Source organism: Parasteatoda tepidariorum, chromosome 9, assembly GCF_982258835.1.
Source record: "Parasteatoda tepidariorum strain Cologne lab strain chromosome 9, Ptep-v5.0, whole genome shotgun sequence".
In the NCBI taxonomy this organism is placed as follows: domain Eukaryota; kingdom Metazoa; phylum Arthropoda; class Arachnida; order Araneae; family Theridiidae; genus Parasteatoda; species Parasteatoda tepidariorum.
Genome location: NC_141763.1, coordinates 104,273,051 through 104,417,229, shown reverse-complemented (window position 1 = coordinate 104,417,229; position 144,179 = coordinate 104,273,051). Strand labels below are relative to the sequence as shown.

Genomic DNA, 144,179 nt, shown 5'->3' with positions numbered 1-144,179 from the left:
GGTGTCGATCATCGCGCTCTGACGTCACCTTCTGTCGTCCAGTGCCTGTTTTTCGAGTTGTTCGGTGCTCGTCGGTCCACTGCTTCCAAACTCGCATCACTGTGGAACTGTTCCGCTGCATACGAGCTGCTATTGCGCGATAGGAAAATCCTCCTTCTCGAAGGCCGATTATCCTCCCTCGTTCAAACTCCGTAAGTTGCTTGAATTTCTTATTCTTCCGTCGTGGAGGCATACTCAGGTCTCACTAAACGTTTGCCACTAACAAATAATCATAAACTATTTTCAACGTCCCGCTACAGCACTTTATTTATACGCTTTCAGCATCAATTCAGAGGGCGCTGCGCGCGCCACGCACGCGCGATGGCTCTGAAACTTTATTAATTTGCATAATATCCTATAATTGACATTTGCTGCGAATTTCATTTGATTCTGATGATTCCTTCATGGTGTTGCATTTTCTACAAACAGCAGTTTATAATATTGCAGCATCAAAATTATGTCATAACAGAGGAAGGTTAGTCATTTTTAACATCTTTAATGCTAAGATTTTGACCGTGAGTTGGAAATGTGTCGTAATATGCGTACTCGTTTTATCTATCTTTTCATAATTTATCTAACACCAGCAGCACTTAATGAGTTTAATTTGAAGTTCAATCAATCAGTGAACACCAAAACGTAAAAATTCCATCTTTAGATGTAAGTTTTTTTTCAAATTTTTTATTGAAATTTTTTATTAGTTTTATACCCTAGAAAGTCCCAGTGTCTGTAACGCTCACAGTGTCTGTTGTAAAAGTGAGTGGTAACTTAATTTAGAAACCATTTCATTCTTTTTGTTTTCTAATTCAAAAATTAAAATTAAGGAAATTTGGACAATCTAGAATATTATCAACAACAAGGGCGATGAGTAGATGTTATATTTCTTGATACAAATATGTCACGACTAATACAAATAGTTCGTTTAGCCAAAATAAATGCTAATTAAAAATATTTTACCAACAACATATATCTTTTTCGCGAAATAATTATGATGGACGCTAAGGACTAGCCGCGGCTATCATTTTTAATTTAGTTAATCACGTAAACATAGCTCATACACCTTCCATCGTATGTACTTTTTTGAGCGGCTACAAATTAAATATTTAGTTAACTTTCGTAGACGTGTCGTTGTTACTACGACACAGCAAAAAATTTTGTGTTTGCGAAAAATTGTTACGACAAGGAGTTGTGCCCCACTACGAATTGTGGTGCTAACGAATTGTGCTCCCGAGGAATTGTGTCTGCGACGATCTGTCGTTACTATGAATTGTGCCCATGATGTCCGTCCACGGCAAATCATTACCACTACCCACACTGAATTGCCTTTTGCCATGACATTTCGAAATTTAAAAATGGACTTAGTCACCGAGAGTCCCCTCAGTAGGTTTGTGACATTGTAGGTTTGTTAGAGAACCATAAGATAACGGGGTTTCCAGATGGGTATTATTAAAAGAAAATTATAATAAATAGCAACGTAAAATATTTTTTCTTCAGCTAATTTAATTGCACTTAAATATTTTTAAGCTGTCAATTTTTTAGCTTTTTATTATCATAAATCAATGTTACCTATCACGTTATAACTCAATAAAATCAACATGTTTGATGCTTTTCATGAAGTAATATTATGTGTATTTCATAATAGAAAATGATTTAATAAGAATTTTTTTCTTTTAATCTTAAATTTTGATTCATCATAACTAATTTTAATATCAAAAAAGTAAATCTTATTTAAGGATTGTGACATTAGGTCACAGCCTAATTTTCTAAATATCCTGTTTTTTTTAATCAATAATACTAATTCTTTTGACTTAATTTATAATTTTGTAATACATTTTTTTATTTCATCATCTTTCTTTAGCCCCTTAAGCGGTAGCGCAATTTGGACATTCTCCCCCTAAAATTCCTTACCAGCTCCTTGAAGAGCCCCTTTCTTTCGAGAACATTCCACCCTTTTTTTTCTGAGAATTCGCACTGGTTGTCGGCATCTTTCATCTCCGCGTGTATGTTGTGTTTCTCAACCGTAACTGTTAACGTATAATCAATTTTTCGTCTCAACTCGTAATTTTTAGATAATTTAACTTTAACTTGCACAACATGTAATACAACTTCAACTTTAAGTTTTTGTATCTTATAAAAAGGAAGAGCGCGAAAGACGAGAGGCTTTCGATATTTTGATGGTCAAGTAATTTGCTGCCCTCCGCTTAACGGAGTTTTTGATATTTTTTGCTCCCACCTCCCTGAGGTGGAGAAGCTTTTTGGAAGAATGGCTTCCTTGCGCCATCTTTATTTGTTGTTTTGTTCTCTGTAACTAACTCATCTACCGCCATGTGGTCAATCTACTGTCCTTTTCATTGTCTCGGATTAATGTCTACTAAAGAATTTTCCTGATAAATCTCCAGCTTTTAAGATGATCCGCTGACCAGCCACCGCCAGTGATGGAAATCCTTCACAGTCATTTTCTAACTTCATGATCGGGATATCTCCTGCTTGTTAATCTCTTCAAAAAAAATCTCAAAAAGAATGTCGGCAGCTTTTCCCTTTTCAAGGATAAGTCCGGTTTCCTGTTCCAGTTATCACTAGTTACCACATTTTTAGGATGTGCCATTGATGATTCCTTACATGATGTGCCTCAATATGATGATTTTTTAACATGTTTTTCTCCAATAAAACAACAAAGATTTTTTTCAAAAAAAGAACTGGACTAATTCATTTTCACTAGCCAAGGTTTTTTTTCTGTTTGTTTCATCCTAAACTCAGGTAGCTTCTATGGAGAAGGAGGTATGTTTTTTTAGAATATACTTGTTATCTTCTGGAACTTATTTTTGAAGAAGAAAATTTACTATTCCTTATGGGTTATAAATGTTTTGCGACACCACTGCTATATGTTTCACCCGGCCATTAATTTTTTTAGTTTTTTTTCTTTCTAAATTGTTATCATTTTTGCAACTTTTTCATTTTTTATTCTATACCCAACCGTAACAGGGCAAGGATAGAATTTATTATTTTCTAATATGTAATCAGACATTGGATTTAATCGTATATGTGAAAAAAAGAAATGATGCATTTTAATAAGGAAACGAATACGAGACAAATAAAAATATGCTATATCATAGCAGAAAGGAGACAAATAATGAGATTATAATTTTATTAGTATTCATAAAATTACTATTTTTAAATAGGTTACAAAGAATTCTTTCAAAATCGTAAGATATACATTCAAATTCTAAGTAGAAACAATATAAACATAAACACTGCAATTAACAGACAAACGACGCATATAATATAAAAATGGGACAAAATAATTTAGCTAAGTAATAATTATAAAGTAATAATAATAAATGAATTATAAATAATTTAGCAAAGCATTTAAATTTTTAAGATTGTAAAACTTTAAAATAGTATTTCGTATTTTCAAAAATAAATATAGTTTTTTTTTCATTTTTTGTTGATTATTATAAAAAAGTGAAGTATCTTTAAACTTTAAGTTTTTCTGACATATAAATATATTGATGACAATTTTTCTTATAAGATTTGTTAAAAAAAAAAAAAAAAAATAGAGATTCCTTAAAGAAAATTATAAAATCTAATGACTGATTATAAAGTAGTAAAAAATTATGTAAGACATCATGATAAGATACACAAAAACAATTTATCTGTGTTAAAAATATTCATACCATTTGAAGTATGACTAACAGTTTCATTAATATTCATTCAAATTTATAACGTACGAAAATTAAAATGTCTAACAACGAATTAAATTCCTTTTGTATTAATGTCATTTAATGCATCGGAGTATAAAGTTTCATTCCTATAAAAGAGTTAAAAATAAATGAGCTTCAAGTGCCAATCAACATTATTATTAATTTTTCTTTCTTTTAGAAATATAACTAAACTGCTTTTTTTGACTAGTTTTTTTAAATAATAAAAATTTTAACTTTTTAAGGACATCCTGATATTTGTTCGTCGATATATTTATACAAATGATGTTTAAATTTGTTTTATTTCACTTCCAAAAGTTTTGCAAATGTACGAATGCTTTGTTAGTTTTATATTATAATATTCGCTAACAATAAACAATACCCAAAACATTGTAATTCTTAAATAAAACTTTTTTCACGATGTAATTACAAAATTTATTATAAAGTCTGCAAAAACGAATATTAAAATATAAAAGATAAATAACACTTATTCGACTGTTAACAGTTATTTGATAACTGTCTCGTTTAATGAAATTAATCCATTTTCGATTCATTTCCTCCCTTATGGGAAACTTAAAAACTGAGACTTTAGGCCCATTTTTCGTAATTTCTTTTACATTTTGGAACTGCTCATGCATATTGCATTGTTAAAAGGTATATATATATATATACCTTTTATATATCTGTATATATAGACCTTATATATATACACTCTATAACAAAAAATCATCCGATGGCTTTAAAATTTCGTATGCATGAATGTTTTGAACAGATATGGCTGGAATGATGCCGACTGGGGACGTATAGTCTTTAGCGACGAATCCCGCTTCTAACTGTGTCCTGACGATCATCGAAGACGTGTTTGGAGACGCACAGGGCAGAGGGGGGATCCTGCCTTCACTATTGCACGCCACACCGGCCCTCAACAAGGCATTATGGTCTGGGGTGCCATTTCCTTTGACAGCCGGACCCCTTTGGTCGTCATTCGAGGTATACTTACTGCACAGTGGTATGTCGACGACATCCTAAGACCTGTTTTCCTACCGTTCCTTTTGCAGCGCCCTGGGCTGGTTTTTCAGCAGTACAATGCCAGACCACATACGGCACGCTTTGTTATGAACTGTCTGCAAGCTTGTCAAACTCTTCCGTGGCCTGCCAGATCACTAGATCTCTCTCCCATCGAACATGTCTGGGATATGATGGGAAGGCGATTGCATCTGGCACGGAATGTTGATGACCTCGTTTGACAATTAGGTCGAATTTGGCAGGAAATACCGCAAGAGACCATCTGGGAGCTTTATCGGTCTATGTCACGCCGTGTGACAGCTTGTATCCAGGCTAGAGGTGGGTCAACATCTTATTGAACTTGTTACTGTAACTCTGCAATAAATCATTCAATTGTTCTGAAATTTTAATCATTTACTATTCTGCACATTGTCTTCCTATCCACCAATTTTCGTTTCAATCGGACAACTCCTTCTTGGTGCGTCGATTTTTTTGTTATAGAGTGTATATATATATATATATATAATACAAAAATTAAATACTTTTGTATTAATAAAAGAATTAAAACTCTTTCGTTTTCATAAAATGTCTTGTTAAAGAATAAACGTCGAGAGATTCTATTTTGGGAATTCAAGGCTGAAAACATACCATTGAAATATAAATAGATTTATATTTCAAAGGAAGAGTTATTTTTAGAATCGTTCCCTTTTCCAATTCCATATAAGGAAGCAGAAATGATTTTCCTCAATGCGTAAGGTTACAAGAAATGTACGAATGTGCCTTTTTACTTCAAATCTATGTTGGTATAAAACGTAAGAACGCATAGTTTTGTGTGTCCTTTCATCATGATTTGATCCTGATAAGCTGTTCAGGAATTGTCAGAAGTCTTGTCCATTCCCCTCCCATAGGGAGTGTGGACGTAAACTGTTAGCAATACCAGTCTATGTTTAAATAAACCTGTTTAGAACGTCTGATGGCTTATGACTGCAATTACTTCAAGCTAAATACAACACTGATAACAGGGTTGGAGCCCTGTTATTACAAGACGCCAGGATTAATACTTGCGGAGGAAGTTTACCCATTTTTATCTCGCAAAAACTAAGCGTAAAGTAGTCTGGCTGACTGCTAAGTTGAAATTTTCCATCACCCCCGGAGGAGAAAAAAATCGGCAGTGAAAAAAACGTTGAAGGAAGGATGGCGATTTTCCACCCGTACTACCTGTACCTCGTCGCGCCTGAAATGCTGATGTAAAAGAAAGGAAGGACGATGGTTGGAGATTGTCCCCTGAAACCAGTGAAGGTATCCCATCCGATGACCCTACAATTCCATAGTGCCTATAAGTATGAAGAAACATCAACCATGGTAGTGATTCGACACCGAGTGATCCTACAATTCTTACAGCTCAAGTTGTGAAAACAAAAAAAAAGAATGTGCGCGAATCTTATTCATGAATTGCTACGAATTAAGTGCGCGAAGGAAAAAGAAAAAAATGGCATATTTTTCCCTCTCCAACGAAATAAATGAAGGTCAAAAGAAAAGTGACAAATGGAAAGGATTGACTGTAGATAAATTTTTTTTCCTCTCATTTTTTTTTTCTGTCTCAATGTTATGCCTAAATATTTTAGTAATATTGGATATGAGTAGTAATTTAAATATTTTATTTTGAATAATGGAATAGAGTATTATTAAGAGTTAGCTTGTATTTCTTGTGTTTATATATATATATATATATTTTTTTTATATAACATTATGATATAGTATTGTATTTATCGTGCATCTAAAATGTTTTTAAAGGAAATAAATGTGATTCAAATGTCAATTAAATTAGTGACGGCAAACAAAATTAAGTTATTATTTAAACTTTTGTTTCCAAATGATTTTTCTAGATTAAACCGTAACAAAATTCTAAATTTTTCTGAATTTTCTTTTGAACCTAACGATGAAGAATTTTCAAACAAACTACAAGAAATTTGTAATACTTTCAATTTTTCGGACTTAGTCAAAATTTCAGACATTTTAAATATTTCCAGTGAAGGAAATAAAGATGAAATTGCCAAACACATCTTAACTTGTTTATGCGATTTCAATTTTTTAAAAAATTCTTTAGTAATTGAAAATCCCTCTGAAGATGAGGATGAAACTAAACAATTTCAATGTAAACAAACTCAAACTGATTTTGAATCACATTTACCAATTAAAACTTGTGTAAGTCAATTTACACAAGCTAGTTTAAATACTAAAATGTATGTTGATAAAGAAATACAAACTCATGCTTATACTGATAAAGATATGGCATCCTATAGTCAAAATTCTAGTAATGATATAAATAATAGAGAAATTGAAGCTAAATTAAGAGTTAATTTCGCTGATGTTGAAGCAGTTACTCCTATTTTTAAAGGAGAAAAACACGAAAATATAAATTCTTGGTTTGAAAATTTTGAAACTCATGCTACCTTATTTAAATTGTCTGATATGCAGAAATTTTTATTTGCTAAAAGATGTTTGAAGGGAAATGCATTAACTTTAATTAGAAGTGAAACTCATTTAAATTCTTATGAAAAATTAAAAAATCTTTTGCTTGAAGAATTCGGATTTAGTTGTAATAGTGCAGAAGTACATGCAATGTTGCAGAAAAGAAAGCAAAGGTATAATGAAACACTTCAAGAATATTTCCTAAAAATGAAAGAAATTGCGACTCAAAGTGATATTGATGACTTAGCTCTAATCACTTACATAATTCAGGGAATACCAGACCAAACAAATAATAAATCGATTCTTTATGGAGCCAATAATCTTTTTGAATTTAAACAAAAACTTAAAATTTATGAAAAAATTAAAAGTGACTTAGACAAAAATAAATTTCAAAATAATAAGGGACCATTTATGAAAAAAATGGAAAACCCAAAATATGACATAAAGTGCTATAAATGTAATGCACCAGGACATAAAGCCCCGGCTTGTCCTAAAAATAAAAGTGTAACCCCGAATGTGACAAAACCCAAAATACATCATACAGCACAGGAGATCCCAATAAATCAGTGTAAATACTGTTCGAAGAAAGGACTTTTGAATCAATTTCACATGGGCTCCTCGTGTGTAAACAACCCTAGCAATGTTGTTGAAATGAACGTTCAAAATATGACAAATAATCAATAGCAATTAATAATATCCGGATATAAAGTTGAAAATGGATATAAAGTGGAAAATAAATACCTTAAAGGGACGTCCAAAACAAAATAAAAATATAAATAAAGAGATTTTATTGAATGTTAATACCGGGTCAACATTGAATATAATACCAAAAGATTTGGTGTTAAAATTAAATATTCCTATTAAAAAATGTGAAAAATTAAATGTTACTCAAACGAAAGGGCAATTAACACTTAACGAAATTTGTGAGTTTCCCCTTAAGATAAGCGAAATTGTTAACTCAGCTAAGTTTTTTATAATTGATACTGATTTACCATATGCTTTATTAGGGTTGCAGACTTGCAAAGATTTTTATTTGTCTATTGACTGTGTCGGGCCAGTTGTTACTCAATTTGGTAAGAGATTGATCACCTCTGCTAATTCAAACAATGACAACTTATCTTTGCACATTAGACAGCAAAATTCTCAAAATGTTAAGGTTAAAAATGATGAAAAAATAAAAGTTGATGATGTTTCAGTAAAAGTAAACATCGAAAAAAATAATGTAAAGGGTAACAAAAATAAAAAGAAAAGGAAAAAGAGGAAAAAGAAGAAATGTCCAAAAATTTCAAATGATTCGAAGATAGAACTAGGTAATGAGTGCGCACATTATCAGGTCAATATCGACGAAAAAATAAAAAATGAGAACAAAATAGAAAATGTGGACTTAAAAGAAATTTTAAAAGGTTATGATGATATTTTTGCAAAATATAAACACGATGTGGGAGAAATCAGAACCGAACCGCAAAGAGTCAGGTTAACATCAGATTTACCTATATCTCTAAGGCCTTACAAAACATCCCCAAAACAACAACAGGAAATTGATTTACAAACAGAAGAATTGTTAAAAAATAACATTATAAAAGAAAGTTCATCCCCTTATGCTGCCCCTGTAACTTTAGTCTTTAAAAAAGATGAAAATAAAAAGAGTCGTTTATGTGTTGACTTTAGAAAATTAAATCAAATTACAAAAACAGATTCTGAACCTCTACCTTTAATACAGTCTTTAATTGAAAAATTATCTAATAGTTGTTATTATTCTAAAATAGATTTATCACAGGGATATCATCATGTTCGTATTCATCCTGATGACACTGAGAAATTAGCATTCGCTACTCACAACGGTCTATTTGAATACTTAAGATTACCTTTTGGCGGGAAGAATGCGCCAAGCATCTTTCAACGTACAATTCGTAGAATTTTAAATAAACATAAAATTAAATTTGCTACAAACTACTTTGATGATATCATTATATTTTCTAATTCTTATGATGAACATTTAACCCATCTTAAAAAGATTTTTGATATTTGTAAACAAGAAAATTTAAAATTAAAACTTTCAAAATGTTAATTTTTGCAAAAACAAATAGAATTTTTAGGATATGAAATAAGCAATGGAATTGTGTCACCCGATAACCATAATATTGAGGTTATTAAAAAATTATTGCCCCCTAAAAATGTAAAATCATTGCAAAGATTTCTCGGATCAATAAATGTTTACAATAAATTTATTGATAGTTATGCAAGTATTCGACATCCTTTGAATAACTTGTTAAAGAAAGATGTAAAATGGGTGTGGTCAGAAAAATGTCAACAATCTTTTGAACTTTTAAAAAATGCTATTATTTGTAAACCAATTTTGAAAATTTTTAATCCTAATCATGAATGTCATCTTTTTGTTGATGCATCGTTAGTTGGAATTGGTGCTGTGTTAAAACAGACAGATGAATGTGGTGTATTGCATCCTGTAGCTTTTCATTCTCGCTCCTTAAGGGACTATGAAAAAAACTATGCAATTACAGAACTTGAATGTCTTGCTATTGTAGATTCTTTAAATAAATTCCATCATTATCTTTTTGGCCAAAAATTCCCCATACATACTGACCATGCTGCTTTAGTTTGGCTAAAAAATGTTAAAAATTTAAAAGCTAGATTATTTAGATGGTCATTATTGTTAAGTATGTATGAATATGATATTAAATACACAAAAGGTTCTACGAATTTTGAAGCAGATTGGCTTTCGAGAGATGCAACACATTCACTTGTCAAAATTAATTGTAACAATAATAATGCTCATGTTTCACATTTGTTAAAATTGGATGAAATTGTTGAAGCTCAAAGGAAAGATAACTTACAAGGTAATTTTGTTGATGTCAATAATGTTTTATGTGTACGTAAGAAAAATTTTACTAAAATAGTTGTTCCATTTTCGTTGAGATTAAAAATTCTGCAAATTGCTCATGATAAATTTAATCATCCAGGAGTGCAAAAAATGATAAACTTGATAACCCCTGTTTATTATTGGAATAACATAACTTCAGATATAACAAAATTTTGTAGACATTGTCATACGTGCCAATTAAATAAAAAACCGCGACAAAAAAGATTTGGATTATTACAATCCTTACCCCCTGTTAATCAGTCATTTGACTTGCTAGCAATAGATAGAGTTGGTGGATTGAATTACTATACTTCAACAAAAAAATATTTAACTTTAATTATTGACCACCTCACAAGATACATTTGGGCTTTTGCATCAAAATCCATTAGCTCAGAAACCTATAAAAAATTTTTACATCAAATTTTTCAAAATCAAATTCCTAAATCCTTGTTGAGTGATAGAAACGCTGCCTTCACTTCTTCTCATTTTAAAAAATTTTTGAAGCATAATAAAATTCAACAATTATTGACAACTGCACATCATCCGCAGTCTAATGGCAAGGTAGAACGCCTTGGTCAAACAATAATTACGAGTTTAAAATGTAAAATCAATGAAAAACCTACTAAAACTCCCTGGCCTACTTTGTTAAAAGATATAGTTAATACTTATAACTTAACTCCCCATTCTGTAACAAAATTTCCACCTGCATACCTCATGCATGGTAGACTCCCCTATGAAAATCCTTTAAAGGAAGGAATCTATCCACCTGTTGAGGAAGCTAAAAAAATAGCAATTCGAAGAACTAAAGAATATCATGAAAGAAATAAAATCTATTATGATCCTAGATTTTTAGATATAGATTTTAAAACTGATGAATTAGTTATGTTTGAAGAATTTACTTATCCTAATACGAGGAAGTTGTCACCCCCTTTTAGTGGACCGTATAAAATTCTTCAAAAAAGTTCAGAAACTAATTACAAAATAAATAAAAAGAATATGTTGAGTAAACAAAATTTTGAAATAGTACATATTTCAAAGCTTAGGAAATATCACAACCCACTAATGTTGAAATTAAATCATCAATAGAGTCCAAAGGAAAAGAAATTTTTTTTACTTTCTTCAAAGGAAGAAGTAAACCCTATATTTTTGAGAGATCCGAATCACGTGTGGAGATGTTTACCTCTACATCATTTTGATGTGAGGCAACACCTCCTAGAAGTATGAAGGCCTCAGCACTGATCAATTTAGTAGTCCGATGTGACGAAGTTAACTGCGCAGTAGATGAAAAATAAGAAAGATGTCATTATGTTCGGGGTACTAAGCTGCGCAGTGGACGAAAATACGACATATGTCATTACGTTTGGACTACTAAAGGATATTTATGGTAACCCGTGCAGAGGCCTACTCTTTTCTAGGAGGTGTTGTGTGAGGGCGATGTAAGTTGAACCTTTTTTTTTCTCAATTAGGTGAGAAAATGTTTTTATAAACTATTTTTATATTGTCCAATCTGGATCTCTCATTTTCCCTGTGCTTCATGAAATTCTGTTTTCCTCCATTTTAACGGGGAATACAGATTTTCATAAAGTAAATAACCCCTATTAACCACACAGAATCTTAAATTCTGAATAAATGACAATTGTTGTCCAGTTCGTTTTGCATAAAAAATTTTTATGTTTTTGTGAGAAAATTTTTTTTTTGAAAATTTTAGTAGAATAGTTTATAAATGTTTAATTTTTCTTTCTGTTTAGTTACTAAATAGATAAATTGCATAATCATGTTTTTCATATTTTTCTCATTGTAAATAATATTTTTTCTTCTCATAATTGAAAAGATGTTGTTTGTAGCAGGGAAAAAGGAACAATCGTACCAACCTAAAAATTTTAAATTTAAAGTATTCTAAATTTTTTTTATTTTGGCTCACCAAAATTTTTTTTTTGGGGGGGGGGGATGTAATACAAAAATTAAATACTTTTGTATTAATAAAAGAATTAAAACTCTTTCGTTTTCATAAAATGTCTTTGTTAAAGAATAAACGTCGAGAGATTCTATTTTGGGAATTCAAGGCTGAAAACATACCATTGAAATATAAATAGATTTATATTTCAAAGGAAGAGTTATTTTTAGAATCGTTCCCTTTTTTAATTCCATATAAGGAAGCAGAAATGATTTTCCTTAATGCGTAAGGTTACAAGGAATGTACGAATGTGCCTTTTTACTTCAAATCTATGTTGGTATAAAACGTAAGAACGCATAGTTTTGTGTGTCCTTTCATCATGATTTGATCCTGATAAGCTGTTCAGGAATTGTCAGAAGTCTTGTCCATTCCCCTCCCATAGGGAGTGTGGACGTAAACTGTTAGCAATACCAGCCTATATTTAAATAAACCTGTTTAGAACGTCTGATGGCTTATGACTGCAATTATTTCAAGCTAAATACAACACTGATAACAGGGTTGGAGCCCTGTTATTATATATATATATATATATATATATATATATATATATATAATAATAATAATAATAATAATAATAATGGTTTATAACGGATCACGTATTCGACGGACAAACGGGGCTGTTGTTCAATGAATGACCAACATTTGAAATTGGCTGATTATTGCCTATCAGCTAAACACTACTGTTTGTGACGTCACTAAAAGACCTTGGTAATCTCAACAGCCTTATTTCTCGGTGGTTACGTTTCAGTGCACACGCACTTACGCACACACATGCGTGTGAAACACACTCAATAAAAAATACCATTCATAACTTTTGATCTAATAATCGGATTTCTATGTTCTAAGATGGGTCGAGAGTCTAATTTTGAATGCATTCATTAATTAGGGCAGGTGATGTTTGAAGTTACGAAATCAGAAGCAAAAATGTACTTTTGCTAACACATACCGTTTTCAATTCAATTTTTGACTCTCAAAATGCAGGCTATGGTTTCAATTTCCAAAATCAGTAGCAACGTTTGTTAGTCCTAAAAATACAACTAGAAAATCAGGATTTATAAAGCATTTTTTTAAAAGCAGAATAACAATACATTTTGTGATGCAGAAAACTCGACATTTCAGTGAGACTTATTGAAATGAAAGCTCTCCCTCATTGGAGGTCAATCGCTTACGCCCCCCCGCGGCTTTTATTTAAAACCATTAATAATGTACATTAAAATTCGAGTTGGCAACAAGTCGTAAAATATTTTTTTCCAGTATTATTACAGTACGGGATAGAATATTATTACAACACAAGAGATAATTTCATCTTTAAGATAAGTGATAATTACATATTATTAAGTTCTAGAATGTGCATGTGCATGTAATGAATTAAATCGAACCGAAAAATAATGCTTCCCCTCCCAGAAGTCTTTTCACAAAGTGTATTATAAATAGACTCTGACGAAGTACTTATTGCCCCAACCCGGAATCTGTTTTTAGTGGCTCCAACAGATCCTGTGTTTTATAGTGGGCGACCCAATAATTTCCTCTATGTTAACTAAAAATTTAGATCATAAAATTGCATACAGCATAATTACGTGATCAATTAAGCCCTATTGCAATAGAAACGATCGCTGAATAGTAAATATTTATCCCAGTATGAAAAATTGAATACTCAAATGTCTATAATACTAGTGTATTTAAAATATCGAAATTTTAAGAACGTTGTAGGAATTACCGGACCTCAAATAAGACAACTAGCTGTTATAACTGCCAAGAAAACTATTAAAGAGATAAGTTTAGATTTACGACGACATAGTCTCGAATTCAACGCGTCAAAAGTGATCAGTCAAATTTGAAATTCACGGGTCGTAATAACATATTATATTAAACATATTGTTAGTTGAAAAACCATGTGAATAAGGACGTAAAAATGGAAAAAACTACGAAGAAAATGGTCGGAAAATAAGTTGAATGATGGAATAGTCACGAAAAAAGTACATCAAACGGAGATTATTCTAATCCGAAATTCGGAAATGGAAATATCTTAATAAGATCGGGTATGGAAAAATCAGAATTTTAAAAGCTGCGTTGTAATGTTAGAAAAGTCAATAAATACCTACCAAAACACGATTGAAAAATGCGGTGAATAACATTGAATTAAAATTATCGAATTTTGGATGACCGTGTAAAGTGCCGTAAAATTAGAAAATAGCTGAAATAGTTACCTTGAAAACGAGGAAGAGGAGTGTATTAGTGACGTAAAAACCGTGAATCATACGTATCAAAAAGTGATTACTGAAATTCAAATTTCCGGTATCTCAATATTATCGTATTAAAAATACCAAAGTTTGAAAAAATCATGCTGCTATCTCCAAAAAAGAAAAAACGATTTATAACTATATAAAATGATTGGAAAACGACGATGATTAACGATGGAATCGTCATTCATCGAGATCGTCAAGAATAGATGACTAATTCAAAATTTGCGTATCGTGATAACATCGCATAAAAAATATTTGAATTTGAAAAATATGACTGGGAAAAAAAACGATCGAAAATCCGGACCATCAGAAGTTACTAGCAATTTTTTCTACTGCGTTTTTCTCTAACTAGCATTTTCTTTAACTAGTAATTTATAACTTGCTAGTCGACGAAGTCGAAGCTCTGGACGAAAGATAGCCATAGCCAGAAAAATAGGGTCCCAATAACTTATATAGGATAGTGGTTGAAAGTTTGGCCCCTTAATATTATTTATTTCACTTTTATCATATTATCACTTTATCGTTAATAGTTTCACCTTTATCGTATTACAATAACCCAATTGCCCTTACATTTTAATTTAGTCATTACATGTTCATTGTAATTTTAATTGTAAATATATGTGTATTTATTACATTTTAAAATTTCGACCATTATTAAATTAAATAAAAAAATTATCAATAATTATTTTTACATGGAAATTATATTTAAATAAACATGATTTAGTGCCAAACTTTTTGATTGCTGTAGGTTCCAGAAATGCGGCAAAAACGGTCTTACTTAAAGCTTAATTAATGCAAAAAGTAAATTTAAGATTAAAGAATCCAAAATTTCGTTCGCTTTTTTGTTTAAACTATTTGGACTATCCAAATTATGGCTACCATCATATCTGAAGAATCAAGAATCCAAATCCGTCAAAATGTTTATTCAGAGTATATATGTGGGGACGGCAAGAGAGGTCGTCTTTGAAAATAAAAAGAGGCACTGTTCTTTAATAAAAACATATATTGAAGAGAAATTTACATAAACACGGACGATTAACAATCACATAAATAACACAAAAAATAATAAATGAGTAATAATGAGTTCGTCGTTACGATCTTTCATAATCATAACTCCTCTTTGGAGTCCATATACGGCTTTTTCGGTTAGTTTCAAACCGCGCTCTCATGTCTTAGGGAAATTCCCATTGTTTCCTAGTCATACGCACAGGGTCCAGCTTCCAGCTTCCATAGTCTGTCGGGACTTCTACCTTAAGGCGACTTCTAGCTGACGGATCTGAGAACTGATATCAGCTTTGCGTACAGGAACTGGCACTACATATATATATATATATATATATATATATATATATATATATATATATATATATATATATATAATACAAAAATTATAAATACTTTTGTATTAATAAAAGAGTTAAAACTCTTTCGGTTTCATAAAGTTTCTTTGTTAAAGAGCAAGCGTAGAGATATTCTATTTTGGGAATTCAAGGCTGAAAACATACCATTGAATTATAATTAGATTTATATTTCAAAGGAGGAGTTCTTTTTAGAATCGTTCCCTCTTTCACTTCCATATTAGGAAGCAATAAATTATTTTTGGTGATGCTTAAGGTTACAAAATTGTGCCTTTTTACCCCAATCTGTGTTTGTATAAAACGTAGGAACACTAGTTCTTGCGTGTCCTTTTCATCATGCTGTGATCCTCATAAGTTGTTCCGGAACTGTCAGAAGTCTTCTCCATCCCCTCCCTTGTGGAGTGCGGATGTGAACTGTTATAACCACCAGCCTACATTTAAATAAACCTATTGATAAAGTATTCCGCCTGACGACTGCATTATTAAAGATGAATATACAATAACGATAAACGGGACGTAGCCCTGTTATTATATATATATATATATATATATATATATATATATATGTATATATATATATATATGTAATACAAAAATTATAAATACTTTTGTATTAGTAAAAGAATTAAAACTCTTTCGATTTCATAAAATGTCTTTGTTAAAGAGTAAGAGTAGAGATATTCTATTTTGGGAATTCAAGGCTGAAAACATGCCATTGAATCATAATTAGATTTATATTTCAAAGGCGGAGTTATTTTTAGAATCTTGTTCCTCTTTCACTTCCATATTAGGAAGCATTAAATGATTTTCCACAATGCGTAAAGTTACAAAGGTATGTACGACTGGAATCTGTAAGTATTTAATGCGAGACCGATTGTTTTCGCATGTCTCTTGCTGAATAACGTTTTCCAATAAACATCTGCTGGAACCATTCGCAGCTTCATCCAAGTCCCCTCCCTTGTGGAGTGGGGATGTGAACTGTTATAACCACCAACCTTTCTTTAAATAAACCTTTTTATAACGTATTATGGCTTTTGACTGCATTATTAAAGATGAATACAACAATGATAACAGGGATGTAGTCCTGTTATTACAGATATATATATATATATATATATATATATATATATATATATATATATATATATATATATATATATATATATATATATATATATATATATATATATATATATATATATTTATGTAACATAAAAAGCTTCAATTAATCTTTTTATGCTAGTTCTATTCTGAATATCCTTTTCTTTTCTTTTCTTTTATTAATCTAATCAAAATGCACACACTTTTTCTCACACTTTTAAATTCACATCCTGCCCTTAAATCTATTTTTGGCTCAACTATGCACTAATTAAAAGCAGGACATTTTTCCCTTTAATCTTCGTGGGAATCACTCGACCTATTTCATAAACCAATGGTAATTTCTAAGATTTTCCTCTTTTCCCTAAATAGAGACATTTACGGATTTTACTATGCAAGATTTTCCCTAACATATAACCGAGAAGCGCAACTTTTCGTGTGCACTTTCATGACTGCTCTGTCTTATAATTAATAAATAAATTTTGTACCCTCCTTCCCAGCCTAAGACCTGTTTTAATCCTTCCACTCGGCAACGACGTTATAAGCCGGCAGGATAGTAAGAACTGTTAAAACGGGCGCAGGATATATTTGCAGTTAGCTTAGCATTTTTTTTTCACTGATTCCACTTTAAAAATGCTCTTTTCAAATCTATAAAATATATATATATATATATATATATATATATATATATATATATATATATATATATATATATATATATATATATATATATATATATATATATATATATATATATATATACAAGAAAACACGAAGAAAGTTAAGAAAAACAATAAGTTTCATTTATTGCGCATAAGCTGCAAGTAAACAGAACTCATTAGATAAGTTCAAAATGCAGATAAAACAAAGGAAAATTATAAAATTATAAACATATGCAAAAGGGGGGGGGAGATAATAAAAAAAATAACACACAACTGATTTAAAAAAAAAATACCGGAAAATGAAAGATATAATCTTTTCATCAGCCCACACGATTATATCCGCAAAAAAAAAGTGCTTTCTGATATTGTATCAATAGAGCCAAAGCAAAATAAATTAATACAATAGTGTGAGGAGCATTCAAAAAATGTTTTTACAAAAATTACAACAAATAAAATAGAACACATTAAATTAAAATAACACGCAAAAACAGAAAATAAAATAAAATAAAAAATAGGTAATAAAACATCCTTGGTAACTAACAAATCAATGCACAACATAGCAAATCACTTCAGCAATGCAGTAAGAACGGCACATTAAAATCCTCTATTTACACTCAATTTGCGCTTTTGTTTTCATATTTTGTAATCTGGCAATCCTGTTGCGAAAATATTTTTAAATCATTCTTGAAAAATTTCCCGTTCATGTAAGTACATCTGATTTCGCTACTCGCTTTGTAGTTTTTGTTTTGTTCTGTGTGTTCTCTGAGATAAAGGGGTGTTTATTCACTGGATCACCAAACGATGAAAAATCAGTGAAGCAACAAGTGTTCCTTTACTGGGTTTTTTTAATGAAAATGTTAATGAAAATAAAAGATGAACTTTAATTTTCTTGTACCTTTAGTGATGTTCCGCATCAAAAGTATGTTAAAAATACGAAAAACAACTTCTAACCAGTGAGGGAACAGGCATGTTCCTTTACTGGGCATAGATTTCCCAGTGAATGAACAGTATGTGTTAATATGTTGACACTTTAATTTTCAATTCCTGATTACAAAAAAAGTTAACATTTTCCAAGTATTTATATGCTATAATTTCAAGAATAGGCTTGTTTTTAAATATTTGTATGGCTTAAAAATTCATAAAGAGCATTAAAAAATAACCAAAATTAAGTGTTCCTTTACTGGGCGTTCATTCATTGGTAAGAGCTGTTCCTTCACTTGGTCGTCTAACTACTTGTTATTTGAACCTCCAAAACTTTAAAACAATATTATGTAAGTTCTCTAAAATTTTTCTTATATAATTTGCAATTAGTAACAAATATGTTGACACTGTCATTTAACTAAAATTACGAATTTTGAAATTAATATGATTTTTTAGAAGGCAAGCGAAGCTTAGGTGTTCCTTCACTGGTTAGTTTACCCTATACACGTTTTAAATAAATCTAAATTCCTTAAAGGAGAAAATATAAAATTTGACTGAAATCGGTCGAATAATTTATTGAGTATTAGAATTTCAGAGAAATAGCATTTTTAAATTTTTATATCTCAGTAACTATTCGACTGATTCCTTTCAAATTTTGAATTTCGTTATTTTAAATTACGGAGATTAAAATGATGTTAAAATTTGAGTATTTTATATTTAATTTTTTTCGATCATTAATTAATTAAATATTTTAAAATAAAAAGCAACATAAAAAAAAATATTTTTTATGTGGAATTATCTTTTTTAAACAAACTTATAATTATGAGAAAATATTGTATTATAATATATTATATGCAAATATATTCTATAACATTAAATACGCTAATTAATTGGGACAGACGATATTTAGGTTATGTAATTATCAGACAGAAGGGAAAAAAAACTTACTTTCTCTGAGTAAGAATGCATTTGTCATTATTTTTAACAGCATTTTTATTCTTGATCGTACCATTGTGTGTGTGGGGGGGGGTAAGAGTCGCAATTTGAAAAAAATGGTTCCACTCTTAGAGGAGAGATATATCTAATATCTCCTCGAAGGTTCCACTAATGTAGATAGGCCCCTTAATGTCAATTTTACTTTGCTAATATTTCGCTACATCTCTGGATTTAATTAAGCAAATGAAAAGAAATATGCCCACGATTGAATTTTTAAAATAATTTACATAGAATAATTTCAAGCAAAATTAATTTTTTTGAAAATATTTATCATGTTTTTATTATTTTATTCAATTATAGGAGAAAAATGTTTGATTCGTGTGGTCCATAAAATTTTACTAAGTTTTGAACTATGTTTTTTTAAATGTCAAACTACGAAAGATGAACAAAAAATCGGTCTAATATTTCTCAAGAAACGAGAAATTTCATACACGCCGTATCCTTAAATTTTCATTTCTCAAAAACTTTAAAAACAATATGTTTTAAATTTTGGAATTTGTAGATTAAAATTAGAAAATTTAAAATTATATAAAAATTTGTGTATCTTACAGCTGAAAAATGTTTAGACCATTATTAAAAAAAGTTATAAAATTTATAAATATGCATAAAAATTATTTGTATTTGCATTGAATTATTGGATAAACGAATACTTTAGAAAATGAAATGAATTAATTAAGTGGCCAAACTTTTTGACCACACTCCCTGCCTGTATTATTGAGAACCATATTTTCTAGATTGCGGATTTAAGGGTCAAGAATCCTAATAAGTCGGAGAAAAAAAGGTAAGTTTTATCAGAAAAAGTACGATTTATGTTTGACGCAAGTTTTATAGGTTGGAATTTTGCGACTTTAAAAATTGTGTAATTAAGATAAATACCGCATTTAAAGTAAGTCCCGAGAATTAATAAGATTGAAGTTTTTAATGATTAAATTCGATCATTAGTCTGAAAGTTATTTATTTATTTTGTTTCTAATATTGCCCATTATTTACAATACACTTGTAATAAAAGGTAAACAAAAAGTAAAATATACGGTGTCTCTTACGGAATTGATTACGTCTTAATCTTTTGTACTGTGAATCCAGAAAATAATGGAGTAAATTAAAGAGTAAACTTATTTGCATGTTTTTCATATCAATAATTATTAGCAAGATTTTCTTTCGGTACATTTTTTGAAAGACTGTTTCTTTATAATGACGCTAGATGGCAGATCTATCTAAATTATTAGAATGAAATGATATAATCATTTTGGTTGAGAGAAAAAAATGAGTACAAAAACAAAAGCTTGAACTACGAATCTCGTGGCGCCTTCTATTGAAATATAAATAAAACTATTTGTATAACTTAAAGTAGTTTGATTTGATCTATTTGCAAAATTAAATAATTCTATTAAAATATTTTTGAAAAGCTCCTTTCTGGAAAATTCTTCAACTAATTTCAAGACATAAGTTATACGACGTAGGCAAAATGTAGGAATTTTTTTTTTTCATCGTCACTTAAAAAAAAGTTGAAATGACTAGAACCTCCGCTCACTAACCCCCGTGATTGCTCCTCATTCATCAAATTTTTTTCTTCTTAAAAGTCTATAGTCTTTTTTTTTTTCTTCTAAAAAGAGGACCATATTGGTATAAATTTTCTTTTTATTCTACACATTATAATTATAATATAAAATATTTAATAATTCTATAAATTATAATTATTTTAATTTTACGTAAGAGCATTTTGTTAATTGTTACGAAATACTGAATGTTTTCTAGAATGTAGAAAAAAAGTTGCTAACTGTATCTAAAAATATTTAAAAAATATTAATATACGACTCAATAGAGAAGTAGTTTTACTTTTTAACAACATGTAACGATAATTTCAAATTATATAACGATTCTAATTGGAAGCGTTTTTTTTCCTTTCTTTTTCCTTTTTGTTATATTTGGAATCAACTCAAACACGAGTTTATAAGATAAAGATCTCGAGAGAGAACTTCTTTTTCGACAACAATGAATGTTTCGACAACAATTTTTTTCGACAACAGTCAACATTTAAAACAAGAAAGCTGGAAAAAAATTCCAAAAAAAAAATCCCACTTAAAATTAACAATCAAACAAATTAAAATAAAAAATGAATAAATAAATAAATAAAAGAAAAAAAAACTTGTCTGAAGCTCATAAACATAAATAGCCCTTTCAGTACGAAAAATTTTAACTCTACTATAGCACTGGAGTACTCTTCGGCCTGTACACTGGCTCGCATGATGTTTTTAACTGCAAGTTTAACGGTAAATAATTCATCGAATGTTATTTTTTCAATTCCATCTTATTTGTTGTACATTTTTCTACGCATGTTCCTAATCTTTAAGTTCTACACACCTTCTCTGGTATAGTTTTTGCTCAGCAAAAAAAATGTTGAACATCCAAAACAGCGGCGTTTACGATTTTTCTTCTTCTTTTTTTTGATATAGAGAGATAGAACTTATAAGTTAGATCAAGAACTCCAAAAAATATATATATTTATAAATTTAATTAAATTATAAAAAATAAATAAATCCAACATACGACATGTTCTAATGTGTTGAGCTTTGCTCCTGTAATGCTTTAAGTACTAAATTCTGATAATGGGTGAATAATGCAAACAACATTTAAGAAACTCAGACGATCTGGATGGATTGCTCAAGCAATGTAAAATGCCAAAAAATGTTGAAGTTTTGTAACATTTCTTTTTTGTGTAATATAAATATTAAACAGCAATTAATAAAAGGGATACTACTAGGTATTTCAAATAGATTAAGATAGATTTAAAAAGATTTAAGTTTCAGAGTTTTTTTTTATTGGATATGTAATATAATGATATAACATTACATTACATATAAAGCAAAAAAAAAAAAAACAGATATCACCCTGAATAACTTTTGTTCTAATGATCGGATTTTCACGTACTACGTGTCAATCTTAATAGTTCCTGGGGGTGACCTCAAATATGGTAATTATATGTATAATAATTTCATGCAAAAATAGTTTTTAATAATTATTTATTATTTTTTATTATTAAATTTAATTGAGGAGAAAAAAAAAATTTGAATTATGAGGTATGAATTTTTTTCGTACCATATTGATCTACATATTTTTCTATTGAAAAATCTAAAGTTTCAACTGTTTTTATTCAGTAGCCGAGTTATTTATTAGTTAGCTGAGAAAAATTAAACTTAATTATTATTAAAAAAAATACTTTGGCGACAATGAGGAAATATTTAAATGGGGCGATTAATATTTAGATGCGGTTCATTTACGAGTAACTTGCCTTAAGCGCGTAGCTTAAAATTTCCTTCATATTATTTTCTCTAATAACCGATTGTTAATCTTTTTTTCTAATTATAAAATATGAAGTTTCTTTTAAAGTTGTCTGAAAATGTATTCGTAATTTAGTAAAGAAATTTGAATGAAGCATTTTATTGAATAAAAACATTTTATTCAACGAATATCGAGTTTTATAAAAGCATGTTTCTCATAGAATAAGATTATACACCAGATTGTGATTATATTTAATGTAATTATATTTTAGTTTTCAGTTCGTTCTTTCAATAATGGATACAATTTCAACAATATACATACGTATGCATAGATTTGGAATAATACATTTATGAATTTCTTCAATATATATTTCGTAATTATTAATACGAATACGCAGTCAACATTTTTAAGAATCTTAAGATTTCTCAACATCTTATATATAGTCTTAATCTTAAAATAAATTTTTAAATTACTTGTCCACGTGTATTTCTCAGAACTATTTTCCCAACTATTTAAATAAATTTGAGCATTTTTAAAAATCTTATTTTTGACGTTATCACGTATATTATTTTGTCATTATTGTACTAATCAATATTTTTTAGTTCTTTAATTTAGGTTCTCTTTTAAAGTAAAATTCCTTTTTAAGTTATGGTAAAGTTTTTATTAAAAGAAAAATTAGAATTATAACCTGATGGCTGAGAATAAAATCTTGTTAAGAAATTTAAAACATTCTGCTGTTTAAAATTATTCGATGCAAGGCATCTGACTGTTTACCAAGCATACTATTTTTTTCGAAAAATGAAGATAAATTATTGATTGTCATTTTTTACTGTTTATTGTGACTTCAACATAGATTTTCTAAAATAGTGTTGATTCCTTATAAGTCACTACAAGAAGTATAAACATATCGAACATAAAAAGCTGTCGAATACTTAGCTAAAAGTTTCAAGCGTCTTATAATATCTCAGTAACTTAAATGTCGTCCTTACATCTTAATTGTGAAGTTACATTTTAAATTGCATGGCCACGTCTGATTCATAGAACTATTCAACCAATTATTTCATTATATTTTTTTTCTCTTTCTTTATGTTACCACGTAGATTTTTTTTCGATAATATATTTTTTTTGTTTAATTTTTATTGGTACTTAAAGTATTTCTTTAAATTAACACTCGCTTCAAGTAATTGCTACGTTTTTTTTCGAGTCTCAGAACTATAAGCCAGTTAGCTTATAAAATTTTACGAACATTTTTGTTAAAATTACTCAGTGCAAAGCGCCTGACTGTTCGTAGCAGCTAAGTGCATAAGATTCAACAAACAAATTATTTATTTACTTTATTGTTTCTCTTTTTTTTGTAAAAAGTTAATACATATTAGTGCAACTCAAAAAATCACTACTGTTTGCTTTCTTTTCAAGTGAACAAATTCGAAGCGCAATTTTAATTTGACGTCTATATTACCCCGTAAATTTTAAGAAAGCTGCTCTTTTAGAAAAAGATGTTGAAAAAATTTACTTTCGTTAAAATTATTTTTCAACTTTATCACAATTCCCAAGATATTATTATAGCATAAATTGTTATTAGAAAAATGCTTTATTTTGTTAAACAGCAAGTACTAAAAGTGAAATCTGTAAAAAGATTCCGAACCCGTACCAATTTTAGAATCATCATTTGATTTGAAAAATGTAATAAAAAATACGTAACTTTTTCTGATAAAAAAATACGCAGCCAAAAGTTTAACATACTTTGAACGGAAAATGCGACATTTTATGGTGAATTTGCGCAAATAAGTTTCAGAATGTATCGAAACATCAGGATGCTATATGCAAATCATCCTTATCCAAAGAAAAACATGTAACCTAAATATCTGTCAGAATGAAGCAATTTTTTTAAACAATGAATCATACAATATGCAGCATATTATTCCAATATGTTATTCTTAAACATAACATATTTCAATGCTTTTGAAATGCCACTTATCGTTCAGTAATTCCTTCAGTTATAGAAAAAAAGAAATATAGTAAATTATATAAAACCTTGTGAATGAGCATCAGAATTACTTAACAATCTACAGTTTTTTCAGGTACTTTTTTTGTTTCTTTAAACTTTCTTGAATAAAAGACTCGATCAAAGCTGTAAAGATGATTATCCCTAAAATTTTGTTTATAGTTTTAATAAGTTAGTATGTAAATTTAATTTTAGTATGACATCCTCGTATAAATGAATTAAAAACAACATAAAAGAACCAAAATAATGTTAGATAAGAAGTTCATGTATTCAAATTCTAAAAGCTTAGAACATCATAAATCATTTATAAATCGATTCAAATTTTTTTTTCAAAGGAGATTAAAAAGAAAAAAAGCTTTGCTTTTTAATCAGAAATCAGTCAAAAAATTGTCTATTGCCTAGAAACTTCCTGATATTTTCTATTAACTATTAATAAATAAATCACTCCAAGCAATCACAGAACATAATTTCAGTTTTTTTTCCTTGGTACGAACTTGGTTGCTTAGCAACGGAGTAAAATTTAGTATTCCTCTCTTGAATTAGTCTATGGTTATGTTAAAATATTAATTTTCGTCTGCGACTTTGCTTGGTTGTTTTTTGGGACTATCGCCAAATATATACAATTCAGGATTTAATCTTTTCGAAATTTTGTTTACTACTTTGAGGGTCATTATTCCAAATATGTAAAAAAACTAAAATTTTTTTTGGAGGAAGGTCGTTTGCGTGCCTGATTTCGTAACTCAATTATTAGTTAGCACTAAATAATTACCATATTTGAGGTCACCCCCAGGAACCATTAAGATTGACACTTAGTGTGTAAAAATCCGATCATTATTCAGGGTGACATCTTTTTTTTTTTTTTTTTTTTTTTTTTTTTGCCCACTGTCATAATGTTCATGAGAAGATGTCTGAAGGTCAACCCCGGTTATTTCTTTACAGGTAAAATTATTTTCGTCCGTACAAAATAAATTTAAGACAATATAAGTTGAAATATCAGTATCCTTTAAACTTTAAAAGTTAAAGCTACTAAATTTCTTATTTTAAGTTTTAAAACATGTTACGTTTTAATTTTTTAAAACAAATAATATTTGATATTTTATGTTTTGAAATTATTTCTAAAAATAAACATTACAGGTTTTCTAAATTAAAATGTTTATCAGTTAACGTTATTGGTGAAACGTGAACTACTTTAGATTATGCAGAGATTTTTAGGATTATGCAGAGAAGTTCAAAATTTCTAATTATATATTTAAAATAAAGAAGTATTTTTAAAATGTCCTCTATTCTTTAAAATCTTTTTTTTTTAACCCTTCAAGTGTTAGAGGCTGTTGAAATATTACAGAGGAGTATTTTTGACCCGTTTGGACTCACTAACAATTAAATAAACTCTTGCTTAGATATAAGAGAGTCCATTCTCTACTGTTTTTTGCCATACATTTCAAGAATTTTAAGGATTAAATTCAAATGAAAGACGTAGCTTTAAAAGACGTTTTGAGTTTTTATATATTTCATAAAATTTAGAAACTTCTTGAAGAAATTCGTTTCCAAATTTTTCTTTCCTCAAATTTAACTATTAATCTTTAGTTTCAAAATTTAAATTTTTTCAAATGTCATTTCTCTAAATATTTTTTTAAAAGAATATTTTATTTTTGTTTGCATTTTAAAAAATTGAAAATAAGAAGTTCTATTATATTACATAAAGTATTGTTTATTCTCCTACTCATCACTTCACTTGAAAGTATTGATTTTTAAATACACCATCAATGCTTTCATTTTTAATCAATGCTATATATATATTATTATTGAAGGCAAAATGTATATTCCAGGATGATAGAAAGGAAGATTTCATGTAATAGCGAGAAACTTTCAACGTCCCCTGTGGAAATGGAGCGAAGGATATGTGAACAATCCTGAACAAGGTTGCTATTGGGCGACAAAAATATTTATTTAGAAATCTTTATGTGCATTTTTTAACTATAAATATTTCATAAATTTGATGATATTTCTCTTTTAAGTGAATACTTTTTCTTTTTGAGACATTTTGCTGGAAAAGCAGCAGTTTTTACATTTAAAATATATTTAATTAGCTAGAGTAACGAAAAGTATAATAGCATATTATAAAGCAAAGTAAGTGACTGAAAAAGAATTGAGTTTGCGTCGGGCAAGCATTAAGGGTTGTCTCAATTTCAAGCGCGGAGACGTTTTTTCTTTCCAGCGCTGAAATGAACTCAGCGTCCGAGGAGGTGCATGCTCCTCCTCGGGCATGCCTATGCATGCTATTGATGTCAATAGCATCAATAGCATGCCTATGCATGCTATTGATGTCGCTATTGATGCATGCTATTGATGTCGGGAATATCATTTCAATAGTATGTTGCTATTAGTCCTTTTTCATATAGGAATATTTCCTTGAAATTTGCTGCAGATCAAGAGGCGGCTCTTTCATAGAATTTTATATTTAATCTAGCTATATGGTTGTCTATTGCATCGATTTTGAGGTGTATCTATTGTATTGAGGTGTATATATTGCATCGATTGTGCCGTTTCATACGTACCTTCTGGTTTTTGCTATTCTTCTTAGTATTTTATTCTGGCAGACTATTCAATTGTTTAGCCGAATTTGTGTTATATTTGTCAAGACATATGTAAAAATGGGACGGATAAATAGAATAATCTTTTGAGTTACTGTATTTGATTGATAGAGTATTACAAGGAGTTTGCTGCTAGTGCTTTACTGGTTATGCTTTTGATGTGATCGTTCCAGCTGAATTTGCTATAAAGGATGAGTCTAAGATATTTGAAATTTATGTCTATTGCAGCAGAAGTTTTATGATAGAAAATGTTTTAAATGTAAAAATGTGCAGTTTTGAGTGAGAGAGGAACAGCTTAAAGAAGAAATATTCGATAGTTCTTCTTTATGCTACACACAGTAGCATAAGGAAAGGGCGTGCATAACCAAAAACAACTTAAAAAACAGAAGTTGTGCGTGTAGACGACAATGAAAAAGATTTCCATGGGCTTTAGTGTGAGCATGGATGGTGGTTCAAAACAATATCTTTGTTGAGATCCTCATTTCGTCATTGAAATAAGTTATTTTCAGGCAAATGCGAGTGAATACTTTTGTTCTTACAGTCTGATTCTTCTATAGTGAACCATCTACCGATGAAGCAATAAGTCAATTCTAAACAGCGGTTCACCATTTTCTTAGCATATTGCAATATTATTGTTAAAAATAACAATTAAAATAATACATATTTTGCTTTATAATTTTTTTAACTAGTCAGACATTTAGACTCTCTCTACAACAAACTTTCTCTACAGTGAATTGGCACGTTAATTTAAATCGGAATAATAAATTACATTAAAAATATTCTCCACATTTGCCTACCCACAAAAAATTTATTTCGATGTTTTCAATTTTTATCAATTTGGAGCTTCAGAATTTTTGCTGTTGTTATTTATGGAAAAAATTGTATTTAAAAGTAGGAATTTCTTTGCACTTTTTAATGTGCCAGTTCTCGAAATAACTCGAATTATGACTCCTTTTGAACACTTTTTTGAAATGTACAATTATTAATTTTTAAGGAAAAGTCATTATTATACAATTTTGAACTCATCACATAGACTTAAATTCTTTTTTTACATTTATTTAAATACTTGTAAACAGGAAATTTAAATCCACTCTATGCGAACAAGCAAGTACTCTTCTGCTCATTATATGTGTATTAAAAAATATTAATTAATCAGCAGCTCTGTCGATATTAAAAACATTCACAACCGAATAACCACTATATCTCGGGTTCATTATAATGAGGTTTAAATGGACAAAGAGCAAAAGAAAAAAAACAGACCACTCTGAATAATTTCTCATCTAATGGCTGGAAAAAAAAAGTTTAAATTTTAATTAAACATATTTTACACCTGTACAACATTTTGTAAAATCAAGAATATCTTTCCAAGTATTTTGAGTTTTTAAAAGCATTCACAGGAAACTTAATTGAAACATTTGACTTGTCAAGGAATCGAAAAATAATTAAAATAAAGTGTTGCATCACCTTAAAAAATAATCAGTGTTCCTCTTAAAATGTCCGATTTTATTTCAACTTTACACTTACGATAAGGTTAACCATCTTCAATTTTACAGTCATTATTCACGATTTTTTTCGTGTATTTCAATCTAACGATTGATCTCACGATTTCATTTAAAAAAGGATAACTTCACACACAAAAGGATAATTTTACATTAACGGGAAATTTCACCAAGAAACAAATAATTTAAGCTAAAACGAGTTTAAAAAAATAGCTCTTTTTATCGTAAAATTTTGTATTAATCTCTTATGACCCCTTTTCTCTTTAAGCGAATGTATTATGAATTATATTAGCCAAAAGCAAGCTTCTGATATTGGAGAAAAAAATTAAAGAGTAGTTTTTCTTTTAGAAACAATAAAAAATAATATAACGTAAATAAGCGAAGCAGGAAAGAAAATGTAGCCAAAACATCGGTAGTACGTGTTAGAGCTAAAAAATTGAAAAAGTATTCCATATAATTATTACTTTGCGGTTACGTTGTTTTCTAAGTTACTAATAAGCATTTATAAGATAAGCTTAAAAGCATAAAAGTGGATTTTAGAATGGATAAAAATGGAATAATCTGGTATTATGTCTTAAGCAAATGAAGCACGCGCTAGTAGTTTATTTTTTGATGTGAATAAAAAAATGGAATACCTGCAAGTGACGTCGTGCCATAATCTCGATCCTGATTGACTGTTAAAACGTGGCATTTGTTTACGTTAGCAACTGTTCTTTTCATTCTATTTTGAGTAAGTCAAGATCGTCAAATATCAATTCCCTAAAGTGACACATTCTACATTCTTTCACAAAGATTCTTTCTTAAGAAATACATAAATGATAAATTTAAGAGATACATAAATTTATCATTTATGTTAAGGGAAAGAAATAGAAGAATTATATTTCAACACATTCGATGTGCGATACGGCTTTGTATTTAATTAACTTATCTTTAATTAACAATCTAACCTATCTAGTAGAGGAACTTTACTCAACTTTAATACGCCATTATTAAGACAAAAATCACCATGCAACGCTTGCTCTACAAATATTGCTGCTCGATGGAGCTTGGATACTTAATGTTTTAGTACTATCCTATATAAGGACACCCTGTTTTTTGAGATTTGACAGAGTTGTTGGCATTCCTATTTGTTCGAGATAACACTGCAGTGCCTTTGAGTTTGGAAACTTCGCCAGGCTTTTAATGATTTATATTAGCCACATGTAAGGTAGATAATAAACATTTTAATAATTATGTTCTAATTTTAAAAAGAAAGTTTTTATTAAGATCATTTTTCCTTCTACAGTGGCACAAAAAGAATTAGGAAATCATAAAAATACTTCAAACGCAGTTTGGAATCCGTTTGAATCTTAACTACCAAGGAATAAAAATTGAGATGAATGAAACCAATTGTGGTGTATAATAGATTTCTTACTATAGTAAAGTTCCATCGTGTTAAACCTTGAGAAAATACAATAGGTACCTCAGTTGTAAGAAACGGCAGTGTTTTAGTAAAGAGAGACTATTGGGGATTTAAAACTATTGCCATATACTTTACAAACATGTCTTAGGAGAGAAAATCTAGCAAAACTTCAACACTTTTTTAGTTAAATGTTTAATTAAACTTCCAGAGACCCAATATATTGCGTCATCAATTAATAAATAAGAAATATTTTATGTTTGTATGTCTTTACCGAGAGATTGTCTACGTAAAAACATAATTGGATTTATCCTCTTTGATCGAAGTTTTTAACGGCAATGAAAATTATTAGAAAGATTAGACATTCGATTCAAGTATACTTTCAAACAGTTTTATGGCATATAGATATCTTATTGAGTCTAATGGATTTTTGTTTCATTCCAGGATGTAAACACACTAAAAACATCAGAAAATATGCTAAATTAAAAAAAAATTTACGTAATAAAATAAAAAGTTCAATTCATTTTTAAATTTCTTTTTCTCGAAATTATAAGTTTAATTTCGGTTATATATTTCTATAAATAAAAAATCTTATTTTTCTGCCGTTGTTCAAATCTCTGGGTTCAGGAGGTAATAGTTAAAACTAACGTACTTTTAATTGGCAGCAGCTTAGAAAAAAAAATCTCAACAAATATTGTAAATGATCAAACAATCTTTATTTTAATAAAATGAGTCAGGTGAGAAAATATCACAGTGTTAAGCATAGGATTTGTACAAGTCCAGATTTACACGAAGTTGAATTCAGTTGTCAATAAATAAGCACTTTTTCAGTACCTGAAACAAAATTCTATTACTATGACGTCATTTTTAATCACATTTCATTATAACACTGACACAAGGTTAAAAATTACCCTGAATAACTTACTGATCAGATTGGCGCGTAATAAATAAGCAATCTTCATGATTCGGAAGCATTAACCTCGAATAAGCTTAATTTAGAACATTGATTTATGGATATAAAATAAGAAAACAATATCAGAACATTAAAAAAGTAAACCTCGGACTAACTCGAGTATATTCATAGAAAGACGCAAAAAATTGCACGACCTTACGCATTGGAGTGCAGGGCTAAAGAGAATAGCCTATTCTCTTTAGCCCTGATTGGAGTGGGCCTTACGCATTGGTTTTAATTCCTAGAACAGATAAAATACCTTCATCAAATGCATAACACTATATAAGATTTTTAATCCATTTATCTCTGACGAACAAAAGCTTATTGATAATTTAACTTAAAGGTAATCAAAATTTTCGGAGCTGTTAGAATTACGTGTATTTAGAGAAAACTTGCTTCATGTAACCAAAACCAAACAAATGCAACACAGTGATCTTTGCTATCAAAAGTTATTTAAAAATTTGAAATAAAATTTATTAAAGATTTCAGTATGCTGCTAAATTTTAAATATTTTTTTAATGTTTTTAATACTTTTATATAAAAGACCAAAATACACTTATTCGGAATATAAATAAAATATTTTCAGAAAATTTAAACTGAAATTTATTCTGACAACACAACAAGAGTAACAGCTTATTTAGAAAAACCACTCAAAAATCTGAAAAATCACCAGTGAGGCTGTATTATAAGTATAAAAACTCAAAATTATCGTCTGGTGAAATTTAAGTAGTGAATTTCATCTTTATGAAGAGTCAGATTTTTGATTTAAGATTTTTCACTTCTCTCCTTTATATAATTGTGTTCTTTTTTCAGCGTGCATGTTACAGTTCATTACCGTCAAAAACCATTCCTATGGCTAGCTTATTTGCCTATTAAAAGGGGTGGACCCAATAAAGAGTAGAATCAAGTGTTCTTAGCATTTTACAAAGTATCGTTTATAGTTTTATAAGTTTTTCATTTTATGGCTGCTTTCATTTTTCACAATTTGTTGCAGGCAATAGTGTCGAGTAGTAGTAGTAGTAGTAGTAGTGAATGCACACATACTATCAAGCTAATCTGCAATTGATTCGTTAGAGTTTGGAAAGTATAGTTTTCCCCATTTTACTTGGGTAACGTGTCACATGACCGGTCACATTTAAAGATTTTAAAATACGAAAGACACTTCTGTCCATTTCCATTCATTTCAATAAGATTTATTAAACCGTTTGACTTTCTTCATGTATTTTTTTATGTGGTTCATAATATATTTTATCAAATACTTTATTAACTCGATTGTATAGATATCGAAAAACATTATAAGAAGTGAACAGAAAAGTTTCTTTTCTGCAGAAATCTTATTTTAACTTTAACGAATAATGAGTAGATCATCTGGAAGATTATCAGATTATCTTAAGTAATTAGATATGAGTAATTTGAAATAATTTTTGGCACTTCATCCTGAGTTTTAATTACCCTATGAAACTTTATTTTTTTATACTAGCACATGATGAAATGGATACTTGAAAGTTTTGATACTTACGAGTCTCTAACCATACATTTCTTGAGATGCATAAGTAGCATAAAGGAATCCGTCGTCGTCTTTATACTGGCAATAGACTTCTGCCATAGTCCTAGACATAGACACGACCGTGTGGTTTTTCAACATCAGGTAGAAAGTCTGAGTAGACTTCACGTCCAGTCGACTCCTTATGAAATGAAACAAATTTAAACACTTTATGGGCGCTATTATCCAAAAACAAAAGTATTTAGGTACCCTAAGCTTATGTGTCCATAATAAAAAATTATTTTTTAAAGTATTTAAGCGTATTTTATACCGTTTCTCTTCAAGCCATTTTTTTTTACAAGTGTAATATGGGATTGTTATACACAACGCTGATAATTTTTTCCATAAACATTGTTTAGGATAATTTAATATCCTGAAATCCTGATAAACATCCTGATAATTTAATGTCCAATAAAAAAAAGTTATACAAGTCTTAATTTTTACTTAAATCGAAAAGAATATTCTACAATGGGTGAGTATTTAATGAATATAACAAATATAAATAGAATTCAAAATGAGCTGTTGTATAAATTGTTCTAATTCGTCGTAAAGGTGTTCTATGGGATTTAAATCGAGGATTTAGTAAAAGTTGGTTCAGTTTTTAAATACCCATTTCCTCAAACCATGGCTGAGTAGATCTGGAAGTGTGAAATGGAGCAGTTATACCTGCTGGAAGGGGAATTTCCCGAAATATTGCCATAGAGTTGTGAGAGCACGATTGCTCAGAATGTCAATCTCAGTTTAGGTTTTCAACCCCAGGAACTTAGGGACGAATCATTCTCCCTTAGTTCATTAAGTTCTTGTGGCCACTTGAGACATCCCAACACAGTGACGCCTCAGCTGGTGTCTGAATACTTTAGTCCGGATAGAAAACGATAAAATGCATCAAACAACTCACCTCACTCTGCAGATGAATTGGGATACAGTCATGTCGTGAGGGGCGAGGAATTTCACTCTATCCAAGTGAGGAAGAAGTCTTTCTTCATCAGACCGCTCCACCACAACCTTCAAAAAGTAGAAAAAACAGGCGTCATTCAAAGGAAGAAAAAAAGTTATTACAGTCTTAGTTAGAGAAATTTTTTTTTAAAAGTAATGCTAGTTTTGCATAACTTTAAACAATAAATAAAATTTTGAGTAGAATAACCTTCAAGAAGATTTTTCTTCTGTGACTAAACTCGTGAGAAATTTCAAACGTCGTTTTGAAGAAATTTTTTCCGGCTTTTTTTCTATCCATATTCAAGTATTTCAAATTTGTAATTTCTTCCCTCCACTATTCAACACTTTTTGTTTTATTTTTCTTTTCAAAATGAGACTAATGTCTTATGAAAGCATTATTTATACCCTTCAATTCCATATCAGTGAAAATAAGCAAATAACAAATCCACGTAAGCACTAATAAGGGAATAATATATTTGAACTACCCCTAATTGAAGTACTAAATTGAAGTACTAATATTGAAGGTACTATTGAAACTTTAGACACAAAATTTTATTATTTGATTTCATTCAATAAAAAGTTGAACGTTAAGAGGCTCTTAGAACGCCAAGAACGCATAAAATATTCTAATTTTGAGTCAATCTAACTTACCGGTACTTTCCGAGGAAACTTGATCTTTATGTCTGCTGATTCTGCTTTTCTCATGGCTGTAAAAAAAAAAAATACTTCATCTAAATGTTAAGGATTTTACTCACTTTTTTTAAACCTGTTTAGGTCCGGCGAAAGGAAGAAATGAGTGCTTTCCCAGACCAGTACTTTCTGATAGCACGGGACAGTAATTTTTTCCGATTAAGCTTAATTCTTGTAAAAATTTATATATAATTATTGCTGCAAAATGCATTCAAATGTACAATTTATTATCATTGATAACACCTGAATAAAATGGTCTCAATATTTAAGAAAAATTTGAATTATTGAATCTTTAATTGTATAAATTTATTAATTTTAAATATCTGTCAAGTGTATTAATTTTTAGTATTTAATTTCTATTCACTTCTCTCTCGTTCGAAATGATTTTAGTTAATCAAACATAACGTATCACAGGGAAAATACTAATTTCATTTTAAGAGATTGTATAAATGCATCCGAAAATAATAGTTCTTACTTATTACATTGTATCTTAGAAATAACTTTACTGACTTTGTGTATCATATCTTACAGTAATTACAAAATTTAGAATTCATAAATAAAATTGTGCATAGTTTTACGAGACAATTAGAAGTAAGACTTACTAATTTGCATGTAAACACAAATTCTTAAACTAAAATTAGTTTGTTAAACATGGTGTAGCACAGAGAGAACATCAAAATGAATTCGAACTAGGCTTATAATTGAAGCAGATAGAAATTATACAATATATAATCCTTTTTTAAAAAAATATAATCATTTTATTTAAAAATGAAGACATAGTTACCCTTATTACATAAATGAAAACATACATATTTTAAGAGGGAATTTTTGATTCTATCGATGTATAACAGCCTACTCACGGTAACTCTTACTAGATTGTAAACTAGTGATATTAAAAGTGCACCAAGCGTTTTCGAAGGTGAAAATATAATTCGAGTAGGGTGGTAAGGGTCATGAGATGGGTGTAAGCTTTTTTACACTTCAAGTGTTCAGATTTCACCCTTTAAACTGAATGCGAACTCTATTTGGTATTAACCCTGTATAAAAAAGTTCATTCACAAAGTTTTTAGTTATTCAACATATTCAGCACTAAACGCTGATGTATTTTGCTACTCTCTGCATTCTTTTCAAATTGTTTATATTGACATGATTTTTTTTCAATGAAAACTAGATCTTTGTTTTTTCTAAACATGATTTAGAGTAGATTTAGACCGAGCAAAATCTCTCTTTTACTAAATTTATGTATTCTTCACATTAACAATGACCACTCTTATTCCCGTTAGTGACTGCGATTGTCTGGAATACATTTATTCATAACTGTGTGTGAACACGAATTTACGTAACTAAATTAGAATAAATGAATAATAATGTTATTTTAATCATTTCAGTTTATTTGTATAAATTTTTAAAAATACGTGTGAAAATCCTATGATTAGAATAAAAGTGTATCAAGGTGTAAACTTTTTTGAACACTGCACCTTTTTTCTTCCTATTTATGATGATAGCTCACATATTTGAGATTGTTAAAAAAATTGAAGAATTAAACTTTTGTTAGTTAAGAAATTTGACTATAAAAACCGATAGAAACTTAGTACTGATTCATAAAAACTTTAACTCATGTTTTAAAAAGTACACTATCACAAGGGAAAGCTGGTAAAAAAGTTAAAATCAGAATTTTCTGGAAAAAACCAACTTTAATTACTATTTTATAGTGGGTTTTACGTCTAGCTATACGACACGAGAACCAGAATTGGCTAAACTGCACCAAATGGAATGATTCTCAGGGAAATGAAATAAAACAGTTTTAAGCTAAAGTATCGCAAATACGTAATGCAAGAGAAAAAAAAATGGGATAAATGGTCATGAAAACAGGTTTATTTAAAGATAAACTCGGATTTTAAAGGGAAATTCTTGTTAGCAACATGAAGAAACCTCAATTATAAAATGCTATGATTTTGAAAAATTTTTATTTATAAAATTCATTATTAAAAATTATAGAATGTGAAAAAAGTTCGAATTTGTTTTGAAACGTTTTTTTCTAAGATGACAAGATATTTAACAAATTTTTACCTGTTAATTAATTACATTGTTAAATGGCACAACCGGAAAATTAGATTTGAAAGAAAACATCGGATGCTTAATTGGCCATAAAAATGTTTTCAGAAAGAGCCATAGTAAAATTATCTTTTGAATAAAAGTCTGTAGAAGATGTTTTCACACTGTTGAAAAGGTTTAAACCCGCTGTCGTCCTCAAAATATTTAAAAAAAAATGCTGCTTTATTTTAAAAAACTAATCATAAGTCAAAATGATTTAAAGCTCAGTAGTCAACAGGAAAACATATTTTCTCTTCTCTGTCATGTCAAGTTACATGTACCATAAGTAATAAGCTTAATTAACTTACAATCTGGAAAATGTATAAATAACACTGGTACATAATTCGCATAGAAGTTACTTTCCCTTTGGGTTTGGATACATTAACGCTATTACAAATATTGAAAAGTGTGAAATTTTTAACGTGTCTATTGAAGTTTGGATTTCAAAAGCCGCTAAATTTAATTTTAATTTTATTGCAAATCTATGATTAATCAACATGCTACAGTGATAATACAATCAAAAACATTTTCTCTCGAAAAAAAATCTTCTTAAATTCGGATTTTAAACTTAGTGAAATACTTCAAATTTAAAATAATAAAATCTTTTAATATTTTTAATATAATTTTTCACATAGTTTTTTGAAGAAATAATTTGAAAACAAAATAGGCAGCAACTGCAGGATTTTTTTTAATTATTTAGCCAATATTAACAGAATATTTAGCCAATATTAACAGATTAAAATTGAAATTCTTAATGTACTATGCGTCAAATGTACTATACACAAAACTGTTCAGGTACTATGCGCAAGATAAAAAGACTGAATTTCATAACAGCTTTTGATTTAATTATTTGATTTTCACAATTCAAGATGCTATCTTAATGATTTTAGAATTAAAAAGGACGACTTAAAAGTAAACTTAAATTTGTACAGATAATATTTTTAAGTAACAAAATCAGATAAAAGCGTACATTCTTCGAATAAACATGCATTTTTTTGACATATTCCAAATTTTTACCCTCAAAATATGGGTGGCACACAGCAGTCAGTAAAATATGGTTTCAATAATGCAGGCAGAAGAACAGTTAAGGCCCCTTAATATTAATTTCACACAAAATAATGTGAAAAAGTCTTTTTTTTTAATTTAGTTTATCAAGAATTGACTAATCACGTACAAGTTTCGAATATTGTCAATTGAAATTACATGGTTTAAAATGATGCATAAATTTGTATATCTTGTAATTCAAATTTTTTTAAACCATTATTAAAAATTTTTTTAATGTGAAATTGTGTTTGCATAAACGGGTTTTATAATTTTGGAACAAAATTTAATTATTTCAAACAATTCCAGAGATATGGTAAAATACGTAAAATATTAAACTCATTTTTCACCGCTCTGCCTAAACTATTTGAACCCTATATTTCACATTACGGCTACCCTGATATTGGATGTCAAATCAGTAGAGAAAAAGCATGCATGTTAACTACGTGCAACTTAAAATATTATCTGCACTAATATTTTAGCATATTTAAGGTTAGTGTCAGTTAGATTGCAGTTTAAAACTTGAGAATCCACTCAATTCAAAAGTTAATAGGTATTCCCTTTTTCTTACACACTAGTCATAAAACATAATTATACGGTTTTTTCAAATTTTCTTAAATACCTCAAGAGAAGCTTACTAAATTTTGCAATACTCAAAAAAACAAACAAATTTTGAAAAAACAATTTGGATAAAAATTGCAAATATATTTTATTTAGGCAAGAAATGTCACAATTAAAAATTTGTGTTCCCCTGCATGGCTAACAATTTATGCATAGTTAACATATCATTATTATTAGAAATTTCTTAATTAAAATTTAAAAAAAATAGCTCGAAATTTTAATGCAAGTTAATAAAAGTGAATACTTGCCTAAGGAACGTCTGTCTTTGAAAGTTTTCCGTTGCCCATCGCTTTTAGGAGGCATTCGTAAAGTCAAATTTACAATTTTTGGCAAAGAGAACTTCACTTTAGCATGGTCGCAATGAGTGCATGTATGTTGTGGGATAGCAAACATCTTTAGAGAATGCAATGATTTCAAACAATTTTTTTTAATAACTTACACCACGAATGCAAAACTAATTAATTTAAATTGATAATTAACTTTCAAATAACGTCGAACATTTCCAAATCAGAAAAAGACCCGTAAATGTAATCTTTAGGATTAGTACGATAAAAACCAATGAAATGCATTCGGCAAAAAATTTGTTAAGAACCTCAGACGAAACTACTAGCAGATGAATTCTAAATCGTTTGCTTTGAAATCGCCTCTATTTCTGCGAAACTATTGAAAATGATTCTGCAGTCGATTATGCATTTTCAACCAATCAGAAAGGAAGAACTTTGTACGTAAGCAGACACGTGTGAGATCAAGGTAACATGTTTCCATCAAGCTCGAATTTCGAGAAATATTTTGATCGGCAAAAAAGATATTTTCGAGATAAATAAATTTGTCACCATGACACATTTAATTGAATTTTAGCTTGTACGACTTTATGCCCCTTTTTTATTTATTTACTTATGAAATTTTATTAAGATAATTTATTTTATTGTAGGTAAATCCTAAAATCATTTATTCTGAATCCAGATAAAATACATGCTGAAAGAAATGCTTAAACATGTAACTTACGATGTTCAAATAAAGACTTACTACCGATCTTTGTATGAAAGTGAGCTGTCACAAAATAATAATAATAATAATAATAATAATAATTATTTGAAAAATAAAATTTATTTGAAAGGAATCACAGCACAAAAATTGTCTCTATTTCAATAAATATACAATGAAAATAAAGCTGTCACACATTTATCGTTGGAAATACTTTTTTTAAGCCATAAAATATATTCTGTATAGTTTATAAAATTTACCACACACGTAAAGTAAATTAAATTTATAGCATAATTGAGAGTGAATTTCTAACATTAATGCATTCAGATAAAGCATTCATATTTTTCAACGAAGCATCAGTTTGGTTCAATTAGTAAGCATAAAAGAAAATTAAATATCATAAGGTGTCACAAACTAATCTCTTAATTTCAATTGTATATTTTATTTGGCTTCCACCTCTGCAAACTTGAACATAATATTTTTGAAGATTTTAACCTTTAACTGAAATAATAAATTTCGGAATACTGGCACAGAAAAATCCTATCTATCTTGTGTTTGAACGGGATGAGGCTCATAATAGTGAGTCCAAACTCTTTTCTAAATATAGGAATAAGGTGGGTTTTAACAATTAAAGAAAAATCATACGGCTATCTGGCTTATGCTCCGACAGAAAGAGCCAAAATTAATCAGCCGTAACCGGAGAAAGTTTTGATTAATGATCAATACCGTCTTCAGTGATAAATTCTGTTTTTACGCCAGACGAGAAACGTTTGAAACTTGTATAGTGATCTCGCACTGAGCTCCAGATGATATTTGAGCACTCTAATTAGCCAGAAGTGGCTACAATTTTGATGTACGATAAATTGGGACGAAAGAATAAATTTTGCCTGATGCGGTCAGAAAGCGAATGAAATTTGTACAGCCATAAGGTACGAAGCTCAACAGAAGAAACTTAAGTGCTCTAGCTAATAGGAAAATGATGGAAATTTTTATTGCAAGATTAAATCCTCCCAGACACGAATAGATAATAAAAACGTAGTGAAGTAATTATATTTTTTTTAAAAAAAATTGCTTGTTCAGCATATTAAAATATAATAGCTTTTAATGTGATACAACGGATTTCAAGAAAAGGAAAATCAGTTTTTTTGCTTCATTACTCATATTTAAAGATCAAAATGTAATGTTCAAGAAATATATCGAAACTTTTATCAATCTATACACATAAAAATGAATGCTTGTCTGTCTGTTTTTTTTATAGATTCGTTAACCATCCGACCGAGATGGATAAAACTTGTCATACTGATAGTTCGAGGCACGGGAAAGGTCATTCTCGATATTAGAACCTTCTACTACGAACCGTTCGAGCTAGATGAGCAAAAATCGAATTGGAATTTTATAATTGGTTAAGCGTTAACCATTGTTTTAAACTATAGACGATTCTATTTTTTCAAATATTTTAAAGAAAGCATGCGCAATATTTGTTAGCTTACAGCTTTGTTTGATAAAAAAAAGAGTTTGCTGCACGTCTTTAATAATTAATTATTTTTTATTATTTTGAAGTCAACGAATAATGTTAACGTAGCAACATTTGGCACTACGTACCCAAATTAGTATTCCTAAAGTTATCCGAAACCACGAGTTTAATTTGCTTATAGTAATTCCTTGAAAACGTGTATCTAGAAAAGTAAATAATTTAAATCCATGAAGTAGTTTAATGAAATTTAAAAAAAATAGTTATGTGTTGAAAGGCAAAACTAACGGAAAAGTGCAACAAGATTTGTTTAGCAGAAACGTAACAGAAATCGCTGTATTATTGTTGACACCAATAACATTTAAGTAATTTATGTTCTAAATGTAATTACTAAATGCATATTGAAATAAAAGAAATAAGCTATGCACTAAAAAGAAAAATTAATGGAGTAAAGATTTAGAGGAACCGTAAAAAATATCCATATTATTATTGACCCGAATTCTTAATTAATATTGGTAATATGCATTAATTAAATTGAAAAAATTGCCTACGTACTGAAAAGCAAAGTAAATGGATAGCAAGGGTTTAGGGGAACTGAAGAAAATGACCATACACAGTTAAGAGGCTTAATTAATTTTGGTATTATGTACAACTGGTAATATGGTAATTGGTGCGGTTTTAATAAGAATTCTACAAAAGAAATTCTGTAGTTTCAGAAAATATTTTTTTTTTCAGTGGTAAAGATAATGCATTAAAACCTTGATGAATTAGATAAAACGAACTTTTTTCCAACAAAAATTAAAAATATTTTAAACAATATATTAAAGTAATTAAAGTTCAGATTGAGAAATGGTCGTGCTCTAGAATCCTTATAAAATAAGAATTCTATTTGTTTTTAAAATTTCGGTTTTAATTTATTACTACTAATAAATGTATTTCGCACAAAACTCAAATATTGAAGGGTTATGCAATAGGTAACAAATATACTATAATAGGTAAAAAGTATAATCTTGATACCATATTCTTTTGATGAAAAGTGTTATTTGAAATTTGGTACTTATCAAAATTGCACTAATACTGAGCAATTTTAATACCAATACTGTAGAAAGAATTATCCTACGGTCCCTCAAAACCGATATGTACCGGAGAAAATTAATTGATAGTGCTAAATTTTGACTATCAATACTGACCAGTAATAGCATCATAGTGATTCTAATTGGAACCGTGGTGGCTCAAGCAATAAAGCGCTTGCCTCCCAATGTTAACTGGGTTCGAATCCAAGCGATAGCAGATCTATACGAATTCTGCATCTGGCTGGCACCGATCACAGTGCTGACGTAAAATATCATCAGTGGTAGATGGATCGTCTATGGAGTCCGACTAACTGCCGTCAGACTAACCATAGAAGGTTTTCGTAGTTTTAATCTCCAAGTAACGTAAATGCGAGTTAGTTCCATTAAAAAGTATTCCACTGAGGCAAATTTCTCCCAATACTTGATCCAGGAGCTCCCTTGTCTTCTGGATTGGGTTCAAAGTTGCTACGCTACGGAGTTGAACATTGCTAATTGTAAACTTAAAATTGGCTCGACTGTTCAAAGATGCAGTGAAAGAAAAAAAGTTATTCTGAATATAGTCAATCTCTAATCTGATGGGATAGACTAACAAAAAAACGTGTTTAACTTAATTTTATATCGTAAAGACACCAAAGAGGGCAACAAATAATAATAAATAAAAAAATAACTGAAATTATTTTCGCATCGTTAATTGTGTCTGCATACACCTTCCATTTGTATGCATGATTTCGTATTGTTGACCAGAACTGATTTATTAATTATTTTCTTTCTTTCATTCACGAAGAATGGGTCATCAGCTAGCATGTTTTTAATTTTTATAGCATATTTAATACACTAGGTGGCATTGCTCACCATCACCCGAAATTGCTACCCATTCATCTAAGTTTACGTCGATATTCACCATAAAAATACCGAACAGTTTGGTTTCAAAATGTACAATTAGTGTTGCTTTCTTTAAAAACATTTTGTCAATATGCTAATCGTAACGACGACAATCATCTGTACTTGAAAGAAAATTTAACCAAAGGAATATAGATTGTATGATTTAATGAGAACTAATTTTACTCGTTAACGAGACTTCAAACCACTTCAAACAGGAAACGGTTTTTATCTCTATGATATAATTTTTTTTTAACTTTTAAAAATTTAAATATAAATGTCAAGATTTATATCTGGCAACATGTAATCCCTCTTTCTCTCTTTGCCACTTTTGATTAACGTCTAGTCGAGCACACTTATGAAAAAAAAAAAGAATTCTCGTGAAGGAAAATTAATTTATTTACAGCAATGGATAAATAGTTAATATTTAAAAAAAAGAGAAACAATTCTTTTTTTAAAAATAAAAAAAAACACTTAAATTTGCAAACGTGTCGTGTTAAAATCTCGATACAAAAATCGTTTTAAATTTACCCCCCCCCCCCCCCAAAAAAAAAATGTCTTTCAGCGCGTTAAATTTTGGCTCTCATTTCAGAACACTGCACATTGACTATTTTTTAACAAGTTTAACCACTAGTAATTCTTATCCAAATACTCTAATTTTAAATAATTTTATTTAGATGTATTCTCAGCACATTTTTCTACAGCTCATTGTAATTTCGAATTTTTAGATCTTATAGTTTTCGAGCACTAAACCAAAATGCTACATAAAAAAGTGAGAAAAAATTCGAGAAAAGAGCACTTAAAATAACAATAACATTCAAACAAATTTCAATTTCAATGAAATGGTTCAATGTTTGTAAACAGAACAAATCTGACGTGTTTTCAGCCATTGCATCCCTGTGGCTTGCTATGGCAGTTTTTCCAGCAAGTTTAACAGTTAATAATTATGGAATATTATTTTTTTTATTTCGTTGTACTCCCTATGCATTTTCCAATAAACCGCAGTATTTTCAAGTTTTTAAGTTTAGTAGTTTTTGAGTACAAAACAAAATGTTACTGTAAGTTGAACACAGCAGCGACGGTACTTTTTCAATATTGAGAGGTTCATCCCTGCTTTATAAATCGAACCATTTCTACCGATTCATGCTCATTCCATATTTTATTACTTTATTTTTCTTTCATAACGCTATTGGTGATCACGTGACTCCACAGAGTCTCTTAAATATCGGCAGGTGTGTCAGGAATTATAACGATCTGACTCATTCCTGTTTTATCATTTATTAACTTTTTTTATTACATGGAATATTAAGCTCGTACGACCTTCTGAGAAATGTAATTGCTTTGTGAAGAAAATCCTTGAATACGGTTAATACAGGGTTTTGTGAGTCGAGTCTGTAAAAAAAATAGGCCATATTTGAAAAGAAAAGTAATAATAGTTCAGCTTTATCATAAAGAGTGAGTGATTTCAGTTTGAGAAAGGAGAGTTAATGCTAGTTTATAATAAAACACTGGATAAAACTTCCCCATTATTCAGTGATCTTAATAACATCCAGTTGGGGCGGGGGGGGGGTTAGATAGTCGCAGAATCCCGAAAAAATAACAATAAATAAATAATATATATATATATATATATATATATATATATATATATATATATATATATATATATATATATATATATATATATATATAGTTCAAAATGAAGATAAAACAAAGGAAAGTTACAGACATATGAAAAAAAGGGGGGGAAAAGAAAAATAATAATAAAAAAATAACAAACAACTGGGGGGAAAAAAAAGGGATAAAATTTTGTTAAAGAAATCCGGAAAATAAAAGATATAATCTTTCCATCAGCCCACACGATTATATCCACAAAAAAGAGTGTTTTCTGATATTGTATCAATATAGCCAAAGCAAAATATATTAATAGAATAGTTTGAGGAGTTCTCAAAAATTTTTTTTCTTTCAAAAATTACAACAAATAAAATAGAACACAATAAGTAAAAATAACACGTAAAAACAGAAAATAAAATAAAATAAAAAGAAAAAACAGAATAAAACAAAAACTATAAAGCGAGTAGCGAATTCAAATGTATTTACATGAACGGGAAATTTTTCAAGAATGATTTAAAAAATATTTTCGTAGCAAGATTGCCAGATTGCGTAAGAGAAATAAAAGATCGACGACAATGAAGCTTAATATCGCCAATAATACTCAAGTAATTAAGGTGATATATGCAAATTGAAATAAAAGGAATACTGCGAAGCAAAAGAAATGGAGTAAATGTATTTATTTGTCGAGAAGAACCGTAAGAAATCGTCATACTATCATTCACGACAATGATGCTTAATTAATGTTTGTGATATGTAACTTCTGAACTAAAAAGTAAAAATAAGTAGAAAAGATACTCATTCTCGTTTTGGGTGCCGTAAGAAATCTGCATATTATTATTGACACTAATGCTCAATTATTCTAGATAATGTGTCTTAATTAAAATAAAATAAGTTATGTGCTAAAAAGTCAAGCTCATGGAGGAAACATTAATCGGGATCTCAACGAACTGTAGGGGGCGTTGTTGTATGAGATGAATACCTGCGATTCCTATACGAACAGTCATTCAGTTGTTCTGGAGATGTCTTCAGTGTAGCGTTCTAACGTTCCTTCTTTATTGTGGCTTATTAAATTTAAAAAAGAAAAATGTTTAATATTCTTTCTTATGCAAACGAAAACAAAGTGGTATCTCTTTTTTTTAGAGAAGGAACATCCAAAACACAGCGGAAAAATATTTGTAAATAAACAGAAAAAAAAAATATGTATTCGTGATCGCAACGAACTATAGGGGGCGTTGTTGTATGAGACTAATACCTGCGATTTCTATATGAACAGTCATTCAGTTACTCTAGAGACGTCGTTAATGTAGCACGTAGCATTGCAACGTTCCTTCTTTATTGTGGCTAATTAAATTTAAAAAAGAAAAATGCTTGATATTCTTTCTTATGCAAACGAAAACAAAATGGTATCTCTTTTTATTAGCGAAGGAATATCCAAAACACATCGGAAAAATATTTGTACATTAACAGAAAAAAATATGTATATTCTTATAAGAGTTAAAACCTAATGCCCGAGAAATAGTATTACTAAATTTAATGATATAACATGAAAGGCCCATTTAAACTTTACATTCTATAGTTCTAAGAATCATATTACTTCAAAAATTAAAATGAACAAAAAGTATACATAAGCCTCAGAATTTTATGAAATTTAATTTTGTAAACAAAGTTTTTTGACAACAATTTTTATCAAAAAATTTCAAGTTTCAATAAAAATCATTATTTAGAAACTAAGAAACGTAAAATAAAGAATGCTGACGAAACAAAAAAAAAAAAAAAAAAAAACAATTCTTTTTTGTCGCCATTTTTAGTGCTACGAAAATTCGTCTTTGGGATTTGCCAAAAACAAAACAAGATGCAATTTTATTTTTTCAGGAGGGAAATATTTTACCGAAAAAACGAAAATGTACCGATTCCCACAACATAAAACTTTATCTTGGTAAACGTACGTTTTGGAAATGTTATTTCATTTGGAATCTTATTTATCAGAGTTCATATGGCGATATGATTGTTTTGAATCTATGCTGAACCGGCTCATTTCTATGCTCTATATCGGCTCATTTTCCACCGAAATCCGATTGACTATTTTGATTTTAAATAAAGTGTTTTATTTTATGAATTGTCGCAAAAATTTTAAGTGTAGATTGGCGGCACTTAAAAACCGCCAAATCTGTAGCGGCGGTGGCGTTAATACGTATGTACCGAATTTTTATTCCATACTTTTCTGAATCATATTACTTCAAACATTGGAATATACAAGAAGTATACATAAACACGTAATGTTATACCGTTTAATTTTTCAAAAAAAGTATTTTGAGAACAATTTTTATCAAAAAATTATAAACTAAAAAAACGGAAAATAAAGTATTCTTAGGATGAAAAAACGATTTAAGAATTCTTTACATTCAAATAAAAACTTTCATATTGTTTCTTTTTTTATTATTCTTATAGTTCTTAATCAGACGTAAAAAACCATTCTGTAGAGAACCATCATCAAATGAAAAAAAAATATTTACAAGCAAATTTTTTATTGTAAAAATCATTGCACTTACCTGATTTAAAATTCCCGGAGAATTCCAAAATGATAAGTTCCTTGTTTGAAAACTTTATTCTCAAATAAAAGATACATAGTTTATCCCTTCATTACTTTTAGATAACATACTACACAGCAAAATTTTATAATTGATGTGAATTTGAATATGTAGCTAAAAACAGAATAGCTGAATTCTAGTTGAACTTATTCTTTCAAAACTAAAAAATACTTACCAGGAAAACGATTAAAATTAATTAAGAATCAGCACAAATGGCACTATTTCAAGTAACTTGGATAATTTTTTATTGTTGTTTTCCGAATTATATGGATACAGAAATATATACTATTCTATAGCGAAGAAAAATATGCTATAACTATTACAATTCTGTATGTTCTGAATTCATATTTATTCACTGGAATGACGAAAGCAATGTTGATTTCACTTTAATTCGTAATGAATTGAAGACAGAAGAAATGCATTTTACCTTAATACACACATCTGTAACAGTATCCGAAATCGGAAGTCATCAGTTGCAAGTTTGTTGATAATAGAAATTAAAAATTATTGAGGAATTTTACTTCAAATGTTTGGCGTGTTCTGTTCCTGAAAGATTTACTAATATTCTGGAGATTTTTTTCAAGTTCTTCGGCCTTTTCCTTAGGGAAATTTTGTTTCTTATTTGCTGCTAAAAAATGGCGTCTGATTCAGTCAATGACTTTGATGGAACTAAATGAAAGCATGATAAATTAATGTCTGATATTTACAGGCTCCCGCTAGTCGGCGTACTCGAGCGTTGCGATCGCGAATCTTCATATTAGAGTTAAAACTTAATGCCTGCGAAATCGTTTTACTAAATTTAATCATATAACATGAAAGGCCTATATAAACTTTACATTCCGTAGTTTTAAGAATCATATAACCTCTAACATTAAAATTTGCAAAAAGTATACATAAGCTCACAATTTTATATAATTTAATTTTTCAAAAAAAGTTTTTTGGCAAAAAACGAATGCCAAAAAACGATTCTAAAATTTCCTCACATTAAAATAAAAAAACTTTCATGTTTTTTTTATTCATAATTGGACGTAGAAAACCATTCTATAGAAAATTATCATCAAATAAGAAAGAAAAATATTTACAAGTAAAATTTTTTATTATAAAAATTATAACACTTACTTGGTCTATAAATCAGGATAATTCCAAAATGATATGTTCCTCATTTGAAAACTTTTTACTCTCAAATAATATATATACATAGATTATCCCTTCATTACTTTAAGATGACATACCACACAATAAAATTTTATAACTGCAAGATCTCGATATGAATTTCAATACGTAACTTAAAAACAGAATAGCTGAATTCTAGTTGAAATTTATCTTTCAAAATTAAAAAAAATACTTATCAACAAAATAATAAAAATGTATTAATAATCAACATAAATGATATTATTTAAACTAATTCGGATGATTCTTTATTGTTGTTTTCCGAATTATATAGATTCAGAAATATATACTATTCTATAACTATTACATTTCTGCACATTCTGAAATCATTTTTATTCATTGGAATAAATTAAACAATATTGACTTCACTTTAATTTGTAATGAATTGAAGTAAAGAAAAAGAATGTATTTTACCGTAATACACACATCTGTAACAGTATGCAATCACGAAATCGGAAGTTATCGGTTGCAAGCTTGTTAATAACAGAAAGGTTAAAATTATTGAGAAATTGTTCTTCAAATGTTTGGCGTGTTCTGTTTCAAAAAGATTTACCAATGTTCTGATTTGTTTTTTCAAGTTCTTCTGTCTTTTCCTTAGGGAAATTTTGTTTCTTATTTGCTACTAAGAAAATGCGTCCGACTCAGCTATTGATTATGATAGAACTAAATGAAAACTTAATAAGTAAATGCCTGATATTTCCAGGCTCCGCTAGAGGGCGTACTCAAGCGCTGCAATCGCGAAATGGAAATTCGTTTAAGAAAACCGTAAGAAATCGCCATTCACAAATGATGCTTAATTCAAATGTATCACTGACTGTAATATATACTACTGGTATTATAGTAATTGGCGAATTGGTTTTGATAAGTCTACAACGAGCTTTCGTAGTTTCTGAAAATACTTTTTTCAGTGGTAGCTAAGATAGTGCATTAATATTTTAATGAATTAGAATTGAAAAAACTTTTCCCCACCATTCTTACAAATATTTCAACATTAAATTAAAGGTCAAAGAGAAAAATGGTCATGCTTCAAAATCCTTATGAACTTCTAATTTTTTAAAATTTTATTTTATTTATTTATTTTCTTTAATTTCTTGTTTATTTATCTATTTTTTTAAATTCGACTTTATTTGGCTACCACAGACAAATATGTATAAACTAAAATGTTGAAAGGTTTTGTAATAAGTATCAAATATACTAATTTTTAAAAATTTTAAATTCGACTTTATTTGGCTGCCGCAGACAAATATGAATAAACTCAAATGCTGAAGAGTTTTGTAATAAGCACCAAATATGCTAATATAATATACTAATGACTAATGAATAGACTGATAATATAATTTACTAATAATGACTAATGAATATACTAATAATGACTAATATAATATACTAATGACTTAATGAATAAGAAATAATTAAGTATCTAAGAATGTTCAATAAACTCTGTTTTTTATTAATAAGAGCTATAAGCAAGGAAACATTACTGGCTTTATCTTTAAAATCGTCTGCAGTTTATTTATTTCAATAGTGTTAGGTCTAAACCAATGAGAAGATTCCATTGTTTTTAAATATCTCTCCTGAGCAATTTAATCGAAATTTTTGAATGATTTTCAGTCTATTTGTCTCTTTTACCCTCTGTCCAAATCCTCGGAGGATAGAACAAATGGTTCTAGAACTATAAGAGAGCACAAAGGCACAAACTCTTCATTTTATTATAGTCGGAATTTCTAGATTCTTTTATACATATTCTTTCAACTTCTCTTTGTTTCTTTCAGCAATAAAACTGGCTTTGATACTTGATACTTTATATCTCTCTTTCCTCAGTAGTGATTTGTCATATTTTTTTGAAATTGTCAGCATGCAATATTATGAAAGAATTTAAAGCCTTTCATACCAGAATTCTATGTGATTCGCCCTTTTTTTCAAGTACACAACCCTTTTGTTTTTAAAAAAGATATTCGTCTAAAGTAAAGTTTTGGAAAATTTTAAACGAATTTAAATTTTCTTATCAGTCTTATCGTCATTTTTGTTATAAAAACTAAATGTTTATAGAGATATACTTAAAATTTAATTACAAAAAATCCATTGATTAAAATTTAGCTTTTTAATTACGGGTGAAAATTAGCTTCATCTAAATTTAGCCGTCTAATTACGCGTACTATTTAATCAGCTCTAAATTTAGTTATTTAGTTGTTTAAGTTTAGTTGTTAAGTTAGTGGTATTAAAATGTTTATTATTTTCAAATTGCGTAAACTTTAAAGCTTACCTTTCAAAAAAAAGGGAATCTAAAACTTATTTATGCTTAAATATCAAGAAAATCTCCTTAAAAAATGAATAATAATTGTACTATTTGAAATAAGCACATTTTTTTAAACATCCAAAATTATCATAATATCCATATCTTAAAAAAAGTTATTTCTAGGTACAAACTTCTGTACCAATTTCGTTCTATTATTTTTTTAGCGTTTAAGCAACTCTTGAAAACAATTTACAAACAATCATATCTATTTACAGCTACTTGAACTTGAGTCATGGTCTTTTATCTGCACTATCTATTTCATTAGAATGGCAAGAGCATTTTCACTTTTAGCTTTGCTTAGCAGAGCATAAAATAACACACTTATCGCTGTAAACAAAATATTAAAACATTGATTTTTCTACCGTTGTTTAATGTAGAGGCAAGTGAACCATACATCTGCTGGAACCGTGTTACTTCGCATAAAACAGTCATTGTGTCAGATAATAAAATATTATTATTGCAGAAATTTCAATCGTATGAGATAATAAAATTTCAACATAAAATTATTTTATTCTTTTTTTTAAAAAAAAATTTATTTTGTTGATTATACAAAATTTGAAATGACAGTATCTTTAATTTTAAAGAATAGTTTTTGATTCCCTGGCATAAACTGATCTTAGAAAACTTGCTCCACCTCTCATCTAAGAAAAATCAACACTGTAAAATCGAAATAAGAAGGAAAATCTATTTTTTAAGTGTTATTCTTTTAAATTGTCTGTATACGATTGTGTGAATAAATAAAAATATATATATATAAACCTCTACCTACATTTTTTAGTATGGCAGATAAACAACACATTTATTTATTCCCTAATTGAACCGCGTTTCTGGAAAAATATAATGTTCGAATAGTTTCTTTTTTATTATCTACGACTAGTATGAGAGGCGCAGTCCATGAAATAAACTTTTTCGAGTGAAAGGCGTCACAAAAGATATTACAAATGCTTTTAAAAACCTCCTGTAAAGCTGTGAAGTTATAAAGATATTTGAAATTTCAGCAAGAGAATTTTAATTAAATAAAATTTGCGTCAGTATTCATGTTCATGCATATTTATAAATTTTAATCGTTGAAATAATTTTATAATACATTGATTAAAGTGTAAATAAATTTTGATTACTGGAAAATGAGCAAATTTCTCAGTTTAGCTACTGCAAACTAAAAGAATACGCACAGTGCACACAAAAAAAAAAGAAAATGAACGAACCTGAATAACTTTTAATCTAACGATCGGATCTTCATTTTCTAGGACTCACTCTTAATGGTTCAAGGGAGTGACCTCAAATATGCTAATTAATTAGTGAAGACGACATTCTAAGTTACAAATTCAGACACACATACGTACTTTTCTCTTAATAAGCATACCTGTTTTTTGACTGATTCGGATTTCTGATCCCCAAAATATAGGGGGTCGCACAATCTGGGAAATAGGGTTCATATAGTTAAGTCAAGATAGTGATCCAATGCTTGGATCCCTTAATGTTAGTTTTACTTTTTGCGTATTCCGTCCTATCTCGATAACTTCTTTACCGAATTGAAAAATTTTTCCACTTGTTTAGCCAAAGAAAATTCCATGTAAAAATGTAATGTTAGTAAATATTTATTATTTTACTTAATAATAGTATAAAAAGTTTTGAATTGTCAGTATGCAACTTTTTACGTCATTTTAAGGAACGTAAATTTAAATGGCGAAGTACAAAATTTGAGCAAAGGCGGTCAAATAGTTTCTGAGAAATTTTTCCACTTGTTTAGCCAAAGAAAATTCCATGTAAAAATGTAATGTTAGTAAATATTTATTATTTTACTTAATAATAGTATAAAAAGTTTTGATCTGTCAGTATGCAACTTTTTACGTCATTTTAAAGAACGTAAATTTAAATGGCGAAGTACAAAATTTGAGCAAAGGCGGTCGAATAGTTTCTGAGAAATTTTGAATATAGGAATTTTTGAAAATTCAAATCCTCAGAAACTATTCAACCTATTTCGATCAAATTTTGGTTTTTTCTATGTAAAATTAAATACTTTAAAATGATGTAAAAAATTGTATACCTTACAATTCAAATTTTTTTTACTATTATAAAAAAAAAATAATAAAAAATTATAAATATCTACAAAAATTTAATGTTTGCAAGGAACTATCTTTGGTTAAATGAATTTTCTATTTTTTATTTTTATTTCTCTAAGAATAATCTCCAGATGTGACAAAATAGCAGTGAAATTAACATTAAGGGTTCCAAGGTTCGCTCTCCTGATCAAACTATGGGAACCTTATTTCTCAGATTGCTTTTACCCCCTTATATTTTAGGGGATCAGAAATCCATCGGAAAAAGGCATGTTTGTTCGGAAAATTGTTTTAATTTAAAATATTGTCTTCACTAGGTAATTAGAATATTTGAGGTTACCCTCTCGAAATATTAAGATTGAGTGCTAGAACGTGAAGTCTGATCTTTAGATCAAAGGTTATTCAGAGTGGTCCATTTTTTCGTACATTTGATCTTTTCTTTTACTGTTAAGGCAGTATAAACTTCAACATTCTATGCAACATGGATAATTAACAAAAAATAACAATTAGTGCTGATCTTACTTTACGCAATTTAAGAAAAATTAATTCGAACGTGCATAAAGTGTTCTTCTGCTCATTTATTAAACTTTCCAATTCTAATAATAATCATCCAATGAATGCAACCTGTGTTACAGGATTGGTTTGGAGAAATTTAAGTAAAAATAAATTATTCTTTAAAAAATGAGAGTTTGTAAGGGAAAAAAAAAGATCTTTACAGCAACTTTTTTAGAGCTTTTTTGTAATTTTCATTATGAAAAATGGTTTTTGAAAAATTTATTTAATTATGTTATTTTTTTCTTGAATGAAGTTTTAGGAATAAATTCATTAGTTACATTTAATAGGATCCAACGTTCGAATGTGAAGAGATCCAATTAGTTTTTTAAAAAAAAAACAAGCGTTGTTTTTACAAAATAGATTAATCTTCCTCTTATTGTAGTACAGTAGTGGTAATATGTCCCAAAACAACACTTTATGACGAAACATAGAATATCTGATTGTGGCACCTGAACGAATTACACGATCATTACAACAGATAATTTTTCTTTTTTATCATCTTGACCTTCTTTAGTTAATTAAACTTAGAAAAATACGATTCACTTCCAATTTTAATAAATATTTATTGACCCTATCCTTTTTAGAACAAAATATCCATTCCATACCGTTTTCTGAAATATTGAGGACGAAGTCCGACCTTGATCTGAGATTTTAATCACAAACAAATGAAGGTTCATTTGTTTTCTTTTAGCATATTCTCTCATCTGCAAGATTCCAGATGAACTGTTGCGTTATTAATGTTGATAAAAGAAATAAAAAAAATCTTAACTAATCTTTAACTTTTGTACTACGTTTTTGCGTGCATTTTGTTGGTAGAGGGGAAAAAATATCTTAGCGGGAACACAATGCATATTTCACGCACGTGGAGTCAATTCCGTATCCCTTAAACGACACATCTGCAGGCATAATACGCTTGCAGATGTGTCGTTTTAGTTTTGAACCAACGATATGGTTCATCGGACAAGGTATTATTTAGCTTAACAAACTTTTTTCTGCTATTTAAAGTTCAACAGAAGTTTTTATTTATATGGGATACAAAGATTAATTTTTTTTTGTATGCTATATGTAGAGTGTAGTCAGACATTTTGCTAACATTTCCATTTTACATTATATACGCGTGGGAGTTCTTTGAAGATAAACATTTCATATGATTTTTTATTAAGCATTTCCTCATTTAGTCATTCCAATTCCTCGACTCATATTGTAATTTCAAAATCTCTCGACATCAAAATGCAAAGTGCTAATGTCTACATTACAATTTCTAAGCCGCTCATCTCAAGATACAAATCCTAATGTCTGCATTAAGGGTCGCACGTCTCGAAATTCGAGTGCCACATTGCCAACTTTAGTCGAAAGTCTTCCAAATCCAAGCACGCCTTCCATCCAAGTCTTCAAATCTCCCATTGCGATATTCAAGTTCCACTTCAAAAGATTCAAGTCCTAAAGTTTAAATCCCACTTTCAAATTTCCAAGTCACACTATCGATGGAGCAATTCCAAATAAATCACTAACTAAACCAATGACACACGGAATCATGAAATCAACAAATAAAGAATAAATAACTTAAGATTCCTACTTATCCAGAAAAGAGAACAATTCATTTCGTATTTGCTTTCAGGAGAGGAAAATATTATCTATGGCGACTAAAGAGTTATAATTCGTTTTTAACCAAGATTTCTTAAAAACATAATACGAAAGATAAAACTATGAATGTGCTATATATTATTTTCAACAAATAAACAACAGTACCTGTATTTTGCTTTGAATGAAAAAATTTTTCTAATCACTAAATTAATAGAAATATTTTTCAAAGCGTTATGGTTCGCTAATTCACATTCCAGCGACTTTTAACAACACTTTTTTAGATATTTTCCTCTTGGCTGTAGTTGGTACCCATTATAATACAAGCTTTTATTTCGTTTACAATTTGTTACCTTAACTTAAAAAAAACAGTTAAGAACAAGTTTTCTTTAATTTAAGAAAGTGCTTAACAGGAGAGCGCGTCGTTAAAGGCCACTGGATTGGAAAATTGCTTACGGTTCTCCGTTACTCTAACGTTAGCCCAAATTGAGTTTCACTGAGTATGTGCGTCCCACAGTGGACTGATCGTTAAGACACGGTTCCCAGCAGATCACCGAAGTCAAGTATCACTGGCCACGGTTAGTGTGCGGGTGGGTGACCACTTGGATCAGCCTGCGTAGGGACCGAGGGTGTGCTGTATTGGTCCTCGTTAAACTGTTCTACCGTAAAGTGCTCGACTTCGCGTGCAGGTCGTCGAGCTACCGAAGCGGGCGTGCCATCCCATCTGCAGAGGATCAAAATTGTGATGGCATGTCTTCGGATCATCCTCATGGATGCTTCCCAGACCGTCGCCAATAGCCCATTGTACAGCTCTAGTGCGACGTAAATGAACAACAACAACAACAACTGAGTATGTGCAAAAATTTTCTTACCCCTGGCAGCGTCGCGAAGTTGTAGCTTTGCTTAAGATAAGCTTTATGCCATATCTCTCTAATGTATCATAGAATCACTAAATAAATCACTGAATTACAAACTGACCACAACTTACTGATTGAACTGAACTACTAACTGACCACACTTAACTACTGACACTCACACTTAACTGAACTTACTGAACTACTAACTTACCAAAACTTACACTGAACCATAGTTTCACTCAGCAGTCACTAACTTAACTGAATCACCGAACCACTAACGGATTCGACGATTTCTTAACTGAGGCGATGAATCACTAGTGGAATAACATTCGCTTTTACGAAACACATTGAACGACTACCTTTCCCCCCTCTCTTAAATAAGGATAACCACTCTTGATCGAATTTCCACTTACGCAAAAGACTTGATTTTAATGACATAATCTTAAATTTGCTAATTAATTAGGATGGGTGAGCACTTTCTCTGCCTAAAGATCCTTTTTCAACGATGGACGTGGATTCTAGACTCTTAAAATAGACCTCATTAAATACAGAAAAAAATCGAAGCTGCAACGTGTATGGCGCATTACACGGCCGTCAAAAAGCTAATATTAACGAATCAATAAATGTACGTTTAAAAAAGGGAGTGTAAAAAAGGAGGAGCGAAAAAGAAAAATGAAAATATATTTTTATTTATTTCAGGTATCAATGCTGAAAAAACGAAAAACTATTTTAATGTTCAAACTTTTATGTTCATCACGTTACGTGTTGGCGACCACCGGCCAACTTTTCATATTCCTTACAAAATAAAAATTCTTCTGCCACTTTTAAGAATCTTGTCGCGCACTTAAAAAGTTGATCACATGCATGCAATGTTACTTCATTTCTCTTCTCGACACCTTTACCGCTGAACCCAATATTCAGTGTAATGTCAGAAGCCATTGACCTTCATTTAATTTTTTTTTCTTCCTCCTTGCATCTTTCAAAAACTCACAGTCCAGTCTACAAGCACTCTTCTCTATAGTTTGTCTAAAGTAAGAACTCCTCTAGTCATTCGTCTGAACCCGTGGCGGTGACTATGGTAACGTGGTTTAACTATTTAAAGCAGGGGTGTGTTGTCATTGTTTAGGGCAGTAATTTGGGTCGACGAGAGAAACTGCATCTTTTTCTTCTGTCTATTGAGTCTGAAGAGAAGCTACTTTCCCTGAAATGCACTATTCTTGTTTCGATAGCAGCAGATGGCCTCAGACTTTGTAGCGGGGGGAGTTCTTACCGTAGACAGACTACAGATCTATGTTCTAAACAAAATAGTTGTTCAGAGTAAAAATAAATGAGTCTGTTACCGTGAAAGACCGAAATCAAGAGACTTTCACCGGTGAACGTCAACAATATCACTTTGGTGAATATCCGAAATATTTGTCATATCCGATTCGATATTGATTTATTCGTTCATATTATTATATTTATTCGATATTTTAATATCTGCTGAGGACAGATTAGGAGAAACATTAGTGTTCGGAGTACCGGTTAAATGCATATCGGACAATGACCCTTGAGCTTGAAAAACATTGATATAGGGCAGGGCTGTCCAACTGGCGGCCCGCGGGCCGCATGCGGACCTCCAACACATACTGTGCGGACCGCCAACTTCTTATGCAGGCTTATCGGCCTCAGTTTTTCCCTTAAAATGTAAGCAAATTGTTTTATAATCCTTCTGTTCCATTGTTTTATAATTAATAATTCAACTATTAATTGTTATTGTATAAGAGGTTATTGTTCAACTTTTTCACACTGCGGCCCTCCAGGTGATCAGTGACCGGAATTCTGGCCCGTGGTCTCTTTGCAGTTGGACAGCCCTGATATAGGGAATACCGGGCAGTGGCACTTAACTAGACGTAATTTATATTTCGGACATTAACCAAAGCAATTGTCAACATTCACCGGCAGAAGTCAACAACCACCCATTTCGATCATTCACAGTAACAAGTCTATTTCATATTTTAGATCTTTTATGATTAAATCAGTTCATTATAAAAGAAAGCTTATTATAGCGACAGTCCTCATTGCTTTTGTCGTTATGATGAAATTTTACTGTATATGATCCCAGGTAGGTCGAAGGTTTTAGCCCCTTCGTTTTACTTTTATAAAGATACAGATGAAAAAATTTCTGCGGACAATTATAAAATTTGTTTATACAAAAATAATTCCGTGTAAAAATTTCTTATCAACTTTTCCTTTTATTTGCTCAATATTTTGACAATCCCTGTCACGGAACGTTATTAACTCTAGAACCGTTGGTGATAGGAAATTTGGACATCGGAGTCCCAAATTTGAAAAATCGGTTAATAGTTTTGATTTTTCCGTTTGGGAGAGATGTTTGAAAAATTATTTTTTTCGTATAAGTTTAACATTAGTCATTGTTCCAAATGAAATCGTTAACAATTCAGGGTTAAGATTTTATTGCATGTTTTTTAATATTTAATTACTTTTTACAAGCTAAATGATCATTGTGTAAAGCATGGCCACCTCCCCAAATCAGTATTTCTTAAGTTATCTGAAACCACGTGCTCATTTTTTGAGAGTCGAGTTTTTAAAGCGGGATAAAATGCAACTTAAATTATTTAATTATTTTTAAAAAAACATCAACTTTTATATGAGTCTGCACGAAAAAGTAATTTGTGAAATATTGCGTATAAAAATTGAGTTTATGTAGTTTCGGCTAATTTTTCACACTTTGAGATAAACTTTATGTAATCTGAACAAAATACCTGAAAAATTAGCCAAAACTATATAAACTCAATTTTTATACGCTTTATTTCGCTAATTACTTTTTTGTGCAGACTTATAAAAAAGTAGCCGTTTATTAAAATTTTTTTTTAATTATTTCATTATAATGAGTTATTTTATTACTGAGCGTATAAGTGCTAACAAAAAATTTCGCATTGTAAATTAGACTAACGTCCATCTTAATAAATGGCGAAATTCATAATTTATCGTTCGAATAATTCTTGAGAACTAAGCAACTTCTTTGAGATGGCAAATTACTGCTCTATACTTGTTGGGGCCATATTTTTCGGATTGTGGATGTTTTGAGGAACAAGAATCTACATCAGGCTGACGAACCCCTTTAAATAATTTTTGATCTAATGATCGGGTCTTTATGTTCTAGGAATTAATCTTAATAGTCCGAGGGGTGACCTCAAATGCTAACTAATTAGCACAGACGATAGTTTATGTTTCGTAATCAGACATAAAAACGTACTTTCTCCGAATAAACACCATCTTTTTCTACGAATTCGGATATCTGACCCTCAAATATAAAGGATATAGCTGCTAACTGAGAAATATAGTCCCAATAGTTTGGTGAAGAGAGTGGTCCAAATTTTGGACCCCTTAATGTTAAGTTTACTTTTTACGTATTTCAGGAAATCTCGAAAACTTCTTAAAACGAATTGAAAAAATTTGCACATAATCATAACATTTGTAGAATAGTTCCATACAAAATATAACTTTCAGTAAATTTTTTATTATTTTATTCAATAATAGTCTAAATTTTGAATTGTAAGGTAAACAAATTTTTACATCACTTTAAAGAATGCTATTTTAAATGTCAAAATACAACATTTGGGGAAAAATCAGTCGAATAGTTCTTGAGAAATCTAACTTTAAAAATACGACTTTTTCAAAATTCAATCCAATGAAAAATAAGGAAATGAGCTAATTTTTAAATATATATTCATAAACCTGACAAACTTACGTAATTAATTTTCATTATTTTGCATGTTTTGGGTGTAAATAATTTTATAAAAAATTAGTTTACATAATTCTTTATAAAAAATAGTAAACCATTCATTTATCAAGTTTAATAAGAATTTTAGATATCGCGATTTGTGAAAGTTTTCATTATTTACAGATAGTGTGTTGCCGTAACCGCCACATTAGACAATAGAAAAACATATTTGGCATTTATTGATTGACATTGAGAGGGAGGATCGAAGTGACATTTCTATAATCAGAATTTAGAGCAGTTAAAAAAATTATCGTCTGCAAATCCGCTAGTCATTCTTTTCATACCTGATAATCAGGTAAATCCAAAGAACAAACGAGAATAATAATAAAATATATTTATAAGTTTCAAATGTTTAGGGCAGAATGTCTTCGAATTCGAACTGTAAAATCCATTATTCAATTTATTTTAAAAGTAATGTTTTCTTTTTCATATGAAAGTCTTTTATCTGAATGCTATCTCTGTTTTTAAAGCGGAACATAGGAGGGTCATCCTATTCGGGTTTTTCACACATTTTGAAAAATTTTTTGATTATCAGATTTTTTTTAGGTTATATCAAATTGATATTTTCAAGTGGGGTGGGATATTTAAAAGTGTTTGAAAAATTGAAATTATTTAAATAAAAACTTCATAAAGACTTCTTATTGTTTTATAATTACAAAACTTATTATTATACAAAAAAGTATGTAATAAACGTGAAAAACTTCGGCCATAATAGAAGTTAATATGTATTGCCAGCTAAGAAAGAAAATATAAGCTTCTTTTAAAGTAATTTGAACACATGACTATATACAATTCTTAAATATATTATTTTTATGAAGAAAAAAAAATAAGTTTAAAAATTTAACTTCGAAAATTCATTTCAGCTATGAGTCGGATTAGTAATTCAAATGCATGACTTGAGTTGTGATTCCCGAAGGACTGTCATCCCTAGCTGTGGCTGGAAGCTCATGAAACTCAGATCAAGATCGATAGATACCAGCTTCTATAAAGAGTAAAGGCGGCCGCTGCGCAATGCTGACTACATTGTCAACTTTGGTCACGACATTGTAGCCTTAACCTCCGTGACTCGCACTAAAGATTGTTGTGGGAATGCTTTTAGGAAGTCGCTTTTTCTGGATTAAAAGACAAAATGTCAAAGAAGAGTCTATCTAAAGAGTTTTTTCCTTAATATCTAAAAAAATACAATTACAGTCTCAAGACTTGAACAGGAGACATATTCCTACAATTTTAAAAGTGTTTGCAAATAATAAAGAAAGTTAACATACGTAATTACTTGTTCAAACGGCATTCAACCAAGATTCCCATTTGGAGAATTACAAAAAATACCGATTTTCTTTAATGGAATTTTCTTTCAACTATTTTAATGTACTGTTATTTATTTCATTGGTAAGTAGCAGTCCGTTCGGTGTAGTGGGTAGAACTTTCGCTTACCAGTATTTCAACTGGGGTTCGAAGCCCTATGCAGAAAGCTGGCATCGATGCCATTTCTTATAAACCCATTAACCACGAGAGTTCTTCAGTCATCTTATTAAACGAAGATTTTTTCCAACTCGAGGTTTAATCTTCCAAGAAGTGTAATAAAATCTGGACAAGGTAAAACCATGTGACTTTGTATACAAAATAAAGACATGCAGAAGCAAAACTCTGTCAAAGAAGAACGTTCGCGTTAAAAAAAAAAAAAGTAAAACAGATATCATAGCAAATACGGTGGAGGCAGGAAAGCTTCAGTCATTGGCCGATATCGTTATAGCAATCGACTTTTTTTCTGTGAATTGCTAAAAGACAATATTTTTGATAAATTGATGTTGCGTGAGTTTCAATCCAACTTTTTACTGGCAGAATTTCATTTATTGCCATTTTAATTGATATAAATTGAATTTATTGTCAATCGACCACTTTTTGCTCACATTTTAACTGGATTTCTGCACAATACAATCTCTCTCTCTCTCTCTCTCTCTCTCTCTCTCTCTCTATATATATATATATATATATATATATATATATATATATATATATATATATATATATATATATATATATATATATATATATATATATATATTAAATGCTGCAAAAAAAATTTCGTTATTGTGAGGATTTTCCATAAATTAAGGGCTAGACAACTAAAAGAAGAAAAGAAAATTGAAATTTAAAAAAGCTGCGTTTTTCAGATCTACTATAGAAGGAGAAATTCTGCTTTTGAAAGACCGAATATGAGAATCACTCTCTCTCTCTCTTTCTTCATAAACTTCTATCGATACTGAAAATTCTTTTCCAGCGTCTTTTGAAATATTTTTAGTCTGACAAAAACAAAACAATTTTCTCCATTTTTAAATTTATTTAAATATTTACTTATCAAAATTATTTTACTTTATTTTCAAAGTATAACTTTCATGCAATGGTTTGTTCTCATTTTAATATTGCAGATTTTTTTTAAAAAAAATTTGCAGGATATATTGGATTATATTTATTCTAAAGCAAATAAATTCATTTATTTATAGTGATAATTTATAATAAAAAATACAAATTTATTTAAATTATTGGAAATTAAGAAGTTAAAATGTATAATTATAAAATGAAGTTTTATTACAATAAAACTATTATGCATTCATATTTTGTTTCATTTTTTAAATAATGTTACACCTTTTTAATTTTTTTCTAACATAAATACAGTGAAAAAAAGAAATTCATTTTTAAAAATGAAACAAAAGACACTAAATGAATAAATCTTTAGCATTTGCAAACACAATATTTTACACTATGCAGTACAAATATTTTATACTAGTAGTTTTTTTCCTCACTTTCTAACAATTTATATTTTATATATATAATTTGATATTTTATATACATAATTTGATATTTTATAAATATAATTTGATATTTTAAATTAATTTGTGAAATAAAATGCACAAAAATATAATATGGATTGCCAGAACGTTGGCACATTTTTTGAGTATCCCTAAAATTTATTTTATGATTACTAAGCGAATAAAAACGAACAGCAGATAAATTTCGATTTAATTATTTTATTTTATTCTTTCTTAGAGATTCTTCCTTGCTTAAGACTTCTTAAGTCTTTTTTATTTTTCAATAGAAGAAGCGATATCTGTCGCGAAATTTTTTTTTTTATCATAATCAACCTCTTCTAAGTTATTATTTCTCAAAATTTCGAGACTTTCAGCTTCAAAAGAAATGATCCACTTCCTCTGACTCCTCAAAATCGGACAGTAATCTCTGTAAGTCGGATTCGCCCAGGAAAACTTCGGAATATGACTGGAGATTTACCGCTTCGTGTTAAACCCCTGGATTAACTCGTACCCATGGATAACCTGAAAAAAAAGCGGATAAAGTATTGCAAAACACTTTCATATTGAATCAAAAAGATGAATGGAAAATAAATGGTTAATAAGTAAAGGGAAAATGTGTAATGAACGACAACACGATTGGCAATGGCTCAGGGGATAGAGCGTCTGCCTTCCAACGAGGTGTTCGAATCCCAGCGATGGCTGGTCGATACGAAATCCTCATGCGGCTTGCACCGACCACAGTGCTGACGAGAAATATCCTTAGTGGTAGACGGATCATGGGTTAGAGTCCCTTTGGCGTCAGGCTAACCGTGGATGATTCTCGTGGTCTTGCTCTCCATGTAACGCAAATGCGGGTTGGTTCCATCGAAAAGTCCTCCACTAAGATAAGTTTCTCCCAATACTTGGTACAGGAGTTCCCTTGTCTTCCGGATTGGGTTAAACCCAAAAATTGGGTCGGCTGTTCAATGGCGGTTAAAATATAAACTATAAAATGAACAACAACACAGTGAAGTATCTTAAAGCGCCTTTATAATACGTAATGAAATGAAATTATGGTAATCATACTGAATCGCTTTAATTTTTTTTATAGAAGGTATAACAATAGAATTTAAAAGTCATTAATAGTTGTCTTTATTTTTTGTTTAAAAGTTCTGTTCAGTACTAAAATGTTTTTGCTTTTCAAATTACATTACATTATAAACACATACAACACACACTATTTCATTCAAAATTTTCCGACATTTAATCTTATTGAGTGCGCCACCTGTCGCTGAACCTCATCTACCATATGTCATTTATTATCTGGGTCGTATCTTGTTGTCTTTATTAACACACAAGATTGATTCAAATAGGATGAAAGGTGATTTATTACAGTCTAATTGTATTGAATTCATTGATAAAAAAAAACTATAAGGACTCAAACATTGTGTAAAATTATTATAGAGTTTTTTTTTTTTTTTAATTTGCAATTGTTTGAGTTTTTCCATTAAAACTTATCGCACTCGCTTCATTCCCAAGAACAAGTTAGTCTCTTTTATTACACGAGCTTCCATATTGGGGAAGTCACTAGTTATCTTTAGGTCCTAGAAAGAGTTAGTATGAAATATTTGTTTCCGTGAATTTAAAGAATAAAAGTAATTTTATATGTACTTCGCATGTCATCGAAATATCTGCCTTGAAACACCGAGCCATAGGATCGCCATCTCTGGTCTACAATGGCAAACCATGGGGGGGGGGTTGCAATATAAATGCATTTGAAAAAAGCGATTGATTTAGGGAATTATAGGTTCATATTTTGGATCAATGTTACCGAAAATTTAAATGCATTTTTATAAAAATCTACTTAAAATATGAAAATGAAAATAAAAATTTTGAAGCTTATTTTCATGAGAAAAAAAATATTTGTTCACAAGAATTTAGCCTCAAAAACCACATTTCTGTCAGACATTTGGTAATGCGTCTGAAAAAAAAAAAAATGTTTCAAAAATAAATTTTATATTTAATGGGATAGTTTAACACACTTAATATAAGTTTTTTAAAAAAAAAATACATTGTATTTTATTATTCTTTAAACATAGAATCAAAATTGTCTACACATACTGGATAGGAAATTAATATTTAAACAAGGGAAAAGTAAAAATGTTATTAAAATTTCGTGCATACTTACTTTACTTCCGGCAGGTGATAGGATTAAAAACCGATTTTAATGGTAAACTTAAAACATTTTGAACCAAAAAATGATTTTTCTTTTAAAGAGGTTGCTTCTTAACAACCACTCTTATAATAAATCTGCAAATTACGTGTAGGGACAAATAAATACTTAAGCGAAAAACTAGTAAAATCCTGGCGAATCAACATTGGAGAAGTTGAGAATAAGAATACCAAAATAAGTTTGATTGCCGAAAGAAAATTTAAATGTGCTCCACTTTAATAAAAATGATAATATTTTCGAAATAGATTAAAAATTAGAGAAGGCGTTTGAAAACATTTTCTAAAAAAAAGATTTAAAAAAAAACTTTAAAATTTTTTTTAAATCGGAAAATAATCATAAAACCGATTTAAAAAAAAAAACGTTAAAAATTTGATGGATGGTTCGTGGCAGTGGAAGGCATTTATTTTAAAATCAGCATTTTCTTTTTTTAAAAATCATTAATGAAGTAATTTTTTTTAAAAATTATTGAGTGTCGAGGTTTGAGTTGAAAGGGGTATTTTTTTTAAAATAAAAATTCCAAAAAAGAATAAAAATTTTAAAATATTCTGTAGTAATTACTGTTTTAAGAGTGAAGTAGAAAACTTTTTTTCAACATCAAAATTTCTAAAAAAAAATTAAATTTGATTTTTTAATAAAAAAAAATTCCCTTCTAAAAAATTATAAATCATTTAGATGAATGAACAATCTGTTTAAAAATTGGAATTCTTCGAACTCGTACCAAGACAAAAAATATAAAGTTCCACGCAAATTGGTAGAAAAGGTAAATAATAACAAAAATAAACAAAATGAATAAATAATGAATAAAAGTATGATAAAATATAAGGAGTGTAAGTTTAAAACGATTGTTTTCAGAAAATTAAAAAATTAAAAAAAAGCCATGCCGAATCTCGTATCATTGATGGCACATGAGTGACATACGAATGCGAACCACATTACGTCAATAAGTTATGCTGAATATTCTTTATAATAAATTATGGCAATCACCGAGATCCCCCCTCCCAAAAAAAAGGGAAATTTCTATAAAAATTAAAGGCAATTGTGAATTTTTTTTTTTAAAATTTCAACTATAAAACCAATTATTTTTTATCAGTTCTTCATTTTATTTGCTTATTTATATTTTATTATACAAACAAACAAATTAGATATACAAACAAATGGGAAGTTTTCAGACAGGGTTATAAGCTTAAAATGATTCAAATAAAGAAAAAAAAAAGAAACGATGCGCATCGACTTGTTTGTATAGGGAAAACAAGTCTCCTGCGATAAGTTCGATTTATTTAGTTTATAGGCGCATCACCCAGACTTGCGTGCTCAATTGAGGCAGTTAAGCGGAAGGACAGATTACACGCAGAAAGATAGGACTAAAATGTTCCCAGAGATTCGAACTTGCTACCTCCAAGGTACACAGACAATACCACTCTCAATCAGGGAGGCCCCCTTCATTAAATTCCCTGGTGTAAGAAATTAAGAAAATTTGCAGACTTGGTCGAGTATCTCTAGAACTATTGGACAGATTTTAATGAAATTTGGTACGTGCATACATTGATAACATACAAAACGAATTGTAATACACACGGATAATCGTGCGTAACACTCGTTGGAGTCGGAAGGTATGAAACAGCGGTTGCGGAATAAAAAAAAAATGGGTTTATAAGGGTATGGTCCCCTTTTACAGATACGCAGGCCTTGCAGCGCGATTTCAAGGCAGTTTATCATTTCCTGCAGCAATTGGTTCCGCTCGCTGTTTTTATTCCCTGGATGGTGCTCGGAGGAGGGTAGCGAGTTGCGCTTGCCCTCCCCATAGCGTCCGAGACATGCTCTATAGGGTGGAGGTCTGGAGATTTGGTTGGCCTATCCATCCTGCAAATATCCTCATTCTTTAGAAATTCGTCAACCAGCTGAGCTCTATGTGGCCTCGCGTTATCGTCATTAAATTGAACTCAGGGCCAACTGCACGCCTGAAAAAGCGAACATGGGCTCCAAGATCTCATCCCTATATCTTGTAATGAATTCAAATTTATTACATTTTATTTCATTTATGTATTTTATAAGTACTTTTAAAGATTCGTTTTTTTCCAATTGAATTTGTTCACTTATTGCCTCAATTATTGCTACTTTTTATCAAATACTTACTATAATTAACTGCTTAAAACATAATTTGCCCCCAGATGGTACCACTATGATAAGTTTTAAAATACATCCTAATAGTGATATTTGTCATAAATTTTAATTATCTTTTTAAATTATTTAATGGTTGAATTGTGTTCATTTAAGTTATATTTATATCAAAATAGTATTGTTTTGTCAATTTTATAAAGTATTAGTTCATTCATAACTGTTTTCATCACTAGGATGCAATGTCACAAGAACATCCTATCCAAACGCACAGATATTCATCACTAGAAGTTACCCCCTCCCTACCCTCTACGGTCACAGGTTTGAGCGTCAACGCTAATCCATGGTACTTCCCTAGCAACAAAATAACTTGGGAACTCATTGGGCCAACATTCACCAATCTTGTGTCAACAATGGGTCTTGGGTTTTAAAGGGCCAACATTTGACCGATATAGAAATGTTCGATTCACCCGATATTTTATTTCCCTTATTTACCCAATATCGGCCCTATACAGATTTGATAAGTTCACCCGATATTTTACAGCCGATACTTAGCCAATATAGGCCATAAATAGAATTGTTCATTTCACCCGAAATTTCATAGCCACTCTTCCGCCAAAGTTTACCCTATACAGAATTGTCCAATTGATCTGATACTTTATTGCCCTTATTTCGCCAATATCGGCCCTATATGCAGATTTGTTAAGTTCACCCGATATTTTTTAGCCGTTATTCAGCCTATGTCGGTTCGATGTATAGAAGTGTCCGACTCAACCGATGTTTTATAGCCGTTATTTAGCCAATATAAACCCTACTGAAAATTATCCGATTGGCCCGATATTTTATAGCCGTTACTCAGGCCGTATATTGAATTGTACGATTCACCCGATATTTTAAAGACGTCATTCATCCAATGTAGACCCTATTTAAAATTAGCCGATTAACCCGATATTTTATAGTTGTTAAATAAAATCTAAAAAGTAAATAATAAACGCTTTTCTCAATCTATTTTTAACATCCTGCAATATTAAGAATGAGGCTCCTTATATCGTTTAATTTTCTACGCGAAATCGCACCGTATTACCCCCAAAAGACATATAATGGATAAAAACAATTTTTCATTTTTAAAATATGTGTGTTTAACTGTTCTATTAATTAATTTTCAAGAGAGTTGGGTCAGCTGAGAGTTTTAAGACAAAGCATTTACGCAGTGGTTTTCTTACTTTATAATAAATATTCTAAACAAAAATTTTCTTTCAATCCTGTACACTTTTACCAAAATTTTGTATGAACTATCAGAAGTTTAATAGACAAATAAAGAAAAAATATTTTTTTTTTCAAAAGGTGAATGTTTATATTGTACTTTGACTATTGTAAAACGAACAAAAATGTCGTATGAGCAAAAAAGAGAAATCTGTTATAGGTAGATTTGTTTGTATTGTAAATCACATATTAAAGAACTAGATACAGAAATGGATATTATTAAAATATTTTAAGTCTTTCCAAGCTCAATTGGTGTAAATTCGAAATTGGTCCTTAATTACAAGTCTATAATGGTCCTATACATTTCTAGACAATGGTCTTAGAATGGCTTTCGGTATCGGGCCGAGATTGAGGTGCATAAGTAGGGGAGAGTGGGGTCAATTGTAACAGGGTACGATTGTAACAGAGCAAAAATTTCGAGTGTCGGGTTCTAGATTTGGTTCCTAGGTGGCGCACAAGGTGTATTTAATAAATCTACATGTACACACCTGCTGGCAACCATTTTTATGTAATTTTGAAAGAGTTAGATCACAAAAGATATTTTCACGCTACGTAAGTACTTTTTTTGGTATTAGAATATTATATTGTAACAAAGTAACTTTGTTTAAACAAATAAAAATTATTAACCGAATATGTAAGTGGACACCTTAATTAACATTTCAATAAAAAAATTATTAGCTTTGTTAATTAACTAGCATTGTTTTTAACAAATGAAGCTGAAATGGCGCCTTGAGGACGATTGTAACAATAAGTAAAGGGACGATTGAAACAGCTGAAAATAAAATTCATAATTTCAATTGCAATTGTTTAACCCCTTAGGCCCCATTTCTTATGTTTACAAACCATTACTTAACTCTTTAAGAACCACCAATAGTTTCCTATATCATTTATATTATGTTGCATGTGCATTATTTTATTTGTCACCTTTCACAGCATAAATTGAAATTTTTAACCCCTGAAAGTTAAAAGTTTAACCCATTAGGTCTCTGCTCATTATTATTTTTACTCCTAAAATATCACTACTATTTTGATCAATAAAAAAATATATCTCAACTATGATAATATGTATAATTAACTATGTTTTAGTTGAATTTATGAACTGTTACAATTGACCCCGTAAGTGGGGACAATTGTAACAAGTGCACGACTGTCAAAAATTGTTAATAACTAATATAATAACATTTAAAATAAGGTTTTTATTATTTTCTTCTAGTAGAGGATAGTCTACTTTACTCGTCTGTCAATTAATACTAATAATATATTGGATTTTTTGTTAGCTAAAAATAGTTAAGTAAAAAGTGTTACAATTGACCCCACTCTCCCCTACTGTAATAATAGGTATTAGAATGGCTTTATATTCTAGCCAAATACTTATTTTTATATAGGACCTTTGTAGGTTTACAATATAGGGCTGCAATTGGGGTGTCTAAATCTTTCAATATTGGTCCTTGAATGGTTTTGAAAGTAGGACCAATATTAATTTCTATACAGGACTCTTGTAGACTTACGATATAGAGCTTGTAGCTTAACTTCTACTACAATTTATAAATTCCAGTTCCCTAGTATATAAGATATGTTAACTTGATTCTATCTTGAGTTACCTCCTAACACATGAAGATTGATATTGTCGGTAACTTAGCCCCATAAAGGCTGCTCGCAGGCAGGCTTGTTTCAACAAACACTCTACATAGGTACCTTTCTTACGTGATCTGAACGCGCGTGTCTTGACCGAAACGACCACCTCGATAGGAAATCGCGTACTTTGATAAATGAAACACAGTGAACAATTTATTTGCAATTTGTGATTGCGACATTGACCCCCTCGTGCAGTTGCTACTAAGTCTATATCAGACTCAACGGGGTCCTTTAGTCTTGCCCCACATGGGTGCGATCTGAACATGCGTGCCTAAAAGAGCAATCTACAAGCAAATATTGGGGTGTCTGTATTTTGTAATATTGGTCCTAGAATGGCTTTCAATAATGGACCAATATCATTTTCTATGTAGGACCTTTATAGACTTATAATGTTGGGTAAACATTGGGATATCTAGATTTTTCAATATTGGTCCTAGAATGACTTTCAATAATAAACCAATATCATTTTCTATGTAGGTCCTTTATAGATTTATAATGTTGGGTAAACATCGGGGTGTCTGGATTTTTCAATATTCGTCCTAGATAGAAATGATTCTTGTTCCAATATTGAAAGTCATTCTAGGACCAATATTTAAAAATCTAGACATCCCAATATAGGTCCCATGGTGCATGTTCTTATGGGACCCATATTTGCCAATTTTGAGTCCAACTGCGGCCAATGTAAAAATGTTACTAGGGTTAAAATAATCTTTCTTTTCATAGGGGTTGAGAGTCACGGTGCGACAGTCAAATGGCATTGGCGCCATTTCGTCATATTCTGGAGTAATTTCTAAATATTTTTGTACACACCATTTTATAAAATATGAAATAAGGAACTTTTTCGACAGAATTTTAGTGTGATTACTAAAAACAGTATTTACTATTTACAAAATGTTATGATTTCACAAAACAAGAAGTTTATTAAATTCGGAATTTCTGAAGACGGCTTTTTTTTTTCAGTGTGACTATTTTTAAAAATTTATTTATTGTAATTAAAAAATCCATATTCTAGAGTTATTTCGTAATATTTTTAAATCATCTTTGCTCACAGCATTTTATAAAACATATAGTAAATTAAATATGGAATTTTTGAAATTTTTTTAGTGTGTTAATTATTAACATTTATTTAGTGACAACAAAACTAGTAAATAAATTATTGTGATTTAATGCAGTCACATGCTGGAAACTAAACAGGACGAGGAACAACACACTTTTCTTTGCTCATTTTTTAATATCAATTTATAACGCAATTTAAATGTACGTAGGTTGTTCCATAATTGTGAGAGCGAAATTTTTATTTTTTAGAATTCTTGACAATGTAGAAAAACTACACATAAGTAGTCTTAAAGTAACATTTTAAAAAATATAATTATTAAATGTTGACAAATCATCAATTTCAGTAAATGTAAAAAAAAAAAAAATATTTAAAAGCAATTCCTTTTTAACACATTTTAAAAGTGTTCGCTTTTCGTTCCATATCGTTTTTCACTTGCAATAATAAAATTGCAAGTTAATTATTTAATTCTACTGTGATGAATCAGGATAATCTTTTATGAATTTTAATCACCTTCTCAAATATTTAACTTTTGACAAAAATTTTAAAACTGGCGAAGATTGGCGTTTACGAAAAAAATTCTTTTTGAATGTTTCTAAAATATAGATGGAACAGTTGTATTAATCAAAGCCCATAACATTTTATAACAAACAAAACAACAATGAAATAAAACGAAGGAAATTTAAATATACACTACAGTGCTATAATAAATAAGACACTTTCAGTATTTAACTGTTTTTTTGTTGTTGAATTTCTCAAAAAATACCTAGAGGATTATTTTATAACTTTCAAGAGTGAAAAATTTTTTATAATCTTCAGTGGTGATTTGAGGGGGCGACAATAAATTACGAATGAAAACAAATATTATAACATCTTACGCCAGAAAATGTAAGAATCAACTTATACTTCAGTTATTATTTGTAAGAATTGCATAAAATTTCGAAGGCGTAGCTTACATATTTATGAATATAATGGACACTTTTATAAAAAAAAAAATTCTTGTCCTACGTTTTTTTCCTCTAAAACTTCAAAAATATTCAATAAAATAAAAGTTTTAGGAGCATTTTTTAATCAACAACAAGCATAAAAAAAAGCATTTTCAAATTTGAAGAAAAAGAAATCGTTTAAAATTGAGGAATACATACGTTTTTAAAGTAGTTTTTTCTCACCTGAGCAGAATATTTTTTTTTTTCTTCCTAAATTTGCAATATAATTTCTCGAAGACATTCAAATCGGTCTTTCTTTTACCAGCTGCCAAATACAAAATTCTGAAAAAAAAGTTTTCTTTTTAGTTTTTTCCGCGCATATCAAAAAATACTTAAATAGTACATGAAAAAATACGCTCATGCCTTGCTCAATTTTTAACGGATTTTTTCTTCAATTTTAAAGTTATTATCTGGTAATTAATTAAAAATTTTGTTCCATTTAATTGAATATTTTTAAGCTACAGCAAAAAGTAGTTACAAAATAATCCTCAAATTTGAGTAGTGTATGTTCTACATTAACATAACCGAAAAAGGACCAATTGCACTCGATCTTGAAATAGTGAAAAACTCTTTTGATTGAGGTATTAATTAATCGTGATACGATAAGAAAACTTAAGTTTATATTTGATTCAATGTTATTAACCTAGATTTGCGATAGACTATTCTTCATGAATGAAATTTATTTATTATGCTGGATATAACCTATATATACTAATAAATTATTCACTAAATATATACTATGCACACTAAACCGTCTAAAGGGAAAAAAATTCTGAAATTCGATAATTTTTATTTTTTTGTTACATTGAAAATTCTATAGTTGTGTTAAAAATTTTCATTCATTCACATAGACATTTTATTGTAAGAATTATAATACTATTTTTTTTGAAGAATTTAAATCCTACTTTTGTTAAATCTTAATTTAAGAACTTATACAATTAAATCAAATAAATTGAAATATTTCCATCTGTGAATTCATTTTATAATAAAAAATGTTTACATGAATGTAACGGTAATTTTTAAAAAAAGTATTTTTTACAAAAGAGTTAATATTTTTGTATTTTTAATGACACTGAATCTAATTTTCTAAATCCCAACAAATATAGAAGAAGATAAAACTTGAAATTCTCTTTAATGAAATTAAAAAGACTTTATTGAAATTGACTTTATATAAATCTGAATATTATAGGAAATTGACTTATTATAATTGACTTTATTGAAATTAAAAAGAAGAAAAAAAAGCTTATTAAGCAAGCGTTTTTTTACTTTAAAAAGCTTCTCCGAAAATAGTTTTATTACATTACAATTTATTATTCTCATTTAATTTTTTTTTTAAGTAATCAGTGAAATAGATGATGTTGTAAAAATCAAAAAGGTAGAATTTAATCTTTTAAAAATATTATAAAACACAAGTAAATATTTTGTTTTTAATTTTTACTCGGATCTTTTAATAAGAATATTTTTTTTCAAATAGTTATTCTTATTGCTTTTTAAAAAAAGAATATTTGTATGCAAACACGTTATTAAAAGCTAAATGAATAAAATCTTTTGTTTCATTGCAAATAAAAAAATTAGTGTGTAAGAAAGAAAATAACAGCAGCGAAAGAATATATTTCCTCTTTTTTTAAGCAATATAGTTTTATAGTTCTGTTTAGCAAGTAGTTTTGAAAGCTGTTTATTAAATTCATTTATTTTAAACAATTTGAAAACAGTTTCCAGAAAAAAATATTTTTTAAATATATTATGAAAAATACGTTCTTTGAACAAATTTAATAATAAATAAAAAATTTAAAAATTATTTTTAAAATTTCTGCGAGAAAATATACCGTCTCCTTTTTCTTAAATTTACTGATAATCCATTCCATTGAAAAGAAATTTTTTTTAAAAAAATATTATTAAGATATAATAAAGTATTTATTTACTTTTCTTTCAAAGTGCGTGTGAAAATATTTTAAAATAAATATTATTAAATAGTTTTGTTAAGAAATTTTTTTTTTAATGCTCAGTAAACAGATTTTTTTAATGCAGATTATCAGTAAACAGATTATTAATGCAGAAACTTCTCCTTTTTAGATACTTATTCGGAAATGAATTTTCAACCAAATTTACTTCTCAGACATCTGTCTAATTTTGACGTTACCTAAAAAACCTAACTACATTGTTATCTAGTAACTTTTGGAACTATTTATGTGTCGTAAACGAGAAAACTAATGTAAGTCACACTCATTAAATCGAGAATCAAATCATTAAGCATAACATTGGTTATCATTAACCGTAAGAAACTAACAGTATAACTTATAAAAATTAATAGGGATTTAAAATTATCTGTAGGTGTTTTTCTACTTTGTGTAAATTAGATTTATTCTTATTTTTATTTCATCTCATCTTATTTTACTTCACACATATAAATTAAATTTAATAAGTCGAATAAGAATAAATAAATAAATAAAAATGGAAGAAAACATATTTTTTTTTACACAAATTTTTTTTGTTTAGTTTTTTAAATAAAATTAAGTTTGAGTCGCTAAAATAACTAAAATAAAAACTAACTACAAGCTTTTATATTTTAGTTCCATTTGTTCAATATAAACTAATTTTTAAAAAGATAATTAGGCTATTGAAAGAGTAAAATAAAATGAAATAAAATGATAAAATTGTCAAATTTAATCGGAATTCGGGGAGCGAATCAAAATGCGATTTTTCGAGAAAGTAAGCTACAAGCTTGCAGCACATTCAGAATTCAGTAAGCTACAAGCTAAGTCGATACTTTATCTTAAAATCATTGAAATATATCTCAACCAACAAATGAACCAAACAACCACCACAACTTTTTAGACACAATGTGATGACGAAAATTGTATCTGATTATTTATAAAAATGTTTTCTTCTTATTTCAGTTTCACTGTCAAATTTTTATTATTTTCCTATGTCTTAATATGTTATTGCCAAAAGCATGACGAGGTAAGTATATATAAGCCTTTTATATAATTTTGCATTTTTACCTGCAATTCTGAGCACATATGCTCATAAAAAATAATTGTTATTTTGATATTTTTGATGCAAAATTGTATTAAAGCTTTGATAGATTGCAAAACTGTATTTATTTACTTAATGAAGAAGATTCTTTTGTGAAGAAATATTTAAGTATAGCTTGTTTACGTTATTCTATTACCTTTCCAGAAATATAAAAATGAAACTGTTAGAATTATTTTCTGTAACAATTCAACTTCTTGTATGCATATCCAATTGTTCAGAATCAAATATCAAACCTAAAGAACGTTCAAAGCTTTGCTCTGCTTAAGATTTAACGAAATGTCATTTGAATCTATGTATAATTTGTCTTCTTTTCCGGGTTAAATAAATGTTGCATGTTGATTCACTCCTCTCAAAACTGATAACTCTTACCCATTTCCATCAACTCTTTTAACGCAACCAACAAGGGCAACAACAGATCTTTTAACAGCAAATTTGATGTAAGAAAAATCTCCCATATATGTAATCTTGTTTCAGTACTTTTTTCTAGGTGTACTTTTTACTTATCGTAAAATATTATGTTGTCACTTTCACTGTTCATTTTATTTAAGCTGCAAGCGTCATCACTAGGGCTGCAAGTTTATCGCGGGAAAAAAGACCCAAAATTCGCGGGAAATGTTGAAAATTACCCAGATTCTAAACATATAAAAAATTTACTATATAAATGATGCTAAAGACGGAAATTGCGCAAATAATAAATAAAAAGCTTAAAAAATACACAACAAAAGTATTTCTTTTAATTTCAAGCAATATTAATATTTTTATTTAAATGAACAGAATTTTGGTACAAAGTATTGTACATTGTCAGATTATTCTCATTTTAGCTTTGTCTTTCATCATTTAATAAATTTTTATACTTAGAAAACAATTTTTATGCTTCTACGCTGTTTGTAGGCACCGACAAACATCGAATTGCCAATTTTGGATAGCGTTCTATCTTTGATTTCCAAAACTCAATCAATTTTCCTTCATCAACGTGCAATTCCTTGACCGTTGCTTTGGAAGAAGTAATTGCTGTGAAAACTCAAACATTCTACATTCAAACTACTAGTTACAAAAGCCTTATCTCCCTCTCATCTAAGAAACTGATCCCTATTTAAGAAATCAAAAGAAGCCACCCTGGAAAAATTGCCTGGATATGTAGAAAGGCAGTAGAAATTTCATCGCCCAGTGCAATAGCCAGTGTTAAAATTTTTCTGTCAGAGATTTGATTTATAACATTTTCCTTCTTTTGTGATTCCAATTTCTTTTGTACTCTTACTGACTTCAGGAAGGTAATCCTATCAGTATATTACCCTCCCTAAGTGTAGAAAAACCACCTTACATGACAAGATTTTGATTATCCCTTATCTCTGAACTATTTTCTTGTTATTTTGATTCACTCCCATACATATCTAATCAATTTTACATGTTCAATTTAAGGCTTCAGTAAAGTAAAAAATTCTGTTAAATAAAAATAATAAATTAAAAATGAAAAAAAAAAAATTCAAATTTCAAGCAATTTTCGCTCAAATCAAAACATATTGAGAAATTTGTGAATTTTAGAAAAAACTGAGGACAATTTTGCGGAAATTCGTGACGCGACACAGGGTTCATTCTAGACTCAAAAAAAGGCAGGGTGCTAGAAATAGAAAAGGGCACTATACTTGGAAAAAAAGGGCAGCAAGTTTAAAAAAAGTCATTGTATTTTATAAAAAGGGCAGATACCTTAACCTTCTTTGTGTTTTTAAATGATAGATTAATTTACTAAGTTTTGATCCACATTATTATCTAATTAAAAATGATTAACTAACAGCTACAGTCGTGTGCTTTGTTATTCAAATCAGGTTTCATCAGCCAAAACTGAAAAACATGAACTTAATATCATTTAAAAGTTCTCTTTCTTTTACGGACGCCATGGCATTCAAAAATTCATTTGTAGAGACATAACTAGTGTAACTTGTTTCTTTTGATTTTCTAAGAGGCTTCAAATTTGAGCACTCTAAATCCTCGATACAAAATTTAATCAAAGGCTCAAATAATGTAGTGTATGGCAGATTGTTTTCCACAAGGAAATGTAATGTTTTCATTCCTGCCCTTACTGCTTTGAATGTTTTTGACTCCGGATTTTAACTTTATAAATTATTTGAAGTTAAAAAATTTGTTCCTTGAACTATTGTGTGGCAGATTTCTCATGGGCTTTTATTTTGTGTAAACTTATATTTATGCACCCATGATGAATCAAGAGCTTTTTTGTGTGTGCATAATGCATAAATTACAATGCAAAATATCTCTCAAGTCTTTGATGCTATGTCAACCATGTTTTTTGTCATTTCTGATCAAAATTAGTTTTGTGTTTAGTACTTTTTTTCTTAAAAATTTTTCAGCTTCAATTGAATTGCACTTCTTATTAGAAATAGAGTCTTCATTATCCAGGATTTGAATCCCTGCTGTGCTAGGCAAAGAACTTTTTTCTATTTGTTCCACTGACATAAGAAGTTGGGAGCATTAAGTTGCACAAGGAATTTCAGGTGAAGATAATTAATCTAAATTATTTTTCAAGTAACTGGAAAACTTGAGTCGAATCCTCCTGCCTGTTGCATTCTATGGAAGTACCAAAGATATCGGTTTGACTTTCATCATTGATTATTCTTCACATTGTTCCTCTAATACTTGAAGTTTGGAAATCCTTCAATTTCAGACAGTATCTTAGATTTAAAAAAAAAAACTAAATTTTGATGAGGCAGCTGTAAAATTGCAGTAGTTCTGTTTTTTATTTTTTATTTTTTATTTCAAATATAATTTAAGGTTTCTTTGAGAGTTTGATAAAGAACAAAATCTCTTTTTAGAGAAAGTGTCCCCTTTTCGAAATATTCCACTCTTCAGCAGCCTTTGTGAAGTCACATTTAACACTTTATTTCAAAATCATCAACTTGAGAACTTGTTCAACTTTCAATCAATCTCTGTTATCTGTGAGCACAAGTTTAATTTGAGAACATATTCTTTCAACTTCTGCATTTGAAGTTGGTATCACACATGCTTTGTTCAATAATTGTAAACTTCTTTCAACTCAGCTTTTCCTTCAGGTATCATAATATCCCCGACAAAAGTAGTTTTTTCTTCCCAGTCTTTCAGATAAAGCCATCAGTTGGCTGTCAGCCACAACCAACTGTCCAATAGAGGGAAACATATCACCAACAACAGTCACCTTTTGTCTGAACATCATGGATGTAAGCTTTTGTACGGACAGAACAATTTGTGGAATGTCACTTTTGGCAACATAAAAATCCTCGAAATCTTCCCATTCCTTCAGTAAAATGTCTTCCATTTCGAAATACTCTGCTAATTCTATTATCTCTGTATTTCCACACTCATTTTCTACCTGGGACTTTACGGAAGCCATGGCATTCAAAAATTCATTTGAGTCTCTTTTTCAAATTATTCCAATCTTCAGCAGCCTTTGTGAAGTCACATTTAACACTTAATTTCAAAATCATCAACTTGAGAACTTGTTCAACTTTCAATCAATTTCTGTTACCTGTGAGCACGAGTTTAATTTGAGAAAATATTCTTTCAACTTCTGCTTTTGAAGTTGGTATCACACATGCTTTGTTCAATAACTGTCAACTTCTTTCCATTTTTCCTTCAGGAATTTTAGTATCCCCGACAAAAGAAGTTTTTTCTTCCCAGTCTTTTAAATAACTATCAGCCACAACCATATACTTTCTGTTATTCAAATCAGAAATTTCATCAACTGGAAAACATAGACTTTTGTTAATATCATTCAAAAGTTCTCTTTCTTTGACAGAAGCCAAGACATTCAAAAATTCATTTGCCTCTCTTTTTCAAATTATTCCACTCTTCAGCAGCCTTTGTGAAGTCACATTTAACACTTAATTTCAAAATCATCAACTTGAGAACTTGTTCAACTTTCAATCAATCTCTGTTATCTGTGAGCACAAGTTTAATTTGAGAAAATATTCTTTCAACTTCTGCTTTTGAAGTTGGTATCACACATGCTTTGTTCAATAACTGTCAACTTCTTTCCATTTTTCCTGCAGGTATCATAGTATCCCCGACAAAAGAAGTTTTTTCATCCCAGTCCTTTAAATAACTATCAGCCACAACCATATACTTTCTGTAATTCAAATCAGAAATTTCATCAACTGGAAAACATAGACTTTTGTTAATATCATTCAAAAGTTCTCTTTCTTTTACAGAAGCCAAGACATTCAAAAATTCATTTGAGTCTCTTTTTCAAATTTTTCCACTCTTCAGCAGCCTTTGTGAAATCACATTTAACACTTAATTTCAAAATCATCAACTTGAGAACTTGTTCAACTTTCAATCAATCTCTGTTATCTGTGAGCACAAGTTTAATTTGAGAAAATATTCTTTCAACTTCTGCATTTGAAGTTGGAATCACACATGCTCTGTTCATTAACTGTCCAATAGATGGAAACATATCGCCACCAATCATCTTTTGTTTGAACATCATGGATGAAAGCTTTTGTATTGACAGAGCATCATGTGGAATGTTACTTTTGACAACATAAAAATCCTTGAAATTTTTCCATTCTTTCATTAAAACGTCTTCTTCCATTTCAAATACTCTGCTAGTTCCATTATCTTCGTATTTCCGTACAGAGATAAATCAGTTCCTTCTGGGACTTTTCGAAGATCCAAAATTCCCAAATTCGTGATAATTTCCATATTTTCCAATCTTTTTGAAACATTCGAATGTAAAAGGTCGAGGAAAGCTCGTGCATCAGATTCGAATGAACCATCGGTGGCCCCTATCGGGGCAATTATTTTCAGATATTTAATTATCCGATATTCAAATATTTAATTACTGGTTTTCTTCTGGAATTATCTGTTAAACAAAACATCATAAAAGCAATACCACATATATATAAAAGTAACAAAATATCATAAAAGCAATGCCACATTCCCCTATATATATATTTTAAAAGAAAATAATTTTAAATGTTTTTATGTTTATGGTTTGTATTTATTTTTTAAGCCTACTAGCATCTTAGCAGTTCCTGATCCTACAATGTTAATTTCTACACTTAATGGAACATTATTTGGAATAAATATGAAAACTGGAGCTGTAAAATGGACAATACAGGATGGTATGTTGTACTAGAGTTTTTTCTCTCTCAATAAAATAGTCTATAAATGTATTATAATGAAACTATAAGTTATGTTTACATCAGAGTTGGGTTTTTGCCGTCAAAAACTGGGTTTTGACATGACAGTGGTAAAAACCGTGTTCTTACCGGTAAAAACCGTCAAAAACCTACTGTTTTCTTTAATTTATGTCATATAGCGGACAATATATTATTTTCACATAATTGCCTTTATAAATGAGTGTTGTAAATGATTGCTATTGATTTTGCAACTATGTATATACATGTATTCTTATAGAAGGATATACATTCATGCAGAAATATTGTAATATACTTATTGAAAATAGTGATACTTACTTTTATCATTCTAGCTTGATTTGCAAAGGATTCAAAATTTTGCACTTCTTAATTGTTAGAAATTAACAAACAAACAAAAAAGCTTGGAACTATTAATAAGTTCAAGAACTAAAAAGAATTTAAAATTTGGCATTTCTTAAATATTAGAAATAAGCTAAACAAAACTTTCAAAACTTGTAACTACTTACAAACTCTAAGTCAAGAATGACTTGACATTCTTCAGTAATGTAATATGCCAAACAAAATTATGCTTGGAAATGTTGAAAATTTTGTTTAGTATCCTAATATTTTACTTCAAATAGTATGTTTTGATATAATCATGTTGGGAAAATGCAAGAATCTGTTCTTAAATATCTTTTAAAAACTTTTTTTCTAATTTTATTTCCCAAAAATGAATTAATTTTAAATTATAAGCAGTTAAACTCAAATAAAAATACAGTTTTACCAAAACTATGGGTTTTTTACAGAGGGTTTTCTGACATGATGTTAAAAACCGTCATGTGTGAAAAACTTGCCAACCCTGGTTTACATATATATGATATCGTTTCAAATATTAGGTGAATCACCCACGGACGCGAACAGAATTTACTTGAGATAACTTTCACTGTGGATTTTTTTATTCTTTCACAAAACTTTTCTTTTGTTGATGGAAGCTTTTAGAAGCACATTTTGTAAAACCTTCGATAATAAAATTAAGTCGACCACACCACTAGTTGGATCTCCACCACTTTTGAATGAGGTTGAAACATTCATATACACTGTCAGCAAGAGGCTCTTCACTAATTGTTGATGTTTCTTTTAACATAATGCATCTAGATTGACCTCGAGCATTGGTGAACACTTAGTTGACCTCGAGCATTGGTGAACTCTCTCTCTCTCTCTTTGACGATTCCTTTTCAAAGACAAACGGAAATTCCATTCTTCAACATAGTAGCAGTGGGCTCTTTTGTTGTTGTTTTTCTTTCATTTTTTATTTATATATTTGAAGGGAGCATTTTATTAATCCTGCTCCCGTTTTCATCAGGCTTTTAACAACATCCTGCATGGCTTATGATGGTGGCAGTCGTGGCCAAACAGGCACAGGATTTTAAAAAGAGCAAATTAATTTTATTTAATTGTTATGTGATGATGGAAAACAAGAGTGAGAGAATACAGGAATAAAAATCAATAGATACAGAATACAGGAAATAAAAATATTATACTGTTAGAACATTTAATAAAACATCAATTAAATTACCAGGTGACCCATGGAATATAAGTTGCAGACTATTGCTCTATCTGCTGAAAAATTAAGAATGGTTTTCTTTCTAGCAGAACATATCTCAGTTCTAATTTTTAGAATTTTATAAAATCTTAAAATGTGTTGTTATTTCTCATCCCCACTAATCTAGCGGAGCTAGACCAGGTCCATGAGTCCATTCATCATCAGGAAATCAAAAAACAAGACCGGGTCGCGCAGAAAATCCTCCTTTTCAAAATCCACACAGCTAAGGAGGTGGGCCGGGCTGGCTGCACTGGAGAAACATTTGTTGCAGATGGGATAGACCTTTTGCTGCTGTTCATACCTCATGCACTTTATGTGACCACTGATTAATCTAGTGAACGCGGTCTGATCGCCTCTATTACCTCTGAAGGTCAAAGCACAACCCGACTTATCCCCAGAGTACCAGAAATGTACTTGGGGGGGTATTCCAGACTAGCTGGACATCTTTCTTTCTACTGGAGTGAATTTCCGAGGATGTGAGTGCCAAACTTTCAGACAGAGGCTCATTTGTGCCAAGTTTTTCCAGCGAGTCAGCAATCTTACTCCCGTATAGACCTACGTGGGACACAATCCACTGCAAATAAATATCTTGCTTCACGGAAAGTTTACTGAGAAGTTGTACAATTGCTATTCCAGCCCTATCGCCCACTCTGGGCCATGCACTCAAATATTGGATAGAGCTACTATCTGTTACGATCCAGATAGGGTCTAGCAGTGAATCCTCTTCAATTGCGTGCAGTCTTGCCTCAATAGCAAAAAGCTCCGAATGGAAAACAGAACAAGAATCCGGGTTCGAGAGCCAGTTGTTGTAGCAATTCAGAAACGTCTGAAGTTTTATTTGTGCTTAATGTCAAATCCGGACAAAAGTGTACTCTTGGAAACCCACCTGAGGGGTCAACGCAACACTTAAGGGAATGTTGTTTGACATCCTGGTAGACTGTATTTAGGGAAATTGCATGTGAAAAAGGGCTATCTCTTCTCAGTCGCTGATTATTGGTTCAATGTAGGAGGTAGTCAGCTGTTCTGTGCTGGGCCCCATAACTGAGTAGTTTACTAAAATATTCAGACTATTCTCTCTTCTCATATTTAATGGCAGAAGGTTTGCCTCAAATAGCACAATTTCACCAGGGGAAGAATGTTGCAAACCTGTAATTATGCGTCCCGCACTCTGTTGAACTCGATCAAGTCTTCGAAGATTGGAGACTGACACACTCAAATAAATTTGTTGACCATACTCTAATATAGGTCTCACAAGAGCGATGTATGTTGTCCTTAGCGTGGTCGTGTCTGCACCCCAGTCACGGCCAGATATGTTCTTAAGGATGTTCAGTCGCTTTCTACTCTTGACCACCAGGGCCTCAATATGTTTGTTGCAAGCAAATTCTGGGTCTAGTACAAAATCCAGATATCTAGGATGCTTTTCATAAGTGAGAGGAATACCTCTCAGAGATATCTGGGGATGATAATTATAAATATGTTTATTGGTGGTGAAAAAGCTTGTCACTGATTTGGAAACATTGAATGTTAGTTTATGTTCTGCAGCAAAATCCTGGACTCTTGCAAGTGCTAGGTTGAGATTTGATTCTAGCTTTTTAATGTCCGAGTCTGAATCCCATAGAACGATATCATTTGCAAATATATCAATCTTGCTGGCTCCATTCAGCCTCTCCTCCAGCCCCCCCCCCCAGAAACAGTGAGAAAAGTGTGGGACTCAAAACTGAGCCCTGAGGGACTCCTTGGAATAGTTTAAAATTGTTGGAGAGGGTGTTGTCATATTTTACTTTGATGAATCTGTTCCGCAGAAAATCCGAGATCCAAGAGAGGGCTCTGCCCCAATGTTGAAGGTCTCATAAAGCTTAACAATAAGTTTGTTTAGCCAGACTCTGTCAGAGGCCTTTGATAAGTCCAGAAATGCAGCAACGGTATGTTTAGTGGGTTTCATATTTTGGGCGTCTTTAAATGTCTTATCTTAAAATGTAGTGGTTGACAATTAAAAAAATAATTTGTCATTATTATTATTATATAATTGTTTTATCAAAACTAAAAGTGTGGCAGATAATGGGATTTTTTTTCATAATTTAAAATGCTGTGTGGTGTAAATTGGTTGTGATGTTTTTTTTTTTTTTTTTAATTTTAGATCCAGTTTTAAAACTTGGAACCAGCAATTTTGAAAGGTATGTTATTTAAATTTTTATGTTTGTAATATTTTTTATTTTTAAATAAAAAGGCTTTATTTCTTTATATATATATATATATATATATATATATATATATATATATATATATATATATATATATATATATATATATATATATATATATTATTACTTTTTTTGGTTGTAAAAAGTTAAGCACTCCTGGAATTTTTTTTTATCTTGTAACTTATTTTTGAATCTTTTATCATAAGAGATCAATGAGAAAGTATTCACAGCCATATAATTTATCTTTATCTGTTGAGTGCCTTTGAAAAGCTACTTATTACTTTAAAAGGCAAACCTACTTTACAATGCAAAAACAGTGTTATTATAGTATAAGTCCAGATACCTCCAAAAATCATAACAAAATGTTTCAAATTGTGATGAAGAAAAAAAAGAGTTAAATTATTTTAAGCTAGGAGTATGACAAAAAAAAAAAAAAAACACTATACAATAATTATATGTTATTATATATTGTATTAAAAAAGTTTTTTTTGAAAAGGGAAAGGTGTAAGATTGATTGCTTAGAGAACAATTTGACAAATCACATAAATTTCTGATAAAATTGACACAAATCAGACCCAATTTTATTGTATAAAATACACCAGTATTCAAAAGCCTCATTGACACTATTAGAGTAATTTCCGAAAATGGAATTCGTAAAATAATGTGAATTTACAATACAGACTCTTAACTTGAACATGTTCAAAAGTGATTGTGTGCATGTTGTAATATTATTACAGACATAGTGATAAAAAAAAATTTCTTATTACTGCAAACAACCCTCAAGATCACTTCAATTTTTCATTAAATCATTGTGAATTGAGTGTTGCATTAAATGGAAATAACTCAAATGCGTGATTCAAAATAAAAGATAAATGTCCATTTTTTTAAAATAAAATGTAAGTTCTGCAATAAAACTTAAATTGAAACTTTTTCCAAAGATTAATTTGCTGGGTGGTAATAAGAAGGCAATTAAAATACAATTGTAGGTAAAAATGATTTTGCTACTTTGTCAAGGCTTAGTCGCAGTACTGTTTAAATAAATTGAATTTACAAAAAAAGATTAATTTATCTACTTTCAGTAATAGTTAAAATCATTTTAAATTAAATTTATAAGTTTAATAATTAAAAAGGAATTAAAAATTTCATTAATATTTTAAATATAAAATCAAAATACTACTGAAAATCCGTTCTTGTAGGTAGATATGTATTATTTATGTGAATGCTTGAACTAGATTATAAATTGAATATATTAAATGACATCAACTAGTTTTTTTTAATTTAATTTATTTGGCTGTTTTAGAAAAGTGTTGCCTGATCCGAGGGATGGATCTTTATACATTTATAATCAAGCTATGCAGGATTTTAAGAAGATGCAGTTTAGCATTTCACAATTGATTTCTAAAGCTCCAGTGCGAGCTGGTGCTCTACTTTATGCAGGTAATGATGCAAAGAAATAAATGGAACACCATGAATAACTTTTGATATAATGATTATATTTTCATGTAAAAATTCAATCTTAATAGACTTCAAATATGCTAAATAATTAGTGCTGATGATATGACAAGTTACAAAATCAGATGAAAGCATATTTTCTCGATCGAATTTTTTAAATAAAGTCTTTCATTTAAAATTTAATTTCTTAAGAACTATTTGATTGATTTTGCTCAAATGTCTTATTTTGCGATTCAAAATTACATTCTATAAAAAAATGTAAGAAATTGTGTAATTAGACTGGCATGAAATAAAATTATAATAAATAATTATTAAAAACTATTTTTGCATGTAGTTATCTCTACATGAACCAACCTTTAATTATTTTTCAAAAGCTTCTAATTTTTCTGTTATTTTGATAATAAGTGAGAATTACTTTGTGAAATACGCGCATAAAATAGTATAATAAAGTAATTTAAAAATTAAGTATCAAATTCAGTTATTATGTAACATTACATATTTTGATAAATTTTGACTGTAGTACGTGAGTGCCCTTTTGAAACTCAAAATGTCCTTTTCTGTGAGGAAGCTCCCTGTCCCTTTTTTTAATTGCTAGGAAGAGCTCTGTTAGATAAAATTAAATCTTGCATGTTTGACATTAATTATTTCAAAAATTAAATTTGAATTGATCTCTGTTTTTTATATGATTTTAGTAAAATTTAAAAAGTAAATTGTTTAAAAGTTTTTAAAATTAGTGAAGTACTTTAATTAAAAGTAGTAGGTTCTGATTATTAAATAATCAGCCTAATTTTAATTTTAAACAATGTTAAATCATCTAATTGGCTCTTAGTAAGAAGCTGTTCCAATTGAGAAATCAATTAGTACTAAATATTTTAAAACAACTATTAGATTGATTTAATGAAACTACTGAACATTTTATAAAAAAATATTTTTTAGTTTAATATACACTACCGGTCAAAAGTTTAGACTCACTTTTATTTATTTCAAAATTTTCAAAAATAGTTAAATGTTTCTGACTTAAACATACAATTTATCAAACATAATCACAAACAAACATCTCAAAACTCATTTTTCTTTTAAAACTGTTCATTATTTTTTCATTTTGCATCTATTCCGTAGTTGATAATGAAATGGACGAAAGTGCATGCAAGTACCTATTCTAAAACAAGTGTAATTTATTTAATTTTTTTTATTAATTCTTAGTTTATAAACAATTTACTTTTCATCTTCTTTTTTGGTGCTAATTAATTATAAGTTATGTTCATGGCAAATTTTAAATATTGATATAATAGCCTTAATTAGCCGGAATAACTGGTATATATTAAAAACAAAAAAAATTTTTTCCTGCTATTTATTGAAGAAATATGGGTCAAAAACGAGAAATAAGTGTGGAAACACGTGCAGTTATTATTGCACTTCATGCAGAAGGCTATTTAAGTAGACAAATTGCCTCTAAAACTAATGTTTCTCAGACCACTGTTGTCAGAACTTTGCAAAGGAAGAAAGAAACTGGCCAAAATAAGAGCCGCCAGTGATCAGGAAGACCTAGAATAACGTCCAAACGTGAGGATAAGTTTATCCGCATTCAAAGTAAGCGGCAGCGGACTCGAACAGCACCAGAAATCCGTGAGGAATTGAATGCTACTTGGCAGAAAATTGTGACAGTATCTACTGTACAATGTCGACTTCGTGACTATTGTTTAAAGGGTTGTGTAGCTGCTAGAAAACCTCTTTTGAAAAGACAAAATAAAGTAAAACGACAGCAATAGCTAAAAAACATGTTACCTGGTCTTTAGAACTGTAGTCAAGAACTGTAGTAGTTTGTTTACGGACGAATCAAAATTTGAATTGTTTGGAAGCAAATGAGGGCAGTATGTTCGTCGTTTAGTTGGTGAACGTATGACAAGTCAATGTTTACTACCAACTGTGAGGCATGGTGGAGATTCAGTCATGATTTAGGGATGTTTTTCCGGTGATAAAGTTGGAGATCTTGTAAGAATAGAGTGTATTATGGATAAAAAATATTATCACAGAATATTGCAGCGTTACGCTTTTCCATGTGGACAGAGAATCGTTGGTCAAGGATTTGTTTTTCAGCAAGATAACAATCCAAAACATTCATCGAAATTGTGTAGAAACTACATTGCATCAAAAGAAAAGAAAAAAGTACTGAAATATATGGATTGGCTCTCTCAAACCTCTGATATTAATCCTATTGAGCTATTGTATGATAAACTCGATAGAAATGTTACAAAAATGAGATGTACCAATCAAAACAAACTTTAGGAATCTTTACTCAGTTGCTGGAACCAGATATCAGCTAGAACATTACAAAAACTAGTAGAAAGAATGCCAAAAATATGTGCTGCTGTGATTAAGACTAAAGGAGGATATTTCGAAGAATCCAAGATTGGGCGAAACTCATAAGTTACGCATAAAGTTATAGTTCATACCATATAAACGTACCTACATTTCTCAAAATAAAGTTCATTTAATGTAATTTTCAGTTTAAAAGAAGTCATTTTTAATTGTTATTTGTCTATTTTTAAAAATTCAGGAGTGAGTCTAAACTTTTGACCGGTAGTGTATATTTATTTGATAATTCTTTTGACTGATAATTTTATTTTATTACATAATCAATGTTGTTTTAGTTATCTTCATGGAAACAGATTTCTTAAAATATATATTGCTGCACGAGATTCAGGTTTTCTATCTCCCAAAGCTGATGTGACATGTCTAAACTTATTCGTTACTTAAATTATTTCAAAATTATTTAAAGTTGTTACATAAAATCTAATTTTAGGTAAAAAGATTGATTCATGGATTGCTATTAATCCTATAACTGGAGAAAAATTGAAAGATTTCAATTTTGGAAATACAGAAAAAAAGTGTCCTGCTCTTCATAAAGATACATTTTTTATTGGAAGAACAAGTATGATTCTTTATTTTTGCATATTTTTTCATGCTTAATGTATACATTATTTATTAATTGAGAAATAACTTACTTCACTTAGAGTGAAAGTCTAAAACAATCATAATTTTCTTACAAATTAGATTACTCAGAACTTTATCATTATGTGAACATTTATTTCTACCAACAAAGCCATTCATATTTATTTCATTTGTCATTTGATTGATGTTTTTGTGAATTATTTCTTGGTAAGTCTAAAAATAATTATATAGAAATATTTTTAAAAAATCACTTTTCAAAATCAGAAATATCTTTCATTTTTATGTACTAGATTGTAGTATCAAAACACAATTCAGTTTTTTTCTTTACGTTTTATGAAAAATTTTTTTCTGTCTTTATTATGTTATTAAGTTATCTTTTCATATCCTGATAATTAGGGAAAAGTTTTTCTATAATTTTAGTTTACTTCTGTCTGGCTTTTTCTCTATCGTAAACTATCAGAAAATCTGAACTCTTATTTTATTCACAATGTAGATAATAGAAAAAAACCCTCTTTAATTGAATAAATTTCTTTTGATTTCTCAAAAGCGAAAAAAGCTTCTAAATTTCTGTAAACTTTAACTGATTTCTTAAACTCCAATTGTTCTTCTTGGTCCAATTTTTCTTGAATATTTTTATGGATCATTTCTTGAAGTCCACTTAAAGAAATTGAAGTCGTTTGAATAATCCATTCCTAAAGAAATAAACATGTAGGATATGTGTGTATAGATAAGAATATTCATCCTTGAGATAGGAAAGAACTAGTTTAATTTAATGAGTTCAGAAGGAATTTTAGATTCAGGCTGAGCTGCATGGACCTACTAAAACCTACCCTGTTCTACTAAATGTAAACCTACTAAAACTGTTAAAACATAATAAAACAACATGTAAATAGGAAATTTATTCTAATAACTGGGCCTCAAAATGTGCTCAGTGGCAGATTGATCCTAATAATTTATATTTAATAAATAAAAGCAATATTTAATAAAAGCAAAATAATATATATTTACAAACAATGAATTAAAAAGTTTGTTACAGTTACATGGAGTTAAATTTTTCAGTTTACTTAAACTAAATGTCATTAAGCAATTATTAGAACTAATATAGAAGTTTTTTTTAGTTTCTGCCAGTTTTTGCAGGTTTTTACCGGTTATAACCAGTTTCTGCCGGCAAAAAGCCAACCCTGGTGACCAGTAGCCATAGGTCCTTTCCATTTAACAGCAACTTTTCAAACTTTTACACTGAGATTAAAGTGTATTATTATTTTTTAAGAAATTCAATCTAGAAATAATCTAAGATGTATAAAAAAGTTAATTCTACAATAAGAATAATAGAAATATGTAAAAAAAATTTAGTAAAGCATTCTAATTTTAAAAATATTTGGGGTGACAGAATACCTTTAAATAAAATATGTCAAGGGAATCTCTTTCCACACGAATTTTTCCACCACATATTGATGGATTCAGAAGGATCAAAATTTCGAAGGGAGATATTGGACCTTTTAATAAAAATTCTGTTATCTAGAGTTTCTGTCTCCATTTATGTACTTTTATCATAAATTTTTTTTTTAAAAAAAAATTAATAGGTGGTTCATTGAATTTAAGCTGCCACTTTTTTTTTGTCCACTTGCCACATGGCAAGTGGTTATTTTTAGGTCTATTTATTATTGTGCTAAATATTGAAAGAAACTTAATTAAACCCCATTATTAATTGATTGAAAAATTAGCTAATTTAAGCAAACATTTATATTTTTTGTAAATTACAGTGGAGCATCGTTTATACGACGATCACTTATACGACGTTTACATTTATACGACGTTTTAGTATGGTCCCAAATCATTCCTATTCATTTTAATGTAAAAATATATCGTTTATACGACGCACAGAATCAGTTATACGTCGGTTTTTAGATTTTGTTCACATTTAATTTTTTATTTTTTCTTGTGTATTTTAAAAAAGGGCGCAATTTGCCAACATGAATTATACAGAAAAGGGTGCTAACAAGAATGCTTGGATGACGACGGTAATTTTTACTAGATGACTGAAAAAACTAGACAATGTTATGAAGAGGCAAAAACGAAAAATTTTGCTATTCATTGACCAATGTCCAGCGCACCCATCGATACTAATTATTTTGGAAAATGTGAAAGCTCTCTTTTTTCCTGCAAATTGCACAAGTGCGCTTCAGCCATTAGATTTGGCCGCGATTAGAAATCTAAAATTGCATCATAGAAAGCAGTAAGTTCAACTCGCTATTCAAAGCATTGTAGAGACTAGAAGCAAGAAAATATAATTAAAGGTATCATACATTCAAATTGCTCACTGCAATTTTTCTTCTTTGGTTATTTGTTTGTTTTGCTTTGTCTAATTTAGAAATTTATGTAAATCAACACGTTAAACATTAAAATTAACTGAAAACAGAGTTAGTTTCAGTTTTAGAAGTAAAAATCGATTATACGACGTTATCGTTTATACGACGTTTTTCGGTGGTCCCTTCGGCGTCGTATAAACGATGCTCTACTGTATATTAATTTATTTACCAGGGAATATATATGAGTTATGATTTTTTGGAAATATTGATGTATATCTAAGCAGGATATAGAAAATTCTCTGAACAAACGTATTATTATTATTATTTTGATTGAAATTCCCTCTCAATTTTGCTTTGTTTTGCATAATAACTTAATATCTTTTTCAAAATATTTTTAGAATGTAAAGTTAAGATATAGTTAAAAACAACAATTCTATTTCACACAATTCTTGAATAAAGGAGCCTATGTGTTTAAAATAATAAAAATCGAAATATATTGGAGTAGTAATAATTTAAGAAATTATGACTAATAAATACAAAAATTAACATATAATGTTATTTAATTAAAAAACATTTTGCAAAGCGACACATCTTTTAACAATACAAAATTTTGTAGGAATTTTTTTGCCTTGTTTGCACAATAATACATATTCTGCTCTTCCCTGCATATAAGTAATAACAACAGATATTGAGAATTAAAAATTTTTGTTTAAGAGTTCAGACAATTATTGATGACCACTTTACTTTAGTTAGCCTAAAAAATCTGCCTAAATTGTGGTGTAAAAGTATTAAAATCAATATTTAGATTGATAATAATAAACAACTCATAGTTATTACCTGTAACCTGTAATATTAACTGAATAGTTATAACATAGCAAATAATATTGATCTTAAAGTATTAAGAGTGTTTTGTTATTAGAAAAATCAATTACCATAATTTCAATAATTTCAGCTACATTTTTGATGCATTATAAATAATATAAATCATAATTACAGTAGTATATAATGAAAGTAATATGTATGATTAACTATCCAATGAACTGTCCTTATTATTATTAAAAATTAACTGGGCCTTGGTTTTTGACAGTTTTCAACAGGTTTTTGACGTTAAAAATTTGATTCTTTTTTTTTACCATTAGGAAATTTTTTTTACCAACATGATTTTAAGAATTTGTTGCAACAATGTAAAGATAATTTTTTATCTTCTACTATTTAAAAATAAAAATAAAGTAAAAAAGTTTTATTTTTTATTTAAGTTCCTTTGTTGTCCATCCCTAATAAAAAATATTGCAGCCAACTAAAATTTATAGTTATTTGTGTTACATAGTTTTTTTCTATACTTGTTAGTTCTACAGATCTTTCATAAAGTATTTTATAAATAAAATTTAAAAAATTAAATGATTTTAAAATTTAAAATTCTCTCTAAATTATTCCGAAACTCAAAAATGGACGAATTACTGAACTAAAAGAATTTTGTTAGGTAGAATGCATTTTATCGATCAATATCATAATTATTTAAAAATATGATTATTTTTTCTGTTTTAGCTTATGAATTGTCTACTTATGATGTTGACTATGGCGCTCAGTTGTAAGTGGGATGATTTTTTGCTCTTTCTTACAACCTTTCAATAAAATTTTTTGAATTTCATATCAAATTTATTGCAACAATTTTCAATTTTTCAATAAACATCTTAGGAATTTTCACTTTGTAAAATGTTGTTAAATATTAGTTTTTTTAAATAAGAAAATTGATCAAATGAAAAACAAATTTAATATTTTTTATATTTTGTAAACTCCACTTTATTTTTTATTTACATAACTTTGTCAAAGTCTGGTGTGCTGCTCTTTTGTGTGTACAAATAAATCATAATAAATGTAATAATCTCATACATTTGTAATCAATTATTTGATTATACATAGTAAATAATAGAAAGTGAATAGTAGAAAGTAAGTAAAATAGCAAGTTTAAGTTAACAAAAATTTAAAGTAAATTAAGATATAAATAAAAAAGCTACAGTATATGTAATAAGTCTAAAAAATCAATTAATGATTCATTTAATGATTAAATGTTCAACTTAGAAATCAAAATTTAGTTTTGAAATGTAGCCTCATTCTTGTAATTTTGATCTTAACTGCAATTTTGAAGAGAAAAAAAAAGTGAATCAAACTTGTAACAAAAATCACTTTATGAAGGGCATTTTGAATTAAACTAGTTTATTTGAGAAGTAGATGTAAAAGCTAAAACTTTTTTTTTTAAATTTTTTTTTCTTCCTAAAAACTTTATTGTGTAAATATTTTGTTTTTATTTTGTATACATACATTATACATAATTTTGAGGTGTTTGCATATTTTTGTTAATATTATTTAACTTATCAATGTTATTGTCTAAGGTTATGTTTTGGTTGTATAAAAATGTTACAAATACTGACTTTTAATTAATTATATTTGACCATTTAAAATAACATCATGTTATGATAGTAAATAATTTGAAAATACACTTAATAAGAAAATGAAATATACAACAAGCAGTTTATTTTTATTCACATTGTCATATTCCATTAAACAAGTTCAGGGACTTGTTTTAAATTTGCAAAATTAGAAAAGTAGCAATTCGTAAGTACAATTGACAACTGTTGTTTCTGGTGGCATTACATACAAATAAGGCTAGCATTTCAATTTGTAATTGATAATATTTGGTGTTGATGATACAATTTGATTTTGTGCATGACTAATATTTCGATTTGTAATAGATAATTGATAACATTGTTGGTGATAAAATTTTGTTTTGTCCATGAGGAATATCATTTCAATTTGTAATTGATAATATTTGATGGTAGGGATACAATTTTATTTGGTGCACAATCAACATCATTTCAATTTGTAATTTATAGGTGATAACATTTGTTGTTAGGGATGCAATTTTAATTGGTGCATGATGAACATCATTTAAATTTACAATTTATAAAATTCCATGTGATAAAATCTGATTTTGTGCAGGAAGAATATCATTTGAATTTGTAACTGATAATTGATAACATTTGATGTTGATGATGATTTTGTGCATGATGAATATCGTTTCAATGTAATATATTTATTTGCATTTGATGTTAGTGATGCAGTTTTATTTCTTGCTTGCCGAATATCATTTTAATTTCTAAGTAATTATATTATTGTTAACTCTTGATGTTGGTACCTTCATTAATTATTAATTCATACATTATTAATTAATCATTCATTATTAATTAGGATTAATTCATTCACAAGATGAGACGACGTTCTTACTGCAAAACAATTTATATTTTATGGTACTTGTTTTGGTTAGCTGGATGCTAGTAAATTCAACTCTTTATTTTATTTTAGTTATTTTTTTTAAGGTTATTTTGTTTTGTGTTAAAAAATAATAAAAATGATAATATTATAATAAAAATATTTTAACACTCATTTTTGTTTCGACCAATAAATTTAGACTTGAATCCAATTCTATATTGGAATGGATGGTTTTGAAGAATATAGGAGTCTTATTGAATGCAGGGGAAAAAAGGGATTTATTAGTTGTTATAAACAAAAGGTTGTTGCATTTGGGAGACAGGTTAAATAGTGCAAAATGTGTCAATTTTTTGAATTTTTAATTTGAAACACAATTGAGTCTTACATTTTCTTTTTAAATAGGTGGAATGTATCTTATATAGATTATGCTGCTCACAGCTCTGCATCATTCGATTTAGAGTATGGTAAGTTTTGTTAACTTCATACGTTTGCGTGCTATATAATTTTTATAAAGTAGAAATGTGTTAAAACTGTTACTTTTAAGTAACAAGGTGCTGTTTTTAGCTATAGCTAGTATGATATTAATACTATACATTAAAGATTTGGAGCAATATATTGGTATATCACATATTCAAAGCGTTCATGAGAGCATCCTTTAAGCGTGTGTTTGATAAGAAATATTATAACTTCTATGTAGACAAGAAGATGTTTCAATGTATGTTGCTGGTACCTAGTGGAAATTCCTGAAAATTAAATAATACATATCAAGAAATATTACTGAGTTTGAGTTTAATGCAGAAATTCCATCTTTCAAAGAAGTGTTGCTTATTTATATTACCTTAAGCCATTCATGACATGTAAATATCCGTTACAAAACAGCAGATTTCTGCCTTATATTTTATAAATTGTTTTATTTTTAAACTTTTGATTAAACACTCTCATAATAGACAAAACAGCTTTCACAAATAAATTATTTTGATAATTTCATTTATTCAGAAAAAGAAAACAGATTCAGAATCATTATTTTTCTTTGAATGAACATTTTTGGTCCTTTGTCATTCCTATGTTGATGTTTTTATTCTCTATAGTGTGTCGGGTAGTTGCAGTTACTTACAGCAGAAATTAAAAATTTTAATAACTGCAAAATACATAGACTTGTTAATCCTTTTTATATAGTTAATATCATTTAAAACTTCTCAAATATAGATGAAAGTCATTAAAAGAAAAGAAAAACTTTTACTTTGAAAACAGAATCAAATCACAATTTTCATTTAGTATTTTATAACAGTTCTTTAGAAGTAACCATATCATTAATAGAACACTTATTTTTTACTAACAGATACATAATATCTGTTACAGAAAATACTAGTCGTCTTTGAAAATATGAAATGTTTTATAGGTATTACTCACTTTACTTCTTGTTCAAGTGGTAGGATGCTGTCTGTGGGTAAAAGAAGAGGTGAGCTTTAAAAAATATTTTTTATTGTTTCATTTGTTATTTATTGATATACAATAAAAGCTCGATTGTCCAAATGGCACAGCAATGGGCAAATTGCAGACATGTGTAAATTTTGTAAACCTGAGCTACACCAAGAAATGTGATTTTTAATCTTATGTTTTCTAGAGAAAATTGCCTCTCCATAATAAAAGCAAAAAAATTATCACAGTCGACGTTTATGAAAAAAATTAGAATAAAGGGGAAATACCAAAATAGTTGTCCTTATAAATTTTTTTTAAAAGTTAATTAAAGAGATAGCTGAAATATTGTACTCTTTCTAAATGCTTGTTTACAATTAATTGAAAATAAAGAGGACAGGGGTACATTTATTGAGCATGGGTCGTATTTTGCAATGTATTTTCTAATATAACAATTATTATTTAGAAAAAAAATTATAAATTACCAAAAATTCTGGTGAGTCGAATTTCAGGGCTTTTATTGTACTATGATTTTAGCTTTTTTTTCCCTCTTAATTATCAGTGAAGAAAAAAACTGAGGTATACTACAGTGGCTAAGTGATGTAAAAACTGAATTTACTTTCTTTATATGAAATGTTTCACTTAAAATTTTTTTGTTGAAAATTTGAAAAGAAAAAAAAAATTACCAAGAAAATATTAAATAAATGCTCATAAATATTTCACATTTGTTTCTTGCACTGAATTTATTGTGTTAACATCAGAGATTGATGTATACTTAATACAATTATCCTTTTTTTTTTGTTTTAAATGAATAATGAAACACCTTACAGGAGATATTATGTGGTATGGTGATTATGGTTCACCCATTGTTGGCCTGTATTTACTGGAACATGGTAGTTTGCAGAGGATTCCTTTTAATAGCATCTCTCTGGACACTCTGGAGCTCATCACTGAAATACAATCAGCATCACATTGGGATCTTCTATTCTCAAAATATACAAAAGGAACACTCATGTGTGTATCTTCCCTCTTTTGTATATCAGTTGAAAAATAATATTTCTTTTCTTTAATGTAAAAATTTTTTTAAAGAAAAATTTGTTTTATTTCATCAAATTTTTATGTGTTTTTACAATAACCAATCAAAGCTCTGATAAATGCATCAGTAATGCTTAATATTATAAAAAATAATATTATAACTTAAGTCTAACTAAAATAGATAAAATTATTATGTAATTATTACAAACTTATTTCTAAATAAAATAATCAACACTGTTCTCCCCAAAAATGTGTTAAAAGAAGACCCAATTTGTCAGATATTAAATAAAAAATAAAATAATTTCAGTCAGAGAAGGTTAGAAAAAAAATCTATCATTTTAAAATACTCTTAGAAAAACAAGTTTCTTTTCATAATAATTTACCTACATAATATTCTATTTGATAAAATTTGAAGTTTCTTGTATTCAAGTAAAAATTTAGCTAAATGTATACAGTGGAAATATGTTTATTAAATAGAAATTTATTTTGCTTATAGCTTACTATGGAAATATAATTTAAAAGTTTCATACCTTTCACTCTCAATTTTTTCTAAAGTCTATTTCAAACATCGAATTATAATTTAAGTGCATTCTCCTCTCACTATTTCTCTAGATAAAACCATCAATATCAATGATATTAAACTTTAAAAAAAAATCATGTCTTTAAGAGTATATTTATTTACTATATTAAAATACATTTTCAATGTAAATTGGTAATTTTTGAAAAAATTAATCAGCTGACTTGAAGTATTTTTTTTTTATTTTTTTGACTTCGGGTGACTTAAATTGCAGTTTAAAATATGCCAAATTTTTTTTAATTAAAAAAATCTTCTTAAATATGAATTTATTTTTGTATTCTGATATTACTTTATTGATGGGCTTATGAATTTTATCTCCTGAGAATTTCAAAACTTTTATGTTTTAAGCATGTATTTATTGTACATTCAATTTCTTAAAGAAATGTTTAACGTTTCCTGCCATTATATTATTGTTTTAATATATTCTAGGAATACTTTATACATTGGGGAGTTTAATCGTAGTTACTATGCTTTGACGTCCTTGGTTGACGATAGACAATCTATTATCATTGTGAGTATTGTCAAAGAACAGTTTTAGATTATTTATTTATAATTTTTGTTAATTTTTTTATTATCTTTTTTTTAAATATTAATTTGTTATTTTTTTTAATATTTTTGTTAGTCAATTTCAATTGTGTTATTTCTATTAATTGGTTAAAATATCATATAGTTTGTTGAAAGAAGTTTGTTCTAAAACAGCAGTTCTTAATTCTTATTCTTTTTTTTTTCATACAAAAAAATTATTGCTTTTTATGCTTTTTTATTTATCTGACATGTTTTATTAGTATGTTGAGAATTTTTTTTTACCCTACATTTTCAATTCAGTAGTTGATATTTCTTTGAACTTCTAGAGATTTAATTTGTGAGAAAAACTTTTGATTTCTTTCTAAAGCAAGGATTTTCTGGGAAATTTTGTGACTTACCTTAAATATTGACTTCAAAAACATTTACTATAATTTTTCTATATATCCTGAAAAGAAAGAAACTTATTGCTATGATGGTTTCCAAAAATTTTTGATGTGTATTCTTTTTACTCAATTTAAAAACTGTTGGCTTAAACAATTTTGCATTTTCTGCAGTTTTTTAAAAATATTTGAGGAGTCTTTCAACTTGAAATTGTTAGAGATGCAATCATTATTTGAGTAATCTTTTGCAAAGAAATTTTTTGCCACATATTATTCTCAGTAAAAACTTCAAAAGAGTCATTATTTTTGAAGTTATGAAGTTTCATGTATAAGAATGTAAGCTCAGTCTACTTTTTTTGAAGTTACTATTTTTAAACTTTGCTCTTTTTTACGATTTTTAAAATTTTTTGTTCTGTTGAAAAACACATAATGGCAATCATGTACTCTTATGTCTGAAAATAATAGCTGCTTAGAAATTATTTTAATTAATTAATTTTATAACTTTTATTCTTAACTAAGTGTTAATGATAGTTTTCATATTTTTTATTTACGTGATTTTACATTAATGTTTCATATTGTATTTTTCAGAAAATACATTTTGTAACACATAATTATTGGGTAACATAAATATTTTTGTTCTTTCTACCATAAATTTTCTTTATTATTTCTATTTTTGTTTTATATTAATCATGACATCATTAGCAGAGGGAATAGAGTCCCCGGGATGGAAGGATCAAGCTATGCGATTTGTAAAGGCAGTTTTGGGAGTAAGTGTTAGGAAACAGGGCAGCAAGTGGAGCTCCCTAATTTTAAATATGCGATGTATTTGAAGAGATAAATGTAAATGCAAAATTTAGCTAAACATTTTCATCTCTAAGCGAAAGTACATAGGTATTTTTACAATGTCTATCTTTCACTTATAGTTATAATTATATTCATTCATGTTCAATACCGCATTTAATAATATATATAAGAATCATAAAAAATCTTTCATACGATAAATAAAACTGATACTTAACGGCAAATCCTGCAAACATTTTGGCAACTTTTTAGTGCTATTGCCATCTTCTAAAATAAGCCTGAAAATTTCGCAATATGCAAAACTATTTTAAAGCATAAGTCACCAAATAGTTTCTACTGAAAAATGTATATATATATAATACACTGTTTTGTTCATTGATGAATGTTTCGGGTGACCACCATTTTGTTTTTGTTATTTGTGGAGGCAGTCTTAAAATGTTGCTGAAAAAAATAGTCAATTGCGAGATTTATCTGTCTAATCAGTATAAAAAATAACTTTTTCATTTCAAACAATCAGAAACGCCTCACATTCGAAAATAATAATAAAGAAATTGACAAGATTTATCTGCTTAAACAAAAAAATGCTGTGTATATATAAGGTGTATTCTCGATATCTCAGAGTTGACAGGACGCTAAAAAAATTTGAGATAGCAAGTTCAGAACTAAATATGCTCTAAAAAGTAGAAAAATATATTCTAAAATATTACTCTAAAATATATGAACATAAGAATAATTACTAATAAATATGTATGTAATGAAAACTGACTATAAGTCTAAATACAACTAATAAAATTTTATTTTTGAAAGTAAGACAAAAAAATAATTATGCATTAAACAGAAAAGTATTGGCTTACCAAAAACTCACTATATGATTTTTTCAAAACAATTCATTTTCTATTTTGAAAAAAATTCAACATAACGTTGACATAACAAGATTTTCAAGATATCGATTGATTTACATATTGCGATTCAAGATATCGAGTGATTTACTTTGCTAATGAAAAAATTTATGAAGCTTTGCTTTTGTACTCTAATAGTGATAAGATTTTTACAAAATCAAATTTTTCTGAGATTTTAACACATTGTGACAAGTTATTATTGTTTAATCTTACAGGTTTATAATGAAATTTGAAAAGTTAAGATAAATAAAATTATGCCCTAAAAATCTTTATTGTTAAAACTTAAATTATTTTTAAACTTTATAAAAAATAAAATTTAAATATATCCTGTGACCAAATAACTAAAATAAAAAGAATAATTGAAACAGTATTTTTGCAATCATCAGTAAATTTTAGAAATTTTATCGAAATGTTTGAAAATTTAAAAATGTTTTTTTAGCTTAGTTTTTTAAAAAATTTTTTTATCAGCAGATTAGATTGAAATTTCTATCAGTGCTGAAAATATTTGCATAATTTACGCATGCAAAGATGCACACATTAAGAGCTCACTTGTTGCACTTATTGTAAATCATTTCCCCTATACTGCCATGCAATAAAAAAAATTCATCTGACAAAAAATTCTAATTGAGATTTTTATATATTTGGCATTTTGATGTGATAAACAACATATTGTAAAAAAAAAAAAAATTTTTTTTGACCAAAGCATTTTTATCCCTTTTTTGAAATTCTATTACAGCATTCATAGCATTAAAAATGAAAGAAAAAAGTTGTCAAACTACTTTTCCCGAAATCTATCGGGAAGCTCTGACATTGTTTTTTTAAATTTTGTGGCAGTATAATCTAAAATTATTTTTTCCTTTTTTTTTAATACACGAAATTAAAGTAAAAGCCATTTTATTTATTTATTCTTAAATTTACGATTAAATTTAAGAATAAATACTGCACGGTGCCTGCTACCAGGATGATAGCTATACATGTACTCATTACAAAATAGCATAAAAACTGCTGCTAGTGTATAGAGATATATATTAAAACATATTTTGAATTACTTATAATAAAAAGCCCTAATGATTCGAAAATTCAAAAAATAATTCCAATTTTTAGAAATTTTTGTTGCAAGCACTGCATAAAAAAATTAAACGCTGTGTGAAATTCTTTTTCAAAATATACTGAAAGACAACTTGTACATGTTATTAAATAATGTCAGTCATATTTTCATTATTCACAGTTTGGAAAGAATGAGCCACTTCTTCTTGAAGGACCCAACAGTACAGTTATTATTCCGGCAGTTGGTGCAAATACATCCTACCGTGATCTTAGAAATGATTTGTTAGTGGGTAAGATTTGTACTTTTTTTTATCAACTGGGTGTAGAATGTTTTGTTTTAATAGTTTGTGATGGAAAATGGGGCAATTGCTATTATTTTGCCAGTGTTTGTAGAAGTTTAAAATAATTTTACTGACACATGTGATTTTAGAGCATTTTTACTGCTGAATTGGGTATTTGAGAAGGGGAATGACCAGCTTGTATGCTGAGATGAATACTGGTGTACTTAATATTTTAGAATTTGCTGTTAAATTTGCATTTTTGTATTTCTGTATTTTTTTTTAAATTTTATTTTAATTGAGTTTGTATTGGGTTTCTGATCTATTAGGTATGATATTCAAAGAAATAGAACTAATTAAAAAACAACAACTTTTAAACAAAATAATATTTTTACCCCTTTTTCTTTTTTGTTAATATCAGGAATAATGATATTTCATTAAATATACTAAAAATCACGTAATTTTTTATTGAAAATAAATTAAAGCTTTTCAACCATTTTCATGACATTGTGCATTTAAATCTTACAAATATGTTTTGACTTTAAGCTATTTATAATCTATAAATTTTGTTTTGAAAAAACAAAGATCATCTTCTGATAAAATTCTATAAATTTATGCTGGGAAAATAAAATCAATTGGAATTAAAAACTGAATTGAATTATATTTCCATGTTAATAGACCTTTTAATATAAGTTAGAAAGCCTCTATCCACACCATCTTGGATTTTAAGTTGATCTTTGATTTTTGTTTTTGTGCTTAACAAAATTTTGATGCTATAGTATTATTCTGCATCACAATGTCTTCTAAAAGAGGGGTTGCTTTATTAGATTAGGAGAATTGGAGTTTTTAGAACTTCTATTCAATTTTCTTTAAATCTGCAATTTGTGATTTTGAATTAGTAATTTAATACAACACGTTTGCCAGTTTATCTATTTTTTAAAATTTAATTTCATTGCAGTTTAAACTGATTGGTAAAGGCTTTGAAATTTACATGCGTCAAAAGATACTGTTCTATAAAATAAATATCCACCATAAATTTATTTGTTATGATTAAGTAACGAGGATTAAAAGCATATTTTCTCCTTGTCCCTACCACTTTGACAGTTGAGTTTGGTCAAGGCTAGAAATCTCTTTTAATGAATCAAACAAAGATGTTACTTTCCTAAATTGTTGAAAGTATTGAAATTATTCTTAGATTCAAAATGCAGTCATCAGACTTCTGTTCATGGGTTTTGACAGATAAATTAACATCTAACAAAACTCTTAACTGTCATAAAATGGAAAGTTTTATTTATTTAGTATAGAAGAATACCAATATAATTTTTTTACTAGTTTTTGGATTTAAAGGGAAGTGTAATTGTGTTTTTCTTTTATGTGTTCATTTCTAGAAATTTCTTTAGCTGATTGATTACAAAAATAATAATGATAATAATAGCAACAGGAATTATGGTTTGGCTAAGTTTAATTATTGGTTTGTTTGTTGATAATATGTAAATAATATGTAAATTATAATTTTGTATAGTTTTGCTAATAGCTAAAGATTGCTTTGCTAAAGCTTAAGAAAGCTTTGGCTTAAAGAAAGCTTTGCTAAAGTTAACAGCTAGACAAATGAGCTTAGATGGCTGTATACTCTAGGGAAGTTGAAAATTACCCATAAAGATAGCATGTCTTTTACGTCTGCTTGCATATAGGTTTTAGATTCTGGCTAAATTTTCAAAAAAAAAAAAAAAGAAAAAGCATACTCTTGGCTCATATACTAATGGGCTTATATAATTAGAAATATATGAAATGTCAAATAAATAAAACAGTTCAAACAAATTAATGGTTTTATAACATACTTATTGATAAAAACAAACTTTTAACTTTTTTAAAAAATAAGTTTTTATTTTGAAAGTTTGTAAAAATTTTATACTATTATATTCTGATAAAAATAAAATATGCTTCCAGATTACTAAAATGTAGATCTTGGTCCATAGTTTAAGAAATTCTTTTTATACCTGATCTTGAGTTACTGTAAGTTGTGTATGTATAATCTTGTAGAAGCTTGTTCTTTTGCTATTCTTGACTTTTTTAATATTAGGCCTAATCTTGAATTCTAACGACATTAGAAATTTTGCATGATGATATTGTTAAAAATGAATTTGTCTAGATTTTGTACTTTCCAATTTTATCTTTTGAAAAAGATATGTTTCAAAGTGGCAACTTAGAACAGGCAGCATTCTGCCAAAGATAAGTGGTATTTATTTTGATTCAATCAAATTCTTCACCTCCTGGTAGATTGAATTTTTCACATAAGCTATACAGTTTCGTTAAATTTTGAATTTTGCAGAATGCCCTAATAAGCTGACTTCTGTGTTGATTGACTTTTCACTTTAGAAAAATATGTCATTGCCGGAAGACAATAGTTCAGAAACTAAACTAGTGTCTCAAATTTCTCCTTTTAGGAAAGAAAAAATTACCATTATTATGAAAAATGACATGGAATGTGTTGTAGTTGTTGAATCTCATATTTTGGATACTTTTCAATATTTGGTAATCAGGTTAACAGTCCACTAAAAAATGATCAATATTCTATTCTAAAAAGTAGCTTTATAAAAAACCTGAGAGTGATACTTCTAAATTATTAAATTTACTTCAAGGTATTGAACTTAGTGACCAGTATCTAACTTTAGTATTAAAACAAATGTGAGATTTAGTGAAAAAACATTTTAGTGATGATTTGTTAAAATCACTGAAAACAGAAAGATTTAAAGTGCAAATTTTAATGAGATTCAAACAAACACATTCGTAACACTAATGTGCAAAATTCCAGATGCTATGAGAGTTGTAGATACGGTTTAAAAATAAAAAAGAGAAGAAAAGCTAAAGAGCTGTTTTAAAAAAAGAATTTTATTTTATAATAATTTTACTTTTTTATCATATTTTCATCCAAATTTGCTTAAATCGGATTATTGAGGACATTCATTTATCAGAAATGAAGCATTTCCCCACTATCCTGGTTGATAAAGAGTTCTGTATCAGCAAAATTTAAGAATGTCCACATGCGCCTATGTTTGTGTAACTTTGCATTGAGGTTTGACTGTACTTGAACCTAGTTCTACCACAAGCCTAATAACTATAATAATATTGTTACACTTACTGTAAAAATGGGTTTAGTTTATTTATCTGTTATATATTAGCATTTTTATTGTTTATCAAATAAGCAATCAACAAAATTTACAATACATAAAATTACTTATCGTTTTTCAGTCATTGATAGGTTTTTAATTAATTATTTTAGTCACAAATTGATCTGTTTTCTATAACTGTGTCTTGCTAATGGTAAAATAAAAACCATTCTTATAAATGTTTGAAATATTTATCCTAACTTTAAATGTGTGTCAAAAATATAACAATGTGTATCAAAAATACACGATTTCAAAGATAAGTATTTTGTTGTGTATTATAATAAAGTTTAAAAACCAGGCAGCCATTTCAGAACTATTCACAAATACGGTCATTAGTATTGAGTCACCAGTTTTGCGGCATTTTTCAATCTGTGTCAGGACGCCGATTAAGGTACTTAATTCTAGTATCAAAACTACTGTTTTGCTGTTTTTTGATAACTATTTCAGTGTATAATCTGTTTTTTTGTTTACTTGTAAATACGCTTTTACTTTAAATCACTGCTTTTAAATTTGGTTTCTTCAGAATTAATTGTTACTCTACTAACATCCTTTTCTTTGATTTGTTACATAGGACACTACAGAATTCCAGAAAAAGATGTTTCAAATTATGCACCCTTACTTCAGATTTCTGCTGAACACAATATTCCAACATCTCCTTCATCCAATGAAGAAAACAGTCTTTTACCAACTAAAAATTTCACTACGGCCCCCTACTGTATGATGGATGGCTCTTTACCCTACTGTGAAATTAATAATGATTCTAAAATAGTTAAAACTCCTGTTAGTAGATATCAAGACCAGTTCTGGCCTGTTATCTTGTTGATTATCTTGGTAGTGCTGGGTGCTATTATTTTTGGTGTTTTGTACTCCAGGGTAAGTTTTGAATAAATACATTGCTATTAAAAAGGTCTAATACAGTAGAGCACTACTTATCAGGACACTGATTTACAAAATTTTTCAATTAACTTGATTGTGAAATTTTTTGTTGAATTTTCCAGAATTTTTTTTTATTTACAAAATTCGTCATTTATATTCAGATTTTTTGAATGTGTCAAAAAATTATTTCTTTTGTCCCTTGATATTTTTTTAATATGTTTCGTTGTTTATTGAAATCGTACAAAGGTTTTGTACACAAGATGTTCTCAAACATGTCTGAAAAGAGATAGGATAGTGTTACCTAAAAAAAAATGATATAGTAAAAAGAATAAACAAAGCCGCGTAGCACTTGAATGTGGAATTGTTTAATCATCTCTGGGAAATACACTCCTCAAAAGTGAATTTGCAACACCAAGAAATAATGCACGTAGCGTCATGCAAATTTCAGGAGCGATAGTAGTGAGATGGATATGCAAATGATTAAATTTGCGCACACATCTGATCACGTGGTACGCATATTCAGGCTATAAAGGCCAGCAACTTTCCCTTCTCATAAACGGCATCTGAGGTTTTGCGTAGCATTTGCGACTTTCGAAAAAGCGTAGAAAATGCCTCTCAGACGTCGGCGAGCTCCAATACCATCAGTTAACGACCGGGGAACGCGACCGTATTATCGAACTCCATGAACTTGGTTTGTCGCTGCACGCAATAGCAACTCGTGTTGGGCACAACGTGAATACCATCCAACGTTGTGTCACACGATGGATTCAGGAAGGTCTACGTGCACGCCGAAGAGGAAGTGGTACGCACAGGTGCAGGTCAGAGCGCACAGATCGGCGTATCCGCCAGTTGACTATTTGAGACCCTTTCTCCACGGCACGTGCCATCTGAAGCCGGTTGCCTTCAGGAGCAGGTGGATCTGTGTCCACCCAAACCATACACAACAGATTGCATGAAGTACAGTTAGGTGCACGGGTACCAGCAACAGGGGTACCGTCGCTCGCTTTACACAGGGCTAGACGCCTGGCGTGGTGTCATCGTACCTAGACCATCCAATCGAATAGAGTATTGTTCACGGATGAATCTCGTTTCTGTCTGTGGAGAAATGACGGCTGTCGCCGGGTATGGTGGCGACCCGGAGAATGCTACGAACCAGTCCATAAGGCCGATCGTCACAACGGTCCTACATCGGGCATCATGGTTTGAGGTGGCATAATGTTTCATCGCAGAACGCCCCTGGTACACATTCACGCCAGTTTGACAGCGGACCGCTACGTCGCACTAAAATGTCACTTAGCTGGTTCTTCCACTAAACTCTTCAATTCAAAAAGTTCTTATTCAATTTGAAACAACATTTAAAAGTACCCATCTTAATTAAAAATAATATTTACTAAGTCATATTTTTTCTAATTTTCTATAATTGGCGTTAATGTTTTGCAAATTTCTAAATTGTTTCCTTGCAGAAATGGAATAATTTATGTTTAAAAAAAAGCCAAAAGGATAATGTTTTTCTTATTCCTTGATCTTGGACAATGTCCCATTTTATTTCCTTGATTTTTTGTAGTGTCTATTGAGAAACATGTAATTTAGTGCTGGCTTGATGAAAGATGGTGCTTTTTTGATTGACCAAATTTTAGCATATAGAGTTTGTTACCTTTAAAACTTCTCTACAGTACATTGTTAGCCACATGAAGAAAGCTCATAAAAATAAATTTTTCAGCAATCCTACATGAATGCTTTCATTGCATGCTATTCATATTAAGCATGTGTCAACCAATTATGCTATTAAATTTTTTTTTGTTGCAGCAACCAACTTCTATCTCAACTAACATTGTACTCTGGCAAAATTAATTTTTATTGGTTACTAGAGCTCTTAGTTAAAGTTCTAAGTAGTCTGAAAGTAAATTTTAGTATAGTGCATATTTAGACTGCAATAAGGTGTGTATTTATATATATATATATATAACACATGGATCAATAAGTCCCGAGACTAACAATGAAAACAACATTTTTTTTTGCAAAATTTTTTTTTATTCATCAACATAATCCAACGCTTCCAATTTTTCAATACCATGTTTATAAACAAAAATTATCTTTCGCTTCAAAATAAGCTTCAGTTTCAGCGATGACCTCCTCATTTGAGCCAAATCTTTTTCCCTGGAGCACTTTTTTAAGATCAGCAAAGAGCCAGTAGTCACTGGGGGCTAAATCTGGCGAGTATGGGGGGTGGGGAAGCAGATCAAAGCCCAATTCGTTCAATTTTGCCATTGTTTATGAGAAGGGCAAAATTGAACGATTGCTTGTGGCAGGGTGCATTGTCTTGGTGAAAAAGGATTTTTTTTCTCTGCATGTGCGGTTGTTTGTTTGCGATTTCCTCCTTCAAACGCACCAGCAAGTCAATATAATAATCACTGTTGATCGATTTACCTTTTTCGAGGTAGTCAATGAAAATCACGCCATGCGTATCCCAAAAAAACTGACGCCATGACTTAGCCAGCTGACTGCTGCGTTTTCGGACGCCTCGGACGGCTTTCGCCACTCAGATGACTGCCGCTTCGACTCTGGAGTGTAGTGATGTAACCATGTTTCGTCCATGGTCACGTAACGATAAACAGCTTTCTGAATCATCGACTCGTTGCTGTTTTTGTTCCATCGAAAGCAATCGCGGCACCCACTTGGAAAAAACCTTTTTCATACTAAATTTTTCATGAAGGATAGTAAATACACTTCCATATGATATCTGTGTCATCTCAGCAATCTCACGGAGCTTCACTTTACGATCTTTCATTATAATTTTTGTCACTTCACTCACATTTTCCGGTGTAACGGCTTCCACAGGTCTACCCGAGCGTTCCGCGTCATTTGTGTCGGTACGACCACGTTTAAACTCGGCAAACCACCGACAAATCGTTGCTTTTAATGGACAAGAGTCCGGGTAACATTTGTCAATCCATTGTTTCGCTTGCACGGTGTTTTTACCCATTAAAAAACAATGTTTTATCAGAACGCGAAACTCTGTTTTTTCCATTTTTTAAACAAACTACAAAACGACTTTACTCCAACCTCGATAACTCAGCTGTTTCTGGTCCGATCGACTTCAAATTTTGACACGTTTCAAGCAAAGGTTAGTACTCTAGAAAGACCTGGTTACTGGTTTACTACGAACGCCATCTCTGGGTTAGTCTCGGAACTTATTGATCCATGTGTTATATATATATATATATATACATTATTTTTCTTTCCTTCCTCTATTTTCATTGTTCTTGCAATGAAAAAAGAGGAAGAAAAGAAAAATAATGATAAAAATAACAAAAAACCAGAAGTAAAAAAAAATTTAAATTTTTTAAAAAAACCGGAAAATAAACGATGTGATCTTTTCATCAGCTCACATGATTATATCCGCAAAAAAGAGTGCTTTCTAATATTGCATCAATATAGCCAGAGCAAAATATATCAGTACAATAGTGTGAGAAGCACTCAAAAAATTACAGCAAATGAAATAGAACACAATAAGTAAAAAAATCTCGTAAAAACAGAAAATAAAATGAAATATAAAGAAAAAACAGAATAAAACATGAAACGAAAACTATAAAGCGAGTAGCAAATTTAAATGTACTTACATGAACGGGGCATTTTTCAAGAATGATTTAAAATATTTTCGTAACAAGATTGCAAAATATGAAAACAAAAGTCTAACTAGGGGAGTTTCATATTAAAGTGCGTTTGATTTGTTAGTTACCAAGTATGGGCCCAAAAATGGATGAGCGCAAGGTAATATTATACTGGATATTTTAAAGAAGTTGACAATAAATAATTTTAGAAAATAAATATTTATTTAAGAAATATATATATATATATATATATGTAACGTAAAAAGCAAATGCTTTCTCACACTTTTAGAAGCCACATCCTGTTCTTAAATCTATTTTTGACTCAACTATGCATTAATTAAAAGCAGGACATTTTCCCCTTTAATCTTCGTGGGAATCACTCGACCTATTTCATAAACTTCATAAACCAACAGTAATTTCTAAGATTTCCCGGCCCAAGACCTGTTTTAATCCTTCCACTCGGCAATGACGTTATATGTATGTAAAATAGAAAGGAGAAAGAAACATGAATTGCCTGTTTTCCACATTATTTTAGCCACGGATTTGCCCGAAATGGATTTGCACATGGAAAAATTATATAAATCAACAACGAAATTTTTTAGTAAATATATCCACAATAATATACGATTAACTCAATGATTTTATATAGAATTTTATTACTTTAAATGGGTATCCATTGTTTTTTTTAAATCAAATTTTGAAAGAGTTTATCTATTTGTTTTTTGGATAAATAAATATTGCTACATATTCTTTTAATTTTGTTCATTTGATTAAAAGTGGTATTTAAATAGATGTTCCTAGAAACATTAGAATTCCAAGTAATTAGTTTATTTATATTAAAATTAAAATAATTTCTTTTATTGTATAAATCTGCAAAGCAGATATTTTCTTTTATAATACCCAAATTCAAAAAATTGAAATTAATATTATCATCATGATTACGAAGCAAGATTAATTCCTCGGGGTAAATATTATTTAATAAAATAGTATAATCTTGAAAATTAAAGATAATTAAATCATCAATATATCTAAAAACAAATTTAATACTAAGAGAATAATTTTTTTCATAATAATGCAAAAATAAGTTAGCTAAGAGAGACGAATAATTAGATCCTTGTGGTATTCCATCAATATGAAGAAAAATATCCTTTCCATTGTAAAGATAATTACTAAAAAGACAAAAATTAATCAGAATTTCCCAATAATCAAGATTGTAACAAAGGATATTTTTAAACCATAGTAATAATTCAAAAGGACGTCTTTTTAGTTTAGAAAGGGGAAAGCTATTGAAAAGATCCTGGAAATCAAAAGTAGCAATAGAATTAATTTTATTATGTTTAATGAATTCTAAAATCGGTTGATTATTAGTGATAATCCAAGAGAAACCTTCTTTAGAAATATTGTTAATAATTTTATTTAGGTAGTTAGAGAAAATGGTGCCAGGTTTAGTTAGATAAGTATTAGATCCACATGTGATAGTTCTAAATTTTACCGGAATTTTATGAAATTTAGGACTGATAATTAAGTAAGGAAATTGTATATTGTTAATTTTAATTTTTAATCTCTTATATAAAGCTAAAATTTTTTTAATTACAATAGTATTATTTAAATTACTAAGTTTAAAATTTTTACAATTTTTTAATTCCGTATTTAAAAGTTCAGCATAGAATTTATTACAGAAGATTGCATAATTATTGTTAGCTTTGTGTATGGGAGTAATTACAAAATTCTTTTGAAGAACAATTTTGGAAAAATTTGTTGAATTGTTACTGTTATTTAAATTATCCTTATTATTGAAAACAAAGTTTTTAAAGTAATAATAAACACCCCATTTCCATTCTGTTAGCATACCTAATGGTAAAGAGAATCTATTTGATATCTTTAAACAAAAACTATTGAGATCATTAAGAAAGTATTTTAGAATTTTATTGATTGATATATGGTAAATGGGTCTAAATTTTGTGCCTTTTATCATTAAATTCTTAAGTTCTAAGTTTTCAGTAATATCTAAATTACCAGTAATAATATGTTTATGATGTTTATCAACAAAATAAAAATATTTCACTTCCTCACAGTGACATTCATAATAGGATATATTAATCCTCCCTAAATTTTTGCTTATATCATTATAATTAAATATAGTTCTACAAAGAGACTTATTATATTTAAAGCTTTTAATTGTTCTTCGTGTCTTTTTTGTTTTTATTTATTATGCTATATATATATATATATATATATATATATATATATATCAGGGGTCTGTATAGGCCGAATTTACTACCGTTTAGCGGTACCTTCACAAATTCAACTTTAGGAAAAACGGTAGTTTCACAATATACTTCTTCTTAAAATTTTATTTTTGCATCCCTTAAGAAACGATAAATCCATATTTTTATGTTGATTTTTTAAAATAATTTTTAATTTTTCACAAATTATGTCTAAATTTTCACAAATTAGGTACCACAAATAGAAAACCTAGACAGACCCCTGTATATATATTATGTGCATTTATGTATATTTTTTCAGTCTGACCTTGCTATAATAAACCCAAGATATAGTGAAGACTTGGCTGTTTAGAATCTTTTTAGTGATTATTTAATCAATCTCATTTCATGCCCTTATAATTTACAGCTAAAAAATTGGTAGTTTGTTTAGGGTAGAGTTAAATTTCCTTTTTGCAGTTATTTAAATAAATTTTACACAGTTTTTACTCAGTGTCATATGTTCACTGCAATCACTAACCAGTAATCAAAAATTATTCTTTTTCTATTATCTATAAATCCTATCAATTGACTCGCTCTTCTAATTTTAGGCAAAAAATGCACAGGCCATTCTGCAGGAATCTGGTAAGTATGAGATTTATTATAAAAGCAATTCTTTTTTTATACAAAATTTTTTATTCATTTTCCTTTTTTTTTAGGTTTGTCTAATGATCATGTGGAGGTTGGTAAAATATCTTTTAATCCTGAAGATATTCTTGGACACGGTTCTAATGGAACATTTGTTTACAAGTTAGTATTCAATCTTTTTTTTAATTTTATTTTTTACTATATTTTTTGGCCTAATATCAAAATGAGTTTGTAAGTTATCAGTTTATAAGTTTAATTATAACTGCAATGAACAAAATGAAATTAATTTGGTTTTTATGAAAAGGTTAAATTTATTGATGTATGTTATTAACTATAAATTATATTTTTATTAATCATAAATTTTGTTAATTATGTATATTAATTATGTGCTCTTTAGTTTGCCAACCATCACAGCGACCCTTTCATTATAACGCATACTACCAGAATTTCAGTACTCTTTTCCATGGCAGCAGTATTACATGTTAAAAACCTTTGCACTTGACACGGTTGCCACAGACTACTAAAAGGCGACTATTTGCTACTATTTTCGGCCTGAGGCGACTATGGCAACTTTTTTTGCCTGAAAATGCTAAAAAAGCAACTATTTTCAGGAATAGGCGACTATTGGGAGACTTTTTTACTCTTAGCGAAGTTTTTTCGCAAAAATAAACTTTAACTTTTCAGAACATTAATAAAAGAAAGCAAATTTTTATGCCATCATTTGTGTCCAAAATGCCACAAATTTAAATTTCCATTAGATTTAATAAAGTACTTGTCATTTTTTCTATCCGAGGGGCAGTTTTGTTATTTTTAATTGTTTTTTCCTTCTATTAACATTCATATTTTATTGTAATTCGACTTTTATTTAGGTACCTATTTTCTAATATGTATACCTTTTATATTTATACAAAACTTGTTTTTAATTGGAGCATAGTTAGGACTAGGCGATAAATCAATGTAATATCGAAATTGCGAAATATCGATTGAATGACGAAGAGCGAATTGAATCAGAACTCCCAGTTTCGTGCGAGGATCAGCGTTGTAATATGCATATTTTCTTCAATCATGCATGGTTTCATTATGCAATGCATAGTTTCTTTATGTCCATTTTTGTCTTTGGAATTTTGCGTTTTTTGAAGATTATTTTCGATGGGGCATAAGTCATTTTGCGATCGTTGTGCATTTTATTTCGTCGGAAATAATTGTCGGGTTTCCTGTATATTATTATCAGTGAGACTTTTGCTACTTGGCGATCGTTTCGTTCTGCATTATTTCATACCGTTTTTTTTCCTGTTCGGATTTAACGATTCTTGTCAATTATTTTGAGTAGACCTACTGTTACTTTGCGATTGCTGCACAGTCGCTGTTATCTTAAATTTTCGTTATGAACTCAATAGATGAATGAAAAGAAAAAATATATATAAAAAAAAAGATTCTTCATTGATTTTTTTCAATTATTGTTTTTCATTTTATATTTATTAAATGTAGGTAAGTATAATAATTTGATTATTTTTAAACCAAAAAATATTCAGTTGTTTTTAATTGTAAAAAAAATTAAAACAGAGCTTACTTTTATTTGATTTTTATTTTTGAGAAAATGAAAAAGTTTTCAAAAACATTTAGCTATTATAGTTAAAACAAATAATTTTTAAAAAATTAAATAAAGAGTTTAGTAATTTTTTGACGCTTTTTAATAATTTAACATCAGTACTTAAAGTATTTTTTTTTAAATTTTTGTTATAATTCTTTCAATACTTGTTTGTTTTATAATTTGTTAGATAGTCAGTATGATTTTTAAACAAATAAATCTTTCTTCGATTTTATTTTCCAAAGAGAAAATAATAATAAATAAGTAAAAATATTTTTACATTTATTAAGTACAGAATTTGATCATTAGTTAATACTACTTTTTATTACTTTAAATAATTAAATGAAAAAGGGTGTAATGATGTTTCAAAAGCATGGTTTTTTTCTCAACAAATAATTAAAAAAAAATTGTTAAAGTGAACTTTGGTTTGTTTTCCACTGTTTTTTTTCCGTTTAATTTTTAATTCATGTATGTAAAATATTTTGTTACAGTGTTATTATTTTTAAACTAATAAGTCTTAAATCATTTTTAATTTAAGAAAAATGAAATAAAGCTTGGGTTTGCTTTTACTTTGATTTCTTTATCATTTTAATTGAAAAATTAAGCAACGATATTGATGCCACAGTAGAATATGTTTAGAATTAATATTTTCTTTTATAATAGATTTATTCCTTTTTGTTTGTTTTTGATTGATTTAAAGATTTCCCATAGGTAATTTTTGAACATATGCTGAATCCCGATACATCGCTACATCGATGTATCACGATTTAAAATTTCTGACATCACCCAGTCCTAATCATAGTATTTGATAATTAAGCTATAATTTTAGTTATTTGGCTACTATTTTTGATACATTTTTGTTCCTGTTCAGGCAGTTTTGGGTGACTATTTTCATGCTTGAGGCTACTAAAAGCAACTATTTTTGTTCAATTTTTACTGTGGCAATCCTGACTTGACCATTCATTCCAATATAGGGAACCAAATTTAATTAAATTTTTTCCCTGTGATAATCACTTTGGAAATAAGTGTATAATTCTTTTACATTTTAAAACAAAATGCTTTGTTTGGCAGTGAGTCATTTATTTGATTTAGCAAAAAATTTAAAGAAAATGTTTAAGCTACTATTTCTTATGATGCTTTGGTACTTTTAATGTGAAACTTTTCAATTTTCCTTTGAAAGAATGTAGAAGATAGGAACTTTTATATTCTTATCCGTGGTGGTTATGAACTGTAAGTGAAATATGGATTACTTCATGTTGATGACTAAATTTGTTTATTGTTCTTTTAGGTAGAAATATCTGTTTTATTTTATTTATGAGTAAATATTTTTGGTATTTTTATTTTGGGTACCTATGTTATAATCAACTCTTATTATAATGTCCATTTTTGTTTAAATCAAAGAGGTCATTATATTGAGCATCGACTGTATTTGATGTGCTTACACTTTTCTCCTCTTATGTTAATACTACATTTACATCTTTAGAGAAAAATATTGAACTTAACTTGAAAATTCTACTCGAGTTACAAAATAGTACCCTATATTTTCAAATATAAGCCCAGTGGTCATGAACCGAGAGTATGTTTTATTTATGAAAATTTAATTAAAATTCAAAACTCATATAAGCTGAAATAAAATGAATAAGACTAATCATCTTTGTGGGTAACTTCCTCAACTTTTTTTTTGCTCTGCCCTTCCAACATAGTTTCTTTGTTTGTTGTGATTTTTTTTTTTGTATTATTTTCAATCACCCAAACATTGATGATTTAAGAGATATTTTTACCCTATTGTCTTTTTTAAGTGTTTCCTTTTCAATAGTTTTATTTTCAACTGTTCTTAATGTCTGTATTGTTTCAAGGTGTATAGCAATCTACATTTACTACATGACCAGCGGAAAAGTGTTCATGTTTGAAATGTTTTTTTTGTGAAAATTTGCAAAGTTAACAGATCCGATTATAAGAACAACCTCCCCTCTTAAGCTTATCCAATAATTCTTGTCCTATGCTCAGAAATATAGAGTATTCTATAATAAATACTCTAAAGCATAGCTTTGTATGGTAGAAAGTTTTGGATTGAAGAGAATCTCTTTCTAATGCAAAATTAAGTTTATGTATATGTAATAGAGAACTGTAGTAATAAATTTATTTTTTTATACAAATCTTATAATTGATTACTTTCATGTGTAGAAATGTCGGCTGTTGTTATGTAGTAGTAAATTACAACTACCTTAAAATTTAGTATAATCTATCCATTAGAGCTTATTATTAATTTATTATTTTAGAGGCACATTTGAAAATCGTTCTGTAGCTGTCAAGCGGATCCTTCCTGATTATTTTAATTTTGCCAGCCGGGAAGTCGACATTCTGAGGGAATCAGATGAGCATCCCAATGTTATTCGATACTTTTGCATGGTATGTTCGATCATTTTGTTTTGAGTATTGTCACCTGCATTTCTATAATTTTACTTTTGTAAGTTTAAATTTAAAAATATGAGTTTTTCAATGTTTTAAAACAATAAACTCAAAATTCCTATAAGTCAATAAGAACCTACGCAGCGAACCTGCATTTATTGGGAGTTGTCCATGAAGCTTGAAAAATTATTCTAACTTTTGTTCCACTTGTGCAGATATTTTAAACGAAATCAAATTTTGTATGTACATAAAAATCTTTTTAAATATTTCTTTTTTTAAAAATTGTTTTCTATATTTACAATTTCAGTTATAAAAATTGTGATGCAGAAATGCTTTTTCATATAAAAGTATTATCCAGATTTTTGTAAAAATAATTTTTAAAAAATCTGGCAAATTAAAAGATTTCTCTTTTTATTATGATTTAGAACTTACATTTTTTCAATTTTATTTCTATTTTGTGTTATATTTTTTTAAGAAAAAAGATTTTAGAAATAAAAAATGGCAAAAAAAATTTAATGAGAATATTTCTAAGAAATATTTAGTGCATCTTTTAAATTAATTTTATTGTTTTTTCTTATTAATATCCACTTTCTATAAGGCAAATAAGCATGTTAAGCATTTTAAATGAAATAATTAAATGGATATTTTTTTCTCAAAATTACATCTACTAGTCTTTTCCCTGTTTATTTTCGCATGTAAATTTTTTCATTGTTTAAGTGTTCAATTCTTGATTCACTGAATTATAATTTTTTTTGGAAGGTTGTCAATTTTCTTAAAAAAAAAAGTTTTCATACATAATAACGTTTGAATTCAATTTTCTGTTTTGACATATTTAATGCTTTGTCAATTTTGTAAACAGACACATTTTGGTGAATGTTTCTAGGAAAAACTGGTTTTGCAATGTGTAAAGTAAGACTGCCTGCAAAAATGTCACTTTCTAAATGCATGGTTACTAGAGGGCCAAAGCAAAATTATTGTATATCTTAATTATTACCTACTTTTTTCCTCTGCAAGATCTAATATTCCATCATAATAGAATTTGTATGTAGATAATGTTAATGTTTTCATAATATCAGTTATAATGAAATATTCAATGTTGTCATTGTAGCATATTGAGAGAGCTAGAAATATAAAGAATTTAGTCACTGCTCACTTGGGCCAGTGACTAGTTTCTGCACACTTTCATTGGTCTATTTACATCTCTCTATTAGTTTTTTTTTTTAATGTTAATGTAGTGATTATAAACTGAAAAATTACAAATTTAAATTGTGTTATGCTCACAAATATAGTAAAAAATGTTATTAAAAGTATCAAATACTAAAATAGCATGTCAGTAACTGGACTGGAAGACCATCCATAATTATTTTCGGGTAATCTGAGTCAAATTTTCTTGTCCCAAACCAAGACTACTGTTGCCCTATTTTAATATTTTCTTTAGATAAAAAGAAATCTTGGATTTTTTTAGATAAAGAATGGAGTTTTTAGATTAGAAAGAATCTCGGATTAATTTGGAAATCAGCTTTTATGTGACTGGTCTTGTTTCAAATAGTTTTTTATTTAATTGCAGGAGCAAGACAAGCAGTTTCGATACATTGCTTTAGAATTATGCCACGCTACTCTCTATGACTACATAGAAGATGAAAATTTTAAATCAATTAAATTGGATTCTATTTCTCTTCTTCAACAAGCAACATCTGGTATTGCTCATCTACATTCTTTAGATATAGGTATTTTGAACCTTCATCTTTACACATATAGTAGATATTTTAATCAAACTATTTAGCACATTTTTAAACTGTGTCAAATTGAATGTTCTATTTTCTTATATATTTGTACTGTTTCTTTAGTGCACAGAGATATTAAACCCCACAATGTTCTAATTTCAATGCCAAATGCAAATGGTGAAATGAAAGCCTTGATATCAGATTTTGGAATGTGCAAGAAACTGGCCAATGGTCATTCTTTTTCTAAACGTTCTGGCATAACCGGTACAGAAGGCTGGATTGCTCCTGAAATGCTTTTGGGTGAAAAAAGAGCCGTAAGCCATTAATTTTTTTTCAGCATTTCTCTTATTGCAGCTAATGTAAAAATATAATATGGAATTGAGGGTATTTTATTTTTTAAAATATTCTTCTAATTCTTTAGCTGAGCTAAATGGATACTCGAATTTTCACTTTACGATAAAGTAGCTAATTATATATTTCCTATTCTTTTTAGAGCATAGCGTAGTTTAAAAAAAAAATTATTGCTGTAATTATTAGTAAGGAGTTAATATTTGTAATATTTTTGTAAGCTTAGTTATTGTTCCCTCCTTTTATAAAGTGTTTTATCATTCAGACAACCTTGAATGATTGAAGACTTTTTTTAAATTAGTTTAATGGGTAATATTTTTAAGTACTAAAATGTGTAGGCATATAGAATTAAATGTGTTATTTTGGGATAATATATAGATGGGTTATATAATATTTCATTATTAGAAACACTAGCTAATGATATACATTTTTCCCCCCTTCAGACATCTGCAGTGGATACATTCTCTCTTGGGTTGGTGTTTTACTACGTGTTAACCAGTGGCAAACATCCTTTTGGCCATCCAGTCAGGAGACAAGGCAATATTCTAAATGAAGAATTTTCTCTTGAAGATTTGGATGATGAAAGTAAACTCATGGTTTTTCTATACTAACATGTTTTGTGAAGTTTGTAAATTTTCTATTTTACCTTTTTCTTTAAATACCCATCCCCTGCTTCTGGCTCTGTTCACCACCCCTTCCATTCATTTTTATTTATTTTTCTTAAATGTGGAGATTTTGCCGAAAAATTTTGTTTACAATATATATAATTATTATAATTTTATGTAAGAACACTTTCTCTGGATTAATTATGTGTAAGAAATAAAATATGAAAATATACACAATCTACATGACATTTAAATTCCGGATCTCTACTGCTCCCTTCTAGTTCATACTCTTTCTTAGTCCAGCTGATACTACGTTCAAGCTAATACTAAAAAGAAATCCTTTTTCTCACCAGTTAAAGTCCTTCGCTCCACCCCCAATGTACGGGAACGACACTTCCCGTGTCCCTCACCCTCTGACCCTCAGGTCAGGGGTCAATAGAATGCATGGGAGAGGAATCAGGATCCTGACACGTACTCTATGTATTTTTTTTACACAAATGTTTTTAGTTTCCTGTTTCTATGTCCTATAGTTTTTGGCCTCTTAAACAAATTGTCGCTTTAAATTGAGCACCCGAAGCGGTGATAGTTTTCTGTTATGTTTTTTTTAGAGACTAAATTTTTTATCAGTCTTCAAATATTAAAAGCAAACTTTGTCTTCAAAAGAAGCATTTCTCATTTTTTAAAAAATAGATACATATTCTGTATAGATATAGGTATTCTGTATAGGTATGAATGCACATAAAGTGTGTTTCATGTTTATATTGAAATTAACTATAGAAAGAATTGGTAAGACTCTTAACACTGTTTTACACTTGAAATACACTCAAGTATTTTAATTGTATTTGTATTTTGTGCGAAAAGATAATAATTATTTTTAATTTTATTGGGGTTAGTAATTTAAGGGAAATTATAAATAAAGAGAAAGTACTATCAACACTTGAAGCTGTAAGGAATTTGTTTAATTTTACAGTTGAACATGCAGCTCAGTTTATAATTTTCCAAATCAGTGACTGAAGCTTTTGGCATTTATTGACATATTTACTTGCATTTATTTTTTGATAAATATTTTGAAGCGAAATTTTATCTTTCGAATAGCAACTTTTATAAACTCAGCTTTGTACCTGTATGAAGTAGCAAAAAGGAATGAGAATAATTATTTCTTTTATCAGTTATTACAGTATACTAATTTCTTACAGATATTCAAAATTCTATTGAATCAGTGCATAAAAATTCGGCTCACAAGCTGTTAAATCATTTGATGGTTCAGATTACTATTAAAGATCCTTAAAGATTACTATAAAAGATCCTTAAAGATTACTATTAAAGAATCAGTATTAGACTTGAAGTTGCAGATACAGCACAGCAACCCAGAACACTTTGAAAAATCCTGTCTTTATATGTCATATTTTCGACATGTATCCTCCTTTCATATTTATACTATTTTTCTTTTATCATTTTAATACATTTAAAAGAGTTTTTTGTTGTTGTTTTTAATATAAACATGTAAAAAGATATAATAAAGCCATTTTTTTAAAATTTTTATTTTAGAAAATCCAGAAGCTTATTATCTCATTGAACACATGATAAAGTATGATGCATCTGAAAGGCCTTGTATTGCAGCTGTATTAAAACATCCTTTGTTTTGGAATGAAGAAAAAAGATTAAACTTTTTTCAGGTACACACATTTAAAATGAATGAACAAATTAATAAAAGTTTTTTTTTTTGAATTTGAGAATTAAGCTTTTAAATATTTAAAAACTTTATAAATTTGATTTTGCAAAATATCTTTAATCTTTAAACTGTTTTTTTCTAAGTTTAAGTAGATTAAATTTATTTTTTACACAAATTTGATTTTTTTAAAAATGTCCTTCAATATGTTTGTTCTATTAAGGTATTTGAATCTTTTGACAAAGAAAAGTTATTAATTTTATTTTAACATTTAGCAAGTGCTCTTGTTTTTTTAATTCTAATTACAAATGATGAATTTAATTCTAATTAGTAAGTGTCTATGTTATTTGTTTTTAAATTTTTTGTTATTCAACTGGGTAAATAATCTGCCATACATTTTTTGACTTTATGAATGGCTATATTAGTGATAGCAAAATTCTTTTATGTGTTACACTTTTGTTAATCCCATAGATTTTTTATTTCGTACATATTCCATGCACTTTTTTATACTAAAATTTTTTATCAGTAAATGTTTGAATATTGTTTCATACCTCTTGAAATAAATATCATTAAAAAAAATTAATTCTACAGCATTTTATACTCTTTGTCAAAGAGCAACCAAGCGGTCTAAGTCTAAACTCAGTAAATTACCAATAGTATAATTGAATATGTGATTTAATACATGTAAAACATAACAAACAAGTATAAAAAAAAGCATTCATTTATGAATCCACATTTATCATACATCTAAAACAAATTTAATCCTTCAAAACCAAAAGCTAGTCTCGTTCTGAACAAAACAAAAAATGATTCTAACAAAAACTAAACAAAAATGATTCACAACAAAAACATTCTAACAAAAAATGATTCACATTTTTGCTATTATCGATTTGGGTTATCTTGTTTTCTCCATTATCGTTTTTGCTTTTTCCAGTTTCTCTAAATCTTATTCTTGAGAGTCGGGACAACTTTCTTTTAATAAGTCTTAAAATGTTCCTCAACTTCAGGTGGGGGGTTCTGGGGAGAGGGAGTTGGAAAGGAACTTGATTGTTCTTAGTTAGACGAAGAATGCATAGTTCCCAATGTATGTTTTTAATGTTAAATCTGATGAGACCAAACAAGAACAAATAATTATAATTTTAAGATATAGTTTAATAAGTGACAGGGTCTTAATGTACGAAAAAGTAACAATTTGCTACAATTTCTTCTATATTTATTCTGTTAATTCAAATTTAATGATTCAGTATCAGAAAATACATAGAAAAAAAATTTCTTATTAGTCTAGATAGCAATACCATATGTATAAATAAATGCAAGTGCAAAATCTTTCTTTTTGTATACAAAACTTTAAATTAGCAACTTTTAGATTGTATTTCTGATTGACTGGTGCCTTGGACATTTTAGTCTAAATTCAATTCAGTTTAGTGTAAGATACTACATCAGAAGCAATTACTAGTTTTTCTAAGTAGCAATATTTTTCTCTTATCTACCCTTCCCATCTCAACTAGATGGGCAACCTTTTTACCACTTACTAAGAGGTGAATACTGAACTGTTTTCCACAAAGTAGAACTGTATTTTGGATCTCTTGTTAAAACCCTATTGTTATTATACTAATAATATTTGATATTATCCTTAAAAAATAATTGATTGTTGGGCTCCTTTACCTAACTTGAGTAACATTAAAAAATAAGTATATATTACTGCTTTTTCATATCTTATTTTATGTTTTCTTTTTAAGTATGTTTATTTAATGTATTAATCATGCACAGGACACGAGCGATCGTATCGAAAAAGAACCTTCCGAAAGTTCCCTCGTAAGGAAGTTAGAGAAATATGGATATTATATCCTTGATGGTGATTGGAGAGACCACATCACTCTTGAGTTACAGAATGGTAAATAAATAATAAATGCAATAAGCCTCTATCATAGAATACTTCTGTTAACTGAAGTTGATTTAATTTTTTTTTCTTACATAATTTTTTTCTTTCTCAGTTTTAATGATACGCTGCTCTAAGTCAGCAGTACATGGGGCCTTTACTGAATAATAATCTTTTTCTTTAAATTTCTGAACCCTAATTATCATAATTTTTGGATTACTTGTAGTAGCTCTGGTTGTAATTATTTCAGATAATCGAGAATTGGAATTTGATAATAAAACAACTTTATACCTGTATCTCAATCACAAAAAGACTTTCTCAGAAGGGCGGGCATATGCAAATAGGATATGGGAGCAGTGAGGAGGCGCTGTTGTCGATGTGTAGAGTGGATAAAACAGTCAATCTGCTTAGAAGGGTAGTTGTTGTGTGGCGTTAAAGTGAGGAGTTTCGTTTCCATTGCTCTAAAGCATGTTTTCAAAAGGTGATCAGCGATCGTGGCTTAAAATTGAGGTTGCCCGTTGCAAAAATGCAACAGAATGCTATCGAGATTAGTGGAAGCCTGTGGCGCAAATGCATTACCTTATAGGACAGTAGCACGATGGGTTCAAGCATTTCGTCATTAAGTCTTTTGAAAACAGGCTTTAGAGCGATGGAAATGAAACTCCTCACTTTAACACCACACAACAACTACCCTTCAAAGCAGATTGACTGTTTTTTGCACTCTACACATCGACATCAGCGCCACCTCACCGCTCCCATATCCTATTTGCACATGCCTGCCCTTCTGTGAGTTTCAAGGTTAAGTTGCCACTATTTAATTTACAACCCTTGTATTTATTGCTATGATTAAAAAAAGTCTGGATTTTCTGGTTAATTAATCAAAATATAAGATTAAAATCTGATGTTATCTTAATAATTTAGAATTTTTGATTTCCTGTTTAGGTCTATTTACATAAAATTTTTTTTACATCAAATCAAGAATCAGATAATTGAAATTTAAAATATATATATATATATCCTATATATATATATTTATAACTCTTTGACTAAACAGTGTTTATTAAACGTTCATATTAAAACTAAGTTTAAATAATGTTACTATTATTAAAAAAGTCTCAATTTTCAGAGTTCATTGATAAAAATAGATAATAATTGACCTCTAGGGCCTGCATTTTTTGATTGTCTATAGTAGGTCCGGTCACAATTACTGTGAATAATTATGATTCTTTAGCTCATATAAATAAATTTTTCTATGTTAACACATTAACCCAAAATTTAATTACACCTGCTTGTTACTCTTATCAAATTGGAAGTCAATATGGAAAAATCTTCAGAACAAGGGGTTGGGCTGTCGGGCCAATTATAATGATGTTATACTCCACTTTGGGCAATTTCGTTACACTTTTCTTCACTGGATTTTCTTTGTGCACTGATACTCAAAGGATTTTATTTGAGTTAAAATAATTTAAATTAGACCAAAAAATCTTTGAATGAAAAATTATTAAACTTTTACTCATTTTATGATGTTTCATGGTTTGTAATTTCAAATTTAAGAAGTCAAAATTAAAGAACAAATTTTTAAAAAAGTATTAAAATTATGCTTTTGAGATAAATTAAGTTATTTTTATGCAGAAAATGAGAAGAAATTCAATAAATACTTCATTTGTCTCTCTTTCTAATCTATTTTTATGCATAATTTTTTAAATTATACACTATTTTTCTTGCCATTTTGTTTGCTTTAAAATTCATATGGTTGTTATCTTCACAGATTTGAGAAAATTTAGGACATATAAAGGGCATTCAGTGCGAGATTTATTGAGAGCTATGAGGAACAAAGTAAGTATTTTTTTCTTTACTATGATGATTTAAATTAAAGAAATGAGCAGAAAAATAGAAAACCCTTGCTGAAGTATTTTTATAATAAAATATTTTTTGTCCTCTTTGTTAATTTATACTGTAATTGAAAACACTATTAATATTGGTCATGGTTGCTTAACTCGCTGATTCTTGAGGTTTGAAATTTTCTATCTCCTTAAAATATTAAAGATTTAAAGTATGTGTTGCTGAATTTCCTTCTAGTTTTCGCAGTGTGCTATGAGAAACTCATCTTATAATGGGAAGTATTAAGTTTTTTAATCTGAAGGCTTTTCAGGTACAAAGAAGGGTTGTAGTGAAAAAAAATTCTTCACTTTATAAATTCTTCATTTTTTGTTTTATTTCGTGTCAAGAAATACTAAAATTAAAATCAGCAATTAAAAATACACTTCCTTAAAAATTTTGTTACAGTAAATTTTCTTTATAGAGGCTATGTTTTTTTTTTCTTCTTTTTTTCAGGAATCATTGTTACACAATTTTTAAAAAAAGAGAGAAAAAAACATTAGAAAAAAGTTCTAATTCATATTTTGAGTTCCTTTAATGATCATTTGCACAGTGTAACATAAACAAAATTATGTAATCTTAATAAACAGCATTCTCAAGATTTAAAATTTTCAAAAAAATGTTCGAATTTTATTCTTTAGAATATTGAAAATCATTGTAACCTGTAAAAGGTTTAAATTTAAATTATTTCAATGATCTATTTTAAAAATATTTGAGGAATAGATTTAAATTTTAAGCATTATTTGCGCTCAATTTTACAAACTGAAAAAATAAAGATTAAAAGCATTTTTAATGAGTTAATAATAAAAAGAGAACATATTCACGTTACATAAAATCTATGGTATTCTTATAAATTTATAAATAATAGAAAAAAGAAATGTTACATTTAAATGATAAAATCAACGATTTATTTCAGTATGATAAGCTGAATAGTTTGAGAATTGAAAACTCTTATGAAATTCATATGTAAAATTATAATTTTGAAATATATATTTGAAAAATTACGGATTTTTAATTATCAGAGAGATTACTGCTATAATTTAAAAGTTCAATGTGCATGCGTATAAGTTGTAAAAAATCAAAAATAGATTTAGGCATTTTAATAATAAATAGTTCAATCTTATTTTTTTGATGTACATGTCAGATATTTAGTTAGGATTGTGTCGGTTGATCTTGAACACATGAAATTATTTTAGAATAAAATGTTATATTCATTATCTAAATAAATAATTATTAATTTCGAATTTTGAGGATAGTTATGTTTTAAAGATAGTATTAAAGTTGTATTTATGTTTAAATTTACGAAAAAAAAATTCTATCCAATTGTAATTAGTTTACATTTTTTTGTTAACTTTTGAAGCGATATAAGATTTTAAATTGAATATTATAGTGAGTAACATTATAATTTTAGAAAACAAAAATCGATTGGTCAAATTTTAGTGATTTTTTTATTCTTTTTATATATGAATTGTAAATTACAAATTCTGCTTTTGTTAAGGACTCTAAAACGTTTTATTATGAGAAACAATTTGAAAAAAATCTCATAATTAATTTAATTCTGGTTTTATATGGTGACTTTAATTTCATTTTTATTTCTGAAGCATAATTTAACACCTTTAACAATACTTTGATAATTGGATATTATTTTCTCTGATCTTCAAAATAGCATGATTTCTAAATTGTTTAAAATAGTACCTTGGTAACATTTGTATAAATTTAATATCCGATTTGATTTGTGCTGTTGAACCCAAATTGAATAAGATTCCATAATTATTTAAACGTTGGTTATTTCTAAAAAGTTAGTTCTTATACATAGTTTTATTTGAAATCTTAAAGAAACTTTTAATACTTTATATTTTAATTTTCAATACAATTACATAATATATAACAGTATTCTTGTAAATTATGTATCAATTGTCTCACAGGGGTTCAATTTTTTGATAAGTTAAAAATATTAACGAAACTAATAGAGTATTTCACATAATTCAAAAAAAAAAAAAAACTAGTTTTAAAATGTATTATTTGTATAATATTAAATCATGATACAATAAGTGTAATTATGGAACTTTTGAACAATTTTTGAGCTGCTTAAGATTCTTAATTTTGTAAATAGTATGAAGTTGGGAAAGTTATTTTGTATTTATTTTTTTAAAATATTTTATCTGCAATACCTTACAAAATTTTGGGTATTAAAATTTTATTTTTTAGAAAACATTTGGAAAATACTCTCAATCATTGTGACAATTATTTTCAATTTCGAAATTGAATAAAAGTGAGCTAAAGATCAAAGATTGCAATGATTTTGACTTAAAAATGTATTTGTAGTACAAAAGAGGAGATAAATAACTTAAATTTCCTGATAGTTTTTTCAGCTACTGACAAGTGGATATCAAAATGCACTAAACTGAAATGCATTTAATTATCATATAAATTAACAGTTTTTAGCCCCATTACTCACAGTAGCCTCAATGAACACAACCTATATTACATTAAAACAAATCTCCATGTTATGAGAAAGAAGGTATTTGTTTTTTAAAAAATTAAATAATTTCACAAAAAACAAGTATTGTTATTTTTGTATGCTTTTCTTATACAGAATTTTGCTCAAGAAAAGTTCCTAGAATTTCATTTATTAGTCATCTAGTCATTTCCAACTGTTCTTGCACGTTGTTTGCTTTTTTTTCCACTAAAAATCTATATCTCTATGTATTATTATCATATTACCACTTATGTATTATCACTAAGACGCTATATTATAAAATTTTATATTTTAATGCATTATTCAAGTGCAATAAAAAGAACAAGTTTCAATTATTGATAATCAAAATCAGGGTTACCAACCAAACACTTAGGAAAAGTGAGTAATTTTAAATCCCTAATATTACAGGGAGTTCTTGTTGATTCCTGCTGTGCATGTAGGGGGTGAAAAGTCAGCCTTTTGAATCTTTATAGGAAGATAAAAAAGTTAAAAATTTGTCTTAGATTTTAAATTACTGCTTTCTTAAAAAGACTAATTATAATAGTATTACAAGGGAGTATGTATCTTTTTTTGTAGTTTAATTTTTCTTCAAACTATATCGATTAATATTATTTATAATATAGTATGATAAAAATTGCAATGTATTTTAAAAAACAGTGAATCAAGAAATTTTTTTAAAAAAGTATTTTGGATAAATATGTTTGGATGTTTTACAAAAAATGGTATTTGTAAAATGGGATTTTAAAAAAGAGAGAGAGAGAGTACAATTAAGGAACATCAGTTCCAAGACTTTTAATTTTCTTAACACTGATGATATACTTTGAAATAATTAGTGATACGCATAAATGTACCCTTTTTGTTGATCAAACTAGAACAAGTTGTAGACGATTCTCTTCTTTTTCAAACTATATTCATGAATGAGTTTGAATAATTGCTTGTTAAACTATACTCATATGTTTGAATAAAATCAGGTTTTGACTTCTAATGAATGATTTTTGTTTTTGACTCTTAATTAAGTTCAAATGACACCTAAACTTTATGCAAATTTTGTAAAAAATAAAATATTTATTGACAGTAACATATATTTACAAAAACTTAGAAAACATTTGTAATTCTTAAATTTAGTACGTAAAAAATGGATGGTTAATCAAAAAACATTTATTTATTGTTCCATGGAATAAATTTATCTTTTCATTTATAGTGAAAAATAGCTCATTTTTGTGAATAAAAATGGTGTCTGTTTTCCACTTTATTTATTTAAACAAATGTAATTTTTCTATGTGCTTTAGACACTGTTATTATTTTTTCCTTAAGAAACACCATTACCGGGAGTTACCAGAAGAGCTTCAGTCATCACTTGGAGAAATACCCAATCAATTTGTTACGTATTTCACATCTCGTTTTCCAAAGCTTCTCATACATTCCTACCTAGCCATGCAGCTTTGCAAACATGAGACTATATTTTCAAAATATTATGATCCTTCCATTGACTTACTATTTATAGATGATTACAACAAAGCTATTCCACCTTCTCCCTGGCAATTGAAGAAAATTGCTAGAGAAGCTGAGAAACAGGCTGCAATCAAAAGTGACACAACACATGATTCCAGTGTTAAAGCACATGATGGAACCACGATTCATGATAGTAGTGATACAATGGTCGTGTCGTGTGACACTAGGGCCACATGGCATGATATGAGTGTTACAGAACATGAAAGTGTCATGACTTGTGATATGGCGCCTGATACTAGTGTCATAAAATGTGACACTGAATTTCCATTATCTCTTGAAGAGAAAAATTTTTCATATATGATTAATGATGGAGAGCATAATAACAATGTTATTTCTGTTATAATGAATAACAAGAAGTCCACTGATTTTATAAAAGATACTAAAAAAAAGAAACTTAAAAAGAAGCATAAAACTCCTAACAAAGAATGAATGTTTCATTACCTACTCTAGAAGTGCAATTAAATGTAAATAGACATTAAATAATTGGTGCAATTGTAAATAAACACTATCATTCACTCCACAATAGAGCAAGGTGATAACGCAGCATAAAGGTGTTTTTAGATGGGGGGTTTTTTTAATAACGGTGCATGGATGTTAAGAATTATTTAATGCACAGCAGAATTTTTTAAGTTTTTTTAAAATTCAAATTGTGTTGTTTGATATTTGTGTATGTGGATTTTATGTTTTTAAGTCATTTTATTTTCATGTTGTGCACAAAAGTGTTATGAGATGCATGTTAACATGAACTTCACATGCCTATTATAGTCTTAACTATGAACTATGGTTATAAATGTAGCTATGGTTATAAATGCAATGTCTAGTTGTAGTCAAGTGGCTATGTGTTAGGCAGGACGGTTGGTAGAATTAAGGTAGGCTTAGTGTTAATAGTACATAATACATAAGGTAAAGAAGTTGAGCGACAAAGCTGCAGAGCATCATCGATTTAGTGCAAATAGACTCAAATGGTAAGAAAAGAACACCAAAAATGTGTATTTGTTTGTTAAGAACTTCCTACATGCTGACTTGAGTAAATAATATTGGGGGGGGGGGAAAGTCCCATAATGATGTAATCACACAAATGCATGTTTTAATGACCTTAATTTTTCAAATTAATGTCATTAAGGTGTTTATTTGTATTAAATAAATATCGCTCTACAACTTCGTAATTATTTTGTGTCTCATATCTTTTACCATTTTCAAGATAGTAATGCTAACTTTAGAGTTTTCCTGCAGATGTCAGTATAAGCAGTTTTGTTTTGTAGCATATAGTCACTTTAATACACCTAGACACCACTTTTATAAGTGTAAATGGACTCAGTCATTGGAAAGTTAAAAAGGTGGCCACACACTTCAGCATTATGTTTGTTGCATCTGTATATTTTGACACGTAAACACCACTTTTTGACAGTTGCTTTATATTATTATTCTCTGGTGGTTATATACTGTGGTACTAATTTTTGATAACTTGTCATTATATGTTTTGATTTAGCTGTATAACTTTTAAAATGCCTTTTGTCATTATTAAAATTTTGAAAAAGTCCTTCGCTATGCCTTTGACCGATGAACAATTTTGTGATAATGTATGTTCTCACTGCAGCTGAAGACATTAGTTATTTTAATAAAAGTAACCAGCATGCAATAGAACTAAAAAACAATGAGAGACAAGTCAAGGTGCTAAATTGAATTTTTTTTTTTGAAAACTAAATTTATATTAGTTTTGTTATGTTTTAAAATGAATAAATTTGTGCTTAAATTTTATCATTTTGTTTTTGTGTATTTAAATAATACTCTATTTAAGAACAATATTTAAGTTTGGATATTTATTTTATGAAGGATAACAAACAAGTTAAATCATCTTTGTAATAAAATTATATTTTGTCTTTTTGTTTGTTTTTATACAAACAAAAATGTCATGAACTATTTTTTATACAAAATAGAATTGAACAAATTATATTTCAAACATCAGTATTAGACTTGATTAAAATCATTGTGAAAATCTTTTTATTTCTTGTTAATTTTTATTTTAGGGTCTTGTGAACAAATATAAGTTTAGTGTACTAATGTGCTATATAAATTCAGCTGAAAAAAGTTTAATATTAACAAAAACATTTCATTGTAGTTATTTTAAATTATTTGAACTGTTACTCATTTCAATTGTTTAATTTTTTTATGACTTTATTTTATCATTTAAGCATTTTGTGTGTTACAATAAGAAAGCATTTAGATAAATACGTAATTTGTGTAATTATTTATAGTTTTGTTATAACCTATTTTCATGTGGTGAATTTCTTGTTTTATTCTATATAATGATACATAATTAAACATTTTGATTAATTTCTCTGATGTATTGTTTTCTATAACTTAACAAGAAAATTAGTTAGTCAAAATTTTGAATTTACAAAATGTCAGTTAAATATTTATTCATGCACTATATTTCAACCGATTATTTTTAGGACTAAATCATTTCAAACTGAAGTAAAATAGTTTTCTTTACATTAAAGAGCCTGTTAACTATGAAAACATTAATTTCGTTCATTTAAATGCATGATAATAATTTTCAAGGATATCGTATCATCTTGATTCAATGAAAAGTAATGATGTTATGATCATATAGTAAGTTTATTTATGTTAGTGTGAGTACTCCTTTAGAAACTACGATTTCAAAAGAATGTTTTTACAGTCGATAACAAAAATTTCTCTGTTTGTTTTGTTTTTGTTACATTTTGTTCAAGAATATTTTCTTTAGCACTTAATCATGCAGTTTCTTTGGTTTTTGCAGTTTCTTTCTTTTTTTTCTTCTTTTTTTTATTTTTTTTTATTTTTGCAGCTTCTTTGATTTTTAATTGTAGATCAAACACTAATTTTTGGGTTGAAAATATTTGAAGATCAGCTGATATATGTGATTAACATACAGAGGTGGAACAATATTGAGTTTTCCCTTTAATAGCCCCCAATAATGGTTTACATTATTGAGTACAACAGATGCGTAAAATATTGTTTGTTGCTCAACACTATGACATGGCTCTGAAAAAATGGTATCAATTTTAAAACGTTCTTACTTTTCAAAGTTATGGATCAAATTTTTTATGATTTGTTGGACCATGAATTTAATTATTTCAACATAAGAGTAAAAACATCTATGTATTAGCAATATTGCTTACCAAAAATAATAAAATCAATTATAGTTTTATTTCATACATTGTTCTTACTATCATTCATTCATCGTTACTTAATTGAAATATAGTCATGGAAAAATAAAAGGTTTTGAAAACTTTTAAAATTCATTTTATGCTTGAAAGCTATTGAATATATTTTTATATATTTATTGATGTTTGGTTCTATCTGATTTGAAACCAAATCATTGTAAAACCAAAAAATCCTTGGACCTTACCAATAACAAAAATAACGAACTAATCTATTAATAATAACTCTTCATATACTATTGATCTTTGAAAAAATATTAGCATTTTTAATATAAAATACTTAAAATATAAATGATTTAATACTGAAAAAAAAAATTCTTTCATGGAGATAGAGGTGAGATAAAAGAAAATTAAAAAATAGAAAAGTGAAAGCAATTTATTGAAGGCGTCTTGTTATGCTTTGTTACTATTTCCACTATCTGATTCTTTTTAAATATTGTCATCTTTATTTGTCAGTTGACAAGTTTATTCATTAATTTTGTGTGTGTACACTTTATGGGTAAGGGATGTGCAGATGTTGCCAGTGTTTGTTTTCTAAGAACATGATGCATTTTAGCATTTAAAAATATCATGCATTTAAATGTTAAAAGTTTTATTATTATTTTTATTTAGAAAAAAACTTTTTTTAATTTTAGAAGCTTTTATTTAAAAAAAAATTACAAAGTAAATAAAAGTTATTATTTACAAAAAAAAAACTTGTTTTGGATTTATTTGAGTAATACATTTGTTATAATTCTTCTTGGCTTGGTGATTTTGTATGAATTTTTCTTAGAATTCATAAACATTATACAGTATATGCCTGATTATATACCAAGAAAGATGACTCAGAAGATTTGAAACTTATTATTTTGTTATGCAAATTGCGACATGTTATTTGTGCTGTTTAAAATGTTGATTTATAATAGATGATCATAAATAACGTTTGCCGTAATAGATATTCTTTATGTGGACCTCTTCACCATATTTATTAACAAAAAATAATAATAAAATGCACATATTTGACCAAAAAGTATTGATTGGATGGCGATTAGCAGACTACTTTTTTTATCGGCCGATAATTTTGTCCTATATTAAGAGCATATTTTGAATACAAATTGGACAACGGGAATGTTTTATGTGCTTTTTTTTTCTATGAGAGTTAATGATTTGTCACAAATCATACCACTTTTTTTTTTTTTTTGTAAACTGATCTTTGTTTGCAGGCACACGCAAAAAGAATCGGTGGGAAGTCGTGATGGTTATGCATTGATTAAATTTTTATTTTATAATTTTTTATGATGTAATTTTTTATAATTAATTTTCTAGCAGATTTTGAAATGTATAGATAATTTTTAGTTTTTACTGATCAAAATCTCATTTTACTTTCCCTTTAAAATCGATCTTTTACTAGTTGACAAGAAATAGCTTTGACGCTTAATACATTGTAATATAAATGCGTATTGAAACACCACAACCAAACTTTAAAATTTGGTAGCAGAACCCACTGCAAATTATTACACATAAATTTTTTCCTTTGCAATAAAAAGATTTTACAAAAAGAATGTGTGTCTTCTCTTTTGAGTGGAGCTGTTTAATTTAAAATACTCCTTTTAAAATATCTCTGAACTTGCATTACAAATATAAATTTGTTTCTTCATAAAATGTTTTACGCGAGTGCAAAGGAAGCACGATTAATTTGCACGCAGATAATCAGGTATATACTGTAGTCCTAGAAAAAAAATTTTTTTTACATTTTAGAGAATTTGTCCTAAGCTGGTTTTTTATTTTATATGAACAAACGTAATGCTCATGTTTTAAAATTTTTTCCCTAAGTGTTAGGTTTAATTCTTTTTTATTATCAATGCATTATTCATTGTTTTAGTTTAGATTCTTCTAAAATATGAGCTTTTTGGGTGTGTAAATTTAGTTTTTGTGAAAAATGATTTCTTCGGCATTCATTACTTTATTATTATATTTTGGTTATGCATTCCCTTAATTATATTTGTAATTTGATCTCTTTGTAAATATTTTGTTTTTGAATAAAAAATAACATATTGTTCTAAACTTGTTTACTTATTTTAACTACTATTGGTAGAGTGCATTTTGAAATGTAGCATGCGAGAGTCAGTTATTGAGAAAGACAGTTTTTTGTAATTTACTAAATTTGATACATTTTAAAAAGACTAGAGACATTTTGATTCATATAAATGGAATTGATTAAACTGAAATGCGTACAACCTCAGTCATGTTTAGGTGGTTAGAAATAAATGTAAATTTTTTTTTAAATGCAATTATAATACATAAAATATAGGGGATCTGCCTGTTCTTTCGATTTTAAAGAGATCCAGTACTGACCTCAAGGTCTGTCCGCTGTCACTCTTGAGAGTTGGTTTATGAAGATCTGACTGTTAGCGACACAGATGAGGGACTAATGATAAATCCCAGTTTGCAGGGTTCCATCCTGATATTCCTGATAAAAAATATTTTGTCCTGATATTCCTGATTTATGAGTGTGCTCAGAACACCCCATTTTCTATGAATACAAATGTGGATCGATTTTTAATCCAGCATCTTTTTATTTTAATTAAAAATCACAAAATTTGTAGTTTGAACTTAGTTCATTAATATACACATGGATTAGGCATATAGTTTCAGCAGGATTCTTTTTTTTTTTTTAACTTTTGGGAATTAAGTTAATTTATGGAGAAACAGTTTTACACAATAAATTTTCATTTGGGGGGGGGGGGTCAGGAGGTCATATGCTCATTTATTATTTTCAGCAAATACAGTAACAAATCTTGTAGAAGAAGTTTTGAAATTCACATTTCTCTCTTCGTCTCTTTCATAGTGATAAAATAATCGATTCCATTCAATAAAATAGTATTTATATCATAGATGTTTTAGGATCAGCAACTAAATTATTTTTGTACCAAATTGTTAAGCGGCATATTCACTGTGTTTTAAAGATTATTTAAGTGCTATTTTAAAATTATTGGATGAAGGTTATCCAGGGTAGCACATTCAAGAGTAATTTGAAAAGCTAGTAGGAAAAAAATATAGCAGAAACAAAATGTTTTATATATTTACAAACTAAACATCCTTGTTACAGCTGAATTCTTAAAATTGACGATAAATTCATGAAGCATTCACTCTTTTTACATTTTTTTCAGACTCTTCTGGTGCTGTTCTCTTGAATTCGATTTACTAACTTTAACTAAATATTGTTAAGAGGAAATATTACCCAATGGATATTGGTTATTTTTTTTTATGCAAATGTCTCTCTATGTTCAAAATTGTCTGTTTTTGGATTTTACATTACATTTGGTGGTGCAAAAACGTGACTTGCGTAAAGGAATTACAGAGCTGTGTATAAAAAAAGAGAGGAAAAAAAAAGAAATTAGCAATTATAAAATCCGTTATCAACAGTTAAATTTCAACTATTTATGAACATAACACGATTTTTTTTCGGAAATTGAAAGTAATTGCAATTGGGTGCTTTTTTTGTAATTTTTCTCTCTCTTCTTTTTCTTTAAATAGTAACTTTATTCATTGTTATAGAATAATTTATCTCTCTCGAGATCTTCATTTTATTAGCTCGCGTTTAAGATTAGTTATTGCCATATTTAAATCTTAACTTTTTTATCGAAATTTTTAAAATATAGAATAAGTCTCAATATAGATAAAAACTGTTTACAATTTGAACTGTTATGTGATAGAAAGTTATTATGTTGCACATTCTTAAGTTAAATTTTTCTTCAAACTACGATTGATTATTTTTCACATTTAACTATCGATTCATCTTATTACGATTAACAAAATAATAAAAAATTTGCTTTCTTAGATTATATAAATAATTTATTTTATGTACAAAAGAAACCTTAATGAATGAGACTGGTGCTCGAAGAAAATTCTTATTTTTGTTATCAAAGTATTTTGAGTTGTTCTTTGATAAAATTATAAGGGAGAATGCTAAAATTTCTGTTCCAAAGGAATTAATTCTAAAATTAAAAAGAGTACATTTTGTGGTTCTTTTGTAATAAGATTAAGATTTACTAAAGTAGAGCTAATTATACTTTTTTAGTTTGTTGTTTGCACTTTTTAAAAGCCGTTTTCTAAAAAATTTCTGAAATGTTTTTGGCCCACTACGAGGCTTGCACAATTAATTCTTCGTTTCCTTTTCTTTAAAATAGTCTAGTATTTGTTTATTGTACCAAAAATTGTCCTGATTTTTCTTTAAAATGTTATTACTTATGCGACTTGCCAATACCAGAATGCGTGGAAATCAAACGAATTTTTAAGGCAGAGGGTGCATTTCTTTTTTTTTCAGTGGTGCCATCTATGACCAAGAAATACGATTTCAGCCCCCACACACGCCACAGCCCGTTTCACAGGGAGGACCCATTCATTCCTCCCCAGATAGTGATTTTGATCTGAACCAGACAACGATCCAATTCAGTATCCCCCCCGAGGGATTGAAAATGTCCTGATTTTCATTTTGAACGACCGTGGAGCTTACAGTTTGTTGTGACTGTCCGATTGTGAGACATGAACAATCTAATCGAAGCAAACAGTAAGAAAAATAACTTGAACCATACATTTTAATTCATGCTCAGGGGGAGGGGAAAACTTTTTGAATAAGTAATCATTCATGTTTACATGATAGGTCATATCCATTCGGGTATGTGACATCTGAGTGTAGCAGAAGCTTCCATCAGTTCATTCCGATGCCTTTCATGAGTAACAGATGTTACGCATTCTTGAAACATCTTACTGCTGAAACAATGCTTTCTGTAAAAGGAAGAATACTTATAACAATTTGTATTTTCAATAGACATAACATCAGTTTTTATTAATGAAATGATCACACTAAACTACCAGCTTAGCGATCCAAGCGTTTTTAATTGTGCGGACCACCAATTTCATAAAAACTTTGAGGTCCACTTACTACTTTTACATTCAAGCAAAAAATCTAACCATAACTTTACTACTATTACATAAGCGGTTAACAGAAACCCTCCAGCATGGATTATTACACCTGCTCAAGATTATTATTTTTATCGCAGATTTCAAAAACATAAATAAAACTAATTTACAACTAGTGAAAGTATGTGAGTTATTTTTAAAATAAAATCGCTCAATAAAATAGAGATCCAGTGAAAAATTAAAAATGTTTCCTTTTATCCTCATTGACGAACGATAACAAATCATGCATATACTGGTTATCATAAATGAGGAAAATATAACAAAAATAGCGGCCCAATAAGCCAATCCCATTGAAATTTGAATATGTTGTCAAACGAGAGTTGCTAAATAAAACTGCAATATTAAATGAAGTCATCTACAATGTGCATAAAATTGTATGTTTGATCGCAAGAATGTTGCAGTGCTTCTGAAATTTGAGCTATCCCATTTGTAACAATAATCACCCGGCATCATTTTGTCCAAGGAACTGCGTTGGACATCCATTTAAAGATTAGAGGCAGGACAAAGTCGGATAGAAGTTGCCAGATGGCTAAATGTGAGTCCTTCTGTGGTTGATAGATTTTGGTAGCAGTTTCTAACCATAGAATTGGCATCCAGAACGCTCAGCTAAGGACGTCCAAATGCTACGAAGAGTGCCGATGACCGATATTTATCGTCATGTGCATAAATGAATTTGATCCAGTCTAGATCCTTTCTTAGTGCAGCTACCAGGAGAGCGTCTGCTGTGCATAGACAAACTTAGTTTTTTCGCCAAGCTACCAGCCATTCGCACCGTAGAATGGAGCCTCCAAAGCGATGGTTGATTGATTTGAAGAGAACCCGATATCATCCATCCCTGAAAGAGATGCATACCAAGGAATCTGTTGTGTGTTGGGTGGACCTGCATTTCTCTCCACGTGCATGCTCTCGTGTATTGAGATGGCACAATGAGTGATGATTTCGTGCTACAGGAGGAAAACGCAACGCCGTGCAGGGCTCGCATCGTGGATGATTATCTTCAACAGCAGACAATTTATGGCAAGGAGAAGCCAGATCGATCACCGGACTTAAATCCTATAGGAAGACGTATAGCTGATCTCAATCCTCCTCTTCAGACTTCCTCAACTGTTTTGCAAGAATAATGGTTCGCACTTTCAACTAGACCACATAATTGAAAGCATCACACATTGCTGTAACTTAAAAATATGGAAAAAACGCAGAAAAAATGTAAAGATTTTTTAAAAAAGAAAAAAAAATTAAAAAAACTGGAAGACCGATTATATTTGCAAAACAATAGTGCTTTATAATATTGTATTAATACAGCCTAAGCGAAATATGTCAATACAATAGTGTGAGGAGTACCAAAAAAATAGAGACGAAAATCGAACAAATTAAGCAACAAATACAAAATAAAACATAATAAGCAAAAATAGAACATAAAAATTCAAGAAAATACGCAATAAAACACAAATTGTAATATATAAAGCGAGTAGCGAATTTATTATGTACTTACACTTACCGGCATCGTTGGAAAATGATTTAATATACTTTCGTAACAAGTTTACCAGGTTATAAAATATGAAAATAGAAGCGCAAATAGAGGATGCTGGGATCATTTTACGGTTCATTCTTACTGAAGCACCGAAACGCGTTTAATTTATCTATTTAGTTAACTTGGATTGGTGTGAATCTGGATGCGTATAAGGTAATGATATTTTACTGGATAATTCAAAGTTTGTAATTAATAAGTTTAAATTGTAATTATACAATTTTCATATGGATGATTTTAGAGATATTATTAATATTTAATGAAAAATATTGATTTTTAAACGATTCTTTATTAAATATTAGAAGAATTTTAGCTACGGATTCTCCCGAATTGAATTTGCACATGGTAAAAATAAAAATTTAGTTAACAGAGAAATTTTTAATAAATGTATTAATAATTATAACATACGATTAACTCAATGATTTTATATGGAATTTAATAAAACTTTTTGGATATTCCTTGTTTTTTTTATTAAATTTCGGAAGAGTTCGTCTATTCGTTTTTTCGATAAATAAACATTACTAAACTGCTGTTTGTAGAAAATGCAACACCATGAAAGAATCATCAGAATCAAATGAAATTTAATGCAGAAACGACTTGTACTGATACAAATAAATGATGAAATTTTCAAAACAAAAGAAACAAATTAAGCGTCCGAAATCAGTATTTGGTGCAGCCACCACGCGCTGCAGTAAGTGCTGCTATACGACGTGGCATGGAGTCAAACAGATGTTGAATATCTGCTTGAGGAAGAGAATTCCATATCGCTTGTATGCGCAACCAAAGTTCGTCTTTGGAAACTGCAGGACGCGGATCACGAGTGAGACGCCGACCAACCATATCCCACACGTGCTCAATAGGCGACATATCCGGCGAATAAGCAGGCCAAGGAAGAAGTTGCATGCGTTGTGCTGAACAGAAGTCTCTAACAGTCCGCGCAACATGTGGGCGTGCATTATCCTGCTGAAAGATAGCTCCAGGGATGCCTTGAAGGAAAGGAACGACTTCGGGCTGTAGCACTTCACGGACGTATCTGTTTCTATTGAGATTACCCTCAATTCGTATCAAATTGGATCGTCCATGATACGAAATCGCACCCCAGACCATAACTCCGGGTGTTTGACCACTATGTCGTTCAATAATACACTCAGGAAGGCAGCGTTGACCGGCATAACGTCTAACACGAACACGGCCATCATGGGTCCACAAATTGAAGCGTGATTCATCTGAAAAGACAACTTGGTGCCAATCAGCTCGCCAGTCTCTGTGCTCAAGAGCCCACTGCCGACGCAGCCGTCGATGATCCGCCGTGAGGGGAATCCTGTATAATGGCACCCTTGCACGCAATCCACGGCGCAGCAGACGACGACGAATTGACGAAGCCGACAATTGTACACCTGTAGCAGTAGACCAATGTGCTGCCAGCTGCCTGGAGGAAGCTGTGCGATCATTCACCGCCATGCGGAGCAGGTGTCGATCATCGCGCTCTGACGTCACCTTCTGTCGTCCAGTGCCTGTTTTTCGAGTTGTTCGGTGCTCGTCGGTCCACTGCTTCCAAACTCGCATCACTGTGGAACTGTTCCGCTGCATACGAGCTGCTATTGCGCGATAGGAAAATCCTCCTTCTCGAAGGCCGATTATCCTCCCTCGTTCAAACTCCGTAAGTTGCTTGAATTTCTTATTCTTCCGTCGTGGAGGCATACTCAGGTCTCACTAAACGTTTGCCACTAACAAATAATCATAGACTATTTTCAACGTCCCGCTACAGCACTTTATTTATACGCTTTCAGCATCAATTCAGAGGGCGCTGCGCGCGCCACGCACGCGCGATGGCTCTGAAACTTTATTAATTTGCATAATATCCTATAATTGACATTTGCTGCGAATTTCATTTGATTCTGATGATTCCTTCATGGTGTTGCATTTTCTACAAACAGCAGTTTATATATATATATATATATATATATATATATATATATATATATATATATATATATATATATATATATATATATATATATATATATATATATGAATGAATGACCCATATGTTTCGTCTATTTTGACAGAAGGACTGGGTCATTAGTATTAGTTAAAACTAATTTAAGTTTTTGAAACGTTTCTTGTTTTTCCTTATCAAATTTTCAAAGGAGTATTTGTTGCGAAGTTGATAACTAAGAGGTTTGGCAAGTAATTTAACGAAACCATACCTTATTCATGAATAAAGTATATTTATGACTGTTTTCAACAATTTCACAATGATGACAAGCTTTCTTAAGATCGAAACATTATGCAAATTTAGCATCGATTAAATGATCCAAAAAATTTTCCATAAGGGAAAATGGAAATCTATCGCGAATATTTTTTTTAATATTTAGTTTACGATAATCTACGCATACTTGAGATGAATTAGTTTTTTTCTTATAAAAAAACTAAAGGAGCACAAAAATCAAATAGATTTTCCCTTTTAACTCGAAATGTTAAATTTCCCATACCTATATGGGCATTACTATAAAGCATGCACCACCTACAGTGATTTAAGTGCATCTAGCACAGGGGTTTCCAACTTACATGAGGCCGGGGGCCGCAATTAAAAACACCAGTCAAATGCCGGGCCGCAACTTTAACAAAATTTTATATAGGACTCTTTTATGTTTGAATGAACATTAATATTACTGTCAGATTTTTGCAAGTTGAACAAAACAAAAGTATTGAATTACAAATTAAAATCGAAAGTAAATTCATAAGCAACACACACGACTATTTTTGTATTTGAAAAAATATTTATTGGATGCAAAACCTGAGAAATAAATTTTTTAGCTCCGTTGGTATATGTTAAATTTCACAGAAACGAAGAAATTAGGTTTTTTAAACGAAAGAAAAGTATTTTAAACCCATACAGATTTTTTACGAAAATTGCCCGCAAAAAATAACAACATATATATTTTAGTTAGCTGGCCACAAAAAAGGGCTTCGCGGGTCGGATGCGGCCCACGGACCGCCAGTTGATAACCACTGATCTAGCAAATCGCTAAGTGGTCGTCATTTGAATTGCAAGATTCCATCATTACAAACATGAAAGCAAGTGAATGAAGAAATAGTAAAAATGGTCATTACCTGCATTTATAGAGTATTTCCTCTTCTCTAAAAACTTGGTAACATTCTTCACAAAGCCTGTCCAGTCGAGCTAATTTTGATTGGTCGTACAGGCCGCGGCAGCCCAGTCTGTCAAACTCAAAAAAAGTGATGTCGCCGGCCTGTGATGTCTCTGCCACTACGAGGACTACATAAACCATGTACCAAATCTGAGATAAACAATTCATTCAACTTTATATTCACTCCCAGTAAATATGCAATGAATTATAAAATTATTTTTATTGTACAGTGTGCTAAAAAAAAGAGATCACCCTGAATAACTTTTGGTTTAATGATTGGATTTTCATGTATGTGGACTGACTGGCATAATCTAATATGTCTTTGAACGATATTCCGATGATCAGACACAAATCGTTCTTTCTCTATTCTTTTTTTGTTCGACGGTGATCCTCAAAACATGACAAGCAATCTGGAAACCCAGTAGTTTAATCTAGAATGTTTTGGACGTTTATTTTACTTCTAGCATATTTTGCTTTGTCTCGAGAAGTTTTTAAGCGAATTGAAATGTTTTTGCACATAATTTATAAATAACCCTCATACAAAGATAATTCCACACAAAAAATAACTTTTAATAATAAAAAAAAATTAATTTTTGAAATTTTTCTAAAGTATGTAATATTAAGTAATAAAAAACAAAATTTGAGCGAAATCTGAAAATTTGAGTTTTTAGAAATTCACAGTAAAAAAAAAGAAAATTTTTATTTTGAATAAATCAAAAATGATTTGATTTAATTTGAGGTCGCCTGGAACATGAGGCCAGTAGCAGAATGTTGTTAATGCAAATTGAAGTTATTTTGTAACCATTTTATTCGGCTTTTTTCCGTTAGCAGTGCCATCTTTCGAAAAACTTTGTAAATAATTGTGAAGCTTTGTACGCTACTTTGAATAATATGCTTTGCTGCTACTCTGGCTTCCTGAGAAAATCGTCAGATTTTATTCTCTTTAAATATTTAGCATTTTTTAAGTATTATAACACAACAATCTACAACACAGCTAAAAAAACTTTAAACATTTTTAAAGCAGATTTTAATTATAAGTTGTGTAAAATTTGAAAGCTAATTTACAGTGAAATCATTCTCCTAAAAAAATTTAAATGCATTTTTTGCATTTCAATAATAATCTATTCTCCTCATTATTTACGTTCCTTTGTGTTTTTAAGTGACATAGTGTAAATATATACAACCACGGAGTTGAAATTTAATTAGTTAAAGCTAATTTTTGATTTTACACAAATTACTATTGTTGTAGAACAATTCCAAACGTACTTATCACACGCTTTATTACATTTTGAAAGCTAGAAGACAGTAATTTAAATAGAGAAAATGCGTACACAATTGTGATCAAATGCTTCTTTGGGATGAGTGTATTCGTAAGTTTTAATTTTTAAGTTTTTAAGTGTTTAAGATTTAAAAGGGATTAACTATTTTTCAGAAACTTATTATTATAAAGTTTTTTGTTATTTTAGTAGTATAAGGAAGTACTTTATTCATATTTTCTATTAGATATATAATGAATGTTATATTTCAATTTTGCATAAAAGATAACTATTGTTGTTTTGAATAATATGCAAACTATTGTTAAATTTACAACTCTAAAAGTACTCTTGTAAGTTTTGTTATATTAAAAAAAATGCTTAGTAATGATATTTTTAACAAGAAACTATTAAAAACTATTATTGTTTTGCATAACTTATAAACTATTATTTTCGAATCACTCCAAAATTACTTTGCCGAGCTTTATTGTAGTAATGCATAATGCTTTAAAGGAAAGAAAATTCCTCTATATAAATATTTTTATTCATTAAAAGCTAAAAGTAAATGAAAAAAATCGCATGTTTTTTGTTTAAACATTTCTAAGCCGAAATGTGTAATTGCCATTTCTATATTTTTATTTATTGAATAAAATAATACAAGCATATAAATACGTTTTTAAGTTGTTAATACTAACTTTAAGTACAAAATTCAAAAACTAAATTTAATAAGAATTTTCATAACTGTTGATAAAAGATGAGAGAGAAAGTTATACTCACCATAGCTTGCAAATGTTTTTTTTTTTCTAAAAGAGAGTCGGGAGAGCTTCTTCGTTCATCAATAGGACGCCTAATGAACTAAATCGGAGTGGTCAACCATTTATAGAAACTAACCATCTCTTCGAATTTATATTAATGTCCCGCCGCATCATTTAGATCTTTTCATCCCACCCCCTCTTTAAAGATTCTTTCTTAATTCATTAGACAGCTTTTCAACCAACAATTGCTTATTATTTTTTTTTTTTACTTTAAAACTTAAAATAGAGTGACTTAAAATATTTTGATTTGATTAAATATATGAATACATTAGAATAACTTCAAATTAATTTGTTACTGAAATAGAGTTAAGTAGTTGAGTTTTTTGAGCAATGGAGAGGCTTTTTTCTTATTAACTATTTTAAGACTAACTAAATAGACTGAATAAAAATATTAGGATATCATTTAAATTCGAATCCATTGGAATATTGAAAAGAAATTTGGAACTAAAGACCTAACTATAGTTGCTGATTTTCTTTTATTTATTTTAAGTTCTTTATTTTTATGTGCTTTTTCTTCAAAAAGGCTTGCTCATTCTAGGGTGCACTGCATAACCTGCTTCCCCTGTGTTCACTACTACACTCAAATGATCAATTGTGTAGCTCTCTGCCTCAAACCAAAAAATTAGAAAAATTTACTTGACAAGAGATTTTACCCCTGGAAACTAATTTCAAGTTGTTTTTTTTTAACTAATTTCAAGTAATTATTATTAAACTAATTCAAGGAAACTAAGTTTTGAAAACCAATTTCAATAAACTTTGAAAAACACCTATCATTAAAGTTTCGAAAATGAAGAAGTACAAAGTATCAAAAGATTTAAATCTTGTTGCAATTTGATTTTTTTTTTAATTTTCTCTCATCAAACAATGTCCAAAAAAATAGGGTTCAAGGATTTATTTAAAAAAAGAAAGATTTTAGTCATTTTTATTCAGTTAAAATATAATAAAATATTTTTTTCGCAGAGAAAGTTGAAAACAACCTGTTATAATTTTATGTTGTCTAGGACAAAAGATAAAGTGTTCAAAACTCCAAATATTTTTTGAATCAAAATATTGTTCAATATACAAAATGGAGTTATTCTATTAGGAAGAATTGTTACTGATTGATTCAATAGAAACTAAATGGATTGTGTTACGCGAAAGGTAAAATTTCTTTAAAAATACCCTCTCAAGAAATTATTCAAATTTCTCCCAATTTACTTGTTGAGGTTGATTACTTGCAGCAGCTATTAAATAATTTGCTGAAGGAATGAGTATATTTATAATCAGTAGTATATTCATTCAGATGATTAACCGCTTCCCTTGATAAAATAAAGATTAAACGCCGTCTATACTTTTACAACAATTAAATTAGCAATAGAAAACAGCACGCAATTTATTAATGACCATTTACGAACTAATAATACTTTTCTCAAATTAAACTGCAACGAAGGAAAAGGGATTCTTTGTTTTTAATTTGTAATCTATTCAGAATACCTGGAGAAACAGGGATCTTAAGAGGTGGATGTTTACGTGAATCGAAGTAATTGCAATGTTTTCCCAACTGGTAACTATTCCTAATGAGGGTTAATTAGACAATGCTCGTGAAATCTGAAATGTGTGTTAATGCATTTTGAATCCTAATAAATGAGCGGTATTCAGCAGTGAAAAATGCTTTTATTTTTTTTCTCCTCTTTCTCGCTATAATGCAGAAAGGGGTAAGAAATAAGAAAATTGCAATGAATTGTTTTGTGAGCCGATTTTCTCCATTATTCTTCGTGATTGATCTTTTGAAAAAGTAATTTTGATTTGTTTTTTTTAACTAACTCATTATTAACTTAAAAAATTAACGTCTTCAAGTGGATACATATTTGTAAGGCTAAATATGGGTTAATTTCTAAAATATCCCTTGGCGCGATATTTATTTACAACGCAACGTTACATTTATAAAATATTAGAATGTAAATATAGTATACATTAAATTTTTTCCCTACATTTCATTAATTGTTGTTGCTTCTAATGCCACTTGCCACACGGGCAAGCCTGCTTGGTCAAACCGAGCAAATTTAAGGCAGAGTGTGCGTTTCTTGTTTTTCAGTTGTCAGCGCCATCCTATGGCCAAGAATTCGTCTTCAGACGCACACACGTCACAGCCCGTTTTATAGGACGGATCCATTCACACGTCCATTCATTCATCCATAGATCGTAATTTTGATCTGAATCAGAGAACGATCGATCTCCAATCCAGTACTCCCAGAGGTATTGATTTGTTATGGGAACATGGAGGACTTTGCGACTCGACAGATTTAACATGCATCAATCACCATTTACTGCACGGGGAGTCTTCGGCCAGCGGGGTTCGATCCCACGAACTCTCGGATATGGGCCCAGTGCCCTACCGACCAGGCTATCAAGGCCTTACATTTCATTAATTAAAATTGATTAATTCCGGTACGATATTCCAAAATTGGCTCGAAGATGTCATTTAATATTGATTTATCAAATTGCTTCATAAAATAAGAATTAAGTTTTACATGATTAAATAACATTCTTTTACTAAATAAATATTAAAAGCGCACTTCTTGTGTAATCACATCTCTTTGAAGGAATCTATATCAATTGTTAATTACAAATTTATATTCATTAGGCCTTAACTAAGAGTATAAGGCACTTTACAGACTCTAAAAGCATATATTTCCGTTCAAAAAATCAGGCATTTCTATTAATTTTTTGTTGAAACTCTTGGTACTCTTATACGCTTATTCCAATTTTTCATTAACCTTAAAAAATTTAATTTTGTTTTGAAAGAAATTCGAAACTGTCTGTTAAGT

General features: G+C 29.0%; 3 protein-coding genes across 5 annotated transcripts; 1 reads left to right on the top strand and 2 right to left on the bottom strand.

Annotated features, from left to right (window-relative positions):
- Positions 1-30,788: 30,788 nt before the first annotated feature.
- On the bottom strand, positions 30,789-38,952 carry LOC107439067 (microtubule-associated protein 1 light chain 3 gamma). The gene is made up of 5 exons (XM_016051541.5): positions 38,220-38,952; positions 34,177-34,232; positions 33,488-33,594; positions 32,566-32,731; positions 30,789-30,928 (listed from the first exon to the last, which is right to left on the bottom strand). Exons 1-4 carry the CDS (start codon positions 38,362-38,364, stop codon positions 32,572-32,574), a joined length of 468 nt encoding a protein of 155 aa, XP_015907027.1. The 5' UTR covers positions 38,365-38,952; the 3' UTR covers positions 30,789-30,928; positions 32,566-32,571.
- Positions 38,953-73,617: 34,665 nt separating this feature from the next.
- On the top strand, positions 73,618-128,794 carry LOC107439068 (serine/threonine-protein kinase/endoribonuclease IRE1). Of its 3 annotated transcripts, none has more exons than XM_087152545.1 (22): positions 73,618-73,919; positions 78,994-79,105; positions 82,861-82,897; positions 84,225-84,361; positions 87,180-87,308; positions 91,183-91,225; positions 93,307-93,368; positions 94,304-94,363; positions 95,151-95,334; positions 96,362-96,443; positions 99,766-99,874; positions 103,601-103,902; positions 110,329-110,362; positions 110,437-110,527; positions 114,233-114,362; positions 115,930-116,089; positions 116,210-116,400; positions 116,878-117,019; positions 118,588-118,715; positions 120,479-120,602; positions 122,356-122,423; positions 126,259-128,794. In XM_087152545.1, the coding sequence occupies exons 1-22, from the start codon at positions 73,836-73,838 to the stop codon at positions 126,883-126,885; spliced, it is 3,036 nt and encodes a 1,011-aa protein (XP_087008671.1). In that variant the 5' UTR covers positions 73,618-73,835; the 3' UTR covers positions 126,886-128,794. The 3 variants fall into 3 exon arrangements, with proteins under 3 accessions (XP_087008671.1, XP_087008672.1, XP_087008673.1); XM_087152546.1 differs by having other exon boundaries at positions 126,234-126,372; XM_087152547.1 differs by lacking the exons at positions 120,479-120,602; positions 126,259-128,794 and having other exon boundaries at positions 122,356-122,409.
- Positions 128,795-134,121: 5,327 nt separating this feature from the next.
- On the bottom strand, positions 134,122-141,493 carry LOC147805187 (crustacean hyperglycemic hormone-like). Its single transcript, XM_087150770.1, has 3 exons — positions 141,335-141,493; positions 139,267-139,454; positions 134,122-134,426 (listed from the first exon to the last, which is right to left on the bottom strand). The coding sequence occupies exons 1-3, from the start codon at positions 141,335-141,337 to the stop codon at positions 134,303-134,305; spliced, it is 315 nt and encodes a 104-aa protein (XP_087006896.1). The 5' UTR covers positions 141,338-141,493; the 3' UTR covers positions 134,122-134,302.
- Positions 141,494-144,179: the final 2,686 nt, after the last annotated feature.

Bases quoted from the DNA above. Each gene is read 5' to 3' on its own strand.
- LOC107439067 (XM_016051541.5), bottom strand. From the start codon at position 38,364: ATGTTTGCTATCCCACAACATACATGCACTCATTGCGACCATGCTAAA. The intron at 33,595-34,176 runs GTAAGTTAGATT...TACTTTTTGAAG, and splicing joins AGTTTCCTCGGAAAGTACCG to GTTGTGGTGGAGCGGTCTGA. The intron at 32,732-33,487 runs GTGAGTTGTTTG...TCATTTCATAAG, and splicing joins CAATTCATCTGCAGAGTGAG to GAGTCGACTGGACGTGAAGT.
- LOC107439068 (XM_087152545.1), top strand. From the start codon at position 73,836: ATGTTTTCTTCTTATTTCAGTTTCACTGTCAAATTTTTATTATTTTCC. The intron at 87,309-91,182 runs GTATGATTCTTT...TTTCTGTTTTAG, and splicing joins ATTTTTTATTGGAAGAACAA to CTTATGAATTGTCTACTTAT. The intron at 93,369-94,303 runs GTAAGTTTTGTT...AATGTTTTATAG, and splicing joins ATCATTCGATTTAGAGTATG to GTATTACTCACTTTACTTCT.
- LOC147805187 (XM_087150770.1), bottom strand. The intron at 134,427-139,266 runs GTAATGACCATT...TTCCTTTTACAG, and splicing joins GAAATACTCTATAAATGCAG to AAAGCATTGTTTCAGCAGTA.